Raw genomic sequence first — 144,179 nt, 5'->3', positions numbered from 1 at the left:
GTTTTATGTACATATTTGCAACAATCTATAAAATATTATAGCTTATTATTTGTGATAAAATTGATGGCCCTACTTTTAAAGACTACATTTAAGGACGTGTTTTAAGATATATCTATATTAAAGTTTATAGCTGTCATTTGTTTAGTTTAAGTTTTTGGTAGGGACTAAAAAAGTATCGTTGTACAATAATCCATTTCAATTTATCTTGGATAGCGTAAAATTTTTTATTTAATAAAAAAAATATTTCTAAAAACATTTTTTTCCTATAAAAAATTACAACATTCAAAATGATAAGCTATTTTCATTACATTAATTTAAAAAAATCTAATTTAGATTGAAATGATTTTATATAAAAATAATGTTCATGTACAAATAAGTTAAGGAAATGAAAGTGTTCAGGTACATAAATCATATGAAAATACAGGATCCCAACATATGTAGATTCAGAAAGTTATATTATATTTTAATTTTTTTTATCATAAATATTAAAATGTTGTCTTGAAGCTGAACTCTTTTCTATGATTAAGCCAGCATCTTTTACTGTGATAAAACACCAAATTCGGCATTAATTAATTTTAAAAAGCCCTTAAACTGACGATAAGATAATATAAATTTTGAAATATAATTACTGTAGTTATTACAGTGGACATTACAGACTGTAATTCAACAGTTTTTATTTATTTTAATTTTAAATATACTGTAAATTCTTTATATATTCATCTAGTATTGCAGCCAATTGTATATTTTAAACCGTCTGTATTATAAATCCAGTTCAAGTTTGTTAATTGTTTTTGACACTTGAAATAAAAAATATATTTTCACTAGTAGTAGCGTATTTCAAGCATTATAACGTTGCAAGTTTTTTAATTTCTTCAAAACTATGAAAAAATTCACAAATAAAAGTAAGGAATTAAACAGTATTACTTATATATTAAAATAAGTAGACTTAGAAGCTAAAAATACCATTTGCTCCTAAGTCTTTGATCCGTCTCATAAACGTACTATCGCCAAAATTTTCTACTCTATTTTCAGAAATTGCCATTATACATTTTTTAACAAATTCGCCATTATTCAAATGTTGACCTTCCTTGGCAATAATTTGGGCAACATGGTAACTAACTTTTTGAACTATTTTTCACGCAATTCTCCTTGAAGTTTATTAAATTTTTCACGATGTTCACTAATGTAATGTCGTTTTTAATTGTAAACTTTGATTACAGATTTACAAATACATTTACTGTAAGGTATATAAAAATAATAGATAGTCCACTGTTTATTAAAAACACAACAATCCCTTGATTATATTTATTTTTGACTATTGAGTTAAATATTGTACACATTGTGCTCGTCACACGACCTTAAAATATTGTAGAAGTTGTGTTCATCACATGACCTTAAAAAATGGTTATTATTTTTTCAGAAACCTAATTAAAGCATAATTTTTGCTATGTCACGTATTTTAAAATTACAAAAATAGTGATGTTAAAAATATTCTTATTATCAGAATCCTATGAGTAAAAAGTAAACAAGGGCAGTGCTTAACGCTGGCACGTCTCAGTCGAAGAAAAATTAGCTGGGAACCGCCGACTGGGTCTTCTCGCTCGTTGTCCATTCAGGGCACGAAATCAGTTTCGCAACTGGCCAGGTCACGTCACGGCCCGCGGTCAGACGTTAACTATTGCCCGAAGACACTCACGGCTCCTTATCGACACGTTAACCCGAAAGGGTTGAGCCCCCTCGGCATTCGGCCCGCGTCCGGGGCGTTTGTCAAAATTACGGCTCGTAAAGAATGGGTCGTTAAAACGACGGGGACCGCACACGTCAAAGCCAATTCAGTCCGTCATTCTTGAACGCTAAAATATCATCGGCAGAATTTTATTGCGAAAAATTCGCACGCCCATATATTCAGTAGTTACGGACGGGGGTGACGTAAACGCGTTGTAAAATTGTTACGCGAGCCTGTTTCCAGTTTAATACGTTTGAAGGGCCTTAATACATATATGTAGAAATGGATAGGTTCGGAAATGAAATGTTTTTTTATATACATTTATACATATATATATATATATATATATATATATATATATATATATATATATATATATATATATATATATATATATATATATATATATATATATATATATATATATATATATATATATATATATATATATATATATATATATATATATATATATATATATATATATATATATATATATATATATATATATATATATATATATATATATATATATATATATATATATATATATATATATATATATATATATATATATATATATATATATATATATATATATATATATATATATATATATATATATATATATATATATATATATATATGGTTAATATTTCTAGGAGTCGGATTACTCCGCGTACTTTTTTGATTCCGTGTGGAATCATGGTCCCTACGTTTCGGCCAGATTCGCCCGGCCATCCTCAGGGGAAAATTGAGAATATGAACATCCGGTGTGGGCAAAGCCCAGCATGTGGTTGTTCAGATCTGCCACATGCTAGGCTTTGCCCACACCGGATGTTCATATTCTCAATTTTCCCCTGAGGATGGCCGGGCGAATCTGGCCGAAACGTAGGGACCATGATTCCACACGGAATCAAAAAAGTACGCGGAGTAATCCGACTCCTAGAAATATTAACCAAATATTTCTCCGCGAAAACGCATTCAACCACATATATATATATATATATATATATATATATATATATATATATATATATATATATATATATATATATATATATATATATATATATATATATATATATATATATATATATATATATATATATATATATATATGTATAAATGTATATAAAAAAACATTTATATATATATATATATATATAAATTTAAAAAATATTAAGTACATATTTTATATACTGTGCAGCAAAGAAGCATGCTTTTTTGGTACAATTTGTGTGGTCAGGCGAGAGAATGAAGCGAATCGATCCTGACCCTATGTTTCCATTATTCTCTTCACGTAGAATATTTTCAAAAAAAAATACAATTTTTATATTATACATTAACACATTGTAAAATACATTAGTACAACATAGAAATTATTATTAATTTATAGCGACAAAGCTATACAATTAAAACTAGTACGATAGATCAGTGTTATATGTTGGTAGCTATTACCTAAAAGACCTGGGTTCAAATCGCATCAATTTTTTTATTTCTATCGCATGTGAGAAAATCATAGCTAGTGAATATTATATGATAATAATTGTGATCGATTATTAGCTCTTTATTGCATGATTAATGGAAAAATAGCTATAAGATCCTAAGTAAAAATTTATGTTAAAATAACCAAAAAAACATATATGTAGCAAATTATGCAATGGTTATATTATTAAAAAAAACATATTTTTCTTAACAAAATAATAATAAATAAATAAACACTACACATTTTATATACAAAAAAATATTACAAAAATAAAAAATTATATAATATATATGCTTTAAATACTATACTTATTCATGAATGGCAATTAAAAAAGCCGTTTTCATCTTTAGTTATGCAAAGGCGTATTTCACATTTATTACATTTAGAATGCGAAAACCCTCCACATTCAAGTAATTTACACCTTTGCCGTGATTTTACGTAGAAAATCCAATGGCTAAGTTGTTCTGTACGAATATCCGATGGTGGAACACGGGCAGTTGATCGATTGTGGCGTTTTTTTTCTAGACCCTGATCAATACTACTGGGTCTTTCTCTTTTCACAGGTTGCTTTACAGCAATGCAACACATACATTTTTCAACTTCTGTTCTAAATTTCCAGAGCGTAATTTGACTTATTTTACTTTTATTTTCGAGCGATATAGTATCCATGCATTAATGATGGCTATGTCAATCAAATGACAACATCACTTTTTTGATCGTAGTGAAACGCGATAAACAGATCTATACAACCCATATGCTGTCTATTTTATTTTATGATGTTAAGACAAGCAACAGTGACGGTCTATTGTTTCACTGTGCCCATAGGAAGCTCTTCTGTTATTGTAGACAGGAGAGTATCAACCCTTTTGACACAAACCAACCCATATTAGTAATATCGACCCCGTTAATATATGCCATATACTCTTCAAAAGTTCCTCTAGGAAGCTTTTTTATTTTGATTTCCATCATCAATTAACAATTAGTAACTCTATTTCGCCGTACGGTTCCAACATATAAATACCATGTTTGGCAAGTGTAATTTTCATGTATTTTTATACACTTAGCCTATCTTACAACAACATAAGCATTTGCACTAAGTCTCAAAATAGTATGTAGAGCCTTCAGAAATACAAAACAAATAAGTAACACCTCTATTTATTAAGCTTTATGGTAAGGTATTACTTAAAATAATGACAAATTATGGTTGCGCAGATTTGTTCGTCAATCGAAAGGCGGTCTTCTTGAGGTATTAAAGAACTCTTTGCATATAATTTTTATAGAATATGTCTTATATTAAATAATTTGTTATATTGCGGATGACCTCGATCTAAGATTTTAGAATTATCATTAAAATGCAATGTGACCTTTACCTGCTCCAATTAATTGATGAACATGGCGTTTCGTATATTAACATCAGATATCCGGTTTCCAGTAGCATCGTGTTCTTGGTAATTTTACCACTGCGGTGTAGTGACAATTTTCAGTGTTTTTTATAATGTCGTTTATGCTATATTTTTTTGTCTTGTTAGGATTTTTCTACGTCCCATATAAATTTGTTTCATCACAAATTAAAAGTCTGAAAAGTAGTGAAAAAAGTTGTATGGTGTATTCAACAATAATATAAACAGTGGCAGCTTTGAATATCCTTTAAAATTTAAATCAACTTGCTTGATAAATAATTTTTTTTTGACCAAAAAATGTTCTTGTGAACAACTTTTTTTAGAAGTATTATCGTTTTCTTCCATTTTGACAGATTAATTTGAGAGTAGATTTTTTTGGAACTGAACGTTTGTCGGTGTTCTTTGAATTATTATGGTCCTTGCCATTTTTTTATTCTTCAGGTTGCAGAATATCACAATTAATTTCGATATCATCGGAAAAGGAAATATCATTCAAATTATCTACACTATCAAAGAATGTCGTAACAATCTTTATCAATTCATTTTCTGTGAGAGGCTCGTTAATATTTTTTATACGACATTCTGAAATGATTAAAAAAAAATTGTAAAATAGTAATGTCAAAAAGATAATGCACATTTTTTTATATTTTGCCCACCGCCACATGATGTAGCAAATTTGCTACAAACATAAACACGTATGATTATATTGAAAAAAATCGTCATGATTCGTTTATTTGTGTTAAAATTAATAAACTATTGATATGAATCTCAAAACAATTTTATCGCAGTCAAAATCAAACGAAAAATGAATCACAACAGAACCAAAATGCTTTATTGATAGTACCGCAACGAGTTGTTTTGTATGCTATTATTTTGATGCTTGTAGTGCCCTTAGCTTTCTTTTTATGGACTATATTTGTGTGGCGGCTCACTAGAAACACCATAAAACAGTTAGTTTTAATGGTTTTGGGGAATTTAAACGTGAAATTCTGATATGTAGCAAATTTGCTATACTATACAATGAAGGGTTTGAGATTAGATTCTACAAGAATTTACTAAACTCACAGATAGATATCGTGATAAATAATTAATAAAACATTTGATAGATTCATAATTAAATTTATTGATTGTAAGCTGTAATATGAATATTTAAATAGGTGTCACTGATTTACAAACATGGATTTCAGTTTGGTTTTTATTACTAACTTAGTTGTTGATTGAATTTATCCCATAGCTAACGCATAATATTAAAACAGATCATTTAAAATAAATACAGTAATAACAAATTAGTTTTTACACATGTAATGATGCGGTGGTTTAGAAAAATATACATGCGTTTCTTCTTATAAAAATAATTTGATACATGAAAAACAAATACGGACATAAAATGTATGGCTACAGAATCCAAAAACTAGCTATCATTTTAGATGCCCATTCATTCTTGACTTGACAGTATCATCTTTTAGCGTGATTTCGATCAAAGGTATTTTTTGTAATACTCTTTAGCCAGGCGATTCTTTGAACTGATGGCACATTGACCCACAGATCTGCTTATGTAAAGTATCCTACCTCAAAAGGGGACAATTCCAACATTTAAACCGAAAAGCACGACTTCGAACCAGTCACGATGTCGACTGGTGCAGTCTCAGCAAAGATTATTCAATATTTTAATTAAAAGCACATTTCATTAATTTAATAAAAATAACATTAAACGTTCAATTACTATTTTTTCATTTAAAAATAACATTGAACAATGAAAAAAGGTATTCTAAGATACCCAATCACAGATAATGCTACTTCGACGTTCTACAGACCAGAGAATGTGCTGTGTCCTTATTTACCTTACATTTCATTGAGGTCGGACCCCCTGGCTATTGTGCGCCAACAATGAAAACTCGCTGTGTCCGTATCTCGGGTATTACTTTTTTATTTAATAAAAATGCAGGCTTATCTCAGGTCGTTACATTTGAGGTATTGTGCCGTGTCAAGGGTTGGTAAGAAAATTAAAAAGCTGAATATACATAATTTAAAAATAAGAAAAATAATAACTCACGTTTTTTGAATTAAAGAGTATTTTTATGACACTTCATTTTTTATTCACCAACAATATACACAATATTAACTAAATTAATTAAAAAACTTGTATTCACTGTTTATTTAGTTTTGTTTAAGTCAGTGAATAATAGAAAATCCGTGAAAGGGCACTGAAATATTTTTTAACTGTAATTTTCAACAGACAATAATATAACAAAGAATTTAACGCTTTCAGATTTTCTATAGTGCAATCAAACAATGTTTAAATTTATTAAAAAGAACATATTAATTTAACTCAAAAATGCGCAACGACATTTACCTGTTGTGTCCTAAAACACAAAATAATTGGTATATTATCATGTATCAACTTTTAAGTACATTACAAAATTTCAAAACAAAGCAAACAAATAATATTTGCTTATTAGAAACGCTTGTTTTATTTATTTGTGAGTTATTTTATTATTAAGGAATTTATAATGGGCTGATGTAGCTCAGAATGGTATTAATATCATTTTTTTTAATTGAATAGTTTTATTCTGTTTCATAAATTGATCCTTTATTAATCCGCCATTAAACCTATAACATAGTACATACTTATTTATAATTTTTAGTAAGCCTAAAACTATATTACATAATTTATATAAAGCCTTATGTAATTTAATAATAAAATTGTAGGCTTTTGGAAGCTTTATTTTTAATACGCACTATATAAACTTTTACTGTATATTCCCATTAAATTATTTAATTTATCCATAATAGTCATTTATTACGTATTTATTAATTTAGTTTTAATTTTTTTTAAGCTTTTATAAGCATTAATAACAATAAATATAATATTTTATATAAAAATATATAATATTGTTTTTTTAGATAACCAATGTATCGAAAATAAAAAAAACAAGCGCTTTTATTACGACACTATATTTTTTTCTCACTTTTAAATATTTTCTTGTATAAAATGGAACTAATGCAAATAATAGATATTGTATATAAATACATTTTCTAACATTGTTTATATATTATGTGTAATATAATCATAAATATGTACATACTATATATAATGTATGAATATATTACCATACCTGATGTTTGCTCTGAGATTTAAGCTATATAAATATTTAATTCATTCAGAAATAATAATGTACTGCAGATTTGTCTTGCCGACAAATTTTCAAGTGTCTTATTTCCGTATTTTCTTAATTTCCGGAGATTCTCCTGACTTCCCTCTTCTTGCCGTTTTCTGCAGAGGCAGCTAAGGCGTTTGATGCGAAATCAGGCGGTAATGTTCTGTGAATTATTAAAATCAACTTACTTAAGAAAAATTTATAGACCGGAGGAAAGAACGAATGGTAAGCGTAAATTGAAACCGTCTAAATTACTCGGAAATTGCTTCATCGATAGCGAAATTTTCCGACTAAATATTTTATTCATTGTCATGGATTCTTCGATATTTATGATGTTCTAAAAATGTTTTCTGTGGTGTTCGATCATATACTAAATATCTTGTAAGATTGAGTAGAAGAATAAATTGAATGGTCAGGTGTATTTAAATGATATTAATTATAAACGTTTCCCTAATTTCTAAAGCGTCATTGAATATTAAATTTTGTTACGTTACGTTAGTTGGAAAACATTTTCATATTAAGAAGGTTTTGTTAAAATGAATTGAACAAATTTCTAAATTATATATATATATATATATATATATATATATATATATATATATATATATATATATATATATATATATATTTTATAAAAAAATATATAATTTTCATTATATGTACTTTAAAACTTTTAGACACAAATAAGTAATGGCGAATGCTCAGTAAAATGCGAGTAATATGCGATAAAATAAAAAACTTATTATTCAACTTAATCGTGTGTACATAATATATATAGGTAATTGTTTTGAGTTATGTGGGAGTATTGATGTTTTCATGTCTGATTCTGTCTATCTCTATAGTAAATATATATTTATTTTACTATACTCTATACAATTCTACTCTCTTTGTCTGATATAAATCACAGGTCTCCAAAGTCTCATTTCCCATTATGAGTTTCAGTGCCATTATATGTATTAGGAGTTTGAATTCAAAAGGAATAGTTGCAAAGTTTGTCAAATTTAAATTCTGATATTTGTTACTCTGTTTAAGGCTTTCTAATTTATGTACATAAATATAATAATAATAGTTCTATCCAACTAATCAAAGATTTATTATAGTAAATTTAAAATCTAAATGTATGAACAATAGAAATATTACTATATAATACAGCATTAGAAAAAATTATATATGTAAGCTTTTATGCCATAAAAACACCTTGTTTAGAGTTACAAAATTCCCAATCCCTAATTATATTATGATCAATAACTAGAACATCCGTGACATTTTGATGAAATATAATATTTACTATAATTAGACACATATTCCTTGATGAACTAACAAACACGATTCGTTAATTAGTCACGCACACTTGCTAACAAAACATCGTTGCCACACTCACGTGTACAACCAACGTATTCACTAATTGCAAAACTTATAATTTATTGCAAATTAGTACCATTTTAGCGTATCGCGTGCAGCCTCACTGACAACAGCCATCGATTACCTTCACATTATCAAACTTTAATTGAAAGAGTAAAATTTATTATTGCTCCTTTTTTTACTGACATGTGTCACAAAATTAAAAACGACTACTTAATTACCGTAACATTTACCTAAAATATGTTTAGATTAAATTTTTTTTTTAATAATTTAGATATTTTATATTTTCTTTCATCAGTATCTGCATCTTAAAAGACATACTAAGAATTTTTTAAAATAAAAATCGAATATTGTTCTAAATTTATATTAAAAGAAAATATATTTTCCACTAATCCAATACCTCTTTCGTGTTTTGAGGCTGAAGAGGTGTGATTTTGCAGCCAAAATAGACGCTGAAAAAGTTTATTTTATTAAGCATATATAAAATTTCACATATATATGGAAATGTAGTCGCCGTTATTAGGCGGTGGAGTCGAAATAACTGGTTTTGAAAGTCAATGAGTCTTTGATGAAATGTTAAGTTGAATTATGGTCAGTTTGGATCTGTTGTTATGATGCTAGACGATCCGCTAATGTGTCTTTTGACCTGACTCTTAAGGGTTGAGGCTCTAGAGCGTCTTTCTCCGTATGTATCTCTCTCTCTCTCTTTGCCCATATGTGACCAAGAGTCGCATATTTCTTATTGCTGATTTGAGAAAGCTCTAGCAAATGGAAGATGAGGATTGTATGGCATTTGCGACGCTTCTTGGACACACAAATATATTTAAGCCTTAAAATTGAAACTGCTAGATGGCTACTTTCGGCGGTCGTCATAGGGGTGAAAATAACAATAGTCCTGTTCCGCATAGTAGAAAAGAGTAGATTTTTTTGAATTTATATGTATACATATAATGTACAATTATACAATAATTTATATTATTATTATAAAATGTATGTTACAGTGAATGTGTATTATCAGTGAGGTTATATTTTTATTGGTGTTTCAGTGAAATCAGAAATGAATACATTTTTACCGGTATATATATTTAAGCTAGCGAAAATTTATTTTTATTCAAATAATCAATCTTTTTTATGTTGTCGAAATATAGATGCAAAATTAAAATTATAAAAAAATGCACATTCACACATCTGCTTAGGTTTGATTAATATACGTATATGCAGAGAACTGCGATGCTCTTTTAATATATTGCTGAAAATTCTTCAAAAGTTGAACGTCGTCTTTGTAAATTTTAATAAGTTAAACGGGATAAGTTTAGTTTAATTACGGCCGGAACGGGTTGAAGGTGCAGCTCGAGATTTTTATTTTCTTAATTAAAAAGAGAGGCTCATTACCGGGCTGTAGACAAAGAAAGGGAAACGAGGTGGAAATACCGGTCGAGGTGTTCAGACAAAACGACTTCACAGGAAACGATCTTTATTTTTAGTGCCGTCATAAAAATGCAAAGCGATTTCGATACTCTTTGTGGATTCCCATGGAAACACCACAATACCGAGTCTTGTCCTTTGAATATCTAAGATCGCACTCACGGACACGTCGGAGCATACACAGGGGTCGTAAAATAACGCGTGAATATATATCGTGGCATTACGTCAATGTTGCACTCGTAACTTATACAAGTGTATTGAAAAATAAACTTGAACATACACCTTTTTTATTTAATAAATGGTCGGTAATTACTAATAAATAAAATACATTTTGATATTTGTTTATCACTTCAAAAATCAAAAGTTTTAAAGTAGGATTATCTCTGATAAAAAATATATTTTTAGTTTTGCCGTTGTTGTATTGACGCATAAGTTTATATAATACATAGTTAAATCTTCTTACAAGTTCCTTTGAGCAAGCTTATACTCAAACGTTGATTGATCAAGCTCAACATTTATTTATACAATGAAAACTACATAAATGTAAGCAAAGCGTTTCTGAGTTTTCCTAGGTTTGTTCTATGTATAGGAATTAGCACACCACTTGAACTACGTCTTGAAATTTTATTCGTATCGCTCAGTGTCTGCTTCAGTGATATGAAATTACAGCCCGAGAAATGCCTGTGTGTTAACAATGACCAAAGTTCAATATCCTCGTGTGTATGCCGAAGGGCAAAAAGGCAATTTGGCGAAATGCGAAACTTCTCTCCTTCCGACGTGAGCAAACATGCCAATGCGTTCCAGCGCAACTTTGATAAACGCTGTTTGCTGATATCGATTTACAGTAATAAATAAAATTCGTATGCACGTAGCAGTACATAGAATACATTTAATCCTTGCAGATGCAAGGATATTTTAGAAACTATTTTATTATTTTTTCTCATACACGAATTTATTTATTAGTTGAAGCACATTAGCAGTATTTATAGCAGTAAATAAATTACAAAAAAAAAATTGTATAGACTTTTATCTGTACCATTAAAATTCAAAAGGCAAAGTTACTCGCTTGAGTTCCTCTATGAGTTGATATAAAACATGGACCGATATATGACGTCATTCAACGTCTGTATTCCAATCACTTGTTTCCACTGTTAGTGCCCTAGACACAGTTTTTTATCATTATTATTTGATTAGGTTTGGCATTTTATTTTTTGCCATTAATATGACACTTTAAAAGAGGATTTGATAGTTCCAAATCCTGACTTAAACATAAAGATTAAAATCTTAAGTAATTTATGGTTGTATTTCTGCAAAATATTATTGCGGAAAAGTAGACTTAGACTTATTATTGTTATAGATTACTTAGAAACATTAGAACACTATATGATATTTTTTAAAGATAAAAGACTTGATTATTATTGTCATAAATTAACAATTATGTTATTTTTTAGTTGATGAACCCTGTTGTTGTAATGGTCTTGAAAAGAATCTGAAATCTTATATTATTTTAGCGACTCTTCTTAGCATTTAGGTTTGAAGTTAATCGTGAAAGGTTTTAATGAGGGTTAGTGATATTTTTATACGTATAGTTTAGTTTTGAGGGTTAGTGATATTTTTATATGATAGTTTTTGTACGTATTATACGATTGTGCTCTCAGAACAAGTTTTCTTAGTTTCATAACATTATACTAATTATCATAGTATATTTATTTGGCATAAGCATATTACATTACAAATTTTCTAAGCAAATTTATAATAATATACACATAGCATATTTACAAAACATCTCATAAGAGTAATAGGATGCGAGTGGAATTAAGATCGTGTGCGTATTCAAGGAGCACATCTGATCAGAGACGGATTACTAAATCCTAGTCACTTGAGGCACGTACATGCCTATAGGCATCCCCAAGTCCAACCATGCCAAGTGTTCCATAATCAAGTCAAGTATTATATTATCATTGATTAAGATTTTCACACAAAATAAATGCTTAAAATTTCAGTTTATAACAATAAAAATAAAATTCACATTGTGAACGTATTACCATTTTTCAATGGTTATTTATAAAACAAACAATTTAAGAGAATATAAATTTAAACGCCAAATTATTAAAAAAAATCCTCCTGACCTTAGCGCAATATTCAGATAAAAGTGTATCTGCACAAAATATTTCTGTAATTTAAGAATTTTTTTTTATATAAATCTGGTCTGAAACATTATTTTTATACTATAAATTTTTGAAGCAATGTCTGCATATTGAACTTGATCAAAATATTGACATAAGGGTCGTAGTTGTTAATGGACCAAATATTTATATTTCAATTCAGGTTTCGTTTTGTTGTCACTGATTCTGTAAATAAGTGGGTTAATATGGTCCCGCGTAGTGTTTTATTTTATAATAATGATGTTCATTAATTATTGGTATTATATTTACATCTACTAGAATTTTTTAAAGTTTAAAATAGCAAGTCGTGTTATATATTATTTTTGTGGCTTTATTTTTAATGACTTTTCGTTTATAAAATAAAAATTACTGGGGATATTCCATACCGGGAAAGTACATGGTATTACTGTTTTAATAAATTGTTTATATTATCAAATAATATTTTTTTTCGTTTTAATTTATTTACTTATTTCTTATTGAAAATCTGACCAAAATTATTTGCCAGATTTCTTTATCGAGTTACAATGGCTATTTTTAAAAAAATAATTATATCAATAAATATTATAAGCAAATACCTAAAAAATATGAGAAAGATCCCATATATTATTTTACAGCTATTTCTAGCTATCGCCTTTGTGTTTTTGAAACATATTTTAAACAACATACTAGAAAATTGATTTTTTTTTATTTCTAAGAAACTTCTAAGCTTTCCACACCTCTTTCTCACTTTTTTCATTTTTGTTTCGAAATATTCATCCTTCATTAATTTTCTGATGACGGGTCCAGCAAAAATTCATTCCTTAAACTTTACCTCTGACATATTTGAGGATTGGTCACAGAGATACTTTAAACATTCTTTTGGCAAAGCTTTGACAAATTATTTAATCTGGCTCAGCTCAATGTAAAGTAGTGAAAGTAGAATTTTTTCAGATCAAAAAGGCATTCTCTTTTAATGTTTTTGATTCTAGGCTGTAATGTATTTCTGGTTGGCCACACTTTCTTGATATAAAGCTGCTTTCTGTCACAAAAAACATGAGAATTTGGTGTAACCACTCTTTTGACCAAGTATCATCGATATTATTTTTAAATTGTCAATTTATGATCTGAATATAAAATTTTGTTAAGATTTAACTCAAAATTTTCGTAGCATTCTTCCAAATGAACTAAATGTCACAAGAAGAGATGCATACTTATTATCGTTGTGTAAGAGCACTTCATTTAGACTTCTTTTTGATGAATTAGTAAAAAGCCTTTAAGCGTCAAGTCTGTATTTAATGTTGAAAGATACCATGAGTTCGGAAATATCTTTGCAAAAAACAAGATTACATTCTTAAAAAAAAAAACACAACTGATTTATTTTACTTCCAAAGCAATAAAAAGACGTAACATTTTTTCCTTCAATCTGTCTTTGACTAAATAATTTAACTCGGACTGGATCATTGCTGCCAGAATTAAATGAATTACTACTATCGTCATCGCTGTATGTTTGAGACAATATTTTAATATCGTCTAAAATATTTTCTAGTGTATCTGGAAGGGAAGGAACAGATATTCCAGGTGTATATGGGACAGGACGTATTTCTGATGGTATGTTAAGATAAGAATTTTTTTTCGATTAAAATCTTACACATTACTAGAGCAAAACTAACAGCCATTTCTATGATTTTCGGCTCCCTCCATATCATTGGTATACCAAAGCGAAAAGATCGCTTTTTACCATGAAACTATTGCCTCAGTTTTTCACGCAAATCGAACAAACTTTATGGGGGGCCCCAAGGCTTGCCGCGATGAATAAGTAAAGTACACTTTTTCACAAAATCTGAAATATTTGTTTCTTGTTATTTTACAGTATAATAAAATAACAAAAAAATTTGCAGACTTTTTTGGTATATATATATTCTTCATTTTAAATAGCATTATTTTTTTAAATTATGATTTATAACATAATAACTTGATTAAATGCAATCATATTTCATTACAAAAGCAGCTCGATTACAGCATTTAGCCACATAATTTATTAGCAGAAGAAATCGATACATTATCATCAAACACGCAAGCTCGTGCTAGCATTGCTGTCTGGAAGCTACCCCTTTCCAGTCGTACTCCAAGGTATTTAAATGCACTTTGCAGTTTTTGCATTTCGCACCCTTTGTGTATACTTGACCATTGAATGTGCATACAGGCCCTCGTGCGACGTGAATGAATTTTCACGCCATCGTAAACAACAACGGCAAAGTCACCGGACTGCGTTGCATCCTGGGTGACCTTTTTTGAACTTCTCTTCTTTGCGATTTTCCACTGAATCGGAAAACTTTTATATTTTCGAACACAAAGAACTGCGCGATATTATTAAATCAGGTCCAGATAGAATTTTCAATTTAAATATCGAGTCTCGACAATGTCGTTGCAGACGGACGATTTCGATTTGTGAGTTTTTTTCCGCTTCTTCCAGAAGCGGGTGTATTTATTTTCGGAATGGAAAAATCCTTTTGAATATTGACGAGGGTCTAAACTGACCCCTTGACTTTTTTCTGTGTGTGTGTTTCAAAAGAGGTCGCCTACTCGACATGAAATAATGCGATCTCGTGACGTGTCGCGACCTACGTCATACAGTATACGAGTTTTTTTATTGCTATGATATACAAGATTCGAACTTTAACGCCTCGGCTTGTCTCCAATCTATACTTGTTAAAATTGTTTAATTTTCGCTAATGATATTATTTTAAATGTAATTCGAAATTAAATTAATAAATATAATTGTTCGTGACAAAGTAGAAAAAAAAATTCAATTTAAAGTTTTCGGTAAGCTCTTTTTAATACGATTAGCGTCTATTTTATGCGGTCAAAAACAAAGACTGCATTGAGACTTTGAGAAAAGCTATCTTTACAAGACAACTACGAAAATTTAATGCATTAATCTTGTTGTCAACTCTGTCATTAATGAATGCGCCTTGAAATTGATAAATTGTTTATACTCAAGTCTATATTCAACCGGTAAAATACACGGTCTGAAATGATACCCGATAATTTAAAATGCGGCTATTTAAATGCGCAGTATCTAAAATTTAATACCAATTAATTATTGAACATGTGTGCAATAAAAATACTCTAGCTTTTTAAAGAATTGCATGCGCATTCAATTTTAGCGTCGCAAATACCCCCATGTACTTGTATTTATAATTTTGTCAAATATTTACCGATTCGATAATACTCCATAGACGATTTTATTAGGTCAGTGCAATATCTGTTAATAACTTTAGAGAAGCCAGACACGCTAACTGTTTGTGAATACTATATAGATACGATATTCTCTGTAACTAAATTAAGCTAATAGAAAAAAAATATGCACTACTCGATTTTAATTATTTATCATTTTTACATATAAGAATAAAAATTAATATTGTGTATTGCTTAATTAAATTTTAAGAACACTTAAACCAGTATTTTCTTGCGGTGCTTTTTTCATAAGAAAAAAAAATCCTAAACTTTTATTTTAAAAATATATATTTAGTTCTTAGCTTAGATTTAATTTATTGTATTTAGAAAAATTTAGACAAATGTTTGAATCTATCAATATATTTTAGTGTGTTTTACCCAAAAAGCGATTACTCAAATTTTCACATTATAAAGAGATGCCTCAACTAAATATTGAAGGCAACGTATCTATATATGATAGATATTAAAATATTCCCTACAAGCAGCAATACCTCGTAGCACTTTAAGGAAAATGCATCATTAAAATCCATCCATCCATCCAAAGAGTGTAAAGTGCTCGGGGCCGATTATCTCTTCCGTCAATTCGACGCAGCGAGAATGAAATATTCATGACGAGTGTTTCAAAATGAAATTTTGTCTGTCTCTCCCTTATGATGGTGTGCGACTGTGTGCATTAGCATTTTTAGTGTCCATTTCCAGGACCTTACAGACCAGTTACTGGACGAAGCTAAAATACCTCTTTAACGCTGTTAGCGGTGCATTGCGCAGTTCTTTATACTCGAGAAGCATCCGACTGTAAAATGCACTAATTTAATTTAGAACCCGTCAGCCGCATTTTCCGCTGTGATAATAAACCTAAAATTCCGTTTACGCAGTTTCAAGGGTCGTACTATCAATTTAAAAGCTATCAATTATCCGTTCTTATAATATGGACCGATTGTTGATCTGCTGACAAATTCGTTATATTTTTTTTAATAAAATTTTGCACTTGTGAAAATTCAATAAAAAAAAAACTACGGGTATCGTATATTAATAAATGATTATTTCATTGCAAAAAAACAATTAGGAAAATGATGTCTCAAACTATACTTTCATTTAGAATTTGTTTCCAGCAAAAACTTCACACTGAGCTCTTTAATTTAGATACATCTGTTAAAGATAATATATTTTACTCACAACCAGTGGAGCAACGCTCACCGTGGAATCAGAACAAAACATAAACATCTCACCATTATTTCAGTTAGGTTATGGTTTGGATGTTTATTTCTATATGATCGTTTTATAAAAACATTTTATTTAGAACTATGCTATTTTTAAACAATGCTAGATATTCTTGAAAACAATTTATCATATTGGTGTCCATATTATAATAGTAATACTGACACATTGATTGTTAATTGCCAATTTTGCAAAAATAACGTTAAACGGTGTGATGGCTTTTAGCTTTACCAATAACCTCTATAATCCCAATTTTAGATATTTTTTATCAAGCTTATTTTCTAAAATTCTGATTAGTTATCGTAATATAAAAATAATTCTTATGCGTTGAAAAGAATCTATGGGTACACCACAAACTTAAGTTTAATAAATTTATTTTGAAACTTTGCTTAAAAGGATTGCCGCCGTTACGGCCCTTAGACCAATATTTGCTACAAAGATTTTTTATTTATAAACAATTAACTTGACCCAATTTAACATATATTATATAATTCACAAATATTTGTGATAAATTTTTTTAACTTTATTACAAAATATAAATTTAAATTAGTGAAGCCGATTTAATATAACAAAACTAAAATAAAAAACTCAGTTTACTTGAAATTGTAGCTTTTTTAAAGAACTATACTTTCTGCATACGATACGTTTATTATTCATTACAAACTACAGCTAGATACTTTTATTATTCTGAATCTCTTGAGACTATGCTCGGTGAAAGTTTATAATATTTCCCTACCTTGTTGCGTTTTCTGATAGAATCAAAATAATCGCAACAGAGCTTCGTTGCAAAATATAAATAAGTTTGTTAGCTTTATGATACGCATGTATAACTTGTACATATATAAAACAGAACTTATATATTATATATCCTCGAGAGCTTTTGTTCGAAGTTCGTTTTATAGCACGTTTTTTGCGTTACTCGGTGATCTATCAAAGTCCCTGATTTGTCGGTTTTATTTTCTTCGTGAATAAGTTTTATATATTATATTATTCTATTCTTTTCCCTGTCGTATATTGAACGAGATATGTATGTATATATTCGTTTATGTAGTAGGGGTATGTACAATAGAAAATTTGGTTGGATTAGCATCGAACCTAATTCAAAGTTGGACTGGCTCAAAGTCGTTGAGTAATTTGAGGGCAGGAAGAAATAATTTATAGACTCTCGACACAGTTGAGGAGGCAATGATGAATGGTCAAGGGTGGAATCGTTAATTATATTTTGTTTATTTTTTAGTACATGCACGCAAAAATGTGTTTTACATTTTAAACATTTTTCTTAATTGATTGTCATCAAATCTTCGTTGATTTTATGTATGAATGCATGGTTTGTTTATTTCTTTAATACTAAATTATTATTTTTTCACATACAAGCTGTATTAATTACGCATATTTAATTAAAAATATAAATACATTAAAGTTAGAGTTGTTATATATTAAGATCGTTTCGTTTTGTATTTTTTGGATACATTATTTTACTTAATGTGCAATATATTGATTATTTATTCATACAGACTATTTCCATATCGATCGTCTTGAGTTATAAAAAATGTTTACAGCTACTGCAACTATGCTATCCAATAAGATAAAGTGGGCCATAAATTGTTATGTGCGGGATCTGTGTTTTGATAAGCATCTATTCACTGTGCGCACTGCGATTTGAATGCACATGCACGAGTGGGGTGGAAATTGGGGGTGTTGGAAAACCACCCTTGAGTTAACAGGCGAAACTTTGTCTCGACCGGAGAGGGTGAGTCATAATAACGGATGCGGATCGTCGATCTCGGGATATTTACACTACACTGAATCATACCATGTTTCCAAAGACAAATTATTGTGGTGACGGCATGTTTTTCTCGCAACCCATCACTTAATGGTGTGTAATAATTTATTTATTCGATCATGTATAAGTGCGCCACTAAATTATTGGATAATGACGTCATAAATATATTAATAATATCGATTGGTCTTAGATAAGAATGTCGATCTTTTTTATTTCTCACTGTATTTTCTGATTCTATAACGATGAAATTGGCTTGAAAATTACAATGTTGATGTAATTTATAATCCGTTGCTTAGTGGTGTACACTTTTGCTTTGAAGTATCCCTAAAGAAAATAATTACAGGCAGAAAGATCAAACAAGCGTGCAGATTATGGTGGCTCGTCAGGCAGTAAATATCACATTCCAAAAACATTTCTCGTATATATTTAATTTTATTTTAACACAAGTATCAGGCAAATGTAAATAAAGATAAATGTATATTATTATTATTATATACATTTATCTTTATTATCATTTGGACATATTAATTGTCAAATATCTGGCAATAAAACATATAAATATGTTGAATAATATTATATAACAAGCAAATATACTAAGCTAACCACTTCATTATTTTATTTTACTTATTTATTAAGCTGAGGTATTAAATTCACAATCTCTTTTTTAGTATCAATGTAATATGTTTTCAATTTTTCTGTTATCATATGAGTATCTTTATATATATTTCAAGCAATATCCATAGTTATCATGTCGTTTCTCTGAGCAGAATTAATATATTTTTATTGTTTTTCACATCTTACTCTCGTTATTTTTTATAGCTATTTTTGATGCAATAACTACTATATTTCTACATTGTTGTTATGATTTCTATTTGTCATTTTAAACTAAATATTTTTTTAAATTTATTTATTCTATTTAAAGTATGTTCAACACCATATTTTAACTACGGTCTTGGATTAAGTCAATATTTTATTCTAAAATTATAGTGACTTTTTATTTTATTATCTACTTAATAATTTAAAGTATATAGTTTGAGAAACGGTGAGAAGCTCTGACACATTTGTTTCGATGACGCATACTTATATATATAATATATTACCATACTATAAAATGTAAATAATACATACAATTAAAATGAAGGAAAATATATAAATTATATAAGTATACATATCACGAAAGTTAGCTAAATTATAAAACCCATTTGAATTATTACAGGCAAAACTTTCTTACCTAAATCATGTATGTACATTCTGATCCTGATAATATACCTACATTATTCTTATTCTTTGGTTTGTATTAGAATCCTTTTTTTTATCGTAGAAGATAAAAAAGTCTGTTTTTTGCTCGGAAAAACTGTTTTCTCTGGTATTTACAATATGTTTGCAAAACTTTTTTTAAGCACATCTTAGTGAACTTAAAATAGTTAATTTACTTATTATAACATATCGTTGATTCATTATGTCATCTATATTTATTTTCTGTTAATTCGCTCAAATGTCTTTGCTTAATAACAATTTAATTTTTGCTGTACAAAATACACCCATTTTAGTAAAAACTTCAATAAAATAAATTATTAAAAATATATTTTTATAATATTATAATTTATTTTATGGGCTAAAATTTATATTTTTAAAATATAGTGATTTATGTTTCCTATATATATATTTATTGCAACAAATCTCTACCTTAGTTTTTTTCTTCATTATTATGATATTTGTATTACTTATAGATTATATTACCATTATATTTTATTTAACTTAAGGCGAAGATCTTTAAATGTATATAATTAATTAACAATTGTTTATGTCTGCACTAACTATTTAGTTGATTTAATATATAATAATTAACTTTATCTTAATATTGCCTAGTTTAAAAAAAAAAATATTTAGAGGTTATAAAATAATAACGTTTAATTTTTCTTCGAATAATATGGTTATTATGTGAAATCTGTTGAAATCTGAAAATATAAAGAATTTAATTAGCATATTTTTTATGTGAATTAAACTGCTGTACTTATATTAATTTTAAGCCCCAATAAATTTTTATATTATTGGGTTTTGTATTGCGAACATTACTACTTATTATAAATTTAGTAATCGATAATATTTTTTTATCAACATTAAAAATTACACAAAAATATTATATATAAATGAACATAAATAGACATAAAAAATAAAACATGAATAAATTTAGCTTATTTTAAGGTATGCGACTTATTCCTTTTAGAATGCAGTTGTAGCGCAATTTCCTTTAGAATTAAAAATCAATTACTTTTACAACTGATCTAGTAAGGTTGTTCGAAAAATAAATAAAAAAAACCGTAAAGAAAATTTCGTTTTAAATTTAAAATTAAAATACTGTTGTGAAACTTTTCTCCTGGTTTTCCACTTAACAACCTGACCCAACACTTATCGTTCTGACATGTATGGAAATGCTTGGAATTTCAAATGCAATTCAAAGATTTATTTTGCGGAGTAGGTTATACGTGATGCAAATAACTTATACCTTTTTTATTTTTCATAGTAACGCTCTTAAGATATTCTATTTTGTGTTATTTATTCATATTTTTATAATTTAAAAACAAGATAATCTTAAATTTAATTTAAATGTCTCATTTCAGAGATTGATTTGATTTATCTTTCTCGATTTAATCAGAGTTAAACTTAAATGCTATTCTCAAAACGTCACGAGACAATCTATTTATCGTTGAACTTGTTGTTATGAGTCAAATAAATAGAAAAAAAAATAATATAAAATGGATCTTAAAATCTTGTAAACTTAAATCGAACAATTACAGTGAAAACTTTTTTATTGTTCTCCAAATATAATTGAAATTGCTGTTACAATCGAAATTTGCGAAAAATACAATTAACGCCTTAAAAATATTATCTTTTATAATAAAAAATGTATCATAATGTCAAATTTAAGTGTAACACTTTTTGCTTCTCGCTAAGTTATTACCGAATAAAGTAAATCGTGAAGTTTACTTGTGTGTTTCGAGGGTAAAATATGTGCATATAAAAAGTGCAAACGTTCTCAATAAAATATTAAACGTACGAGCACTATAAAAACACGAGCACAAATATTTGTTTCAAGATAATCTCGTTATCGTAAACATTTATTAAACCGGAATTTTATGGAATCCTATATGAGATTCGATTATATAATAGCAAAGTTCGTGTCGTTTTGTTCCTGCTGCGGTTGAATCGAATTATAATAAGTTTCGGTATGTAAAGGAGAACGTTTTAACCTTTATATAAATTATTTTCTTTATATTTGCTAAGGGTCGACAGGTAGGGTTACTACGTTGACCGGTTTCACATAAAAACTCATGAATATTTTAATGCAACCTACAGTCGATATTCCCCTTTGAAAAATCATACTAAATCATAAAAAGACAATTTCAAAGATGTACTAAAATCATGAAATATTCTATATACTATCTATCATATCAATATTTTTCAAAGTATACAAGAATTTTAATTAAGCAGTATTTACTGCTTCAAAATTTATGTAAAGTGGCACAATTTAAAATTGAGTATATTTTATTTTACATATATCAAAAATACATTCTAATATATTATATCTAAATTTAATTTAATATTTTAATATGTTCTAGAATAAACATGACTATACCTTGCAAATATCTTTCATTTATTTTATAGCAATTTCACCCACTCAGGTAGGCGCCAAGATAAAAAAGAAAAAACCCGGACTAGAATGGGTGCTAAACGAAGTCCGTCGGGAATAAATCAATTTACTTCTTAAGCCTTCAGACAGTTTAAGGAAATTGTCTAATTGTTTCTTTCTCTCGATTTCATTAAACGAATTTCCTTAATGCGGACTAATATAATTTTATGAATTGTATAAGAAAATGTTAAAAAATACATATAATATTTAATAAGCAATACTATTATAACATTTTGTTATATATGTATATATGATACATAAAACTTTTTTTTTCATTTTGAGAACGTTTGTGTTTGCTTATATTTTATAATTACGCCTTCTTCTATACTGTATTAGGTCATATATATTACCCTTATCTAATCGTGGAAGAGTTTGATCGCAACGTGCATGTCTAAACCTGCTTTGTTCCCGTAAACTATTTTGAATTATGTTCGGAACTGGTAGTAATTCTTACCGGTTGAAATTCAGACACTTGTGAAACATCTCTATTACAATTTACGTATTTCTTGATAGCAATAAATACCAGGCGTAGTTTTAATGAGCGTGGAAAAATAAACTCTGTTAAAAAGCATATACATACATACATTATACTGGTATGCAAACAATGTATGCGTCATAGATAACAGTAATCTAGACTTACAAAATTATATGGTTCGCTTAGATAAGCGTATTTGAAGAACGCTTTTATTCTAAATTAGTCCTTGCTTAGATTTAGTTTTTTTTATAACCCAATCCATTTCTTATCCACTTGATTTATTATCTCAATACGTATCAAACTAATCTTAAAAACACAATAAACATGTTTCAAGAAGTTTGAATAATTTTTGAATAAAATACGTGATATTTATTACAATAAATTTGTTACCAAAACATGGTTTGTTTCGAAATGATATAAAATTGGGTCGTAACAGTATTGTTTTTCATGATTTTAAGTAGGACAAGCAAACATGATAATATTTTAATTAGTGTATAAATGACATATTTTTTAATATATCCATCAAAAGTTGGTAACCCTAGCTTAAAGTATACATAGTATTATGAGTATATATAGTTCTGTCAATTTATAACTCTTATAATTCTGTCATAGAGAACTCTATATATAAGAATATTTTTATGCTAACGACCTGATCGTGTTTTGCAGAAATTCCAATACGTTTTCACTACATAAGGACTGGATTTAATGCTCGATTGGAAATAAAATATCACGCAGAAACATTTTATTTTTCTTCTTACCCTTTTATGATTATAAATAAGTCATATTATTTAAACCAAAATTGAATAATATATTAGTTGAAGTATATGTAACTTATTAAATTACTTCTCATAAGGTTATGTTCAGTGTTTCATGTTCCACAATTGTAATTAACTAATGGTCTTATAATTAATATCTAAATGTTTTCGTTAAAATAAATTATTTATTTTAATTACTTACAAGAGCTTTAAACCATGCTACTGCTGTAACACTCCAACTATAAAATATTATTAAGCGACTTTCTAATCGTAAAGCTTACGGAAAGAATTCCATTACCAACAAAGCTAAAGAAATTTTAAAATATTATATTTTTTGTTGAATACATATAATACATTCTCTATGAGCAGTTGTGTTAAGTGACACATTTGTCATTGTAGTTTTAAAAAATATATGTTTGTGTGGCAACAAATATGCTAACGTTATATTATAGTTGTAAAGAGTATTTTTTTTTTTTTGATAATTAGGAATTGTAAGAAAAAACTTGTAGTTTTGTTACGTTAACTACGTTTTGCGTGCAGTTTGTTTATATTTCGTTTAACCCAACTTTTAAAGCAGTTGTTGTAGGCAACATATTTGTCACTGCATTACTAGATAAATACCTAATAAGTACGAACTAGCTCAATTTTAATTAATCATCATACAATTATTTGTGAGATTAGAAAAATCTAGTTAAACATAATCTGTGAGGATCAATCTAATTTATAAATATATATTAATCACTAATTTTGTTCTACCAGATACGATAGAAATTTGAAAACAATTTTTGAATTTTAAATGATTCGAACCCAGGTTTTTCAGGTTAGTAGTCAGCGACCTTTACTATTCGTCTATCGTGCTGTTGCATTATTAACTCTTAGCGGCAAGAAGACAAGCTTACTTAATATATACTCGTAAACCGGATTAGAACCCTACGCTTTTACTATTCGTCGTGAGTACATATTACGAAAAAATACACGTTAATAATAATTGCCCCCATCTGCCCCCCTTCCCCTTCCTCCAAATGACGTCCCTGAATGTGCTATAGCTGCTGTACATTTCACATTACAATTTTTTTAAAGTGATTCTCCTATTGATTTGAAAACATTTTATTCCACGTTAAAAATGTCAACTGAAATAATGATGCTAGAGGGCAAAAATGTTGAGTTTACTCTTTGACCAAAAATATTGATGTTCAGTTGATATTTGAATAGATGAAAATTATAAATATGTCAGTCAGATTACCACTAAACGAAAAAAATAGTTCATTGATTTTGCGAATACGTTCTCCATGAAACATCCTGAAAAAACATTGCCTTTGATATATGCTATAATTTCTATTCCCATTTCCTCAAGTAAGAGCTTCATTCAAGACCGATACAGTTTCGACAATTTTATCAGCAGATAGTTTAAATCACTCACAAAAGATCAAATGCATCTTAACAATTTTTAATCATCGGCATATTAAATATAACTCAAATTTACGACTATCTATGGGAATAAATATTTTGCCAATCAGCTGCCATAGGTAACAAACATGTAACGTTCAAGTTACTATTTATAAATAGTAACTAGAACAACCCCGATCTGAAAATTTTGTTACAAATAACTCATGATAAACTGTGTCAGTTTGTATTAGCATATACGACGTCTACTTGAATACCCGCATCAAGGGATTTCGTCACTGTTTTGTTGAAAGGCGTGTAAAACGAAAATCACGCTGCAGGTTTAACAAAATTTGACTAAAATTGAAATTAAATTTAAATGTCCTTAATTCTCTATCTACAATCATATGTATATGTACATATACATGTAAGTATGATATTTTCTCGAAAATAATATATTCTATATATTATACTATTTAATTTAAGCTTTTCGGTTTTTACCTAATTAGTTTGCTTGTGAATGTAAAAAAAAACAATTTTTGTTTATTATGATTTAGGTAGAAGTGGTCTGTCTGCGTAATGGTTTTCGCTGCTCAAAAAGAGTTGCAATTCTTTGTGTATTTATTTAAAGGCACTAAGCCTTGCGCTGGTTCCTTATTATGACATGTACTACGTATGTAGGATTAAAACATTCTCGTTACTTCCACGAAAAACCTCGTGACTTTTGCATCAACACATTATAATTTGGCACGTAGCTTTAGCAATAAATATAATAAAAATACGTACCATAAGCTGCTTCAAACGAACATAAATAAATTCCGCTGTAAAAAATCTTACATTACCAAGCATTACGATCGCTAAACTATCTTGTGGTAGGATAATGCTTTGCGTGTATGTGAGGCGTCGTTTGAAAATTTCAATTTAAATTCTGAGCCGTTTTACGAGAACATAGTTGTCTTCTAGCCGCCGCTAGAACCGCACCCAGTCGTTCGAGCTCACACGTTTTTAATATTAATGAATTATAACGAGTCTGAAAGGCTCTCCATTCAGTTTATTGCGAACGCACGTCGGAATGCGTGCGCCATATTTCCTCATAGGAAAAACACACGCGTTATGGAGGAAGGAAAGGCTCTGGAATAAATTAGTCATTTCGCTAACCGAGTTTCCTTAATCCGAGATTGTCGGTTTAGTTGCCTGCGGATAATCCCTGTAGAGATACCTAGTACCTTCCTACATACACATAGGTATATCGATGAACTTGATGCTCTCCTTTTCGGCTCATCGATCTTTAACTAAGAAACGAGGCGATTGGATATTGATTTGGTTCGGTAAAAAACAATGAAGTACTTTTTAAGTGACGTTAATTTTAGACTGCATGTAATATATTTTTAAATCGGGATCGATGTTAGACACGCAAATTTTAGAGAGTTGCTGCGAAATATAAGTGTGATAAATACTTAACTTTATGCTAAATACGCGGTCATGGATCGATGTTTTGAATTTCATTATTTTATTGAACAATGTACGAGGTGCATTTTGCTGCGCAATATGATTTTATACTATCACTTGCCTGACCAGAAGTGTTTCAGAGTATTTTCATAAATGCGGACTCGCTGTCCATAAAAAAGACCTCCAGACATGTGGAAATGGTACAATAACTACCCTTTACTATGTGGCATGTCATTACATTTATCAGATCTTTTTGCCCGGCAGATTTTTCTTACAGTTCTGACGGAAGTATTTTGAGCAGAAATATAGATATAAATATTTTGTATGCATATCGCCCAAGTTTGCAGTATGGCTTAGAGGATACATAGCTATGTCACTACAACAATTTATTGTCAATTCGTGTGTTCTACAATACGTTAGTTAGAAACGTAGTGAAGTGAAGTACTCTTTGTTGTTAGAATAGGTTCAGAAAAAAATCTCAGATATCTTTACAAAAGATATCTAAGAACGATTTTAGCATACCGGGATTGCTCCTGGGATCGCCATATTGCATTTTTATATACATTATATGTAGGGATTCCAATCCCGGGCCAAAATTTTGATCCCGGGATTTCGGTATTGCAATTAGTCGATCCCAGGATCCCGGGACCAGTCCCGGGATAATTTTCATGTTATTTTATCGATAAAAATATTTTAAAATGAATAATACAATATATTTTTACATCTGTTTTTTATAACGTACAATGTATAAAGTACGTATAATTTTAGTCTTGGACTTAAAATAGAAAATAATATAATAAAAATAAAAAAGGAAGGTCTTATATATTTATTTGAGAAGAAAAAAATGAAAGTTTGACAATGTATGCACATACCTATGTACATTCATAGACACAATTAATTGAAAACATTATTTTGAATAAAACTCACGAAGTAACATCAAAGCATCAAGTGTTTTATCATTTAGCCTTGATCTGATTTTGGTTCCTAAGCAGCCTGCTGCTGAAAAAGCACGTTCAGACTCACAGCCTCAAAGATTCACAGATGACACGTGCAACCCGCGCAAGTTTGTACACGAAATATAACGATGTTGTCAATAATAATTCGATTGTGCTTGATAAATCAACCAATCCGAAAAATTCGGGATTATGTTTTATAATACCGGGACTCATCGGGTATTGAAAATCGTTCGGGATCCCGGGATTCGGGATCCCGGGATTGGAATCCCAAATTAAATGTATGTGTTACAGGAAAAATGTGAATGCTAAAAATACATACATTACCTAGACAATGCATGCACTGTCAAATCACTTAAGTTACAGTACACACAAAATAATTTATTAATAATGCTACTATTTATTGTATGCTCTCACTGTTCGGTGTTTGTCAATGTATTGAATCATTTATATAAGGTAAATCTTGATAATAATTTATAAAATCCTCCTTTTAAGCAAATTTGTTGCAGACAATTATTCATAAGCTGTTCACTGTTCTGACTAACGCTCGCTCGCACCCAATCTGTGCAACTTTTTTTTATTATTCGCGTTGTGATTAGTCGCGCACGATTAGGTACGATGTCAATACGTTCATCTTGTTCGTTGACGATGTAACTAGTTCACTTCAGAGAGTTCACACACTAACTAGTTAAAGCATACATTATATAAAGAACGTATGCATGAGATGTAGCATTGTAAGCTGTAACAAAAACTCATGGTTAGTGCATACTTTACCTAGTCGCTGTATATTTAATTAATAATTAACACTTTTAAAAAATGTTATTTTTGCTTTTTTTTAAAAAAAGCAAAAAAACATCTTTGTGCATTAAGAAATAAATTAAAATAGTTTTTTATTTTCTGTATTATATGTATGTTTAGTTCAATTTTTATTTAGTGTAAAAATGAGCTATATTAGCTAAATAAATTAGTAAAATAAAATAATTAAAAATAACTATAACATGTACCAAATAGCAATCATCAAATTGTTATTGTGTCGTGTGTTTCATATGCATTTGTTTATGTGGTGTTAGTACCAAAGACAATTTGAAAGCTCATGTTCTTGAACTAATCTTTCAATAAAAGTGTTTATTGCTTTCTTTATAATTTTATAAGTTGTTACTGAAAACATGATATAATGATAATCGTCATTGAAAATTATTAAATATTTTAGTGCATCACTTAAATCTGTTCTTCTTCGTTCTTTGTTCTATTGTATATGATTTTTGAGAGTAATCATCATGTTATTTCTTCATGCAGATTTGAGCTTGCTCAATTGCAGAATTGCATATTTCTATACAAGTATCGAGAATTTAAAATTTGCTCAAAGAGCATCTCGCTTGCTATCTTTTTAGTAAAACATAAAAATGGACTAAATATATATTAATAAAATTTTTTTTTTTTATATTTAGTTCTTGTTATCAAAGCAAAGCAAATGTAAAATATATAATTTAACCCGTTAATGTTAAAAATATGACGCAGCCTTGGCTTAAGTGTATGATGATATATATTATATAGTCGAGAAGCTTATATAAAAATAATTTGAAGATAACGTGATAAAATCTGCTTTTCAAAGCCAGAGATAAATCTTTAAAATATAGGAGTTTCATACAACGTTATTCAAAGACCATAATTCAACAAGCGTTCATCAAACATCTAAAATATGTCAACAAAAAATGTCATAATTTTAATAGACGTTCATTTGCCAGAATTTCCGAAATATTTTTTGTGAGATTATCGTGTGTGTTATGTAATTGAATTTTCTCGAGAATTTAATAATACAAAGTGATGTCAGCTATAACGAAACCCTGTTCGATCTGCGGTATGTGTGGGTTGAACCGTATTAGAAAACGTCGAATGAACCCTACGACCCAAAGCTTGATGCCATTATCCGGTATGAATGTGAGCGTGTGTTAGAAAGCGAAACGCTTACGCTCACCAATGAAAACTAATGATCTTGTTTTGAGACAAAACATCTTATTTTTTTTCCTCCGAAAGACTTTTGAATCCTTATCCGCCTTGGGCTTTTTGATATTTTGCCGGCGTGCCAACAAAAAGCGACCTCTTTTTCAGCACACATAGGGCCTTTGTATGTGAGCGGCGCGTGAATGGATTTCGCGAGTCTTGAGTATTGCTTTTTTTTGGTTGGAGAAAATTGTTTAAATTCGTATCACGTGCGTGCGGAAATAATTTCGCGCCGCCGAGTGATATATACATTTAGTGAAATTAATATGGAAATTCATACGAATTCCTCTTGTGGGAAATATTGCTAGCGAGCGTTGATATCACAAGCACCTTCATTTGCTTTCATCATATCGCTTCGAGAATAAATTCTGTGCCACAGCTGTAATGATTCATTATTCCAAATAGGTTAGATATACATAGCATACCTACAACTATTCGTGTCAAGAATTCACATGCATGAACTAGCTTTTCCCATCAGGCGTGGATATTTTAGTCAAAAGCACTCAGATTTTTTTAAATACGTTATATTTGCTTAGATAAAATTAATAAGACTAATAGGAATTCTAATAATAATTAACTTATTTTTGTATATAAAAATATATGATTATTATATTTATTATATTTTTTTGCGATTCTCAACTCATGTTTTATGTAGTGTAGGAAAAAACAGTGGCAGAAAACCACGCTCACTGGTTTAAGAATATTAACTATTCGTACTTAATCACACAGATTTTATAACCGATTTAAGTTTTTTTATTTTCCAATAAAAATAAAAGCTACATATTTGCAGTAAAGTTTTCCAAGATGTTTGAATTTTTTTGTGATATTTTAAAAGCTCAAAATGCTATGTGTCATTTACATACACTCAATTAGGGTACAGTTACCTTAAGATATTATATGTGTATATCTTGTTTGGGTGACAAATAATACTAAAGTGGTTTTGCTGATGATTTTATATGATGAAATACACAATATACCAAACAAACGATAAGATTTTTCTCGTAATAGACGAAGACAGCCTATATAAGGTTTAATAAGCTGTCCTGACATGGATTTATTTTTATATATAAATTAAGTTGTTATATTATTAATTCGTAACAATTTTGAATCCCATGATTTCGAATCATTACTAATATATTATATTTTATGCACTCATAGCTTTGCCTCCAAAGGCTGCTTCTTTGGTAACCTGTGTATTGATAGACGTCTTCAAAGACAGCTTCTTTGATCTCCGCTTCGTAAAATTTCTAGGAATTGTATTTTTAAAAAATGCTAATTCCGAACTCGGTTCATATATAATATTATATGGATTTAAACAACTTTTATCGTATTCAATATATCGTAAAACTAAAACTACTTTATTATGAGTATTTGTTAATCAAAATTGTTATTGGTTATTTTCGTTGTAGGAGTCATGAATTTTTTATCTGTATCTATTATACAGTAAATTACAGAAACACTTTAGACAATGAAAAGGTTAATATAACTGTGGTTAGGTTTTCTTTTCGCTTATTATATTAAAAATGATTTATTTAAAAATAGTATCTTACAATCTAACGATTAAAATATAGTTGAAAAGTGTTATTTATTTTTAATCTTTGTGATATACATATGTACATAAAAAAAATTTTTTATGTAGATATGTATATCACAAAGCATAAATCATAAAAAAATCTTTTTGTAATTATATGGAAAAATTTAAGTAAATTTATCTAAAATTTATCGAGACTCAATTATTATAATTAAGTTGATTTAACTGGGGTGCCGTTTCACATCTGAAAAATCCATAGTTTTGTGATATTTGTAGCACTATTAAAAAAACAGTAATATTTTTAGTATATTTATTTATTAAAAAGCAATACTAAATAATTATTTTGAGTGTTGGTATTTTGTGCATTTCAAGCCTAAGCAAACGTTACCAACTTTATCTGTTAGTTGGCTTCTTTAATTGGATTTTAAAATATTTAACGCCGAGAATAAGGTCTTACTAAAGTATGTAGAGCAAAAATTGTGAGTAAAGCCAACGTTAGATTTTTTAGGGTGCTAAAAGTGTTCAATAATTGGTTCCATGCGCCACTTTTCTTTATTTTTCGAACGATTTATTTTCAGATTCATATAACTCTTGAGCCCAGACGATATCTTAAAACTCTGCAGGTTGCATCTACAAATCATAAATTTGCATCCATTAAAAACCATTTAATTTTAAAGTACTGCAGACTACTACGTCCGGATAAATGTATATTACAGGCATGTAAATTGATTAAGTTTTTAACCAAACTGGTCAAGTAACAAGTTTACAATATGCTGGTACTTCATGTGCATGTGCTTCATAATAATTTCTACAGTTGTTCTAGTCTTCTCGAAATACTTTTTTACTCCAGGAAAACACTTAAGTTTTAGTCATTACATCTCACTAAATTTTTTTCTCGAATCTATTCAAACATAACGTCAATACCTTAGCCAAACCCTTGTCATTTTAAGTTCATTTTATTCATATGAGCATTGAGATCTGTAAAAAACATCAATATGTTGACCAACTAATGATCATTGAGCTGAGGAAAGTTTGCCAGATTCTTATTTTTAAAAAAATACCTGAATTTATACAAAGCTCTTCCTCGGCTTAACCACTTACATTATTGAACATCATTAGTCCACTAAAAGTTGAACGGAAAATTCTCGCCTGTGAAAAGTTCAATCAGCTATTATGTTCACTATTTTTTACAACTGACATTAAAGCATTTAATTATGTTTATACTGCCTTGGCTCACAACACATCCTAATAGATAATGCAATGAATATAAACAAGTGGATGTCTACTAGTTCCAATAAACAATTTCACAAATACCACCATATTGGGTCCCATCTTGTCACTGACACAGCTTCAGGTGACTTTTAAACAACTTTACAAATTTTTTGGTAGAAATTCAAACGATATCAACTCTTTTCTCATTGTGAGACAATTACTTCGGTATACGCCCAAGAACAGTCAAGACTGTCCGTAAACGATGAGCGTCGTAGGCTATCACTGTTTTAGGTACATTATATAAAATTGTAATGTATACTATTTTTATATACGAAATAATTTACATTTCTAATTTAAATCCAAATTAGTTCATCATCCAAAAGATAATATATATTTTTTTTTATTTATTATTTGTCGATTAGTGCTAGCCAAAAATAGTTTGAAAAATATTTTTGGAGATAAGATTAATCCAATAAAATTGTCATATATTGTATAAAGTGAACCGTCACAACATATTTAAAACAATGTTCATCCAAAAGAAGAGGGTCAGAAATCTTACTTCTCGGAAGAAGTAGAGCAGTGTGAGCGCTTGGTTATTTGTCTTGAAATTTTTGCGAAACATAATGGTATACTAATCTTTTTTATGGGCTGTAAAAGCAACTTTAAAGATTTAACCTAAACCGAAAACTGTATAAGATAACCAAGCATTGTTTTAGGTAATGTTTAAAATAATATTAGATGTTAAGTATAATACTGCTATTCGACTTCTACACTGTTTGCTTACAGTTTTTAATATTTTATAATATATTTTTTATTTAGGATCTTAGCTCTGCTTGAATTAAGTATAGTATTATCAAAACACGTGATTGTTATATTTTTTTGATCCGTTTTTTTTGTCTTAAAGATTTTTTTTTAATGACATATGTATAAAAATGTAAAAGCAAATGAGATATTAATTAAAACTATTTTTACACCATTAGTATGTTAATATATTATACATTTTAAAGTTCAGCACGACTCAGTTTTATCGTTTGATAATTTACATTGCGAATACTATGAAAGTATTAAGCTTCATGCATTCCAGTAGCATAATCAAAGGCAAGACAAACACCGTATAATTTAGAAAATTCAATTTTCACAAACGTGCTGAAAGCCCAAACTATTTCTTAACACGCCATTATAAAACGTAATATACACAAAACGTTTTTTTATTTTTTATTTTCCTATATAATTACATAGTTTTACAATACGTTTGCAGTCACGTGAGTGATAACTGTGACTTTTGGATTATTTCCATTGAAAACTCATTTCGTGCAAATATGACAATCTTGTTGTCGTGTTGTACATACAAATTGTTGTATTTTTTTTTAACATAAAAAAGATAATACAAATATCAACAGCTTACTGTTGCATTGTGTACCATAAGTTCTAACAAGTTTTACAGCTGTAATTAAGTTGGCGATTTTGTCTAAAATTAAATCACTACTATCTATATTTGATTATTGGAATATACTATTTAAGATTTTTTTAGATAAAGCACAAAAACTATATTATAAGAGTTTGTTGCATTCGTAACTATTTTTCGGAAAACATATAATTAAAATGTCGAGATAAAGTGATCACGCTTCTATTTTTATATCAACTACAAAGATTATTAGATATAATTAATAACTAGACAACAATGTTTGAATTACGTACGATTTGTGTAAATACTATCAATACGTGATATGCTCATAATCTTGTCTGCGTCTCGTATCGTGAAGAGGGAAGCGGTTGCTTGGTGCGAGTTTCAATAAGCTCTCGTATGTTCCAAGTCAAGTAATTACTGCAAGTTATTGCTGAAGGTTCTTGTACATTTTTGAAGTGTGCACTAAATGCGATGATTTTAGGGCGGAATTATATTCGGTTGACTTCATTATCTTTCTTAAAAAAAGTTTGCACAAGTGAAAGTAGCACAATCACAATAATTTGTAAAGTTCATGTTTAACTTTAATCTTTATTGATTTATTAGGGGGCCAAATGTTAAACTGCATAATTAATTAAACCTATTGAAATGGGCTAGACTGGAAATTAATTATGATTAATTAACTAAATATAATGTGAGTGTTTTCACGAGTCATTCTGCACCTATGCATATTACATTACCTTTGATAACCTATGCAAAAATTTTGTACCAATTCATCACGCCACAGTACTTTGCACATTTTCACATGGATCGAACCATAAATTTGCGTCCATTAAAATTGTACGCTATTTATCAGAAAAATAACGGGCGAGGCACGCTTGACCGTGTATTGCGAATATGTGAAAATCAATCTTCTACACGTTACAATTTTTTTTATATTTTACTGAAGAAATATGTATAAGACGAAATGCAAATTTTCACGAGCAATTTCGCAAGAAAATGTGTACGAAAAGGCTACATTACAAGGAGCCGCGCGGAAAATTGACGCTAGGACGTTTCAATAGTGCGGACGTGTAGGGCTTTCCCAAAAAATGTATATGTATAATATAATCAGGACGTCAACTTTTTGCAAGCGTTCACGCCTATATAATGGATATAATTTTATTTTATAAGGAAAATATCTAATATAACATAATGTCTCATGCTTAGACAGCATAGCGTCTTATATGTCATGATAATGCAGAATAAATGTGTTTTAAATTATGCACATATATATAAATTTATTTATTTATTAAAATTAAGACCGTCACGATAAGGGTTCCTAATTATTCTTAGTTTTTTAAATTTAAATATTGAATAAAAATTGGATGAAGTATTCGAATATTTATATTAATATTCCTGGTTTTTACTGATATTAATTATTTTAACTAATTAGTGTAAAAATCATTATTAGTTAGTAACAATTACTTTAATCAATCATTAAATACTTTCATAATCTTTAAATATTTTAAATTTTATAAAATATTCATAACACAAAGCTGTGCGAATTACTGATCAGTGAGGGCGTTAAAAGGAAAATGCTTAATTTATTATACCATACTTTTTGATCAGGCACTTCAGCCATTTTAAATCACCAGAAGCTGCGATTAAATTAATTTAGCAAAATTGATGGAGCTTTTCTAATACACAATTTTATCGAATTTACTGTATATACAATACTAATAATGATTGGAACAAAATTTATATACATTAAATTTGTATCCGCATAAGCGTTTGCTTTGTGCGGATTTGCATATAAATTGAACTGATTGAAATAAAATCTTTGCATCTTAAAAAAAATAATATAAAAACACACCTGCTTTTGAAATAAGCGTTAAAAATAATAAAATGTGGGCCTTTTCAACATTATGCTTTGTTAAGCGAATGAATTCTGCAAATTTTATTCATAGTAGACACAACCGATATACATTCTATTCACAAATGTTTTTCGAATGTGTAAAATCATTTTTTTGTTAAGAATAAGCGTTTCATTGTTTAGCTTTTTATAAAAAAATAGATGATCATGACGTTTATAGTGACACTTTTCACTTTTTTTTTTAGTGACATTTTCTTCAAATTTCATTTAAGATGGTGCAAGTGAATATTTTTTGAATATTTTATCAAAAATTCGAATGTTCATATAATCATTGAATTGTTATATTATTTTAGTGTATATATCTATTTCTATGTTGCTAGTTTAAATACAATTAATTAATAGGTTTTTAAATTGAAATTTTTTATATTTTCAATAAAAAAATTACATATTTTTACAACTAATTTGAATTAATGTTAAAGCTATATATTTTATAAATAATGTTTTATATAAAAAACTTAACTATAAATAGGAGATTGTTAATAGTTTAAGAACTATTATTAATTTAAATATGTAAAAATATGTAAAAAAAATAATGGACATTACTATATCAATATAAATGGATTTTTTGTAGCAAATTTGTATATTTTCTCATAATAATTCATAAATTTTATTATAAAAAAATACTAATCTAAATAATAAGAAGCTTTGATTTTAATACGAAATATATCTTTTATAGTTATTGTTTTTACTTCGCATTTAGTTGGGTGCTATAATAAATAAATATAATTTTAATTTATTTTTCATTTCGTAGATATCACATAAAAACTTTTGACTAATTTGTTTTGTTAGAAATACAGTAATTGACTTTGAAACATTTTTTGCCGTGACTAAGTTCCCAACTTTGAATCGCGATATTTTTTTAATAGTAATCACATTTTAATTTTTGCCAAATTTAAATATTATTATATATACATGTATATATTTATATAGAGTAAATTTTAACGAAAATCAAGCTTTTCAGACTAGAACCTTTTAGGCTTTAATAGCGCTAATGCATATTCAATTAAATTGAAAACAAATTGTTATATGAGATAGCACGAATGTGTGAATGAGTTTGAAGTTTAATTAAATAAAAAACGTTCTCAATGCTCCATTTGATCGCGCGTTTAAATTTACAAACCGAACTCTAACATTACACAGTTCGTTGGGTATGGAAAATATTTCGCTCCAATCATGTAAACCGGTAGCGTAAATAATTTTATGGCCCATTTATATACAAATTATACTGTACATATATCAATGTGTACCGTAAAAGTAATATTTTTTTTATTCATTTACGTAATAATAAAAATATTTTTCACATAACAATAAAAAGTCTATTTTTATTGTTATGTAAAAATATTTTTATTTAATTTTACAGGTTAATCCAAATAATGTTTTCTATGTTGGCAGCACTGTAAATCAGACAGCTGTCAATAATCACGTATACACAACATATGTATGTGTATACGAGATGGATCGCTTAATCACCGCTCATAAAATAATACAAAAAGTTTTTAATATATATTAATGAATCTGCTTCAAATTAATACATCGACATCATGAAGCGTAATTTAACGACTATTATAGTGCACTGTGACATAATTTATGATTTTAGATCGGTACTATTTTTCTATCAACTAAAGAGTTTGTGGGAGCCTATTTTTGTCATAGCTGTCGTGCGCGCGTATCGTACTTTGTTTATATGGTTTACAAAGTACGGGGCGCGAGCACGACGTCGCGCGAAGATTGACAGTCGAGCGAATAACCGTCACGCCAGTGTTATCCAAGTGCCGCCAAGTTTTGGCCATAACAAATCTAGGTTCTCACAAGTTCATTGGTAAGCGAAAACATAATTAAAACTTGTTCTTGGACAGTTAAAATGTTATCACTAATTCAAACATCTATAACCAGTTGAATATTAGGTTAAAAAACATGGATATAGGTGTAATAATATTTTTGTTTTTTTCTGAGTGAATTAAAACATAATAATCAATGTAGCGATTTATTTAGGGCGATTATGAAGCTAGATTTATTTATTTATAATAAATTATTAAGCATTATTTTTATTAACATATATTTTTTCAACAGCAATTGTTAAGTTATATATTTGTAATAATTGCTATTTTATTAAATTTCAATTTATAAAATAGCTTCTATTATAAATGTGTACGGTCATTATATACACATTTTTTTTAATAAAATGCACTCCGTGTATTTGGACAATAAGCAAAACATTATATATTTACTTCGTTCTCCTTTCTTCCAACAACTAGGCACTTGGAAAAGAAAAAAATAATAATAACACGTAGGATATCTCCCACTGGATGCTTTCTTTAAATAATTAACATAAAAATATAGTGTATTTAATTCGTTTAAATTATTTTCTAATCTCTATCTTCATGTATTATCTTATTCTATGTTAGTCAGTGGTCATGATATTAATTGTAGTTTGTTAGTTGTAACATATTTACACGCTTAATCTAAGTTTAATTACAACATTGTATTTTAGCAGATTACTTCCCAGTATGTTATTTGTGTGCTTATTTGTAATTTTAATTGTTTCTTTTTCACTGACACAGTAGTAGTCACTTAATATACATATATTAATAATAGTTAGGCACAAACCGAGGAACATCAGTCATCATCCTGAATAATATATTATGAAATCTCTCAAGAATATCGGTTTTAAATATGGAGCTCACACTCTAAATCAGAACATCAGTCTCATAATAGTTATACATATATCAATTTTTGATAATAATCTTTAGTCTGAATTTTGTCCTGTTAGTCATTACAGCATGCGAAGTTGAAATTCCACATTTGCTTAGTTGTCAGTTTTTGTGTTGCTAAAATCAATTTTGTGGTCTTCTATAAAACTGTGTTCAACCAGATCAGATTTACTATTATATATATATATCCATTAGGAATATAACTTATTTTTTATGTTTTCTTATAAACAAACAAATAACATTTTAACTTTTGCTTGAAGATTAAATAGTAAATAAGATTAATAATATAATACTTTATAAATTTACTATGTATATAATTTTTTTAATTAGTTTAAACTCCAACATCACTGATTATTATATAAATATTTTCTATAGTTACGTCAAACAAATAGAATTAATGTATTATATATACATACATAAAGTTTAATTTTCTTGGAAACTTGATTCTATAAAAACACTGCTTGTTATCGTCTCTAAAAAATATTAGTTTTATTAACTTTCGTTTTATACAATTAATTTTATATTTTGCTTATTTAATTATATTGAATTAATCTATCATGATTTAACATCTTTTCCTTCGCGTCATTTTTACAATTTTAATGTTGTAATGTCATAAAATAATTTAAATAATGTCGTAAGATAATTATAGCTAAACCCAGACCGGGTCGTTGCGTTAAATTAATATTTTATAAGTCGATGTTAATTAAGTAAGGAAACGGGAAAAGGCCTCGCTACTTATGAATAATTTAATATAAGAACACAAAAGTAACATTGTTTGCTACACGTTACCAGTTTTGTAACCAGATTACGAAACTCCACGGTTCACTGGAGTTTCCCTTTGGATTGTTTCTTTATTGTTTAAATCGCGACTAATGCATTTCCCGTATGAATATTAATATTTTCGAGGAAATTTGTTATGGAATATTCAAAACCAGTGCACGTTCACAACTTGAGACAATGGACATGAAGCGTAAATTAAATATAAAGCACCCCAAACAATGCAAAGTGACAGTGCTGGAATTCGGGAAAAGTTCATTTGTCAATGTGATTTCGCTTCTTTGTCACCGTAGATACATACTATATATTATTCATTAACGTTACAGTCGCAAAACTTTTTTCTTTTATGTTAGTAGATTCAATAGCGATAAGCACTCGAATATCTCTCTCGTAGGGGCTAAAGAATGCCAATAAAAAGAAAGCACTCAAACTTACGGGAGTTGGTATATAATGGAGGAGAAAAGTTAGGTTAAATCATGTCTCTGGCACAAAAACGAGAGTTCATAACAAAATCCAATTAAAGCGCTTCTCTTAAGGGATTTTCCGGTATTGTTGGCAGCAAATTAGAAAGTTTTCGATTGGTCTTAAATCGAAATCGAAAAAAAAGACGATGACCTGTACGAGTGTTGACGATTGCCAATTTTAGATTGTGTTCTGTTTATAGAACCGTATAGATCAGTGACTATCTAAGTTTGTAATGGTGTATTTTATATTTATTTTATCGATAATTATAATTTTATATATGACGTATTGCGTATTGCGCAGTTGTCACAAGCTATTTTCCAGAATTTAAGCGTATATTTTTTTGCTCAATGAGAACATATAAATCGCTTGGTCATCTGCATAGCACAAGTTGACGGTTCTGCGGTGTAGGAACATCGAGTATAAATAATAACATATGGAGGCAGGTTATGCTGCCTTTTGGGACTTCTATTTAAACTTTTCTACCTTCTCTATTAACAGCGGGGGTTCAGCATTTAGAAATTTATATATTAAACAGTGTTCTTAGATTGTGTCAAAAGTTTGTTAGTTTGACGTAGAGTTAGGTTTAAAATCATTTTATAATTTTATGAAGTAAGTGTTTATATTATTTTTTAAAGATTTCACTGAGAGTTGATAATATTTTTTTTTAATTTATTTATATGTGTAACAATAAGTATTTTGTATTATTACAGAAAACATCCTATTGGATGCCTTTCACATGATATTTTTTTATAGGATACCTGGGATAGTGAGGAATATTAATGATATTTCTCTCTCTCAACTGCTTAAACAACATAGATGATTTGAAGGGAAATAAAAGATTATGTTACTATATTTTGAATGCTTTATTAAACTGTTTTTACATGTGCTTTAATCTGAGTTGCATAAATCCAGCATATTAATTTCTATGTTCTTCTAGCTTATAGAAACATTAGCATTTATACTTTTTACACTAGCATTTGGATAATGGTTATCCTTAAAAAGGCGCATATTCTTTCGTTATTTGCGCCATTCACAAAATACATTGTCTTTGCGCTAATTGCTTTTGTCAAAAAAATATGATTTTTATTTGTCAACCATTCGTTTTAGTCAAGGCCACTATAACGCTGTTTCTTTGCAAATAAAAGGGACAATAAATCAATTCGTTTATATAACCCTTTTAACGGAACTTGTACAAATTAATTACTCTTGCTTATGGTAGATGATAAAAAATCTTTTTTTAATAAGATCTGATTATAGATTTACAGACGCATATCACATTTATTATCATACATATAAAACTACATAGACATAATCTAAAATATAATTTGCGTAAGCACGTCATCTATATTTATAAGATTGGTGTAATTAGTGTATATTTGCATTTTGTCTTCGATCTACCCAATCTAGATTGGTGCTTTGTTTTTCAAAGACTTTAGTTTAATATACCTTTAAGATAAAAGATAACCCAATATGCTGTCTTGGTTACTAAGCTGTTTAATACATAATTATATTTTGAATACCAGTATAGTGTACTAAATTTATTTAGATAATTATATATTTAAATGTTGTCATACATCATTAGCTATATAAAATATTAAAAATACACTTAAAACCTATGTCCACATCGGATCTCAATAAAATGCTGATGGTGCTTCAGAATATTAGAGTCAAGGCCTTGTTTTTTAAATGGTATTATTCTACTAACTTAAATTTATTTTATTTTCACAATCATATTCATGGTAAAAATTATTTAGAGAATATTCGGTGTGAAATACCCAACTTTTAAATAGTATAAAAAATATTCTAATAAGGGTAAATTTTGCTCAGAGTACAATATGTGGTTATATTTAAACAATTGTCAATGAAAGATGATTGTTCAAGTGCTTATGATTTTCTTAAATGTATTTTTCAATAAAGAATAATATACATATTCGTATATGTACTTACTTCAGGCTATTCGACATGGAGCACCCTCGTCCTTACGATTTATATACTGACTTAATAAATCTATTGAATTTGCAACTGTTTAATTATAGTTTGTAAATGCAAATCGAAACCGAGTCGATAGCTTAAATTTTATAGACTAATAACTTGCCGATAGTATAACGTCTAAACAGACATTACGTTGAAGCACTTCACGGCTTTCAGACCGAATCTCTCGTTTGAGCAAATATTTTCGACAAGTTCCGAACTCGATTAGAAACCACCAGACCATAATTGTTCATCTACCACGGTATTTATTCAACGGTAGAATCGACCCTGGCTAGTTCCAAAACAGAATTTCCAACGCCAGTCTCCGATCTAACCGAGGGTAATGTAATAATACCGGCGGTAAATTTATAAGCGTGTGCGCGAAAGCCAATAAGTAAATAAGCAATGGACTAATGAAAGCTACAACCGTAGCTCTTAAGCCGCCAACCGAAATATTACCTAACGTTGACGATTTGGTACATATATGCTTAACATCAAAATTGAATACACATTAGATGTCCTGCCAGTAGTGGTCTCGCGTAATCTTGGTGGCTATCATGCTGCACTTCTTTAGTGGGAAAGTTTCATTTAAATATATAGGCGTAGTAACACTTTACAAACGTCACATTTTGGAATATTCTAAAGTGATCGACGTGGAATATATTTCTTAATAATATTAGAATAATTTTGTTTATTTGACCTAGTGTGATTATATGGAGCGTTGTGTGGAATTGTCAGCAATTCACGACACCTTCCAATAATACTGGACAACTCAGTGCGAAATCCAATCAACCGGCCTGGTCGCGTAGTGTTCCCTGCATCGGAAAAGTCGTTTTACCGCTGATTATGTTGACATTATCGGAATAACACGCCTTGTTTGTGTCCATATTAAGTCGTTCCGTTGCTGATATAACCGCAACATTTTGTGTCGTGATTGTAATACACGACAAACAACATCTTGAGAGATATCAAATTGGATATATTTCTGAATGCACCAAAAAACACAACAGTATTTTTTGGACATAAAATGTTGAAAAAATTAAACCCAAATATATTTTTAGAGTTATAAAAAGATGCATTCAGAAAATTACAGAAAAATTATACTTAGCAAAAAAATCATTACTGACAGTAAAATCGACTTCAGTGCAACTAAAAAGGTATTTTTACAACGAGGTTTATGTTTACTAGGCTTCATACTAATTTAAAATTTAATTCATTCAATGCACTATGATATTAAACTACTGTTTTTTTAAATTAAAATAAATATTATAGTATTTTCTTAAAATATTGAAATATGTATCTATGCCTTTTTCATATTTTTAAGACATTACGATTCGATACTCAAATTGTTAAAAATAATAATTGAGAATATTTGGAGAGTCTATGTACAACTCATTGCTTATAAGAAATCCTACATTAATCGCAAATGAGTGTGTCTTTTCGACAACAGGAACTATTAAAGTGTAATTTAATTTTTATCTATTAATTGGTCTATTGTATCTGATATTAAAATATATTTTTTTTAATTATATTAGACTAAATATTTTAATATTTACAATTCGATTTCTTTCAGGTTTAAAATAATTAGCCATTAATTTTTATGTTTTGTTGATATTAAAAACACAGTTATGTTAAAGTTGTATAAATCCATGCTACTTTGTTCGCGTGTTTATTTTAATGTAAGTCGAAAATATATTTGACGTTCAGATATTTGACAGCAAAATTCAAAGCCTAATCCAATTAGTTTTCCTCTGATAAATCGCTTCATATGATGCTTTTCATAATATAACTATATAGCTTTACTAATGTAAATGAAGATCTAAGAGGTTTGGTTAACAAATTTATCTAATTTATTAAAGGTTTTATTTTTTAAATAGTTTCGCTAAGATTGCTAGTAAAGTTTTATTAATGTTAAAGTTAAAAATGTAAAAATCTTTTAATATTTTAAAATTTATCACATGATATAATATTGCTCACTAAAACATCTAAAGATCAGATTGCTTTTCGTAAAATAACATTCGTTATTCCACACACTCCATCCAACGCTTCCTGTAAGTTTTCTACAGAGTCATGTATGACCTTGCAGACGAATTACCTCTATTTCCATTTATGCTTTATCCTTTAAAGACCAAATTATTTTAATTTAGAATTTTAATTCAGAATAACTATTAGCTGTAATCTTATAGCTAACGTATCGTATCAAGTCTTCGACCCCCAGAAGCTTCCCTTTTTTATGTATAAATTTTGCTAAAGCTTGTGTATCAATCACCTTTGGTTCTTGTCACCTTGGTGCACTGTTGATTGGCATTCTCATCAGATTTTAGTGCAGTTTCTTACTCTGCGAGTGCTTCTAACTCGTAGGTAATTTTTTTCTGTATGTCTCATCTGCTTCTTTGATTGAACCAAATATCGTTCTCAAACATTTACTTTATGTTATTACCGAATATTTACTTTTACTTTTTGTTATTACTGAATCATCAGTATATGCAAACACTTAGGATGTATTATAATCTATTTATCCGTTTATATTTAGATTTTTAATTTTCAAAACTTCCATCACCAGGTTAAAGATGAGTGTGGTAATGCATCTCCTTATTTGACACCTAATTTTGTATAATACCTACCGCTTTTGAACCTTTAAATGTTGTTTCAACCAATCTTAGTTATTTATCTAGGATGCCTAGTATTTTCAGAACATATAATATTTTTTTCTCTGAATGCTATCGAAAGACTGCTTAGTATATGAATAGGTGGTACAGTATTATATCATATTCGTAAGCCTTTTACAGTGTGTGTCTCATTGTGTGAATATGATCTATGGTCGACCTGTTGGCTCAGAATCCATAGTGATATTCTCCCAGTATTTCATTGGCATATTTTATATCTTTCTATATATGCTGTTTGAGAATACTTTGTATGTGATGCTGAGTAGTGAAAACTTACTATATTTATTACAATTTAATTTATCGCTCTTCTTCCATATGGAAACAATAATTGCAGTCATTCAGACTTCTGTTATTATTTCGTTTTTCCATGCGTTACATATTACTTTATGTATTATTGTAACAAGAGCATCATCTCCATACTTAAGCAGCTCTCCAGTGATTTCATCTACCCCTAATGCTTTGTAATTTTTAATCTTTTCATAGTTGATCATACTTCTTCAATTGCAGGATCATCAATGTTCATTTCTGCTAAAAAGAAGGCTGCTACAATTTTGCTCTTCTGCAGCACTTAGTAGATTTTTATGGAACTCGTATTATTTTTTTTATGATTTTGTCTTTCTCTATCATAATTTTTCCTTCCTTATTTTTGCAGGCATTGAGACGTAGTTAGAATAATTTTGTTTGAGTAATTTATAAAAAAAAATATAAAGTTGGGTGTTTTTTCTTTTTCCATTTTTCACAGCTTATCTTTTTCCTTAGTAAACTTCTGTTGTTTCTTGTGCTCCTCTGTAGCCATCTCTTTCTTGGTTTCTTTTTTTCAGCGATTGCGGCTCTGCATTCTTAATCAAACTATTTCTTATTTATTTCGTGTTTATATGTTCCTATGGGGTCTTCCGCGCTGGCTACTATGCTTTTTTAATTCTTCCCCAGGTTGTATTGATGTCTTCCGCTTCAATAATCCTATTCAATTTTTCTCTCACAGTGTTTTGATAGTTCATCATCATGTCTTTGTCTTTCAGTTTTTCGGTTTGCCAGTTTTTCCTCTGAAAAAAACTTTTACCAAATAATGGTCTGAATCTGCATTTTCTCTTTTATATGTTTCAACATCGTGTAAAAAATTTGCTTTTCATTTATCAGCACATGATATATTTTATTGCATAGTGTGCTACCCGATATTTTCCACGTACCTTTATGCATTTTCTTATGTGGGAAGCATGTTAAAATTAGTAGTAAATACTAGATTATTGGCTGCCGCAAAGTAGCATAGTCGTTTGTGTAAACTGTACCTTCCTGCCGCTTCTCTAAATATATATGTTTTACCTACTTTGACATTAAAGATTCCTAGAATTACTAGTGCATAATGTTTGGGGACTTTTTTACACTGATTTTAAAGTTCTTCATAAAATCTATTTTTCTTTTTCTCTTCTGCCTCTTCTGTCGAAGCATATGCATTGCCTAAAGTTATATTAAATAATGTCCCTTTCATTGTTAATTTTGATAGTCTGTCGTTGATTGGTTCGAATCCTAGTTTTACCAGTGAGTATAAATCCTGTACCTCGATATGCCCCTAAAGTGTGTTATTCTGTTTGTTTATTTGTCTGATTTCTTGCAAGGTTCTTATATCTATCTTGAGCTTTAGTTTTTCTTCCGTTATTATTTGCATCTTTCCTGGTTGTAGCATAGTTGACACATTCCAAGTTGCAAAATTAAAGTTCAGTCGTTTATACAGATTTGCTTAGATCATTATGAATCAGGCTGGATTTATTACTTCCTTGTGACTTTTTTGGGTGGTTACCCACTCGATTAAAACCTTTTTTCTTTATTCGAGCATGGAACCGGCAAGAATGCAGACCATGTCCACACTATGGAGTTAACCGCCATTGTGTCTGGACTGACTGATTTTACTGTATAGTGTATATAAAATGTCAGCTGCAAATTACACATCGATTTTTAAGTGAGGTACTCGTTTTTCATCACACTTTTCAAACTCTCTCCTGTATGGTCCTTCATTTCATTTCATTTCATGATTTGGTCTATATTTAGCCATTAAATAGTTTATTATTTACCTATACAATTTCCGAAACCATAATGAAGCGCCTCGCATTACGTTTCGACAAAATGCATGTAGTTAGAGAATCGCTGTTACCGCATACGAATGACATGCCATTTTGTAAGCATCGCCGCAAAACCAATTCCACGATGACCCCAATACAATCATTAGAAAAACACTAAGGTTTAATACAATCGTTTATTTTAATATTTTCATATAGAATAATATCTATGTTTTATTTACATCCAAAGCTAAATCGTACTCGATCTTCATGAATTATTAATGGTGTAAAATCGCAAGTGGACAAAATCGAGCAATGCAACCAAGTCTGTAATATTTTTATAGATTTTTTGCGTAGGTTTATTCTCTGGAAGCAATGGTGATGCAGTGCACTGAAATGTGATCATGTTTATATAACATATATCTATGTGATGTCTGCAAACTATTGCATAGAATGTGTCACCGTCTTTGAAAAATACATACTATGAAACACGTCACTTTTTAAAACTTCGACTTTTGATTTTGTGTAGCGGAAACTCTTAGCGCCGCATAACGTTACATTTAATGAAAATATTATTAGTCGTTTGATGTATTTTATCATTCTAAATTTTAATTAATTGTTATCGTATTATATTGTTATATATTATATTCCTTGTTTGTAAGATCATCGCTCTTTATACGAGTTTTGATCCAGCATAATTATTTTTAGACTGTAAGACGACGCGATTAACCTTTTTCGTGATGCTGTAACTTCTAATTATCATAATTATATAAATAAGGGAATCTCCTTTGTTCGTCAGCATTTCGTCAAATAATTTCAAACTGACTGATAAATTAATTTTTTATTAGCATAAATATAATTTCATTAAATATGCCAGTAAGATGAATTATATTAAGAAATTGATTTTTAATTTCACTTGTATTTATTTACTGTGTGGATAAACCATAACAGAAACGTTTCGGAACAGGTGATATCTTGCCCTATAAATATGTTTTAAAATAATAAGCACTCGTGAAATTCCATGTTGCTCTAAAAGTATAAAATACAATTTGACAGCTGCGAAACGTCCATGTGTTGTTGACTTATTTAGTTTTAGCTATTGACTATTGCTTTCGAGCTTTCATTATGATAGGTTTGAGATTGTCTTAATTTATTTTTTATTTTGTAGTATTTAAGTCACAATTCTGTGAATATCTGATTATTTGGAAATACGTAAACAAATATTACTTTTTAACTAGCACAGTAAAATTATACTTATAACTTCACTGATAATTAACATTAATTTAAAAAGATTGCATGCTCTTAACTTTTATGGTGTTGTAATCAAAAACTTATTTTAAATAAAATAAAGCTAAATAGGATAGCATGACATGTAGAATACAGATAAATCTAACAATAAAAGCATAATGAAAAAAATGTTTAGTACATATTCGGTCTTAAGAACTCTTTGTAAGGCTCTCAAACATTGTAATTTACAACATATACTATTCGTTCCTTTATAATTAAATATTTGTATATCATACGCAATGGAAGATTCACCCAAATTATTAGTATTTTATAACACATAAACTATAAAGCGCGTCCCGTATTTCATCGCATATTTATACTGTACGGCATAATAAAAAAATGCGCGAAGGCGACGCTAAAAGGGAAAGCAAAAATATAACGATATCATTTTTGGCTGACACAATCGGTCCATAGTCAGCCCTAGACAATTTGTCACAGTCTCTGCCGCGAATATGTATTTATGTAAAATATTCCACATCGACCGACCACATTCGTCTTTACTACGAAGCAATTGGCATAAGTGTTGGAAATGCGAAGATTCTGTTTGTCACGCCAGAATTGAAAAAAGGGTGTTTGAATAAGATATGCCACATATAAAATACAACAAAGGGGTCAAGTTTAAAGATAAGAACACAAACACAAATATATGGCAAGAAGGATGTTTAATAGTAAATACTCTTTTATCATTCCGTACCTCGGACCAATTTGCTTTTCTCTAGCGGTCTCGCAAAGTACGATCCTTTCATACAGATGAAATATTCCATCGTCGTATGATATGTATACATAATTTATGACTCAATATAGAAATAGAACTATATTATAATATAAATACACGAAGTGGAAATCTGAAACGAGCGACTCGTCGTAGCTTTACTAGCGTCTTTTCAGAGAATATATACTAGTTAAAACTGTTGCTACGGGATGTATTATATCATTTGTTGGAAAACTATGAAATTGCTACTTTGTTAATATTTTATTGTTGGATATTTGCTAAGTAAAAACTGTTTGTGCTATTATATAATATCAGCAATAATTTTAAATAAACACGTCTCTTTTTTTAAATTAAGAGAGTGCTTTCAGTTTATTTTTACCTTCACGAAAAATAAATGTATATCATATATACATATGTAAACGTGATAAAAAAAATTATAGCCTAATTAATTTATTCTACCTCAAACTTAATTCTTATGTATTATTTAGTCAATGATTTGCTCAAGATAAATTTAAGTCGTACCTTACAGTACATTTTTAATGTAATAGGTGCTGTAAATATATTAAATAATATCACAAAATTCTCTTACAAATATTGACAATGCATAGTCATGTAAAATTTGTATTTTGTACCATGTTTTGTTCCTAAAACAAAGTTTTCAATTAAAAGATGCTAGAAAAATATATTACATAATTATACTATACAAGAAGTATTTTTTTCTATAATCTATGATATGTGGACAATCAGTAGTTAAGCAAGATTTAAGCAAGCAAGTAAAGTTGCAAGTATCCACTGCTTTTAGAAGTTGTTTTTATTTGGGTGTTGCATTTTTGAGTGACATTAAGTATGTTCTGAATTATAGTCACCTTCTGCTATGAAATGATTGCCGAGAGTGTTATAAAATTGCATATATTGTTGTGTTTGGATTTTATGTTTAGGTGGACTGTAAATATATGTGATAGTTATTGTTTCATTCCAATCTTCTATACTTGCTATAATATACTCAATTGCATATTGAGCTTGTTCAAGGTTTTTATTGTGTTTTTTTAACAATAATAGCAGTCTCTTAATGAGCAGAACCATCTGGGTGTTTAGTGTCATATATTGTATTATTTGATATTTTTAGATAGCTAATTGTAAAGTGAGTTTTTGAAATTACTATTTAATATATTTCTTTATTTATAATTAATAACTTTACTTCTTGTCTATACTTTGATAAGCCATTGGCGTTCCAAGCTACTACTTTAGTATAATTTATATACTGTTAACAATACTACAAAATAACAAATATGATAAGGCTATAAAAAATATCGATATTCATGTGGAATTTGAATCCCTGGCGTTATTGTAATGTTGATATTTTATAATCGTTCATATGGGATTTGGACCCAGGTCTTTTAGGTATTAGCAACTGACTTTTAGCATTGCTTTTGTTGTTCATTCAACAAAAGCAATGGTAAAATTCAGTGTCTAATACCTAAAAGACAGGTCCAAATCCCATATAAACGATTATTTTAAATGTGTTTTTTATGTGCATCGTATCTGTGAAATATAAATTAGTGATTAATATATAATTATAATACCGAGCGATCATACTAGATTACATGATGAGTAATTAGAATAAAGTCAATTAATTAAAACTTTTATTTTAGTAGTTGTTGATTTTGTGTATTCTTTTGTAAATAATTTAGCTAATGCGTTTCAATTTACAACGGAAAAATAAAATAAATATACAATGACAATTGTGTTATTTACACATTTTATTCATAGTACTTGATAAGAGCACTAAAAATTAAATTTTATATTTACTGTTTTATTGTTTGATACAAACCTATAAAGATAATATTTAAATGACTAATAAAACTGTTATTATCATATTATATTGTTTATTCTCAAAATAATCAAGCACACTCTATCCATTTATATTGTGATATGCTATTAACATTTTGAGTGGACCATTGATCATCGATTACGCGTTTGAGAATTAAGATGCTATAATGTGATTATATCAAATGTCACAAATTCGAAATGCCACTAAGCCCTCGAGCGAATCAAACGACATTCTTGTATACATAAGTACTTATGTATAATACGTATAGATTTATTAAATAATAAATTCGTGCATACCGACATATTCCTGATGATCGCATTATATCAACACATAGGTACTATGTGCCGAATTAGTGTATACTATTGTTGTGCGGCGTTTATAAATTAAATTAACGCAAACTTATGCAAAGATAATGTCGGTTCCCTATACTTAAATTGAATTATGTAAATATGCGAGAGTGAAATATACGCTAAACTAAAATAAACAGATGCCTCAAGAGACAACGTTGTATATATTGTAGTAAGTATGTGGTGTATGTGTTTGTGTGTATTTAGTAATTGCGATCATTATCGAATAAGTATAATCACAGCATTGCCGCAATAGTGTATATATCTCTCTCGACTTAAACCAGTACAGTATATCTTACTTTACCGTTGCTTAAAATTGAAACGCTTTAAGCCTTACAAAGTTTCGTTTTATTGTGTGTTAAAAGCATTTAACGTGGATATTTTCGAATTTTAAACATTTTTTACAGTTATAAAAAACATTTTTAAGACTCTTAAAACATTAATTGCTGTAAATGTATGTTTTAATTATTTTGACTATAAATACAATTTATGTATCATATTTACATATATATATTTTAATTATTTTTAGTAAAATTGTAAACACGTCAATAAAATTTTCTTTTACAAAAATTATTGTTTTTTTATAAAAGAAAATATTTTAGTTTTTTGTATTATTATCCTTATTAGCAACTAATAACAAGTTGTTAACATACATATTTTTGCCACAGAGTTTTCTGAATCTTCACAGTTATTAAAATTGCATGGAAACTTTCGAGACGTGATGGTTTCTCTTTCCGTTTGTTTGTTATGACTAGCCCCCACAATAAAACGTTTTATTTTAATGAGGAAAGAAAATTACACTATTTTTAATTATTATTGAAGAAAATATCTAAGAAAGGAAATTTGGGTCACCATTTTAACACGTTATATTTCTCCTATCAATAGTAAAATAAAAAGCTCCAAGAACTTAAATCTGAATTAATAACACAACAAATGATTTCAAATCCAATCGAGCAATCTAAATATACAAAAATTGCTTATTTTCAAGCAAATTATCAAATAGCTTTAAAATACAAATCCTTTTTATATAGAAAATTTGTTCAATAAACTTTTATTAAACTTGTAAATTCACTACTAAAAAGCATAAAAATTAAAAAAGACATTCAAGACATGCAGTCTTGAAGTACAGTTAAAGCGTTTTAAAAAAATGAGCAAAAATGTAAATAAATATTTTCTGAAAGATATTAATATAATATATTTTATCAAAAATTTCGATTATATTGTTCAATTACTAGTTTTTATTAAAATGATTTTTGTATATTTTTCTACTAAATAAGAACCGTGGGTGATTATTTTTTGCGTGTTATCAATATTCATAAACCAAGAAACATGAATCAAAGCCCATAATTAGATTTATTGCATTATGTTAGAACGACACAGATTTCACTTTATCTCGTGTGAGACTAAATACAGAAATAAATTTGTTAGACGAGATTATTTATTTCCTTGTAGAAAAAGGAAAAGATCACTAGTGCTGGCTGGAGCAAATTTTTTTGTGACTATATTCCAAAAAACTTATTTAAAAGTGTGCTAAACTAAAACAACATAATTAGTGATTTTCTGCATTTAAAAAGCAAGGGTTAGTTATGCTCCAAGACCTCAATAATAATCGTTGTTATAAATTTTCAAGCATCAGGGAAACTTTACAAATAAAATCTTACGTTCATTACCTTGAATACAACAAATATGTGTCATTAATTTGGAATGTTTTACAAGATATTGAAGGGAGATTAAATGTTTAATAAAAAATTAAGTCTTGGTACAATTTCTTACTTTACAAATGAAAGCCAGATCATTGCAAAAATATTTTTGTTGTTGTGTATGTTTGTAATTGAAAATATTTAAATATTTTAAGATTCTTTGATTTTCTTAATTGTAATTCAGCATGTTTTTTTATCTTAAATTGATAAAACATGATAATTGGTTGAATTTGACAAATTAGTATTATCAAATTATTATCTTAATTTTGTTTATTTGGCATAGGAAATTTAAGTAAAAACGTGTTATTTAATTAACCACAGAATCAGTTCACAACTAGCAAAAATAAATTTTGTTCAACAATTTATAGCGTGTTTCGTAATAAATGTGTTTTTGATTTATTATAAATACAGTCAGTTCTCGAGTTACGAGGGGGTTCCGTTCCACCACCTTGGTCGTACCTCGAAAAGGTCGTAAGTCGAAAATCATACAAAAAATAATTAAAAACAATGCATACATGCGAAATACAAAAACCACTTTTATTGCTGACTTCAAGTTGTTAACTAAATACTTTTTAGCAAATATCTACATAAATAATTTATTTATAAGAATTGATATAGAGTATTTTTATCATCTGTGCTACTGATATCCATTGTTAATTCTTGAGATTTTTCAGGGAGTGCAGTGATAGTGCTTGTTTTTCTTAAAAAAACGTCCAGGTTTGTTTGTACAGTTTGTTGTTTCTTTTCTCTATAATTTTTTTAATAACACGCAAGTGCTTGCTAAATAAGGCTGTGTACCCTCGAAGATCTATCGATGTCTTTGTCCATATTTTCAAATTTTTTAATAGCATCATTGATTTGGCTAAAAGCTGCAGCCATGTCTTTTAACACAAATTTGTTTGGTGGTTCTTCGAGTTCATCTAATTCTTTTAGCTCCATTACATTTTTTCTGCAACTCGTTGTTCCTCAATCTCAATCAAATCTTGGTTTGTGAGTTCCTCAACATCATTTTCCAAAAGATGAATTGCATATTCATTATCAACTTCCAGATTAAGTTGTTGAGCACATTTTACAATAATATTTGCTATCCCATCTATTTCCCCTTCTTTATTAAAATACATATTGTCATTATATCTTTTTAAGAATTTGTTCCATATGCCGTTCATACAATTCGTCGTTACTTTGGACCATCCTTTTGAGATATTGTTTATTGCATGAAAGATGTTGTAATTTTTCCAAAATTCTCTCAATGTCTTATGTTTGTCTGTTCCTGCAATTGCTTGGGCAAAAGTGATTCTTAAATAATGGGCTTTGAAGTTAGCAATACCCCCTTGGTCCATCGGCTGTAGAATGCTGGTGGTGTTTGGAGGTAAATAAACCACTTTTATATTTGGATGTGATTCCCCTAAGTGTGGAGGATGGCCTGGAGCATTGTCAAGAATCAATAAAATCACAGTTCTTCTTTACTCCTGGAATAAAACAGTTATCAAACCAGTCTTGAAATTATGTATATGACATAAAAAAAAAAAATTTTACAACTTTTTTTTCGTCGTAAATTCGAATGCTCGTAAGTCGAGGTGGTCGTAACTCGAGAACTGCCTGTATTGATTTCCAATCCCTCATTTAAAAAATTTGATAAGTAGCTAGTGACTATTGTTTTATGTAAAAAGTTGTTTTCGACAACAAACAAGTTAGTACATAAAATTAATATTGTTAAATTTGGATTACCTTGGTGGTATATTATATTTATTCATTTTTGAGTAAGAACGATCCTAACTTAATCATTAATAAATAAATCAGATAAAAAATAAATCTCAATGTGATAGGGGTTGGCTTGAGAGACGAATGCTTCTTTCGTTGGTAATATTACGCCACAATATTACGAGTTGAAAACAACTATATGTGCTGACAAATAAATGTGATTCAACAAAAAAACGAAACGTAGTAACTGGGAACAAAACGCGGGCGAAACCGGGTGTAAAAGCTAGTTATTACGTAGAGAATAAATACAATAGCATTTCCATGTAAATGTATGTGTGTGACTCATATTACAATTTTGAAAATATTGAACCAGTGCGGCACAAAAGCGACAACCATCACAATGACCATTAGCCAAGATCTGCTCAATACCGGATGCCGATGATGGAATCAGAAACAAAAGAAACGTAATCCGGCTACAGTTCGGAATTATAATGGCTCGGCGAGATAGCGTTATTTGTGTGTTATATATCGGGCATTGTTATCGCAGGCGCAAATGCCGCTCTATACACACACAAGAGAATCCCCGGCTAATGGACGTATCAAAGCTGACGATGATGGTTAAATGCCAATAAACAAAGACGCGGATATGGCAAGGTTATTGATTCGCATCGCCGTTGAACCAATAACGCAGAACCGAGGGCGTGCGAGAGTTAAGACGAAAAACGGGGTCTCGACATGTAAATGCGTCATCGGATACTGATAATTATGCGGTACACTATATTAAAGCTCGCGCGTGACATGTCACGCCGAATGAACGTTAAAAGTTTTAATTGTAAACGGGCGGCAGGAGGTGGGTCGGATACACCCCCGTGCGCTTTGCGAGATAATGCGCGGTTGTGTTAATCGGCGCTTCGTGTGTGATACTCATTAGGTTTATAATTTTGTGGGAGTTGATCTCTTTCTCAGATGTTGGAGAAACATTTTTACAAAGCGGTTTTTTGAACCATGCTTGGAACTCATTATTCAATTGCATAATATCTGGTGTATGAGGGTATGACCCTGCCTGGCAGTATAATATAGGGTTTCTCACATTAGACACTTATTGGTTGGTTCTTGCTAGTTGTACAACCAACAATAGGGATAAGCCACTTGGATGGTGTATTAAATAAGTAGCTTTATCCCTTCGCTAAGGATTGCGTACAGAACTCAAATGTTTTACAGAATGATAATATAAAATCTTGAGACTTCGGGATCAATTCTGGGACTCTATGATGTAATAAAGTATGTAAATATTTTAAAATAAAATAACTGTCTTCACTTACTTAAAATACTACTATTATTCATTTATTAAATATTGATCCAATATTGGTATATAAAATGTATTATATACAAAAAATATTACAATTCAGCTTTATAAAATAATACTCTACTTATTCAAAAATTAAGTTGTTCTGCAAAAATTCTGATTCTGATTCTACTAACGATTATAAAAGCGTTTTGAGTACATCAAGCAGTAAAGTTTTCAATGTTGCATAACAGAGCTTTCGACTAGCTACTTTCATTTCTTAGCTTAATCAAATACGACCGGTGAAGCGTTTTTAGCGTATTTTCTTCTGCTTTACTATCAACTCAAAAAAAAAGCGATTTAAAACCTACCTTGAAAAAGTAATTAACAAACTTGATTGACAAAGCTGCCACTTTTTATAACTCATAAAAAGTCCTTATGCTGAAGGGTAATTACAATTTTTAAATGTCACGAGAAATTCGGTAGCAATAAAAAAAATCCGGTAAATTAAATAAATATTTAAAACAAACTGTCCTTTGTGGCAGGGGTGTTTAATTTAATATAACATAAGGTTATTTTTAAGGAATAAACGTGTGAAACAATTTGAATTTTATTTACGTACAGTTTGTATAATATAATACATTTATGGTAATGTGTAGATTTTTTTTCCGCCTAGTCACCTCCAAAGCAATTTCACGTGAAGAGAGAAGCGGTTGCTTTTTCTATCTTCTTTGTCTGTCAATGGTTAGTGGTTTTTCTTGATCGTTAGTTCAGTGAGTCTAGTTGAAGTGTTTAAGATGTTGGCAAATGCCTTGTGCGGAAGATATTATTTGGATCTTGTTTATCCGTATTTATACATATAGCCAAACTGGCAGTATTTTATTTTTACTTGTTTTTTTCCGCAGTAGCTAAAAATGACGAACTTACAGTATATTGCATATGATCGTTGCGTTGTTTAAAATAAGTTGAAAAAGATTGATATCATTTGTTCGAATAGGTTTAGATCGATATTATTTTTTTTAATTTTGCTTAATACTTATATTGCTAAAGACATTTTTTAAGTGCTTTTGATTCAATACAAGAGTACTTAAAAAATTTTCGAATGGCTATTGTCATGCATCCGTCTATTGTCACGTACAGTCTGCCCCAATTCAAGTTCTTGATTACCAGTATGGCAGGTCCCTTAATATTTATCGGAAGAGTTAAAGTACTACCGAACTACAGAGGTTTATGGCATTTTTTTTCTCACGCTCAGTGCGTCAATTTCATTAATTGCATTGTTTTAGATTTGCGGGGTTGTCTGATAACCTAACCTAATAAGATAACCTTAACCTAATAAGATAAAACATAACATGCTTAACATCATCCATCATTTCACAAATATTTTCTTGCGCTGCAACACAGTAATTAATTATTATAATTTGGTGAAACATTGACAATAATTTTGTACATGTTTTTTGTGAAGTTTTACTATATTTGATAATTTTAAATTGTATTAAATAATAAATAATGTAATCACAATACATTTTTATTAGAAAATTTACTAATATATTTAAAAAAAATATTTATTATGACTGATTACAGAAATAACAACTTGCGAGAAATGATAAACAAAAAAGTTGCAGAACTTTTCATAACAAAGATTTTTAGATCTGTTTCTAAAATTTTAATAATAATCTAGAGCTCTTTCTTAAGCTTTTAATAAATGCAATGTAGCATACATTTCATTATTAAAATAAACAATTATTAGGAAAAAGTTATTGATACAAATTATTGATCAAATTTACGTAATTTAAAAAATCATTAAAAGCCGATAGCGCAAATATTATGTCTTTACACATCGAGAAGTACGATAAATAGGATTTTACATACATTTTGATGTCACAACATATTAACCACAATAAAACATAAATTATATATAAAAACACAATAATTAATACCCATATAAAAAAGGATGCTTAAAATTCATGGACTAAGAAAGTCTCAGATGACTAAATTCTCTCGGTTATTTATTTTAATTATCAAACGGAAGAAGATAAAATATTTAAAATATGAGTTTTTCATACTAAAATAATAGGGAAATTTTAAGTTGAAAATTGAATTAGAAGAATTAATATATCTTTATTGCAAAACTTTTAGTGTCATGTCCAAATGTTTGCATTTGGACATGACACTAAAATAATAATAAGTATGTATCATCCCAGACAGAATATCTAATTATATGGTATAATCACTGTTATTTAATAATAGTTCAATTTAAATATCTAATAATATTTTAAATTAGTAAATTATTTTCACACTATCATTAACAGAAAATAATATTTTTAAGATTCCGTTGATAAAATCAATATTGTGGTATATACTAAAACAAAAAAAGTTTAATCCAAAAGGATACAATGATCGAAAATGGCATAGTGGCATTGGCTAATATTTATGAAGCTGACAAAATCAAACGTCCATAAAAACGATATATGAGCGCGACCCATGTCTCAATTTGTTGATTTAGTACGCGCTGTGCCTTTTTTTAATTTATAATTTCTATTCGAATCCCTTCCGCCGAAAAAAGCTTGCCCGTCTATCTATTTGACAAGCGTACACAACGGTAATATAATATATTACAACGCAGGTACATAATATAATGGACAAAGTTCGTACAAAATGGATAAAACGCAAAACAAAACCGCGAGAGTCGAATCTTTGTCTCGTTTTTCTCGCAGCGTTTCGAATAAAATCTAATATAGAGTTTCGCGTGCGTGATTTACGGGACAGACGTAGACAATTGCAGCGATAGCAAAACTGGGACAATTGTGAAATATGGACGGTTGGAAAATATTTTCGCGAGATATTTGCGCTAAGCGATAATGCGAAGAATCTTGGATATTAAAATGAAAATCTCTATTTTTCTTGTTCAATATATAATACAAAGCTTTCGAACATTCTATATTAATTAAACACGATTGAAATATTAATATCTTCTTTTTTATCATCTGATATTCGATTAATTATTTGTCATAAAAATACATAATGTAAACATTAATGTTAAATTAAAGTAATAAAACAAATTTAATATCGTATGAAAAAACGTGTTTAGGTAAACATAGGTATATTAAAAACAGGGGAAATGTAAACCTGGCAAAAAATGCTTTATGATAACTTTTTACATAAAAAACATATATCAAAGAATCTTATCTTGCCGTTTTGTTAATAAAAAAATACCTGCGCGTTTTAAGTTACAAAATATACGAAAAAGTAATAAAGAAATGATTAAAAAGTTTCAATTTGCTTTGAATGAAATGCATACATTACGCAATATATTAGCCGTAAGCAAATTACGGCTCGGTGGTCGCATATGGACCGTTAAAAAAACAACACAAAATATTTTTAAAGAAAAGATCAATTATAATCTGTGTTTTAAACGTCCAAGTCAATTCTAGTCCTGTTCTGTTCGTGGACTGAATTATAAAAATAAACATCTTGACATTTCAAATCAGAATTGTCAAATCCCAATACTAGCAATATATGAGTTTAAAAAAATAGTAAAATATTTACTATTATATTATATAGGTATGCAATTTTTGCAGCTTAGTTTGTATAAACGATGTCTTGATTCCTGATGCAACTGATACGAAATATCAATTGTGTATAAAATGCTAAATATTTGCCTCAATTATAAATCTCGATAATACCGGAATTTTTAATATCAGTAAAACCGTGAGAAAAAACCGTTTATACCGGTATTACCGGTAATACCAGTATTGACATTATTATTATTATTTTAATTAAATGACTAAAAAACAATTCGGGTACCGCTCGCATAATTCACGATGTTTATTAATTCAAGCATTGAAATACCTCGGCAACTATGCTATCGATATATTAAATATTTTAATTACACATCACTTTAATTTAAACACATACACATACACGTTTTATTGAAACTTACTTAATTTTAATATATAACCCTTATGTCTGAATGGAAATAAAAATTAACAAATAGTAGAAAGAATTTCGTGTATGCAATACCGACTTATGTTTTCACTTCGCCAGCCATCCCTATCATAAAAAAGGGACTGTCAGACTGTGACCGCGCGTTCATTCCTCTGTTACTTGCCTGAAACAAAACAAATGTATTACTTTTATGTTGACATGTCGCGCATATCGTACAAAAACATTAAACATGCGCGAAAATATCGGCCGATGGAATTTTTCGCATTTATAGGGTGGGCCGATATTTTGCCCCTCTAAGTCTAAAAGGGATAGTATTATTCTACTTTGATATCCCCTACAATGAGCATCATTTTATTCTTTGCTTCTGTTTTTAAGTAATATTGCTATCGTCGTTTATAATCATTATATTAATTACCATTATTATTATTCATTTTCATTTTATAATTTAAATCATATGACTCAATAGTTTTTTACAATTTTTTTTATTAGGAAAACTGCAAATTGCTTGTATTATTGAATATTTTATAGCGTATATACTGAATATTTTAGATAATAAACTAAATTAAATATTTTTTTGGTAAAGCAAATATCTATTTAGATTTTTTTATGTCGAAAAAGAATACGAGGCTTAAATAAAAATCGAAGAAAATAGCAATTTTCTCGCTGAGTCGGCCCATAGTGTTGCTTCTCTGTACATGCGTTGTGTGATTTTTCCCTAGCGGGTGTACGTACGCCAAAAAGCCTAGAGGGGTGTTCCACCCTTAGTCGATAGGGTGCCAGCACCGGCGACGGACGCGAAAGCTCCGCACAGAGCTTGCCTCTCGGAAAACTTGTATGCGCCAAAGTTTTCGCGAATAGCTCGAATCGCATTATTTACATTATTGATTGATATTTGTGAAAAGTGAGATCTGAAGGAAAATTAAACAGTGATTTAGAAATAATGTAAATATTTTTAAGTGTGTAATTAAAAAAATAGTAGTTAATAGAGTAATATGATTTAAAGCGTGAGAGTGGAATGTAAAATACGTTTAAAATGTGTTCTTTCAAGAGGTATTTGCGCTACATTCTCCCTGTGTTCGTAATATTATTCGGTGAGTATATTTAGTTATTTATTTAATTTACTTATATGTAGTTATATCAATTTGTAACTAATATAATTGTTTTTATTTAATTTTGTTAATGTTTAACGGTGATCGATTAAATAGTTCTTACCCATCAATTAAAACTATTTTTGACTAACGATCTTTTAAATATTCAGCGTTTTAGTATACAAAATATTGGAGATATACTGATTAAGATCTTAACGTCGATTTTTTTCACTTCAATTATTTATATATTTGGCCATTTTTATTTTTATGAAAAACTTACATTTTTAGTAATTTTAAAGTATAAGCTCTTTAGTAAATTGCTTTTTTCTTGAATATATTAAACTACTTTCATAATATAAAAAAATGTAAATTAAAGCAAATGCGTCCTTCTTTTTTTAATAGTGTAAAATACAGTTTAGTGAAACAATTAAAAAAAATTATCATTAATACAATATAATAATGATTTATATAATACAATTACCGGTGTTTTTTCTATAACAGAAAATTTTTAGATGATCACATTTTATTTTATAACGCTTAAAATTCTTTAATACTTGATATTTAAATAAAGATTATATATGTGTTTACCATAAAAAGCTTGGTTAATATCAAAGCTACAAGTTAGTTTTGATGTGTTAAGTTTAATTTTCATACTTATTGTTATTTAAAAAAAATGATGAAATATTATTTTATATAATTGATTGACATATAGTATATTATCCTTTAATTTAAGAGCTCAGTTTTAAAACTGGATCAAAACTATAGGTTTTTAATTTTAAAAAGTTCTCAATATTTTTAACCTATTTTTTTATTACAATGTCGATACAAAGTATTTGCAACGTAACGCTATATAAAAATAATTCTGCAATTACTTTTAAAGTTGCAAGTATTTTTTAGTTAGATAAGCTTCAAATTATACAATACTTATAAATTTAGTAGTCGACAAAAGCATTAGGCCATTTAGCATACACTTATACCAAAAATATTAAATTTAATTCATAATTAAATGCAATATATCACAATGATAATATATTATGTTTAAAATTGTCTAATTAATAAAATTTATTATAACAATATGTAATCACAATTAAAGCCATGTCCATGCTTATTACATAAAGCAATATGATAAGTCTAGCTAAATCAGTTAATTACTTTTTTAGTCATAATAAATTAATTTTCAAGTGAACTTTATTTTAAATTAACTTTATTAATTTTGATATAATATCTATATTGCATTCGATTTTCGAATTTTGATAATATTGCATAAAATAAAACTACAGATAGCTTAATTTATATGATCCAATCAATCTGTCAGAAAAATAAATTTAATTTTTATTGACACGTAAAAGTTATGAATTTCATTACCATCTAAAAAATAGCCACTAAATTCTGAAGGGTTTTTCATCCAAGTTGACCTACATCGAAAAACTTTTTAGATGTTTGCATCTCAAACAACAACGAAAAAGAGTAACCCAATCAGGAGCAGCCAATAAACCCCTGTATTTTATATAGTACGATAGTATAAAAGCATATAGGGTATAAAATCATATGTTTAATGTTTATTTTTCATAGGTAATATCTACTGAAATGGGTTTTAAAATATAAATATTCTCTCTAAAAGCTATGCACATTGTTGTAAACTATATAAATAATATATCAAACACACAAATCGCTTTAAACCAGATCTGTATCCAATAGTAAAATATAGGTCGAGGTAAAATATTCTTTTTATAAATATATATAAATGAAATTCATAAAAAACCTCTCTGTTTTATTCGAAGAAAATACTTAAAAGGTCATTAATTTGTATCAAGATTCATAATATATAAATTATAGTATACGCTTTTATTCAAATGAGTTTTCGTGCCCGTGCACTAATTTAGATGCGATTCAATGAGCTTTTGATAGTGTTTCTCTATAATTTATACGTAAAACGTGATAATTTAAGATTTATATTTTCTACTGATTAAGTTATTTTACGCGATCAGTTAATTACCTTAAAAAATACTTTTTTATTTATTTGGCTATACACGGAATATATTTGAATAATTATTAAATACCAAAATAAGCTTAATTCAATTTTAAATATCTATTGTTTTTTATTAGGATAGCGCATTTAACTCGAATATATCATATAATAAACGTTTATTTGCTTATCAAATATATGCTACGTTTGTCAATAATATTTTTGCTCTTTTCCTGATTTTTTATTTATATATAAAAATATATTTTTATTAAAAAATAATAATAATAAAAAACATTTTAGTTACAATTTAAAAGAAAAATTCCTAAAATTTATTGCTAATCACATTCAGTAAAACTAAAATAAAAACAGTTTTCTATATATATCTGTGAAAATTCCTGCAATGATATTTCGAAAAAAAATCAAGACAAAAGCACTAAACATAAATCAAATTTAAAAAAATCGTCAGTAGCAAAAGTATGAACTTAAAAATAAATATACATACCTTCGGATAGAGTCTCCAATTCGAGTAATCGAGTACTCGATACTCGAGTATACTTGTCTATTTTTCAAGTACTTGATAATCGAGTATTTTGAAAATTACTCGATTAATACTCGAAATTAAAAATTTTGAAATATTTCAGAAACAAAAATAACTTTAACTCGGTCCGGTAAAGGTTAACGTCTTGCTTTTATTTGGCGTTTATGCCCGAAGTCCCGAGTTAGAGCGGTTACTATCAGGTATAATTTTTTCATAGTTCCATAGTTGCATAGTTCCGGTCGTCGGCTATGTTAGTGGGTACGACGGAGAAATTTCTTTTGTGTTTTCTGTTCGACAGTCCCGACTTTCTAATTTATGGCAATGAACAATATGAAATATCAACAAAAAATTTTTTTAGGTTTTATGACTATGCAGTTGTAGCGCAAAGTGTTGTCAATTGTTTTTACTGATCCCTCAGCTTAAAATATAAATAAAAACAATTGTGTGTTTTAAAGGCATTTAAAGTAAAGTCAGTTCTTTGCGAACCGTTTAGCTCTAGAGTGAAAGGGATTCACCCAAATACATCTTCGAAGGATATAGATTTAAATTCTTCGCATTAATCAGAAGGAGTAGAATATTGTATATTGTTAAGAAAAACAATCTATTCAAGAAGAATTACAAAATGCTATTTTGTCAATAGTCGAAGGAAATAAGAGAAAAGCAGAGAAGGGAATGAAAGAAGAGAACATAAAAAGAGAGTTCAAAAAATTTTATATCTATAAAAAGCGAACAGATATAAATTAGAAGCCTTATCCAACGCGTTAATGACAATAAGACCAACATCAACAGCAACGGAAAGGGTTTTTTTCCATAACGGGAATAATAAAACCAAAGGTTAGCAGTAATATTAAATTCGAGACACTTTTTGCATTATTGTTTTTAAAAAGTATGTTCGTGAAGTTAAAATAATTGTAAAAATTGACATACTAAGTATTTTATTTATTTATTTATATGTGCACGAATTTGAATAATAGCTATTTTGGTACATTTGGTAAATACTCGAAAGTACTCGAGTACTCGAGTATTTTAAAATTTTAATATTCGATACTCGAGTAGTTGATGGTTCGAGTAATTGGAGACTCTACCTTCGGACACTAAATCATTATAAAAATACAAATTTAATTGTACAGTTTCAGTAGTTATTAAATATGATCACTAGGTCATTATGGCTCACCACCCATGATGTCGACTGTGAGTCAAAATATATGTATTATAGTTATAGGGCCGTATCTAAAAATGTAAATCTCTCCAAGTTACAACTTAATTAGTAAAAATAAACCAGTTCGATGTTCGTCAAAAATGCTAGCCATCAATATTATAAAACGGCTTTACGTGATCACATCACACTTCATCTCACATATTGTCCCAGTCATGATGATTTCATTTCATAGCTTCAGCCTAAAATTCTAATTTTATTACTTATTTTTAGTTTATGGCCACTGAGCCATAGTCATATAGCTTATAAATACTAATACTACCTAAGGTGTAATTGTGGTCTAGGGGCATACCAAAGGGGGTCGATAGAAATATATTTGCACAGGTTATTTTTTTAATTCACTAAATATCACTTTGCACAATGCCTCAGCTGTGACCTCCGACAATAATACTCTATTTACCAGTGTATTTTTTAATTTATTTGGAACACTCACTCGAACGATAGTTAAACTACTCACTTGACACTGATTTTTTGGATAAGATTAATAACTCTGGTGATTATAAATATCAATAAGACATATTAAAACCAGCACAATAGACTAGTAATGACCAATATATGAAAGATCTAGGTTCAAAGCATATCAATTTTTATCATAAAAATTTTAGTTAGTGGTTAAATTCATAGTTTTTGTAGATTTATCTAATCTCAAGAATAACTATCGTAATGAACAACTAAAATTAAATGAAGCTAGGTTGCGTATCATTACTTTATTATAGGCTATATTTTGTCAGTGATTTACACATTTTTATTGCAGTTTGGAGTTTCACAACTTACTCAGTAGTTGCTAATTGTGTGCAACCTGTTTTAACCCATTGTTAAAAGATCTACAATAAATAAATCCTTTGCAATATAAGAGCTACATAAAAATATCTATTTACGTCTAAAACGTAACGTACATTACCATTGAGTACAATATAATAAGTTTTAAACAAACAAATAAGAACAAATCATTTTAAATATAAAAAAACAAGCTTGTTTATCTATACTAGTGCATCTACATATACCTGGTTTAATAAAGATAGTTATATTCAGGATGCTTGTCTGAAATTTATACTCTAATTTTACTTTTTGTATGCTTCAAACGAGAAACAAGTTGTATGCAAATACACTACTTCCTAAAAGAGACGTCATAAACAGAACATGTTTATAAAGTGCATAATATTTTTCTTTAAGCAAGTACAACTTATAAAAACATTTTCAAAATTATTTTTTCAAGTCGCATATCTTAATTTAGCTCGATAAATTATACATAACTTCACAGACGTGCTACTGTCAACTACTAATTATTAAAGAATTAGCAAAGTCCTGTGACAAATTAGCAATTAATGTTGCATATTTTCGCTATTTATATAGCTTTGTTTAAACATAAATTTTTCTTACTCTGAGATTGAAATATTATCAGTTTAATTACCAATTTCATTACAACTATTTATAATTCGATATTGCCTAAAAATGCTATATTATTCAAGTGGGTCGTGGGTTGGGTATTTCTGGTTTGAAGTATTATATTATTTTAGTAATATACAAACATTTGCCGTAATGTAAATATTATTGTTATTTAACCAAATGTGTAATTCATGAGTCTAAAATATATATTGATAATGTTAAAATGGGGATCATAAAACTAATATTTTAGCTATGCGGTTCGCATTTTAAAATTATATTATAAAAAATTATGTGCAACAGTTTGAGAACAAAATAACTCAGAGTATACTAAAAAGAACATATGCATCTAGTAAAAACATAGTTTAATTTATTAGTATTATTATTGTTATTATTATTGTTAATGCTCCGTTATAACGTGACAGGCGCTAGCCTAATGCGTTACAATGTGTACAGTGAAAACAAATTCAGCGCGTAATATTAGGTTAATTCAAAGTCGTAGAGTAAATAGAATATGGTGGCGTGCGAACACGAAAGGAGAGTGAAGAAGAAGAAGAAGAAGGAAAAAAAGAGAGAATCTCTTTTGGCAAGATTAATATCGCGCAAGGTGCTCCTGCGGGAAACATGTGTTGGCCAATTTATTATGTGTTGTTCGTATGTGACATTCGCTCGCGAGGCCATCACACACCAAATGAAGAAAAACGAGAAAGAACACCAAGGAAAAAACAAACATTTCCTAAATGTACACATGCCATACACCATATTTTCCGATTTGTCTTCTCGAAAAATGGATATGCGTACCGGACAGTGTAAATTGTAAATTTTGAACACATCCAAGCAAAGATAATTTTTCATCGTGACAACTCTTTGTGAGTTATTTATGTAGTTAATGAATCGTTCCGAGTTTGTCAAAAAAAGGGGAAACAATAAAGTGTGCTAGCTGTCTGGACCTTGTACATAAAACATTAGGCAACTTTCTATATGTGACGTGAAAAAAATAAACCATGAGGGTAGTAATGGTACCAAGTATCGAATTTCACCGCACGTTTTATATATAATATGTATTTCACGTCAAAATGGGGTCGATTAAGTCTATGCATATTTAAGTGAGGGTTGTTATGGTATATGCAGCTGTTATTTTATTTTGCTATTATTTTAATACGCTTTTCTGTTATCTATGATAATTAATTATATTAAAATATACGTATTATTGAACTCAAACGCTGTGTAAATCGATTTATTAGTAAATTTATAGTCAGTATTATTTAATATTTTTGGATTAAGTTTAATTTTCTTAGATATCAAATTCATGTATGTGATAACAAAATATTAAATGAAGAAGTAAAAGTTATGCAAATGAGCTTTCAACTAATTAAAAATATAATTGGTTAAAAACATAATCGTTTTAATCGAATCTCTTTGGTAAACACGTGGTTGAGCATTATTTATATTATTTTTTAAAGCATCCCTAAAAGTCAGCCATAATGATTTAGTGGTATAGTCACATTATTTGTTGTTAAAATAAGCGATGATAATGAATTCAAAGTTTAAAACATGAAATAAAATCATCGAGTGTGGCGTGTTCGCGTAAAGCCATTTTATATAATGATGACTAGCTCTGACGTATCCCGTACAGGTTTATTTTTACTAGATAAGCTCTAAGAGAGTCCCATTGTTTTAGTCAGGTCTGCTGAGAGACGGAAGGAGACGGGACAAATTATTGAAGCCCGTTCTCCTTGAGGAGCCCAACTCTAAAAAAATCATATCAAGAATACATTTATAAAAAAACCCTAAAAACTGACATCAAATTACTGTTTACTGTTTGCGATGTATGTATTTCAGGTAAAAGTTTTTTTTTCCTTTTTAATACATACTAAAAAAATTCAAGGAGTGGAACATTGCCTTCAAATGCACTCACTTTCTAAGAAGTACTTTCACAGCAAGCATTATTAATCAAAGGAACAGAGTGTATGTTTTTGATGGGGCTTTGTTTGTGTCAAATTATGTTTGATTTTATTACTTTCTGAATCCCATAATATATAAGACTTAGTTGGAAGGAAATAAAACCAAGCGTTTATACTGTGACGGTGACGGCATGATTTTATTGCTTTTAACGTAGATTTTTGACTTCTGAGAAAGGATGATTGTTTTTTGCGCCTTTCTATTGGTGAAAATTCATTCGATTCTTACTTATTGTCAATCATAATTTTGTTATAAAAAGTTTCCTTTGCAAGATTTCATTGCTTTTTACGTGGATTCTAAATAGGGACCCCCTTTAATTTGGTCAGAAAAATGCATGTCATTTAATAAAATACTATGAAACTTGATAAAATGAAAATAATAAAAAAAATACCACACATCCTTTTAAATTAGTGTCTGTAAGCTTGTACCCATTTCTATTAAAATAAAAAAAATATATTATGAACATAATAAATACATAAAAAAAAATCATGGGGCCCAGAATAGTTATTTTCTCAGGCCCCGGGTTCGCTTTCGGCGGCCCTAGTCCTAGTTACGCCCTTGAAGCATTTTCAAACGCTTTAATATCTATTCGTTGGCATCAAGGGAAATATGTCATAATGACCAAGTAGTAAAAAGATAATTTGTATTTTTATTATTTATTAATAACAATACATAACAACTTTATTTATATGAATTTTTTTACAAATACGTTTATTTTTTTGTTGATATAGTTCAATTTTTTTCATATAAAAATATTTTATGTACTTAATTGACAAACTTATAAAGAAGAAGAAGCAGTTTTTAGCAAATTTAATTGGTTAACTACTGCATTATTTTTAATACATATTTTTGCAATTACATGTGGTTGATCATTATTTATAAGCTCTTTGTCTATGATTTAGTTTTAGGAGTCAGAATCTGTAAAGTTTTGGCATAATTACTTAGTGGCCACTGAATATAATTGATTTACTACAACTTACACAAACCTTTTATTTAAGTTGTTATATTATACTTATATTGAATTCTGATTTTATATTTGTGCAATTAAATGCTATTTGTTATAAAGACAATAATTGTGTACTGGGTGTATGTAATTGAAGCAGAAATACTGACTGGTAAATTTTATGGCAAGAATTCCATTAAACCATAACAATTTATCTTTTCGCGTCAAGCGGCCTTAATTCCCAATTTGCCTTGTCTTTACCACGACAATAAATAAGTCACAAAAACAGTAATTAAATGCTTCTCTCGTGGTCAATTTTATAAAGAAATTTGGCATATATGTGCTTGTATATAAAAATAATTATTACAGTAAATAAAAAATGAGTTTCATGTTATTAAAAAATAATAAAAAAAACGCTTTGATATTTTGAAAAAAATGGAAAAATATTTTAATATGGTTGCGTCACTTATGATATAAAATTGCTGATTTTGCTTTTATTTTCTTACTTAGATCCATCACTTTCAATAATAAAAATCTCATTATAGAATATCATGATTAAATTTCAAATTTATATATTCAACGGTTCAAAGATACCCCGATAAGGCAGAATGGATTTTCCCGGAAGCGGTCTAATTTACGTAACCTTGATGAAACGATTTTTTTTGCTTCGAACCGTTTAATAATAAATTGATTTAAATCTGAGGCATTATTATATTCTCATTTCCGTCGGCTTCTATTATGTGCGATCACTAATCTATTCCAAATCGCGTTTCAACACCGTCTGTTAAACGCTCGAACGTTTTAATAAATAAAATATAGGGCCACGCACCGCCTCCCTAGAAACAAACCTTGCATTGATTTTTGCACTATATGCGCGAAACTCATATAACGATATTGTAAAAATCTCAATAAAAATATTTAACATTACAAATTTTGCACAAAAAATAATGATCCATATTTTCAAATTACCTGGAAAGAGCTTGCGATGGATAATTTACAAATACATGAGCCAACCGTTGCGGAATGCGTCACGGCACAAGGATCGTCGCACAATAAGCCTGAGGCAAATAATGTGCTCCACAGCGTACCGCGCAGCAAGCACGAGTCACTGACTCATACACACTGTTTTTTGAAACGAATCGTAAAATTTGTTTTTATGACTGCCCGTTTTCTCTCATGGATGTGACGCAGAAATCACAAATATATATTACCAATGGTGATTTAAATCATTTTTATTTTAAAGCTGCTTTCCTGTACGTGTATACGTCACGCCTTGTAAATAATATTTCTATTTATTTACAATTACTGATCAACATTTTGTTATTGTAAATACTTATATACACTTCTTATTACAATTTAAACACATTTAATAATATTAGAGCAGAAGTTGTATATTAATTTTATCTGTAACCCAATTATCGAGCTAATAAATTGCTTATACTTTTATAGCAATATATAATATTTGAAATATTTTACCAAATATCAACCAAAATTATGTGTATGGAAAATAGCTTGTTGCATGCATTTTATAAATATATGTACATATACAATAAATAAATATTATTATTATATATACTTACGTAAAAACAGTATGCGCAGTAAATTAAATGGTCAGTTTTTTTAGCGAAAACCGGTCTGAGACCTTAAAATAAAATGTTCAGAAATCAGTTAATAATAAAAATGCTGAATAATTTTTAGACTTATGTCAATTTCATATATAAAATTGAAGTAATTAAAAAACTGATTAATTAAATATAACAATTTTTTATTATCATTTCATTTTATTTAATAACTTTATAGAAATATTATTAATTATTATAAAAAAGATTTTATTTAAAACCAGTTTTATGGTTTTAATGTCATTAACGATTTCCTCAGTGAATTCGTTACTTATTGCATTTGAGGCAACCAACAGGTTTAATAGATAAAATGTTTAAAAAACCGTTTTTAAGCATTGTATTATATAAAATACGATATGTAAATTCAAATACTTAATCGAAATATAGTTATAAAAAATGTTATTAAGGTATAATTATGACCTTAAATATCCGTGAAAGAAATAAATAATTTCATTCTATCCAAAAAATTAATATTCATAAAGAAGTGTCGTTTCAAATACAATGTTTTCCTTGCATTATATATGGGATCACTCATCACTTTTCAGCTGTCCAAGGTACCCTATATTGATTTTCCAAATTGTGAACACCAGGAAAATTTCCGAGAAGGAAGCACTCGAGAAAACCACAGTCAAAGATCAAGAGTGCTCTCGGCAAGAGAAAATGCAGAGATTTTCCGTGCCTTATCGCTCGAGAGGGTTTTACATCGAAGGAAATTTTGCGCGAGGGTGAAATTTTCTCTTTTCGTTTTCTACGTGGCATTTATACGCTTTAAATTAGAACCGGACTACCCTTAGAGTTATTGCTATTGAGATATGATACAATATCTTCTTGCTTCAAAGAAATAGCAATAGCTTAAGGTAAGGTGACCGTATTTAAAACTTCGTTCTAAGACGCAAATATGTTTCATTAGAATAATATTCAAAAATATTTTATTTAAGCATTAAAAATATATAATATTCATAAGTTTTGTAATTTACTAAAAAAAAATATAATTTGTATTCTTATACCATTGTAAATAAAGATTTCAATTTTAATATACCTTATTGTTGTCAATATGTAGATATTTGATTATTAAAAATATCGGTTTATGGTATTGGAAATTAAACCTACTATTTATTATATATATATATATATATATATATATATATATATATATATATATATGTATGTAAAAAGTATTAAATTTAAAGTTATTTTTATAATTCGTTTAATTAATATATTTTTGACATACTTTTTTAGGTGAATTACATTCATTTGAATTTCAAAGAATATGATGCATCAATTGGCATAGACAACTTCATTAAATATGTTCGATAAATTGTGTTTGCCGGCACGCAAAACGTACAAAAACGTTGGTGTTTTTATTTTTTTAACAAAAAATCGTCGCTAGTCTATTTTTGTATATACTATTTTCATTGTATGTTTTTTAATAAGATAAGAAAAAAATTATGCTAAGATGTTTTAAAGGTACCTGGTTTAAAGCTATATAATGTATTTATAATATTGTGTAAAAATTAACTAGAATATAAACGGCATATATGTGCTTTGTTAGTCTGTTAAGTTGATGCGTAGTCAAATGAAGTTCGCGGAAACCAAATTGTTCGTGAATAATTTTTCTCTAAAGAGATTGTTTTAATCGAGATAATATGATTTTTTCTAAGAATTTGCTAAATGACGGCAGTAAATTGATCGGGCGATAGTGAGCTGTCAGGTTGATCTCCTTGCTCCCCTTCGATTTATGTTTAATTTGACGCTTAAAACTTCGTCGTTTACTGATTTGTGGAGATGTACAAAAGTCACCCCGATCCATAAAAAATGTGATAAATCATGTATCTACAACTTGAGACCAGTGGCCGTTTCTTCGGCAATTGCTAAGTTATTTGCTATAATTATTTACAAATATACATATTCACAATCACTATCGACAAGCGTCTTAAGGCGGTGACAAAATCCTTCGATTCTAAAATTCAGGTTGATGTAGCTTATACCGAATTTCAAAAGATATTTGACAGTGTTTGTCATGAGTTATTTATTTAAAAAGTAAGAACTAAATATACCTTCAGCTTATTCTAATGCACTATATTATAAATGTAGATTTTAACGCTTATAATAATGTATGTTTTTTTTTTGTATATCATAAAAATATACGCTTACGTTTGAAATACAAAAAAAATATACACCGAATCATAATCAACGAACAAAAAGTCAACTATCCGTACAAAAGTTTTGAATTTTCAAATAATGGCGTAAACCATGACACAGTTTATTGTGTTACAAAATACGTCACGACCTCAAAAGTATGTTTGATACAATTATTTTTCAATAAATATTAAATTTTCTTTACAAATTACATGTTATATAATACTTAAGTGTAATTACTATTTTGTACCGACTTCGATTAAATAATTGTTCTGAAAATAATTATGTCAAAGTTCACATATTTTTTTAATAGTATCGTTATTATAATGATACTAAATTATCAATAAACTTAATATTTTTAACGATTATATAGTATTTTTTAAATACGTCAAGCGGTGCTTCCATAGCTTCCATGAACGTAGCAGATGGTGAAATACATTGTATTCAAACATATTTACATGAGTAGAAGTTTTATTACAGTCCAAAAATGGAACTTATTTATTTTTAGTTTTTATGTATACAACCTGCAGATAGTCCGGTCGTATATTCAGGGTTCCAAACCCATATGAACTCTAATTTTTTTTTTTTTTTTTGAATCAATTATACTCACTAATTAATTATAAAATATGTAGTAAATTATATTTATTTTAAAATTTGTATTTTAGTTCTATTTGTTTTTTTGAGCCATCTTATGTTTTTATTGACAAGAATGGCAAATAAAAATACCTACCATTAAATACTCATTTACGTATTATATATGCAAAAGTTATAGCAAAATAAATACATGCTATAAAAAAATACACATATTTTTATTACATAAGTGACCTTTCACGTATTTGTTGTAGTACAGCGACGTTATTTCCCCCATAAAAATATACTTCTCTATATTTTAATCAAAATAAATTGCCCCTTTCAAAAAATTACACACCAGAAATAAACGTCGTTTACGATAAGTCGAATTGCTTAAATGAATAACGCTAACATAAAACTGAGGCAATTTCGTAACAAAAAAATCGGCGCGCTAAGGAAAATTGCGAAAAATTAATACTTAACGAGTTTGCGCTCAGGTCCGGTTTTACTGCTTTTTTCTTTTTTGTTTGTGGCGGTGTTACACAGGCGAGCTGCGTTTACGAGTCCGTTTTATGGCTGTTAAATAGTTTTGATGCCAACTATAAAAAATGGTCATCAATCATGTCGAAAGTGTAAGCCTCAAACATCACTATCTAGCACGTATATAACACCGCTTATCCGACGTTACGGGTTTGTATAAATCAGACGAGGAGGGACTACAAATTTCGCACCAGTTCGGCCCTGAGCGCGTGTGGCCTTAAGGGTCTACAATTAGAGGTCCCGAATCAAAGCTTTGGGTCGACACATTCGCCTAGCCTTGACGAATGGGAAGCCGAGATTCGCCTTTGTATATGAACCGAGAGGAATATTCTAAAGATTAAGACTTTCATTTAGGATCTTGGCGCAAGTACTTGAACAATGTGTTGTGATTTACAGTTGGGATAAATCATACCGCAATCAGGAAATGTATCAAATACCTGCTAGTAAACAAACACTACGCATTATATTATACAACGAAATTCTTGAAAGGAACGCTAGGATACGAATCCCGAGAGTCACATTGACGCGTATTCCTGTAAAAATACTGGTGATAAAGATTTAACATTAGCCAGATCTGAGTGTGTATATAACACATACAAATATTAAACATCGTATCTGTTTTAAAAACAAAACTGTGATTTGATATCAAAAGATATTTTTAAAGTCAAGATAGTTGGTGACACTGGGGTGTCCATAACGTGTGTTCATATTTATAGTACTGTTAATTTGTATTGCCGTAAAGTGAAATTTTTGTTTAATGGTCAATTTTTTCTGGGCAACAAAATAAACTTAAGCTAAACTTAATATATGAAAATGAAACTGCGCTTTCATTGATAATACCACACTGAAAATCCACGGCACACAACTACAAGTTTAAGACAATACAATTATACATGTTTTTACTAAAATTGACGCACTGCGCGTGGGAATAAAAATATTTATCGTATTAAATCATGAGCCCCGGCAGGTATGCAGACTTTGGACATATCAGCCAATACAGTTTAAAGTGCCAGCGGTGAAAAAATCAAGAGATTTACGCTTGGTACAGACCGTACGTGACAATAGATAGACGCATCACATTTCCCATTTAGAATATTTGAAAAAGCATGTGCTATTTAATATTAAATCGAAAGGTTTTTAATAATGCCTTTAAAAATACAAGTGTAATTGCATATTTTTATAGGTTTCGGTCATGAACTTCAAGAAATTTTCATCCCGAAATGCATTAAAATAGCTTTATAAACCTGCTCGAAAGACAAATGTCAATCTTTTTAACTTAAGTTTGTCAGAAAAGTACAAAACTGTTATAAAAGTATTATGTCATGCACCTCCTAGTGCTATTAGGTTAGGTTAGGTTAGATTGAGCATTGTGCTTATGTAAGTTTAAATATTTTATATTACTACATTTTTTATATGTTCATTGTACAATAACTTTTTATTACAAATTAAATTATACATATGATACTGTTTGTATAAAATATTATATACTGTACACAAACATTACATTTTTGAGGACAGACATTTTAAGTTTAATTTTGATGTTTATAATTTTTAGTTAAATTTTCAACCGCTTCACGTAAAATTTTGTTGTACCTTAGCTACGACACTTGTTTATTACGATTTAACAGATTTTGAGACGTACATTCATATTCTTACTATAATTTATACACTGTACACTCATATTCTTACTATGAGTAACTTTTTACTTTCAGGTATTTTTTTTTAAGAACTCATTATTTTATTATTTCCACAGTCATTAAATAACGATTTTATTTTAATACTAAGGATGCTTATTAAATAAAAATAAATGCTTTGAAATGTGTTAAGTAAATCCTAAATTATATAATAATAAATACTTCTATATTATTCTTAAAAAAGTTGATATATTTGATGAACAATTTACATACGATCCCATAAAATATCACTGAAAAAATCTGTTTGTAAATTACCTAAAAAATAATTAAATTTTAATTTTATAATATCAATGATAGAAGTCGTAGAAGACCGATACATAGTGTGAAATCATATATTTATATTTCAGTGAAATTAAATTAGATTGATATTATGCCACAGAGTTTAAATACCTTATTTTATATATGGAAATGCGACACTGTTATTATATTTTTCATTTATTTAGTCAATCTATTATAGACTCTAAAAATAAATAAGGATATTTTTTCATAAGGATATGATCATTTTAATTTCAAGATTTCTTAATTAAAATATAATATAATCACAAGTTGTATCTTAAATTAATTTTGTTTATAAAATTTACTTAAGATAAACAATTAGTATTTATACTTTGTCAAAGAGCTATTACTTCTGTTACTTTTATCTCATGAAAGGTAGAAGTTAACTAAAATATGAAAGGTAAATTAATTTTAAATTAGAATGAAGTTTAAATAGTCTTGTATTTAAATGTTTGTTAAATGTTTCTGGAGCAAACTTTATTAAAACAGAGCGACTTCAAAATTTTCAGTAGCGTAAACTAAGCATTAATTCACTAGTACGTGATTTATTATAAAATAAGATTAATACTATATTTTTTTAGCTTTCGACAAAATTAACCTTCGTCCTTTGTGCACCCAGACGTAAACGTTAAACGAGCAAGCTTGCTTAAGTAACGTTCGGATTGGGAATCGCAACAACGCCCACATCGTCGTCGGCAAGAAACCTTACTTTAGCCGCAAAAACGACATCTACGTACACCTAGCCACAGATATTAGATTTATACAAATAATAACCACAATTTGCGGCTTAAGTTTTGGCGATAAACTCGAATTTTGGCAATTGTCGTTCCCGCTGCCGTTCAGTTTTGGTAACACGACACAACACGGTGCGCTGAAAGTGTTTAACATAAATTTAATATCGGTAGGAGAAAACCGAATTACGACACTTGCTTGCAACGAACGAACAGTTAATCTAGTGTAACTTGGGCAAGGTGTGGTATGTTAAACGAGGTTACGTGCTGGAACGCTTGCAATGCGGACATCCCTAGGGGATGATGACAGTTGTTGCTAAGGTCACCCCCTAGGGTTGGCCGTGATGGTATGCGGTCTAAAATTATAACTAGATGAAGTAGTGGACTTTCTAAATTTGCTTTATATACACTGGGTACAGGGTAAAATAATTATCTTCGTAAAGGCTATAAATTCTCGTTTTACACAATGAGGACATTTTGGGTTAATTTGTTAATTATTCCCTCTTGGATTCTTCGAAACAGTAACAACATCAAATTTCTGTCAGGTATTATATTCTGTCGGTATTATTTACACATTCAGATAGTTTCAAATATCATGTTTGTGTTTTTGTCTATATTAAGCTTGATATTGATTTATTAATTAAAGATTTATATTTATGTAGTATACAATTTTGAAGAGTTTTAAATTATGTATTCACATATAAAATAGAATGGTAATAAATGTTTTATCATAATTGTCTATTTTATTTTTTTCTAATTTTATTAGGTTCATATTATATAGTCATTGATCATATATCTTAGATACAAAACGATCATGCGTAAAAAAATATTTTTGTCTGCTGATCCTTGAAAGTGAATCAATAATAATGGAATTGCAATCATAATAATTTAATAGCCTGTTTTAAATCAATAGTATCTGATTTTATATTAATATTATTTTAAATTATAATTATTCGATATCTATACTAAAATAAATATCTACAACCATTATTTTTTTTAAACAAAAATATTTTATTTTTTGTCTATAATAAAGTCAATATTTAATACCAATATACAAGATGGCTCAGAAATCGCGAACTGGTTTTTTACCCCATAATTTTTAAAATAATGATTAAAACACTAAAATGGCAATAATTATTAAACAATTTTGTCCTAATCAAAAGTTCCTAATGAAGTACTTACGAAGTGAATTTGCAATAGAAGTGAAAAATAGAGGAAGCTAGAAAAAGCTAGAAAAGTGTAAAGTTGAAATTTATTTCAAACAATCTATTATTTAATTCTAACATTCATAAAAAAAGTATCTTTAAATTTACTATTGCATACTTAAAAATTACTAATTTTTAATAAATATTATTTTCTTAAAATTAAATAATTATATAGAGTAAAATAATAAGATGGGTTAACTTTTCTTAAACTTGCATTTATTATTTTTAATTCATATATAACATTAAAGGCTTTTCAAACTCATTACTATGACTTTGAAAACTCGATAAAAAGGTTTTAATTAAACAACTTTGTTTCACATTAAAATTTTGACTTTGTTCTACATAAATGTTTCAAGGAATTAGTGAAAAAATTAAAAAGCAATATGATGAAACCTAAAAAAAAAAAAAAAAAAAATATTCAACTTATCTTCATAAAAATGTTTGTTAGACAAGTTGGAATAATAAAACGGCACGTAAAAGTAAATAATGAAGAAATTGCGCATAATTTATGCGCTAAGTTTGTAAAACTAATTAGTTATTTTATTATTTACCTTAACTTAAATAAAAAATAAAGTATATATATAATCAGATGACATTCACATTCATCTCAAAATATAATTTAGAGCAAAAGTATAATAATTAATCAAGAAAATCGATTAAATGAACGCAAAAAGTAGCAAACTTAATTTACTATTCTAATATTTAATAAATAATAACGTTAAGAGAAAAGGAGGTAAGTCACACTTCGTTAAAGTTCACAAGAGCGTAATAAAGTGTGGCATTGCTTTATTTTCCCCTAGTGTACAACTTTTCGCAATTCTAGTGAAGCGATAATATGAATCTCACAGAATATGTATTCATTCGAATCACGATGTAATACAATTTGAACTTATTCTGTTTTTATCTCAACGTCTTTATTACACGTTAATCTTAAAAATTACTTAGAATTTAAATTGCGTCGCTTATTTCTAAACCAACAAAACTTAACGGAAATCGAGCACACGGCTCTGTGCAAACTGTAAATTCAATCTCATCCGCGGATAATCTTACATGTAGATATATGTAACGTTACACATATGCATGACGTATATACATGACTTTGCATATTTCGTTCACATGTGCTTACATCCGAATGTTATCACACACACATGCACATAGGTAGATATACAGTTTCAAAGTTTAATTAAATTTCCCAAATAATTCGCGTGTAAGCCCTAGAACGGTGTCGTTATGAACGTATTTAATTGGCCACAGGTGGTCCATTGAAAGGGAAACCAAATTAACGGGAAAGGACCAATTTTATGGAAAAATTAAACCTTTACTGGCCCATGCACGTGTACGTGTTTTTTTTAAACTCACTCTATATGCCACACACGTGGAAGCAACATATACAATATTCAAGTGATATTGATAAAATAATAATGTTTTATAAACATGTTGTTTATTTATTACCATTAGTACAGCTACTCATGTGTTTCAAATATCTAATATAATACAATACGTTGCTTTAATATAATTTAACCCTTTTAATAAAATATGTATTAGGTTTAGTGTTATACAAATTTTTAACATTTACTACGAATTTAACAGCAAACTATAGTAAACTCTACACTGTAAAATTATCTTAAAGTTTTAGCTGTAAGTTACATCTTGTATTAAAAATATATTGCTTTATTTTTCATAAAAAATGCTAATAATGTAATGTTTATTTATGTAGTAAATATATAAGAGTAGAAATATAAAGAAGTTTTTTAGTTTTGAGGCCTGAAATGTGTAACTTTGCAGCCAAAATATACGCATGAAAAACTAGTAATGTTTTTTTTTTAAAACATATATATAGAATAATGTAAATGCAGCTATCAAGCAGTATGATTAAAATAGTAGGTCGGAGAGTCTTCGCTAGCATGTCGCGTTGTATTATTGTCGGCTGTGATTTGGGTATAGCGGCTGGTATTGTCGTGAAATGCTCTCGAAATGTTATCTGTATGATCTGATGATTATTCTCGTGTCTAATCGGTCTCTTGGCTCGTTTCAGCATGTCCCTGCTGCTGTCACTCCGTAGCATCACGAAATCTCTCTCCCATTGTTGTCAGTAATACTGTATATAACCTTATTTACAAAACGTAAAAATGTGTTTAAAAGAATCATGAGAATGACCTCTGAATTATGAAAAATTGTACAGGTGGTTAAAACCCTCATAATGTTTTTATTATCCGAAATTAAGTATACGTATGAAAGGGTCTTACAAAATAAAATAAAAAAATATTGCATAATGCAAATATGTAATAAATTAATAAATATTCCATGTATTTACTAAAACGAATTTCATTGTTACTAAAATTTAGCACAAGCTTAATACTAAGAAATAAATAAATTTCTACAGCCGCAAAAATAAGACATACAATACATTCCACGCAAGTTCGCCATTTAAAAAAATGCCTTTCATTCCACACAATACAATATGTCAACAACCCGCAATACATCATACAATACCCACAACGTGACTGTGTTTATCAAGAGGCCATTTACACGAATTATGAAAACTTTGACTATACGTCAAAGTTCACGTGACGCTAATTGACAAAAGGCACTTTTATATACACATAATCGCAACGGGGCAGTACTCACGTTTAACCCTCGCTACCTACTATGCAGTAGGTATTGTAAAACGTGTGTTGGTGTACATATTTATTATTTACATGAAAACACCGTTTGTCTTTTTAATGGGCAGCCCCGAAAAGCATGGTGGCCGTAAAAAAGGAGTACGGGAAGCGTTTCGACACGTGTAGAGCTATTTACACTCGTTTGAGAGTTAACTTTTTATTACGGAACGTATATTATATGGCATGACAGGAATTAGGTCATGAGAGGACATAAAATGCACAATGCTTAAAGGACAACACGTTGAGATATAAAAATCTTCGCAAGACACGGTAATTTCGTCTTGAGTGGGCTATGCGCGTTTTATGTACGTACATTATTACATATTATACAAAATATTAATAATAGTATACCAAGTAATATATATTTTTTAAATGAAACTAAGCATTTCATTATTATATTAGATTTGCTTTTCACAGCATAATCATATAATTTATATAAAAATGATATATTTATTATAAAAAAAAATATGCAGTACAAATAAAACAATTAATATTCACTAAAATTTAGTTTCTATTAAATACTACTTTAGTTTACTTCTAGAAAATGTACCTGACTCTTAGTATACGCGTGACATTTTATTTACAGAAAACGGTTTTTATTTACGGTTCTTAATTTATGTACACCCATATTATATAACAATAAACAGCTTACTATAACTTAAATATTCCTTATCATATTGTAGAAACAGTTTTTAAAATTAATTCCCCTAAAGAAAAAATATTTACGCGTTAAAAGCGTCATAAACCAATGCCATAAGTCCTGAGGCTTTTGATTATAAATATCAATGTAGATACTATGAGTGTTTGGAAGTCTGTTGTTTATATTAACAGAGAGCACACAAAATTTAGTAAGAAAACATAAGGAAAATATCACCACCTAACCTGTATAATGGACCATCTCCTGGAAATGGTGAAAGCGAAATGTTCCTTAGATTGGCTATATCTACAATCACGTTCGGATTTTACTCACAGCATCAATACACTTAGAATCTCGAGCATCCCAACTTGTCACGCGAGAGTTTATCCGAAATCGAAAGCAAGCGGAGCAGCACCGACAAAACAGCCGCTTCCCCCATCAAACAATCTTCTTTAAATGCATACGAGATATTTACGTATAAAAAGCTATACATATACAAAATTTACACTACTGGGTCAAAATTAGTGCACAATAATAATTTATTGCAAAAATAACTTTGTCTTGTAGAAACTCAGGTCAGGACAATTTATTATTTATATTCAATATTTAATAGATATATTGTAGACTAATGGGCATAAATAAAGCTCAATCCTAATTATAAAAAACAAAACCTGTCTTGATGCGTAGCAATATTTTTTCTAGAAAATTATGTAATATAATTATTAATAAAAAATAAAAAGACTATATTCATAAACTAATTAAATAATTCCGAGGATTAATTTGCTGCGCAGAGCGCAAAACTTGATTGCTTTATTAGTTAACTGTTGCTTTAGAAAAAGTCGAGTTTTAATTGGCTACTAAGAAAGTCTAAAAGCGTATTTAACTGTATAATATTTTTCTGTTGATTTTACTTATTTTCTTAAAAAACCTTTGAGATGAAAATATTTTTGTAAAATTTAAATTTAACAACCTCTATGGATTGTCTGGTCTATATTTGGTATTTATTTATACAAAGTCTTATACGTATTTTCTCACAACGTTTATACATCTTAATTTTAAATTATATTTAAAAAATATACATAGAAAGCTTTATAAGTAATTAAATTTACTTTGATAACGCTATAAATGTATTTAATACGTAAAAATTATAATAATGTGAGATCACATTTTAATAATTTCAAAATTCCTGTAAAATAAGATGGTTAATAAAAAATAATACGTATAACTTAATTAAGCACGATGTTATTAAAAAAATATATAAAGTGTAAGTTATTGAATTTTTTTCGCACAGAAAATTAAATAATATTTAATAAGGATAGTAAGCTATCGTAATATATTTTTTTATTAAAAATAATAATTTAATATTTATTATTAAAATTTTGATAATTTCTTAAATATAATTGTTAAGATTCGATTGTATTTATTTAAATTAAATTAAAAAAATATTTTTTGAATAATAAAATAGCAGTTTATAAACTAGTATCGCCAAGTACTAAATTGTTCAGATAGAACTACTTAGATTAATCCACGACATTGTTTATCATTTTATTCTTCGCTTCTGCTTTCAAGTAATATGCTTCTGCTTTCAATAAAAATCCGGTTCTACGGTTCTAAGCCATGGAGATATCGTTTTCAACAAATAAGGTATTTAAATTTGTAGTACCGAAGATCAATTTTTGCTCTAGTTGCAATTTTTAATTATAATAGAAATATTGTTAAAAATAATTGTTATTATTTCAACCGTTTCAAACGCTTCAATTTTTTACACTAAAAATTTTAAAATGACGTTAACTTGTATTGTGTAATAATAATCAATATTTTGAAATGTTTAAACTTACAAAGATATTAACAAAGAGATAAATTTGTATAATGTCTGCAATATATTAAACATGTCATTTTGGAAACTTTCAAATAAAACATTATACTATCAAGTGCGTGCTCGCTTATAATCGTTTTTAAATTATGTACACATTCTTATAGAGCAATTCGTTTTCCAAATATAAAAAACTGAAACCCAATTCCAACAACGGCGAGTCACGTACATTAAGGATTACGCTATTCTTTACCTGTCTATACATATAATATACATATATAGAAAAAATCCTTTTTAAAATAAAATCGGAAATAAGCACACGTCGTCGTCGGACCGCGACGCAAAATTTATTAAACTATGGTATGTTTTATCGGAGGTCGGATCAGGTTCGACACAGCGAACCAGCAGTGCTTTATTCGTGACCGAGCCACATTCGGACCAATATAAAGTAACCGGGCCCTAGTTTCCGTTAACGTAATCGCTGAACGAGGCCCTCGCTTGTTCTGCATTCCAAATTTATGTTCACGGTATACGAGATTTACGCGCAAATTGGAACTAACGAATCAATTACAAAGCGTACCTTCATTCGGCTTAGCTCACCGCACAGTGCTTTAATGCGTACAGTGTTTGTACATCATTGCCGTTCCATTGCATAATGCGAATGATTTTTTAGCTACTCTTTTATTATATTGAATATATACAGCATTTAAAATACTATAAATATATAAATGTATGTTTTCTATCACGCGTTTTTGCACGATAGCAAAACTTCGCGGTCAGTCCATTTGTGCCTCTTCGAAGATTAAAAATATGTTACTTAAGCTTGAATAAATATCGTACGAACGTGATAAAGATGTAAAATTTTAGCGTAAAAATAGCATTTTTGTCAAAATATTAAAATAACTACATTTAAAATTTACGAAAATAGCGGACTAAAACGTAGTAATAAAAACTTGATTTCTAATTTTAGTTCGTTACTGTCACAATATCTATATGTATTTGCTAATTGCTAACCTCGGTTGTAAAGTTGTAACGCATTGAGCTGACACATATAAAGACGTACTGAAATATATAAAACTTAAATAATTAATCACACATACACTTTTCATACTCAAAAAAATAGTTTTTTGTAATAAAATCGTACTTGATATTTATTTGTATTATTTTACGATGATTACATAAAAACCGTCAACGCCACGTTATTATTAACCGGCACTTCGTTAGCAGCAGTAAATAGCGTAATTGCATGCTATTATTAAAATAATAGGATCATAATGATCAAAGATAATAGGTAAACGCCTGAAAATAATATCATAATATAATTGAAGGAAACATGCAAAATATTGGTTTAATTATAACACTAATAACCACGTTTTTTATTTAAATATAATCAATATTATTTTCAGAATGCGTATTTTTTTGCAAATTAGAAAGCACTAAATTATATTACAAAAGTGATATGTTATTATTTTTTTAATGTAACATCAAAAAAAATAATTAAAATTGATGTTTCGATTTTGGATATAGATTAAACTATTTAATTGCAACTCAAAAAAACCTATATTTTCTATAAGATAAGATACTTTATATATATCTTGCTTTCTTGAAAGTTTTTTTTATTATAAAAATTTACCTTTTGTTGGTTGCCTTAAGGAATTTAAAGTCATGTCTCTGGTCCAATTAAATACGATATGCCAATTTGTAAAATGTTTCCAGACCTTCTTATAATTGGTTTGCAAATGTATCCTTGTTTGTTTTTTGCTTACAGCTTTTATTATAAAATATATTTTAATAATAAAAATTTAAAGCGAAAATTAGTTTTTAATTTATAATGTGTCTCTCTACACCTTTTTTGTTTTTTTTCTAATTTTCCCTATGTTTGTTTTGCAATTTTCGTAAACGATTGAATATTGGCCAAAATCTCAAAAAAAACATCACAAAAAATTTTAATTCTTGACATATTAAATTTCAGAATACAGATTTGCATAATCGAAAACAACACCATTTAACAGATAATAATACTGACACATGAAAAATAATATAAAATTGTACAATAAGTGATGTAAGTTTAGACTATGTTAAAATAATATTAAGTTTGATTAGAAGAGGCTACGCAATGTTTTGGTTAGGTTTGATTTAATTATGTTATTATTTTTTACTAAACAATTACAGTTTTAAATTATTACGCCTACTTTAATTCATTACAACGGGTAACAACGAACACTAATTTATGTTTATAAAGTTTGTGAAATAGTCATATATATTTAAATATACAAAATATTTTTAAAATGTAGCTTTTAATAACTTAAAATCGTAATGAAGCTCGTTAATAATAAGTAAGTAATGATTTTCAAAGAATATTACATGAATAATAGGACTTTATATCTTTTTATATTTAGCTGTTATTTCAATTATTTATATCGTATATTTTATTTGCTAACAATATGCACAGTTTATTTTACCACTTTTTTTCTGTTCTTAAGCAAAAACGAATTGGCGATAAGTTTCAGTAACTGTTTCTCTCCTTAGATACAAAAGAAGTAGAGCACTAAGCGAATCTCGCATTTGATATGATTAGGAATTAGCACTGTCATGTTGTTGCCACGGGACCTAATAAACTGTTACCCTATTAACAACCAGATAGGAACCAAGTAGGAAAAGTATATTTTTTCAAACATTTTTTTATTTAAAGTGACTTGAGTCATTTAATTTAATATTGTATTATTAAATCAATTTACAGAAAAAATCTGTAATAAAACGAAAATACAATTTTAAACAAATCGCATATATGTATTTAAATCGCAATCTATTACTATTCTACGGATAAACGAAGCAGTACATAAATATAATATATATAGATAGATTTATAGAGCATATTCTAAACTTCTGCGGGTTTTCAATTCTATATGCAATTCTTTAGCTTATGTATCTAAACATCAATAACGTATTTAAACAACACTACAGTCACAACACATACGAGCAATTTATAAAACAATTAAAGTGAACACCGATGCTCTATTGAGACTCACTAAAGCATGCCTAATATTCAATTGTAATTAATCATAATTCATAATTGACAAATTGATGTCCTATTTAAGTATAATTTTATTTTATTTCCCACTTACTATGACATTTACTAAATTTTCCAATATGTGATTTCAGATAGTTCCGATAGTCTGAAGGACGTCCGCGCCATAGTTCCAGTAGCGGTAAGAAGAGGAGAAGATGCCAGTTTAAAATGTCAATACGACATGGAAGGGGATCAACTTTATACCGTCAAGTGGTATAGAGCAGAGAGGGAGTTCTACAGATACACCCCTAAAGAAAAACCCATTTCGAAAACGTTCGACATGTCGGGGTTCAATGTTGATGTAAGTTAATTAAAAACCTTATATATACACACATATCATACATATATATTACAACATTTTTTAATTGTTCCATAACGCCAAAAATAATAATTATGTGACTTTTATTTAAATGTAAATAAATTGTCATTGTAATTCCTTCACTTCAAATTATAAAAAGCAACCATTGATTTGCTTAATTTTTGACATATAAAGAGTACTGCATGATCTTTAAATCCCTTATTTATACAAAGTAAAATCAAAGTAGTATGAATAAGATTTAAAGAGTTCATTTTTAATATGTTTAATACCGCGTATGAATATGTTAACGTGAACTAAAAGCTTAAAAGTAAGTTCTCCAGAATTTTTAATTGACCTTATTTTTAAAACTTGGTTAAGGGGAAAGTTTCTGAAAAGCTAAAATTACTAAATATATAATTATTTTCTAGATTATAAGAAAACATCAAAATATAAATAGTAATATAAATTTGAGCTAAATAAAATAATACATAGCAAAAAATGTATATTGAGATTTCGCACTGTTTTAACTAATCTTTACAAAATAAAACAATGAAAGTCACGTTTACGTTACAATAATCGTTTCATGTTTAAAATATCTGCAGTATATACGTATCATCTTTTTTATAGGTCGATGTAAACTTTTTTAATTATTATTTATTGCAAATTTAGTCGGTTTCTATACTTTTTTTTATTATATATGTTTACTAATATTTTATACTCATAAATATTTTTTTAGAGAATCTATAAAACACATAAATGGCTGGACTAAAAAATGTTGTGAACATTTATTTTTATTTTTGTTTTTTTATAAACTAAAACCTTTTACAGACTTATAGTACTACTAGTTACTGTTTTTAAAGTAACTGGTCTTTTGCAATGGTCATTAAATTTTTAACTTAACCAGATTATTATCATTAGCTGGCAGTTTTTCATACATTGATTAGAATGTTAAAGAATTAATTAAAACTATTTATAATTAAAAGTCCTAAATATTTTCCAAAAAAACTATCAAGTACTAAATAAAATATTTAACCAAAAATATGGTAATTGACATCTCTCTTATACACAATAAGAAAGTAATAATTGTATTTTTAAAATAATCGTTTAAATTTTGAGATTATAAGAAAAAAATTAAAAATTGTATACCATAAAAATAAGTTTAGTTCAAGGAATAAAAACACATTTTAACACTAAATTAAGTACATACATAAAAATAATTAAAAGGCACAAAATGCTTTTTCACCATATAGTTTAAAATAAAAAAATGAAGAAACTATATTTTAATATATGCGTTAGTAAATGTTTATTCAATACAATTTATATATTGGTAATTTTACAATGCTATTTTGTAAAAAATATTTTTTTCTAAATTTTTTGGACCATTTGCATTACCCGGGTCTGATTTCCTTGCACCTACTGTTTCACCCTTGTGACCGCTTTTACTTTAATTTATAAAATACACGTCCACCCAATTTTTTTTACATATTTATTTATAAAATATGTTGAGTTAGGCTGGGTTAGAGTTTATTATACGGTAGCCAAACTCAGGATAACCCAAATATTTTTTAGAAACTCATTTTTTCTCAAATTTAATGTGATATTTTTTATCATTTACTTAGTTAAATAAAATAAAAAGCACATATACTATATACATTTATAAATATATATATTAAATATAGACCTTTCCTAACTATTATCAACAATATTTTTTACTTTGTTTTTTATTTTATTTTTATGTATGTTTGAGAAATGTTTTAAAACAGAATATACATATAAAAATATTTGTTAATAATTAGTTAAAAAGGATATATATTTTATGGATAAATTTTATATTTCGTTTTTATATCTGTGAAATTGTTTTAAACTGAAAAAGTTTTACAGTGAAATACATGTTCTTAATTACTGGCACACTTTAAGCTTGGTTTATTTAGTCTTAAAATATATATATTAAAATAGTATTAATAAAAAAAAAACAATTTATAAAATTATTTATCAAATTTAATGTAATTAAATTTTTGATAAAAATATTTATATTTTAATAATATTTAATTCTAACTATTATTAAATTATTATATTAAGTTAAATTATTTAATTATCATTAAATACTATATACCAGGGTGTCTTGTGACTTATGTATTGTGAAATTTATGAAATACACATACAGCAAACGGTTATCTGAATTTCATTTTTTTCTTCATATTAATTTATAAAAACTAATAAGTTTGGTTAGGTTATAAAACATTTTTAAATATAAACTTAACCTAATTATTTTTGTTATTTTAAATTTTTGTTAAAGCCCTTTAACATTTTTGCTAGAAGCATTCGGATACAATAAATTGCATTTTTTGCGTAGCGTATACTTTATAAAACATTTTCTCTAGTATTATTATCGTTTGTATAATAGTTTTCATGATGCATTGGAAAAACCATTAAAGTTTTATTTAACATAGATAAAATAACTTTATAACTTTTCAATTGCTAAAACACGATTTATTGGGTTTTGATACTAAAGCAAAAATTACTGGTTTAAACGTTGTAATTGCACAAAAGATTTAATAAATGGTCAATTTGGCATTTATTTCACGGGACTTTTTTTAACATAAATATTAATTTGTTAGGTTTTATATCAATATATAAATATTCATCAAAACAGCTTGACAAGCAAAGTAATATAAATAATATCAACTTATATTAAAACTTATTTTAATTTGATACATTTTTTTAAATATTATCTTATACCCTTTTAGGCTCATACTTTTGCTATATAAATACATTATGATCTGTAAACGCATTTTCCCGTGATAGCAGAACTTTAAGGTGAGTTCGTTTGCGCATTTTTAATGGTTAAATAAAGTCCTACTTAGACTTGTAAGGATATTGTGCAAACCTTTATTAATAAATTTGTAACGTAAAAAATTGTTACCTAATATTTACTAACATTCAAAATTCCGTAAAGATAGTGAATCGTAATGTGTTAAAATTTTAATATTCAAAGCAGCAGGTTTATATCTGCTTTATGTTGAAATAAGTAACCCAAAAAATTAATTAAAAATATATTTAAATACATTCCATTTTAATTAAGTTTTCAGAATCTTTTAACGTTTAAAGAAGTCTGAACATTACACTTCGGTCAACTATATCAAATGTCTGTTTTCATTTAACTTAATTTTGAACTAAGGTATTAAAAAGTTATTAGTTGAATTTTTTTAAACACTAAGTAGCAGACTTTTTCCACCAAAAACCTTAAAATATCACAGTTATATATTAATTACATACTGAGAATCACTATTTACTACTAATGAATGCCAAATTTGAAAAATTACAAAAATGATTTTAAATACTAAATATTTATAATAAACATAATAATATTGTAAAAAATATATATTATATTTTTAATATACTATATTTTATTTTTATACATATATTTATAATTCTTAAATGTACGCACTAATTTTTCAATTAATGATCAAAAAATTATATACTTTTCGTTTATTTTTAATCAAATTGTATTAAATATTCTGATCTCGGAAATTTCCGGAAAATGTCAGTCTCGTTTTTAGAGATTATAAAAGTGCCAAAATTGTGAATTTCTAATTGTACTGGGAAAAAGTGCTGATAACTATCAGCAGCTCGCGTTCGACAGTTTGCAGACTACTCCTATAAGCTGTGGATACTTAACAATGTTTCGTCTAACATATTTTTATCTATTTTTATTAACTCATTTAAACAAAATAAATCTCTTCCTCAACAGCAAAAAGCTTACGTAATCCCTAACAGATATAAAGAGATCTCATTAGGAATCCAATTGCCCTCCGACAAGAATGAGCGATACCTGTGTTTAAGCTGGATTAGGGATAAACCGACTAGATTTTTTCTGTGCCAAGAATCTGCGATCAATTATCGCCGCTTTTGCCTTTTTTCGAAAATTCCGACTTATTACTTCTCTTGGCCGAAGCCAAGGGTCACTCTTTGAAAAAGCGTTTGACCGCACGCCACCGTACTGGGCAATGGAAAAGAGCTTTTATCTGAGCATCGATCGGCTGGCATCGAGCTTTCGCTCTGGGATAACGTCATTATAAATTTGAGCTTGCCCGCTTCGGCTTTCGGCATTATAGCCCCATTTGCATCGGCCGGGATTAAGCCGAAGCAAATGCGATACATTAAACGAAACGGCATCGTTTTAAAGCAGACACAGGTGCCGGATGTTCCGCGCCTCGGCGACCGAAGGTTGTTAAACTTTCGTCTTAAAGCTCGATTTCATTCTTGGGCATTATAATAGAAAAAATGTGCTTCAAATCATAAAAATGTTATTCAAGTCGTAGGAAATCGGTAATGATTATCTGAAACACGTTATGATAAAATACAAACATTGCTTTAAAAATAAACATGTATACCAATAAATAAATTGTTAATTCATTTAGACTTGCAAGCTACTTATTTATATAAACTAGCGTTTTATCTTATAAATTTCTCGATAAAAATGTCAAAGCAAAAATTTTTGTTTATCGAGAATTTTAATAGACTTCTTTAAATAAAACTGAAATTTGTACGAATATTATCAAATGTTATCCACCGCTGCATATTTTATACCTCTGCATAAGAAATAGTGGGTTTCTGCCAGATGCTTTAAAATATGCATTATTTTTTTTCTCTAAGCTTTTCATCTAGGTCAGAATAATAATATTAAAGCAGTTTATAAAATCTTTGAAAAAAAGCTTAAGATTTTCTAAGCTGCTTTCTAGAGTTACGCTATAAAATTTGCGTGTCAGTGAGTTCAAATCTTGTTTTTTAATTCATCCAAAGAGATCTGTATCTTGTTTGAAATTTAAAAAATGTAAATTAGCAACAGCTGTTTACGATTTGGCTATTAATATCGAAACCCAAACTATTATCAATCAAAGTAGATCGATTAATTCTGGTATTTTAATTATTCGCGCCCGGTATAAAAAAATCATCATCTCATTAAAATTTGTTTTTTTTTACGATCATCTAGCTCTCTATTTATCAATTTTAATTTAACTAAATACTATGTTTTATATTTTTTTAATAATCAAAGTTCTGGAGAATTTGTAAGAAAAGAAAAACATCGAAAAACCAGAATACCTAATTCATACGTTTTTACTAAAGATAAATTTATTTACAAGATAATAAGATGTGAGGGTTAATTTTGTTTTCTAATACATAATTAATCTTTTAAATATATGTATATAAAGTTAGAATCAATGAATTCCTTAAACGATTATTAAAAATCAAATAGCTTAATTTTATTTGTGCAAAATTATTATCATTCCTTAATTTAAGCTTATTTATTCAACATCCTATTTAAAGTGTTTTCTTGTAATTTCGATTAAAAATTCATAAACTAGTGACTTGCAATTTAATATAAATATTGTATTTCTAGGTTTTTAAAATCGTATTATAAATATTTTAATTAACAACATAGAATCCTCATTTATGATAGAAACGGTTTATAGAAAATACTTATATTTAAAGTATGACTCTCCAGTATATTTGCCATGTATCTAGTTTAGTTTACGGAAACAATTATACAAGTATATTCAGTATAGTTTCTAATACTTTTTATAAAGTATGTTCCAATAATTCATAGATGGTTTTAAAAGCATTGTATCGTTACTTTAAATAATGTTATAATTACAGTAAAAAACAATTAATTATAATAAAACATTACTTTTAATTCTAATAGTATAATTTTATTATACATATTGGAAAAGGTTTTAGAATCTTTATTCATATATATAGACGATATTCTCTAAAAAGTTTATCGATACAGTCTTTGTGTATAATATTGTAGTTTAATGTAGCTACTATACCTAGATAAGTTTAATAACAAATTTTTAAGTTTAGATATAATATTAGTAGTATAAATAGAAGTTGTTTAAAAGATATCGTACAAAGTTGATATACATTTCATTTCCATACGAAAACATACATTTACCACAATAAAGTTTACTTATTTAAAATATTTTTCATATATTAAATAAATTAGATAAAATATATAATAGACAAAATTTAATGATATTTTAGCCTCTTTTTTTATATAAATATATGTATATCTTAAAAATAGGTATCGATTAACGTTCGTATATTATTAATCTTATTACCTATTTCTTTAATGCTTTATACGCTTTATTCTACTGTAATATAATATGTATAAACTCCAACTCATCTCTGTTTATACAACATAAAAATCTAGGTCACTTTATTACAAATGGCTTTAATATAAAACACATCACGAATTGCACCCGCGACGACCATTTCAACGCCGTATTTTCGCATTAGATAAAATCTGATTTATCAAAAGCATTTAAAAGAATCCACTTTTAAAAAAATACCCACAAAAATAGGGTTAAAACGGGTTTTGGTTTCAAAAGCATCCCGGTAATCTTTATATCTTCATCGGCTCTTCGAATGGACTAATTTTAACCGCGGTTCTTCCCAACACTTAAGCTTAATGCCTAACTTAATTTTATGTACCGTACTTTGAGCTAATGAAATTTACTATGATTAAGTATTGCCATTTTCTTAATGGACTGAAATAAATTTAAGCAAGCGAGCCCAGCTAAATAAGCGAGCAACAACATTGAAAAATATCAGAGATTATAAGGGATTCTGTCGGACTTTACTTATTAATATCATAATTCAATTTATTTAATTGCATGTTTAATAACGTCGGAAAAATGTATATTTTAATTGGGTTGCTTCAAGCCAATATTAGTTCATTTTTTTTATAATAAATTCACCGTAACTCGTTTCCTTCTCATTATTTTTTTTATAAAAGTTAGTAGAAATTGCGGTCACGTAAGTGGAACGATAGATTGATCGATAGGGACTTAATTTAGAAGAGCTTTCTCTTGTCGCACGAAACCGTAGATTAATATAATATTTTAAATTACGTAATTACGTTTATTACGTCATAGGAAATTGAGTTGTAGTCCCATAGAATTTCTTTTTATAAAATAAAATTGGTCAATTAACTATTTTTATATTAGATTCTATTCAAAAAGTTCCCAAATATTTATATAATAAATAGTATTACATCTATACTGCTATTTATGACTTTTTGTTTTATATCTAAACATATTTTCAATGGCTCTGCGAACATTTTTCGTTCAAAATTATTTTTCAACAATTCCTATCACACACTTCTTCGCCTAAAAAATATTATTCGTATAGTTATCTAAGACATATGTATATATTTTATAATTATCTTGATTTTATATGTCATTATTAATTTTAAAAAAGGGAATACACAAATAGTGCTTTTTTTAAATGAACAATTCAAACAAATTTTCAATTAAATATAAAATATTACCATTTAATTCGATCGATGCAACATTTCCTATACAAAAAAATCAAAATGTAGACGATGTGAAAAATGGGCTATTGGAATATCTTGCAGCAAAACCTGCAAAATTTTTATCGACATTATATTTTAAATCATTAAAATAAACATTTAAAGGCGATTTTTTATGTAATTAAAATAAAAGTGTTATAAAAAATTCACTGTTAATTATTATTAATTAAAATGCATTGTCAAATAATAATAATACAAAATTTTAAATCACAATTGAGAAATTTAATTATACGATAGAGAAAACACTAAATAAAACCACTACGTGTAAAAAGTTAGTTAATTTTTAAATTCCATTTTTTGGTATTAAAATAATAAGCGAAATTTCGGTATTATAAATATAAGTCAATTGTATATAATATATGCGCAATTAATTTGTATTTAAGAATATATAGTGCGATTTTTAAGACAGTTGAGTTTTACAAGCAATGTATTGAATATGAATTTCAACACAAAACGAAAATTTTGCCTAAGTAAAACAGAAATAACAAAAAATGTATTGAAAATCATTATGAGAGTTTTTTGTTCAATTTTAGCTTTGCAAAATGTCAAAAGAGAGATTTTTTTACATAATAAATTATATATATACATTAATAAACATAAAAAAATATTGAATAAAAGTTCAGAAACCTTTTAAACACCCGTCATAAAACGTATTGTATGATATTTATAATATAATTATACATATTTTTTCATATATTTTAAAGTCGATATATTCAACAACACGTAATTTATTCACGTCAAAATTTAATCAGTAATGACATCATAATTTGAGGGGAGGGTTTGACCTAAAATATGACCATGCCTACTAAACACGCTATAAAAATATATAGTTAAAATCATATTATTCTTTTGTATAAAACATTTTAAAATATATACTTCAAAAAATATCTATCGAAACTCCATCAACTGTTATAATTTCTCAAAGCAATTTTAGCGCTTAGAAGTGGCTTTCGATGTTTTATTAATTTATAACACAAAAACTCTGGCAGAACTTTACATAAATTTACATAAAACGCACATAATTTGGCAAATTCGTCAAAAGCTATATACTGTACTGCCGCATAATTTTTAAAACGTAAATTTATTTAACGCTTTATTCAATTTTAATGACCCTCGATGGGCCCGGGACCCTTGATGGGGCTTTATTCGGATTCATGGTAGCGACTCGTGATAATTGAATATTATATTGCATATTTAATTAGCGGAAATTAGGTCCTATACAACATTGTTTCGTTGGAGTTGCGGAATACTTAAAATGAATTAATTATTTTGAAAACATTAAATATTCCAATTGTACAAAATTTTATGCTCCTACTATACATGAAATATGAAAGAAGTAATAAATGTAATATTAAAAATATTTCTTTGCATCATAATATTATTATTTCACTATTGAAAAAATAATATAAATACATAAAAAAAATTATATAATTAAAATAAATCAAGTAAATTAAAATACAAATAAAGGTTAAGAATGTATAAATTACTGCTGAGATAATATTACATAGGGAAAAACGAGATATAAAATTAATAAATTTTGTAAAAATTCAATCTTGTGTTTTTTTATATAATTGGTAATTTGATACCACAGCATAATATTTATTTATTTATTAAATTAATTTCAACATAAAAAAACAATATATTATTAAAAACATATGATTTAATATTCCGTATCAAAATTTGATTTAGAAAACAATATCAGTGTCAATCTAAAACCAAATTGCCAAAAAGTCCGTAAGATCTAAACTGTTAACCCACAATCGATGGGTTCAAGCCATGACAGCAGACTCGAATTAATTATAAAATAATATTTATTAAAATTTACTAATATTAAAAAAAATATTAAATGACGTAACTGCTTATCGTCATTCTTTTTTGCGTTGGGTAGTCAAACCAGATCGGCAATAATTTCTCCATCTCATGAATGAGGCATTAACGCTGCCTAGTTATTATGGCTTTAAATCCTGTTGATGCTTTCACTGCCTCTTTTACTCTAACTTTATCCTTCAAGATCGTCAAAACGGTCGAATGCGCAGGCTTTAAGTCACGTGCTATCGCTTCAACTTTTATACCAGCTTTATATTCGTTTATAATTTTCATTTTCATCTTAAGATTAATTGCTTTCCTTTGATTATTGGACCTTCTTTCAGGTAAAGTCATGCTCTTTCTTTTGCCGACATCTAGTATTATAGGATAGACAATAAAGTGCAAATAATATATATATAATTTAAGAGTAACTATGTGAAAAACATTGTATAATAGTGTTGGTTTGTATAGTAATATCTCTAAGACATTTTACAGCTGTAAAAAAATAGCAAGTTTTTTAGGGTGTTACAAATATATATATTATATTTTTTATGCATAGTTAGATTTTTTATTTTGTTGCAATCAAATTGAAAATAATTAAATACAATAAATAGAAAAAAAATAAATCAATTAAGCTAATAAATTACATGTTTAAAAATAATTAATTTTGACGTTCACCAATTCATTTTTTCTAAAGAAAGCAATTAACGGATGAAAAACCCTCAGTCAACACTCCCAACCCACTTTGCCACCCCTCACGTATTCCGGTCTGATTAAAGTGATAAATTAAAACCGTGAAAACGTCGTATAATTTTACGTTCGACGAACGAACATATAAAAGGATAATTGGCGAGAGAATATGGCCGTGGATGTTTGATGTGTCCAAGGGTTGTAAGGTCTAAGGGTGTTAAACGAGCGAGTGGCGGTCCACGAGGGTGAAATAAGCGCGTGTCGTGTACAGATGGCGTTACCTTTATGGCGCGTGTAAAAGGACCGCCTAGACCTAAATCTAGATTGAATAAGGCCACGATAGAAATCAAGATTTATATCGCCTGATTCGCGATTCGAAGAAGTCCTCAAATAAGTCTACGATATTTATAGCTAAGAGCCATTACATGTGCGCAATAAAAGTGAGCTAACAAATTGTTATCAAATAGTAAATCTATCGTAGCGACATGACAGGCGCTAAAAATACGTTATAACAGAGCTTGTAAAAACTGTAACAACAACATAGGGAATAAGTTATTTTAATCTATTAGATATTAACCAATTCAGTATTTTTATTTTTGACTAACACCGAATCCTTTATAAATACAAAATAATATTGAAATAATACGTTCTACATAGTAATCGTTCATTTAATAATCAAGATATATCCATGAGATAAGGAAAATATTGGAAATTCTAATCTATGATAATCGATAAAAATTATAATTATAAATTCATACTATTGCAATTCTACCACACACGACAGAAATGAAAAAACATTGGGATCTATGTGAGATTCGAAAACAGGTCTTAAGTCTGTCACTGATCTATTGTAAAATATTTTTTTAAATATTTATTTATTATTTTATTTTGTACAACACCTACATATTTATTTATATATACATAAAATTTGATTCAACTATGTTTTCAATTTCCGCTAACAAATTGCTAACAAAGGAGGACGTTGGCAGTTTGCTATCTCTTCGTGAATACACGAGCGTACCCTTCTCATCATGTTTGACCACAATCGTTTCGGTAGTTTCACTTTAGGTGTTCTTTGAATGTTTGTTCCTAATGTGTTGGACAAGTCAGATTTCACACGTCAGATTTCATACATATCGCACATCAAGCGGTCCATCGAAGATTGATGCACAAAGACCCAAGAGAGTATTTAGGGTTTTTAGCAGGCCAGTGGTTACGAAATATTTTTTTACGACCCAGCCTCATGGCGGCCATTTTGTTTTATATGACAATTTATACCAGGGTTCGGCTATCAATTTGATGTAATTTGGAGAACGAGCCGAGCTGGAAATGCCTTATATAAAAATATAAATATATAGTGAATATATGATGGACTCCTAAAAAGGAACCATTATTATATTATTTTAGTCTGCTATCTTTATTTACATTCTTAAAGCTTGTTTTTGTGTTGTTTATTTTACTAAAAACTTTTTTGCTATTTAGATAATTATTTAAAGATTTTTTAATAAATATATTGTTGGCCATAAATGTGTTATATTTTAGATTTTTTCGGAATATAATTTAAATATAGTATATAATTAAATACCCGGAAAGATATTACCCGTGCTTGAAATAAATATTTATTTTAATTGAAAATGCACGTCTTTTTGGAGCATTTGGAACTTTTAAAATAAAGCTATCAGTTATTGAAAATACAAGCAACCCTATGGTTATTATAATGTTTATCAAAATCCTAATGTTTTATTTATTTACATACTTTATTATGCGTTCATACAGTTCCATACTTTTTATACGTAGGAATGGAACGAAAGTTTGTTTGCTATCTCTTTCTTTCTTACTCCATTGCACGAGCGTGCAAGAAAGATGCACTACATAGTCCAGACCTTTTTTGATCTTGTGATTTATTTTTAGCAGTAATAAAGAACATTTGGTGGTTGCATCGAAGATTGAAAACGTGTTTCTATTGTATTTTTAAAATTAATAAATTTATTTTAACCCTTTATAAGGATATCGGACAGTAAAAGCGATAAATTAAAATAATGGCATAGGTAGAATGGACAATTCATCAGAAATGATGAATCGTGTAAATATGGAAGAACAGAGTATTTTTTGTGTATGTAATTTGTAATTTTTGTGAAATGTTGTTTATATAAAAATCTTAACCGAAATATTAAATTCTGTGATTGAAATTCATAAAACTGCTTAGTCACATATCTGAGTCTATTTTACACAATATTTAATTAAAAACATAAAAATTGGTTTATACCTCTGATGCACTAATGCAAAGAAAGAAGTTTTCACATTCGAGTGTTATGACATCATAAATGAGCCAACAACGATCGTTGTTAGCATTTCTCGCTAGTTTCACGAACTATATTAATCAAAAGGGTTCGGGATAGTAAAAAATATTCTTGTTGAGTAATATATAAATGAGCAAAGATGGGTAGAGAGATTTTTAATTATTTATTTATTAATTACAAGATTTCTGTTTTTTTTAAATAGAATTTTGATTGAAATCTAATTCTTATAATTAAATGAAATTTAATTGATAAAAAATCAATAAATATTAAATTATAAAAGATTTTTATTTATAAGAATTGTTTTAATAATTTATTATTATAATAAATTAAATATGTCATTAGTTTTATTTTATTTATAATACTATTTATTTTGAAGATTTAATTTTAAATTAATTCAGAAAATACGCCCAGATGTTATGGACATAGAAGCTGCCAGTAAAAATCAAATGTCCAATACGTGTGAGCAAAGGACTTGCTCAAAAGGATTAAACATATTTTAAAACTGAATAAAATTTATGGTTTGGATGATCCGTGCTTTTCAATTATTTAAGTTCTTCCGATCCAGCATTAGCCAAGATATTAGAGATATACTGTATAACAAGCAATACTTTAATGTTAATATAAATTTATGAGTTAGTTGCAGCACCTAAATTTACCTTAATTTAAAATAAACTTAGCCAAAATAAAACAAGTCTTAAAAAAAATTAAATTCTAATAGTTAATAGTTCTCTAATGTAGATTTTTAAATTAAAAAAACTGCTAATAAATACAATATAAAAAAAATAAGAAGGTAGGTTATTACAATATAAATTGACCCTTAATGCCAGTTGTAAGCACTGTTTAATCAAAAACGGTTGGTTTAAAGGCATTGAGCACGTAATATAATATAATATATGAATAGTGCAACGATCCTGCCAGCACATTTAATGGCTAGAATGTGTTTATTCTCTGAATGTCATTGAAAGCAATTTACCTTTTCGCTGTTAACTGCTGTAATTACTAATTCAAATTATATTCGCCACGATAAATAAGCAAGTCACAGGTAAATTAGACTTTCAGTGCTGCTAAAATTAACTTGTGTAATAAATAAATAATTTTCTATTTAGAAATATCACAAACGGAGCAATCCAAACTAAAAAAACAAATAATAATTAAATAAAAAACCTAAGTTTTATATAAGCTTAACCTAGTAGGTAGTCCCAAAATAGATCAAAAGAAATCAGATTTCAATGTAGATTTTGCTACTTGACCTTCTACAGCGATTGTTGTCGTACAATATTTTTAAATATTATAATATTAAATACTTTTATATTTATATAATGGTATATTCAACTTAAACTTAAATTAATAAAAACGACATTTAATATGGCATTACCTAATATAAAGGTTATGTAAATCTCCCATATTTTTAAATAGCTCTTATGAAAATCTATTTAAAAACATTGTAAACTCACTGAAAGAAATACAGCAAAATTTTAGGAAAAAACGTTTTAATTGTTTTGTCGAAAAAATGTATTTGTTTATACAAAGTTTCCACGTTTTTCTTATTATAAATTTGATAATCTATACTTAAGGCCGTTGATATGTGTTTTGTCGTTCTTTACATATATAATCAATAAATAAAAAATACAAGAAACACACATTAAAAGTTATATGTATATCTAAAAATACTCTTATTAAAATATTTCATTTAAAGATTCTTACATAGCATAAAAGGACAAAAATAAAATTTATTATTTTAATTCAGATAAACCAGGTAAAAAAAAAAAATTTAAAAGGTAAAGGAATATTTAGGTATTTGTTAGAATATTTGGATACTTTGCATTTTTGTGTATACACATTTCCCACAAATGTATAATTTACTTTGGGTAAATTTTAATCTATTTAATTTCGCTAAGTTTATACGAGCATGATAACCGTCTCTCATCTGCGGTAATCACCTGCTTAGGAATCTCAATACGTTTGTTGAGACAAATTGCTTTAGCGGCGCACTCAACACTATGCTTATTGGATTTGCTACACATACCAGCAACACGTACCGCCTAATAATGATACGTAATATAAATTCTGCAATAATAAATCTTACATTCAACGACACGAATCCCACCTCATTGCGAACAATTAATATTCCATCAAAGAACGCTGCGAGATAATTTATCAACGCGTATCACAACATTAATTACCTTCTAATACAACACGCATGATTTGACTATATTAACAAAATTAACAAGAAAAGCCTACTATGAATACACATTATTAAAGATATGCATCAAATTTGATAAAGAGGATGAATAAACAACTTGAAATACTAGGAACATGTCATGTCTTGTCATGTCTCTAGTACTTCAAAATTTTTTCAACAAGCTGATTTTGATTTAAGGAATAATTTTTAAAACAGAGTTGACTACCTTATTAATTTACAACATTATTAATTTTCGCTTATGCACAAATTATGACCTGATTAGTGAAACTAATTTAAAAAATAAAAGCATTAAGCTTTTGGGGTCGGTGCCGAGTGGTGTGAATTTGCAGTCAGATAGACGTCGAAAAAGCTCATTACATTTAATTTAATAAATACATAACTCACAAAATATTCACGGAAAAATATAGATGTCGGTATGAGGCATGTCCAAAAGCATGTTTGAATAGATGCAGTTTGTCGAAATAGTCGAGTGATTTTTCGACTCTTCGCTGTTTGCTATTTGCCAACGATTCTCTTTAGTTATTTCCATTTTATCGGGTGCTTTGCGTCGCCTACTGTGTAACTGGTACATATTTTATACAGGTCTTTCTAGATAGCTTTGACACATAGCAGATGAGTCCAATTGAGAGTCAATCGCAATAGCGTCTGACCATACATCTTGGCGAAAGCAAAATTCAAGATTCAATGTTAAGCAATTGTCGATATTTACTATAAGAGTCCGTAGAATATTACTATTTGCTACAATCTCAAGATTTGCAATATGTTTGTGTTCTGTACGATTGTTGAAAGATAAAGAAATGTCGTTTTCAAGTTTTCAATTATTTTAATTTCGTCATTTGCGTTTCATGTAAAACTTTTTTGATAAATTTGTTTAATTTAACAGTTATATATATTTTTTACTTAATACGCTATTTAATCAAAAAAGTTTACAATAATTCATTGGTTTTTATATTTTTATCGAATTTTTCGCTTCAATATGAAGACTGTGCAGAAGCTTAATTGCCATGGTTCTGTGTCTTTTCATACGAGTTAGCGATAAAAAACATAATGCTAGAAATTGTTGAACAACATATAATGTATTTATTCCTTTTCAAAAAATCCAGGTAATGAGAAATTTATTAAATTCGGACCCTTTTTTTAAATTACTTGATGAATGTGAGATCACTAACATCGTATTTACTTAAATAAGATTTTATATCTAAACCAGTATATCCCTATTTAATATGTATTTGCCAATTTCAAGCGTAATTAACAACATCCTTTGCGACCGTCTTCAAAGGGAATGATTGAAAAATTTACTTTAAAAATTAATTCATGTCTGTTCTGCCTCCATTAGATATACATATATTATGCTCTTTAATAAGTTTATAAGAAAGTGAAGAAAGTACATATCTTGATAAGAAATTAAGCTATGATAAAATACTAAGCATAAAATGTAGCTAGTATACTATTTCCTTGAAACATGAATAAAATAGTACTTTTCTGGTTTAATAATAAAAAATAGATTTAACCACTTAAACTCTAGCGACTCACTAGTGAGTCACTTGCTAATTATTTTTTTAAACAAATTACAGTGTATATATAAACAAAAGTAATAAGTAAATTTTTTTTAATTATTCAATACTATTGTACTAGCTTTATTTATCAATAAACCAAATATTTTATATTTATTTTCAAAAAGTAATACTGACGCGTACTAACGGTGACTAACTAAAAAGTCGCTGGCATTTAAAGGGTTAAAAAGTAGACTGTCATATATGCATTGACTTAAGGAATCAGAGGACTAGCTGAATTATATTTTTATATTTTGTGCTAAACAATGTAGTGTAATTTTTTGAACATTGCTACACATACTTGGATTTTATTTCGGACGTCGTTACTAGACAAGGGTTGCCAGAAAGAGGGAAGCGGCTGCTTTATCGTTCTTTTTTTTAAATTTTCGATCGATGCTTGCATAACTACACTTGGTGTGAGTCAAGATGTGCTCCTATGGGTTACAAATCAGAAGTAACTAATAGAAGTATTTGATAAAAGTAAATAATACAAGTAATTGATGCACCTATATGCACAAGTTAAGATGGAAGAGGTTGTTTTCTAGCTCTTCTCGACGTGCGTACCAAAAGTGACTTGGTGAAAAAATACAATTTGTTTATTTCCGTCGTTATAAGAATCGTAGCGTGAGCATTAAAGTTTGAACAGGTGAAAATTTGGCAGCACTGTAATCACATTTCACAGCCAGCTTATATGCATTGTTTTGTGTTTGTAAACGCAATGCATCTTTGCTCTCTTTAATCAATTTTTATCGAGATACTTTTGAATGTGGCGTAGTATTTGATAAAAGACAGATCTTGACACTGCTCAAAATATTGTAACCGCTTAACGATCAGAATCATATCTAAATACATGTTTTAAACTTAAAAATAAAGCATTAAAAGTTGTCGATAAAGTTAAATTGCGGCAAAAGTACGCACATTATTTTTGCGATATATCCCTTTTTTAAATATATACATTAAAATAAAACTGTCATATTGAATAGATTAAGAATTTAAATATATTATATATTTAAACTTTTACAAAATGCAGATTAGGAACAGTAATCTTAAAAAGGTTTTACTCAGCTAATTTACCATATTTTATATTAGACGTGCCGGAAATGATATTTTGCGATTAGAAAATCCACTTATTGAAGTCGAGACTCAAATAGATTTTGCAACCTTTTCGATTCCAGGTAGCCAATAAAGGATCAAAAATATTACAATGGCCAAATCACAAAAGGTAAAAAATTATTTTGCCATACTAAATAGTTCAATAAAAATGTCCGTAATATTGCCTACACAAGCATTAGGTTATTTCTATATAAATAATATTTCCATTGAAAAATTTGCCGGTTACCGAAATACCAGTATTTGTTAATCTTAATTGTATCATATCTCTTTTATTCGGATTCTTCTGGATATATTGCGTACACACAAAGATTGATCGAATGATATTATGTTATATATTGCAGAAGTATTATTGTTATATCCGCTATCTAAGACGTATTTTCGGAATAATTATTTTTCCCTCGATAATTTTCTAAGCTAAGTTACTTCGCAAGTATAGAGCTTAATGGTGTTTAATTATGGCTGGTATCGGATACAACCTTTCACGCAGTTTCAAAGCGACCTCCTACCCCTCCATGCCACGATTCGGATACGTAAATTTATTATGAATGGAGAATGGAAACCGCATTTTCAAGTTGTGCACGAAACTCAAATTTCGACTCGGCAAGGTATGGTTAAACAAAGAACACCGCAGACCCGGCCATGCTATGGAACATCTGTTAATGTTTTAACCGATCGTAGTAACAAAGATTACTAATTAAGTATTAAGGAACAGCGTATGTGTCTGTATATGCGGTTTCCGATATGTAATCAGAACTTAAGATTTGGTATAATGTGTTATTAATAAAGCTGGCAACCTGTTTATAAATACGATACTTAATGCCATTACAATTAGTAAACTTTCAAACCTAGCCAAATAATAATAGCAATCTTATATTGTGATAAGCTGGATCGTGTACACGAGGAAGTAAAAGAAGGAAGCTAAATAGTACAACACGAAATGCTAGTCCCCATATGGTGAAATTGACCCTCAATATAATTAAGGAACTTGGCTCAAAGGTTTAATCTCATTCGCCTTATTTTGCAAACTTTACTTTTTACTACTTTTTATTACGATCGATGCAATACTTCTTAGAAATAATATCAAAATTCAATTGATGTATAATAAAAAGGGGGCACGAGAAAATTTTGAATCAAAGCCTTCAACGATTCATGCTAATAGAAGTAAAAAATGACAGAGAAATGGGTGAAAGGTATATCTTTTAAAATAATAATATTTTTAATCTTTAACTCTTTAAACGCCAGCTAATAATTAGTGAGTCACGTGTTATTTCTCTCCAGGAGTCAGTATATCTATATGAAAATAAATAAATTAAGCTATTTACTAATTAAAAAATTGTATAAAACTAATTATTTTTTTTTAAATAATCAACAAGTAACTCACTGGTGAGTCACTAGCGTTTGATAAAAAAAATAGACAATCTAATTAATTTTTTTATTTAATTGATAAACGACATTTTTTTCGGGAGTATCTAATTAATTTATCTTTTCTAGGATCAATAGATAATTTTCTATATCTCACAATATGTATATATAATACATATATATGTATATATTTAAGTTGGATACTTAACGACGGTAAATACTTATGTGTATATATATAATAAACTTTTAATTAGTTCAGAAATTCAGAGTCAACAATATTGTCTCTCGAGCTTAATATTTTCAAAAATAAAGATAAACAATGAGTTATAATCAAAATGTTTTAATTAATTTCTTCGTATATTTTATATTTGTTATTGATTTAGTTAGAAGTGAATTTGTTAAAGTTATTCTAATAAATACAATCACATTTAATGTTTTTTTCAAGAATTAGTTCAAATATCAATTTATAAATTTTTCTAAATTGTATTACACTTGATAATATTAAATAGGACACATTTTTATTTATTATTATATTAATTTAAGAGGATTTGAAATTTAATTTTACTCTGAAAATAACCTGTAATGTACCTTACGCGTCGTTAATAAATATTTATTTAGGATTTTAATTATTAAGTACTTATAACCTTGGTTAAGGTAACGCTAAAAATATACTTTATTTTCTACGGCCTAAAAGCATAAATTTAAGGAGAGACATATTATTGCACTAATTTAATAATGATTTTATAATAAAACCATGTTGTCTGGGTAAATTTAATATTTAATAACAATTAAAGTATGATTGCTTGTTTACTTTGTCTCAAAAATATGTGAGTAATGAATGTTTTTATTATATATTTTTTTGTATTTTGTATTTTCAAAAAATATGAACATGGAATGGATTGCTACTTTCTCACTTATCTGAAACATAAATGGCCTCCCGATTTGTTTTACATGTAAACAAAAACTGACATATAACAATAAATTAAACTAGGAAATACACAAAAGAAAACAGTTGGAAAAATTCCGAAAAGAGTTTATTTTAATTTTGCAAGCTTTATTGTGGGTTAGGAAATCGATAAGAGAGAAAAACCATTCATATATAGATTACATAAAAAATTGTTTTATAAATTCACCTAAGAAACTTTTTTGAGAATTCAGAAACAAAGCATAAATTTTTAAAAAAATAAAGAATTATCTGAACGTAAAGGATAAAACTGTTAAAATGTAACCTATCAAAAAGTTGGATATGTAAAATTGTCTTCTTCTTTAATAATTTCTGCAGTCTTGTGTCGTAAGGGACACAGCTCAAATTTCCCTTTTTATCCACTAGGGATCCAAAAGAATAATTTTGAGATTATTGCCACTTAATGCCATTTGGTGCAAGAGTTCACTTGATGTATTTATATATGTTATAGTAAAGCTAGCATTAAAAGTGTACACGTCGGCTTTAGATAATATATATCATTTATACTAAAATATGTAACATAAATTAATTTGTATGTATTGATTATCTCTAAGTTTAATTTCCTAAGGAAAAATCAAATCTATACATTTTACACGACATTTTTCTTTCTCTCTTTCTGGGGTGAAAATAAAAGTTTTATACTCTAAGAGACGTCGTGAGTTCCCCAGAAAGCCTTAACTAAGTTTAACGGCATTATTAATGCTTTGCGTATTTGTATTCCAAAACCGCTCCACTTTGTATGGCTCAATTATGCGAGGTGGAAAAAAATCAAATTATTTCGAGAACTCGCTTTTGGTGTGCGCGGGAGCTTTTAAATTTTTCATATAAAAGCTTTAAAAATTGTAATCATTAATTTGAGCGAAACACGAATTTGCTTTTTGCGTAAGGGCGCCACAACGGAAAGCATGTTAATGACGCAGATTGATGTACCTTTATTTCGTTTCTGAGCCAACAATTGCGATTGTGGGATTGAATGTTTGTTCTTTTGATTATTCTGAAAGCGCTTAGTCTCTTATTGTAATTTACTCAGAAATGTGCTAAATACAATTTAATTGCTAATTGTCCACATAGCTCAAGTGTTCTTGGAACTTTGAATATATATAAATTCATATATTAATTTAAGCATTTTCACAATTTTATTAGTGAGTTGTAATGAATTATAGAGTACTATTAGACACATTTTACTAATATTAGAAGTCTGTAAGTTTTGAAAAAAAATATTTTATAGTTTATTTTATAGCTACGTATAAATATAATTCAGTAGTGTTTTAAAAAATAACTAAGATATAACTGAAGCAAAAATTTTGGAAACTTCCAATTTTCAGACAATTTTTGGTTTCGCCACTTAAAAGTAAACAATAGAATTGTGTTCAATAGTTATACAGCTAGAATTTGAACAAGTCAGGAAACGATTGTTGCCCTGCGGCCCTTGAAGAAATATTTAGCAGAGCAAACGCATTAATAAGAGAAAATAAAAGCTTTATTTAAGTAATTACAAACGCTTGCTCGGCGTGGGTAACACCTTTATTTGAAGTTATTGAAAAGACTAACAAACAACATTTATTTTCAAAAATATGTAAATGTGCAAGTGAAAATATAAACGACTCTTGCACGAATTCAAAATTGAACATTTCGAACAAATCGAACAAAATCGAAAATTTATCCAAAAAAGCGCTAGTGCCACAACAGTAATCACCTGGATACAGAGCATTTACCTTTTAGAACAGATTGTCTTTTAATATGTGTTTAAGTAAATTATATTCGTATATAAACGATAAGTCATGCAAATTGTGTTTGCAAAGATCAATGGGACTATATTTTATATTTTTAGATGAAGTTAAACGTACATCTGTGGCAAAAATTAATATTTTACTCTGTAAATGAAGCGAATTGCGATCAGTTTAATAATGAGTGAGAAAATCATGTATTCAAGAACAATAAAAGAGCTTCAAAAGAGTTTTTTTTGCTTTTAACCATTATGAACATTAATATATTATCATATTAAATAATTTTATATGCGATATTTTCTAAAAGCACAACCTTCTTAGAAATTTATGACCTTAAACGCTTAATGCATAAACACTTTTTTGAATAATTTATTTATTTATTTGTCTTGTGATAAAATTGCCAATCTACATAAATTGTTTTGATTAATTTAAATAAGCACAAACTTCATTATAAATCAGTGTTCATGCGGTCCATACCAATACTATTAAAAATTTAATTAATAATATGATATTAAATTTTGTATTTATTTTTAAGCATAACAATAAAACTGGTGAAATAAAAAGGCAACATATACGACAAAAAAGCATTTCATGAAAATAACTGCTGCAATTCCATATAACTTAAATTTTAAAGGCATTATATTAAAACTGCAACTACGTTATCATACTTTAATAAACTGCAAGAAATGTGCGGTATACAAAAATTAAGGACCTAAAAAATGTTTTTTTTTCCACAACAGCAATTTTGAAATATGGCTTTTTATTCATTAGTTAAGATAAATTATGTGATAACAAATATAATTTCTAAATAAAGATAATATGACGATGAATTTATTAAAGTATGTTTTGAAAGCGTAGCAGAAATAATCTGTCGCAAAAACTTATAAATACAAATAAATATGCTTCAACTGCTTTCGAGGAATTGCCAACAAATTAAATATAAGTACCGATTTACTTTGTTTCACTAAAGTACATTTTTTTCACAGATTAGTTAGATTTCGCTTTACCATCACAAGTTTAATAAAGTCACTGATGGTTGAATAAAAGAAAGAGTTGCCGATACAAAAAAAAAACGATAATTTTATATAGTATCACTGCATTCAGCATGAATAAATCGACGTTAAAAATGACAATATAATAAACAACGTCATTACCAAAATAAATTTAATAAAAAGCAAAAGGTTTAAGTCAGCATTAATTTCTGGAAACTTGCTACAATAAACTTGAATTTAAATAAAATATAATTATTGAATTGATTGTTAAAACAGCGTTGGCATTTGATATTAAACCGCAATTGTGACTGACTGTCTGAAAATATTAATATTAACATAATTCTCGTTGAAACACGCAGAATAAATTTATATTTTATAACATTGCTTCAAGAATAGGTTTTAAAATTTTAGAAAGCAAGAACGGCGTTTTTGTATATTTCTATTATCTCTATTTTGAGTTAATATCAACACATTACCTACGGATGTAGATATAATGTACAGATTTGCAATCAGATACGTCATTTTTAAAAATATTTATTCAAGTGTCTTATTTGAGTTACATAAGTTAATAACTGTACAATGAAAAAACCCGGCACTGTTAAGAATATGCATTGTTTATGACGTTTTATTTGAGAGAACGTTGATTTTTTCCGAATGAAGTAGATAAAAAGTCAAATTAACGAACTTTAGAAGAGCATCTTTTAATTAAACTAGATATCGAAAAAACAAGCTCAGCATTCAGAATAATATTATATCATCTGATGTGTAAAAAATAAAGTTGTAATCGATCCATTGATAATATGGGTTACACTGTAGTAAATAAATATTAAATTATATATGCAGCGCTTGACATTTTTTTGTCAAGCAATGCGGCGCAGAAGATCCAAAAGGTTTGACACCTCTGTTGTAAATATATAATATCCCTTACCAAGTGGTTTTGCTCAAAATATTTCCCTTGATAAAAAATTTTGATAACAACGCATTTTTAAAATTTTTAAAATATTTTTCCGACACGTACTGTTGAATCGATTAAAAAAAACACTAATTGTGCAAAAATTGGGTTTGAAAAACTGTATATTGTTAAAAAAAATCATTTGACTACCCTCGAAAAAGTGCGCCTCATTCTTATCATATATATACAATACACTTTTTAACCCATAAATACTTTTTTTTCGGGAAAATTCATGTATATGCATTTAATAAAAAAAAATTGCGGTCGTTAATTAATTTAATAAATTTGTTAAATTCAAGATTGGTATTAACCAGCATATGCTTCTACCCTATCAATAACAACTAAAACACGTATATATATATAAAACTTTATTAAGTACTAGGAAGGATTTTCGATCCAACTTGCGAAGATTATATTTGCTGGCTTTAGAACTTTAAGCTTCAGAGATTTAGAACCTTAGTATCAATGTTGTATATTATATTGTAGTAATTCTATAAGAATTAATCATTAGCAACAAAATTTTAACATTTTATTAAAAAAATTCTAGTGATTCATTAGCGATTACATTGTTTCAGTGTGGTGTATGATTTGGTCAGGAGGTGTAATTGTGCCGTATTTATTCGAAGAAGTAGCGGATAACGATGTAACTTTATACAAACTGGGTTTGTAAAACATGTGGTTTCAGCAAGATGGTGCTACATGTCACACAGCACGAGCCACAATTGAATTAGATTAGAGAAAGTTTCCAGACGATTAATCTCCTGAAGCGGTGAAATCGACTGGTTGCCATGATATCTAGATTTAACCGTGCCAGACATTTTTTTTGTGTGGAGTTATTGTGAAGTATATGTTAGGGCCTACAATTCAGTCTATTTAACAGGTAAATAAAAATATTCAAACAGAAAATTATTTATAATATCGCTAAAAATAGAATAAATGTGAAATTATATTTAATGAGTTTGTGTAACGGCTAGATATAGATAGCAGATAAAACATAAATGTTTTGTGATATCTAAAATAATGCTAAAAACATTATACATACTATGTTAAAAAAATTAGATCCAGAGCCACATGTTCTTGCAGTTGAATCGGTTTTTTATAAAAACCCGACCCCAGCTGCAAAGAGACGTTTATTAATTGTAAGCAATAGTATTATTTTAAAGTTATTCAAATAGATTTACTTTTAGTCAAATATATCACAATATTTACATCCCTTACATAAAAAAATAATTCATTACAGCTAGTGTTTTTAAAACCATAAGTTTTATATACCCATTATATGCCTTTTACAATACAATAAGTTCAGAAAGAAATCCAAAATCATGCTTATTGAGTCATTATTATATTATTGTAAATAAAATAATTCTTGAACTTCCTAGCTAAAATATGTTTATGTTTTAAAAATCTATCTATACGCACGTTTGTTTAATAAATAAACAAACATTACTTATATTAGAAAAATAAGTAACTATGAATAAGAACACTGCAATATTTTAGGATTATATCGTAAATATAAAAATAAAAATAAAATTTGGTCGAATTTTTACAATTAATACATAAAAAAATTATGATAAATGTCTGTCACTCAGTTACAACATAATACAAAATATATATTTTTAACATAGTATGCATAATGTATTTTCGATCGCTTTAGAGTTCACGCTTATCTAGCAGGCAACGTGTTTCATTTCGCATTATGAACGTGTTTAAACCGAAGCACGTATGCTGGACGCTTGATGAAATTGAAAAATAAAAATCTCATGTAGTTTTGATCAGTTAACTAAAATTCAGTCAAATGGTCCGATCTATTTGACGCAGAGCTGATTTTGAGATACGTGCGTATAAAACCCATCGAAACGTTCGTAATCGTTTGTCAATCTATGCGTTTTTAATCAATCATGTTTCTATATATCAGATACACAAAAGCCTACGAGGTAGTCCATAAGTCGTTTTTCTATTCAAATATTGAATATCCTTTTTGTATATAATATAATAGTACAGAATATACCTTTTTGAGCATTATATAGAAAACGATGTCACGTAAATGACTCACATTTTTCACTTCACAAGCACGGACTCTTTATATAGCATTTTCATAACAGCTCTTAATATCGCATGAATTTCTTCCCAAATGCTCCTGTATTATTACTATGCGTCGGCTGACGCACACAATATGATGTTCAGAACACATTTTATATACAATAATTATTATTATATAAAGCAAAATCTTTTAAAATACATAAATATGTACAAGCAATATTAATACTATACAAAAGCGAGTCAAATATAAATTAGAGGAAAAATTCAAAACCCAACATTATTGTACTGGAAATTAACAACAATAGCTATCTGTAAATTATCAATAGACCACCATCAATCAATAGTTGAATAAGGCTCAGAAGTTTCAGCGAATTAGAATTTTGGATTTACATTATGCAGACCTCCTACTTGAGCTGTCGCGAGTGAAAACTTCGAGACTATTAGTGATCTCTAACAGTACTAATCATTACTACATATTACATTTACTAATGCGGAAATACCACTAGACATCGTATATACTAATTGTGAAAAAGCCATCAATAAAATTTGTCATCGCTTAGAAGTAAAAAAATGGTTGAATTTTGGTTGCTCAAATGATCAAACTCGATAGTTCTTAAGTTATTTGCGCAATTTTAGACAGTTGAATTACACTCCTGCGGGAGTTCTTTAAGGATGCAACCTAGTCCTCTGCTTTACTCGTTAATCATTAATACAAATGTGCTAATTTAAAATTTATCAATGATTTATAATTGTTTAGACGCATTCTAAAATTATTTTGCAGCACATAGAACAAATTTACTAAATATTTGCATTGCTAACATAAAGGCCAAAATTATAAAAAATTTAATAAAAATATAATGAAACATTTCATTGAACGCGAAAATTATAAATATATTATAATTTCTCCACTGACCATCAGTGGTCTACGGACCACCAGTTGGCGACAATGTCATTTAATTTTGCAACATTCTTGAATATACATTTTTAATTTGGAATCTCTGTGTAATCAAGTATTTCCTCTTAATTAAAAAAAATCAGAAAGACCTTTATAAACAAATATTTGGTTATCATCCGTTTTTGTATATCAGTGCCTTTATTTATAAGCGTTAAGATACAGTTGTTATGCATTTTTTAAAACTACTAAAGGATATTTCGAGTTTCTAACTTTAAGAAGCGCGACTTGCCGTTAAAATTGGTCATAGTTTATTTTTATATTACATATCTTGCAACAAACTATTGTTTTTTTCCGAACTCTAGTAGAAAAATTAGCGGAGGTATGATGTCCAGTAGATGGTTCTCTGAGGTTTCGTAGTCTGTCGATGTTCCTCTCTCTGTGGCACGTTCCTCTTGCTGTCCGCCGATCGTTTTTTGAAAACCATAGTATCATAGGCTTGGAAAGTTATCTAATGAATCATGACCATGCAGCGACCATTCCGCTATTGTTGCAATCGTTTCGACCAACGAAGTATGTTGGTCGAAAAAAAGGTCGAATTGTGCAACGGGCTAAATGTTAACGATGTTTTATTTATCGTCCGATGGTGTATTGTTTCCGCAACCGTTACGCAACAAAGAAATGCATTTTTCTGCATCGGAGTGTAATTATGACGTGTTTACTTGTTTCCTTTTTTCTCCTTGGCTATTGTGGTGGTCCGTTCAGTTACAGTATTTTGTCACATCCTTATAATTACTGTGTTTACAGTGATTATGTACGCGAGTTTATAGAAGAACCTAGCTTTTCTCGTGAAATATCAGTTTTGGGTTCCGGATTTCTTATTTGAATCACTGTCACGTCCTCCTCTGAAGCTCGTTAGAGACAACATCTGCACCAATCGACTAATCTATGATATACCTTATATCTCAATACTTCTGAATACAATTTAAGAATAATAAAAAACGCAAGAATTTAACAAAATATCATTTTTTTATTACACAATACTACAGCCATTTTAATTACTTGATTATTTAAATAAGTGATTAAATAACTAGATAACATTTATAAAATATATTATTTAATTATAAATATTTTTTTAATTTTTAAAAATATTTTTAACAGATATCTCGCAGCAACGCCAGTGTGGTTTTACTCGAAGGCGTGGAAACGAGCGCCTCAGGTCATTACTCCTGCGAAGTGTCTGCAGATGCTCCATCGTTCCTGACTTACGTGGCCTACGGTACGATGGACGTAGTCGGTGAGTGTTTTCTTTTTATCTTCCCTCTTCCTCAGCATCCCAAAATTCTCTTATAAATTATGCAAACGCGCCCTAATAGGTCGTTTCGAGCCGATATTTGAGTACGCGTCCTAAACAAACGCAAGATTGGACGAGACACAGTGAGCCGAATCAGAATGTAAACACAAAGTTATAAATTAAGATTTAATTCTCAAATTGTTGAAACAAGACGATTCTATTACGCTAATTGTGTACTTGGGCGAATCTTTTAGGTCAATTTATATACAAAATAAGGAATGGATTGGTACATAAGTTTAAAATTAGCTTTCTCCTACCAGTACATCGATAATCTGTAATAATACTATTTTATCAAGTTCAAAATGTAAATGTGCTCATAGATATAGGCAAAAATCTTTATTAATCAAAGTAATTTAATTACAAATAAATCATAAATTGTGTTTTAGATAGGAGTCCTATTAAAACTATGATATATTAATGTTATATTAATGTTTATAAAAATATACATCTGAATCTTATTTAAAACTTTTTGTGTCCAAATTGTAATGTTTTGATTATATGTTACGTTAGAAACAATGTCAGATGTACATAGTACTGTATCTTTCTAAATATCCCCAGTGTGAAGTATTTAAAATTCTGATTTCATCCCACTGTGTCTCAACGCCGTCTGGTCCATTTAAACTTTGCCTCGCGCTAATTACAAACATCCTCTGTAGATTTACTTCTTTGTATAATCATATACCTAATATCACTGCGTAACGTTGTTAACTGAAACGTGCGCCTTTAAAGAGGTAACGTAACGCAAAACGCATTAAAAGCCTCAGAACTAAAAGCTCGTCTTACTACGGAAAATTTTCACAGTTCCGCGTTTTACCTTATACAAAACAACATTTATAAATACACGATAACTTATGGGTATTTTTTATTTCAAATTGTTTTCAGACATTCCGATTCACAGGCCGGTCATTACGGGAGTGAAGCCAAGGTATCCAATAGGAAAACCATTACGAGGAAATTGCACCTCGAAACACTCCAGGCCCGCAGCGAACCTCACCTGGTACATAAACGGTATACAGGTAAATAAATTTTTAATTTTACACTCTGAGCCTATCGCCGATCTCGCCCGTTAACGTTTAATTGTTATTGTTCGACATATTTTATTGTTATGTTCCTCAATATACACGCTACTACAACTGTATTATTATATTTATTACCGTTGAATATTTACACTTTCTTACAGTGTAATGCGCGTTGTGTTTTATATACACGTATAAATTAAGGGTACCATGAAAAATTTATTATATGTTAAAGACATAATAAAATATTGTTTTTGTCATTATCTACGTTTTGAGAATCAGATTATAAATACGTTTTAGAGGATTAGCGGGACTGAGTTCGTAACCCTGCAAAATTCAATCGGGAAGCAAATCAGGCCCAGAATAACGTCTTAAATTTAAGATCTGAGTGCATAGTTTTCTTGATGGTCAGTACTGAAGACCAAGTATAAGAAGAAAGCAACTGAGCGGGAGGCGAAGATGATTACTTGAAAACAGGACAGAAATATTGCTTGAGACCTTCAGCAATATTTTGTGAACCGTCCAAAGTTTTTTTGCTTTTCGGCATTGATTGAGCAGCGCGTTTAGTTTTAATGAATTTGCAATACGCTTTGAGATCATTATTTAAAATAAAATTAAGTCAAATGTGAAAACCTTTGAAACATCGCAGCAAAAGTTTGTACTTTAGAAATATATCTTAAACATAATAATTTTTATGAAGATTTTTACTTGGTCTATCTGAATGACTAAATTTATAATTTTTAATTTTGAGAATTTGTAATAAAATATAATAATTATATGTCAAGTCTCATGTTTGTATCATATATAAACACCACGCTTCGTTGCTTCGTTGTTATTTTTGACTTTATTGTGTTTTGACGATAACAAAGTTAACGACAAACAATTGCTTGTTATTATTTTATTAAATATCTGTACTGTTTTTTTTTTTCGTGTAACCTGGTCTTAATGTAAACTTGAACTTTTGTTTCTCCGAACTACTACGTAAATTGTCGTACTTCCAATTATTATTACTGATCATACTAAATATATTAATTCTTATTTTAACCACGAATTTCGTAAGATCATATATCACAGTCCTAAAAATATTTTTTCACAAATATAATTATGTGATATTTTTATCGTTTATAAAACGGTTTGGACATACTTAAGAGCATCTGGCATATCAAAAATCATTTAATATGCAAACATAATAAACATATGTTTTTGATATATTCAGCAAATAATTTAACTGAATTTTGAATATATCAAAAAAACTATTTTATATATTGACTACATAAATACGTCATCTAATGTGAAAAAGCCTAAGTAAAAAGGCGTCTTAAAAGAGTAATAAACCATTTTTTTAAATAGGTTTATATTGCAGATTTTTTTGCATTAAAACCATAGAAATCACAGCTGATAATTATGCTTTTAAGTCTTGATTAAAAAAGAACCGCCTAACGTCTTCGAGTAAATGTATTGTAGGAAGCTATTGCGTGTGTGCTCGAGAATACTTGGAAATGAACACGAATAAACCCTAAGGCTTCTTCTTCAAGTAAACTTATATAATTGGTAATTTGTTAATTAAAACATAAAGTATAAATTGAAACATAAATAATCAAAGTTATTCTGATTTTTGTTTTGCCCTAAATAAGTTCATAAAAATAAAATAAAGTCGTAAAATATAGAGTGAAAACAAACCAATAAATTTATAAGCAAACTTATCCATAAATCGTTTGTTTGATCGACTTTTATCTTCGACGTGAACTTTATTTTTCTAAAAGTATCACAGAATTGATGTTATAATTTTTTTAAACCCTCCGGGTCCTTAGATTATCCGTAAATAAAAATCTTGACATTTAAAATTGCAAAATACACCCTATTATATTTCTTTCATATTAAAATTTATATAAAAATAAAAATATTTAATAAATTATCTGATAAAGGAAAATTAATATTAATCTATATCACTGAATATTTGTTTTAATGACGATTTTTGCTATTTATTTTGACTCTTTGATCTTAATATTTGGTAAACCTATATTTAAATACAACGAACTTGAAGCTTTGAGTTTAAACTTGACACCAAAACATTGTATTAAAAGAGCAACTTTTCATTGTCATATTTTTTGATTAATTAGGTCATAATGTTGCTCCTCGAATATTTCTTACTCTTTCAGATTATACTGCTTTGTAAATTTAAATAAATTTAACTAAGTTTAAGCTAGTTCATGATATATTTATTTTAATACGAGCATAGATTTTGATTTAATATTGCTAAAATAATTATAATGTTTTTAAAACATAAATAATTTTATATATTTCTTATGTGCACAAAAAAATATTAGGAACAAAAACTCAAGTATTATTTACCCCAAAATATTAAAACCTTTCATTTGACACGCTTACAATATTTACAATACATGGAAAACAGAGTTTAAAAATATCATTTGAGAAACATAAAAAACAAAAATAATGTATAAGATCTGCTAAATAACATTTAAATGTTTCAATAAATTTAATAAATTTTCAGAGAATCCATTAATATTTTATCTACGCCTTTCATTATATAACTGTCCACGCTATTTAAGGACACCACGCGACAAATTGCACAAAATGCATAATTAATTTGGCCAAAATTGTACCGTTGTCCCACACTACAATTTACAAAACTGTATTAGCGCTTGCCTTCTAATTTATTATAGCAAAGCGTTTAACCCCAGCGTGGATAACAATGGAGGAGGCGGCGAACCGCAATTACTTAATGCAATGCTTTCCCGGAATCCCTTGCACAACTATCGATCGGAAAAGTATCGCGTGGGAAAAACTGCCGACGTGAAAATCACCGTGAGATTTTCTCGGGATAAACTTTGATATCGCGTTATAACAAGAGCTCATTTCGCATTCGAAGCGTCGCAAGCGATCGCACGGGAAAAAATGCAATTTGCCCAAAGTGCTTCGAGTGAACGAGACTATGTAGATTACGACGAATGCGAATAAAAAAGCGTGATTTAATTTCGATAATGTTCGAACGAGTGCATTAAAAAATTCTTCGTTCTAAATTCAGGTGCAGTCTAGATTCTGGAACAAGTTAACTCGTTAACGTCGTGCGTGTTTGTTGAATGGTGTACTAAATATAAATAGTTTACTGTGCAAGTAACCTCAAGGTTCTTTGTGTTATGCGAGCGACTGATTAAATCTATCTGATAAATTGTAAAAATAATCAATTTATTCTTGAACTAAATAAATATTATAAGCCTATAAAACTCATAATAATATGTATTTTAATCAAACCATATCAATTTATAATTATAAAATATAAATATATATATAAATAATAAAAATTATTTTTATTTAAATATGTGTATTTGTTAGAATACCAATAATATAATCTACAAAAAAATCTACGCAAACTTCATAGCAAAAAAAATATATTATTAGATCATAAATGCCTGTTTTTCTAAATTCAATATCAAAATATTAGAATTTTTTAAATAAACATTAAAATTAAAAATTATACAAGTACATAGATATAATACATCAAATATACCCAAAATTTCTAAATTAAATACAAAAATTTAGATAAAATACATAAATGGTGAAAAATTATTTATTACGATCATGTTTTAAATTTCTTAGGGCAAAACTCTAATGAGTTTTGCCTTTGAATATACTTTTTTATACATATAAAACCATTAGAGGCGTTTTTCCTTCAGCACTCTCAACGTGTCAGTATTTTAAAAAAATCTGATTCATAATTATGAATGTGGTAACGCCGTTTTATAAATATAAACAGTTGGTGATTGTGCTATGAATATTTGCGCTCATACTAATATAAAATGCAAACTAACTTACGGCTTTCAGGTGTATATTATAGTTTAAGTATTGATCATGAATCTATTGTGACTATATTGCATATAATATTTACTTTCAAAGGAAACAAATATCACACTATATATTAAACAATTAAAGTTTAATCTTATTATTAATTTGCGCATATTTTTCCATGTTACATGCTTGGTGTGCCAGTAAACATTATTTAATATAAATAAGATTTCAGTCTTAAAATAAAATACAAAACAATTTTTTTCAATTATTAGAAAAAATAGAATAGAATTATCCAAAAATTTACAGAAAGCTCAAAGCTAGAAAAAATTAAGTCTTTAAAGTGCGGATTAAAATCTCAGCAATTATTTATTGGGAAAGACAATAATAAACAAGAATCAACAACTCGTGCTAGTTTCCTTGTGGCATATTCAATAGCGAAACAGCAAAAACCATTTAATATAAATAATAGAAGTAATTAAATATTGCACGGTTGCAACAGCATAATAAATTTGATTGAAAAAGCTTATTTATTCAAAAGCAGCTTATCAGTACTTTAGCTTAAAGAGTAGAAGATATTGAAGAAAATATATTATTTCAACTAAAAATAATATACACTTGTGCTAGTTCTATTTGGCCCAGGACGAGTTCACAGATATTTCTGAAACTGCTAAGATCCTACCGCTTATTCAAAAGGTAGATAAAAACTCTAAAGTTTACGAAAAGCTTCATGACGTGGCATAGAATTTAGATATTTTTTAAAAAGTTGAATATACTATTTGAAAAACAATCTGCAATGAGAAATATTAAAGTGTATCACCACTAAAGGTGGCTGGAATATGTGTAAAAAAAACTTTGAATGGGTTAAAGATTTTTGAGAATCCTTTTAACACCGACATGGAAACCCTCGCTCCAAAGCTTTAAATGAAATGAATTGAAATATAGTGTAGCGATATTTTTAAAGAAAAATATCAAAAATTCTCTGTCTTCCACTGACACAGTTTGATTATGAGTACCATACGTTGTTCAGAGATTGTTCAGAGCAGCTGTTTCTTACTGTCACTGTTATTTGTTACTTACTGTTTTTTATTTATTTTTTAATTTAAATATATATTAGATATTTTCAATGAGCTGAACATAGCTCATTATTAGAAAATTTTCAATACTAGTTATGTACGACCTAGCTCTATTTTTGAGATTAAAAAAATCTAGGTAAATCTAATCTGTGACCATCTATCGGTATTATAATTAAATAATAATTATTTAATACCAGAACTTTTTAGAACCGATACTCATTTTCTCAGAATTATTATATTAGTAACAATAAAAATATTTTAATCCACAATTAAAAAAATATATTACATTTTTTTTATGTAAAAACATGTTCAATAAAAAATTGTAATGTGAGTTTTTCATTATGTAAACATAGGATATCGGTATTAAAAGCAAAATTAAAATATACCTCAATAAAAATCATATTATTCTAAAAAAAATTAAGCTTTAAATCTAGACCTACTTGTATTTATAATCCAAATAAAAAAAATACAATGAATTTATTTTATGCGGATTATAATATTTTCAACAAATATTTACCAAAAGGTAGCGTAACTATGAGTTGAAAAAGTTCTCACGTTTATTTTCGCTAAAAGGAAAACGGTATTTTGTTGCCTATACGCACGCAATTTCACTCGAATAATATTTACTCTCATTTTTTCGCACATTACATTGGAAACTCGAAACCCGGCGGGTTTTACTCCCCCCGCGACAAAAAAAAACACTTTAACAAAACACATTGATATACTATACCCATATATTGTCTTAACAAAATTGTTTTCGCAATCAAAACAAGTCAATTGCGCGCCCTGAATCGAACACCACAAGACCTTTAGCGCTACACAAAGGGCTCACGAAAGGCTACGTTCTTTCGCAGCCGTTTAAATGCCAACTCGAGGAAAACAAATTCAAGATAACGATAAGGGTATCCGTTGAATTTATAAGGAAACGTTTAACCCCGACGCGGATAACAATAGTTGCCAGCGGTCGACGGGCAGCAATTACTTAATGCAACTTTTTCCCGGAATCCCCTTGCACGAAATCGATCGGAGAATTGCACAGTTTAAAAGCTGCTGCAATGCGAAATTCTTATGAAGAACATAATAATGATCTGACTGCATTTATTAAGATAGGATATAGAAGAGAATGGAGAAAACACTACTTGATGATTAAAACAGTTGCAAAATTATTTCGGAATTTTCACAGTACAGGCTTTTACCGACGTCTCGACCTCAAATCTTTGGCGAATTAATGATAAAATCTCTGCCAAGGCATATTTTATAGCTGTGTCAATTTTGACTTGCTCTGATGACATTCTTATTTTATTATCATATATCGGGCCCCTAGTTTGGGAAACGTAGCTGTAAAATATATATGTATATATATTACTAAACAAATATTTATATATCACATTGCTATTTTAAAGTTTAAGTATGTCATCCTTTATTATCGCCACACTTCCTATTCGATAGACTGATCCTTGTTTTCGTTATCCCCCAATAAAAAATAAACAATCGTCTCACCCTCAGATTAGTCACCCTCGCAATTGCAGGCGCCTTAGAAAGTTTGCTCATATCTCCGCCTCAAGCGAAAGTGGAAACAGAGGGGTCATCCCGGTACTGTGCGGGGATCGGGTGGGTGGGCCATAACTGTAGGTGGGACGGGAACAGAGATGTCTCTGTTAGGGATGAGCTGGAAAGAGGGAATGTTGCCAAACAAGCAGCCGACTTGGTGGCGCCGACGGGACCAGCCACCCCATGACAAACCTACCCGGTCTGGTTTCTTCCTTTGGGCTGTAGTGGTAGGTGGTATTGTTTCAGCGTTCGATTTGTATGTGAAAAACATAAAAGCTCGTCTGGCGCATCCACGGAAGAATAACGACAATATGGGGACACATTCGAAAATTTTCCGGAAAACTGCGGAAACTCGGAGAAACAGAGCCGCGGTATCATATAAAGGGAGCCGCGGGGAATTGTCTCGTTAAATTATAAAATATTTTTTTATGTATACATATTTTGAAACAAATATATATTTCCTTTGTATCCCATAAATATTAATTAAATTTAAAAAACAATAACTGCTACCTTATATCTGAAATTAGACAATTTTATGATATTTCTAATGATATAGTATGAAATTATTATTAACCAATAAAATAAATTTAGGCTTTTTTTGAAACTGGTTTTGGTTATATTTTCTTAATATAAAATTTAAAAAAAAGATATAGTCGTTTGCCTATTAAAATTTATTTTACTGCTGAAATATCGAGAATTATTAGTTTTCTGCTCTTTTTCTTATGCATAAAACTATACATTCTAATAAACGTATACTAAAATGTAAGTGAGTACTGTTTTCCAGGTTGACTTTACCGGACAAAGTTGGCAAATGTAATTTTCAAAAACATCAACTTCACAGCATCTTACAAACTGAGTGTTACGATATTTCGCTGTTTTACTCTGTGATTTAATTCACGTAGAACGTCAGTAGACATATTATAGCAATATTTTTATCAATTTTACTTTGAGTTGTAGCAATGAAGCATAATAACATCGTTCAACTAAAGCTGTACTGGATTAGAAAGCAAAAACGAAATATACTCGTATGTGCGAAACATATGCACATACTTTACAAGGTGTACCCGTGTGCTTTAGAATTTATACCGATTTTTTTTCTTAAAAGAAAAATGTATATTGTGTATTTTATAGAATCGTAAAATGTTTACTTGCTCTAAGAAGGGTTGCAGTTAAAGCGTGCTGAAACTATAAATGCGCGCTGGGGTGCGACTATTTTAATATTCATAATTGTAAAATGGCATTACATTTTTTTACAGCTCAACGGCAATAAAAAAATCGTTAAAGCAATATTGAATTAAATCCATAAAATTTATAGTTTCTAAGATATTTAATTATATATTGAACATATTACTAAATATTTTTTTTTTCTTATCGATCTTCATTTAAATAAACCTAATTTTCTATTCTCTAGCTGCAAAATACTCAGGTGTTTTTTTTTAGAATTTACGTCTATCTCACTAGCTCTGTTTCATAAAAAATAAATTTGGTGGATAACGCTACCAGACTGCACATTTCCGTTCTTTTTTTGTGCGTAGAATAAATTTATTCTTAAGTTCTCTTAAATAAAATCTATTCAATTTAATTAGCTCGTTAGTGTTACTAGTTAAAAAAAAATAAAAAAAATTTATTGTGAAAAAAGGTAATAGGTTTTACCTTTAACCTTTCGATAAAAAACGAGACCCCCCTAGGCAAAAATACTTTTCAGTGTAATGTAAAATAGATTAAATCAAACCGGGATCCCAGTACAAAAACCCTAGTGACCATCCACCTTAAAATGTACATTTTAATTTATTCAAAAATGAAGAAAAAGTCAACAAAATCAATCAGAACGATTCCCGTTTGATTTTCTCCGTCATTGTTCAATTTTTATGAAACGAAGGGAAAACGAAAGTAACGATGCGACAAATCGGATACCGCGCTCCCAGTCCGTCCCCTAAATTTTAGGGGGGGGGTGTCAATTTATTTTCATGCTGGAGAATCTGGTTGACAGGCGCAAACAATTTAGTGGGGGATTCCCCCATTTTATGGGCAAAAAAATTATAATAGAAGAGCGTTCTCTAAGACTGATTTAGTGTTGAAATATTATATGCAATATCGGATTTTTATTTAATGTAATAGAAAAATATTTTCTAAATATTTTTAAATGTGTAGCATTGATTAATTATTATACAATACACATAAAAAATATATTGATAAACTTGATTCCCTTTATATGTTTATTTTTTTGTCAAAATAATAATAGTATAAATTTATATATTTTTAGATAAGTTATGATAGGTTTTATCATATAAATTAAAAAACAATAAATGATAATTAAGCTTAAATATACAGTTAATTTCTAAAATCCTTGTGAATTTTTTTAATGATGCGTTATAATTAAAAACATATTTTCAACAAAGCCAATAAATCATAAAAAAATATTTTTGATATGAAAGAAGCTAAACATAAGCGCTTACTGTTTTTTTATCATATTTGGGAGAACATAAATAATCACAACATCTATTATTTTAATTGTACTTAAAAATTACTTCGGATCAGGATTATTGTATAATCACAATTTTACTATAATAAAAATGTATTTTAAAATAATTTTGCATCTTAGCTTTATTTAATTAATATTAGTTTAATAAATAAAATCATGCTAGAGCTGTATAGTATAAAATTTGCAATTATTCTTAATAAATAAAATAAAACAATTTTCGCCTTATAAAAAATGGGAAAAAATATTTTTTAGAACATTATGTTTATATCTGAGTCATCATTTTCTGATTTTTGGAAATACACAAAATTCATAAATAATAAATAACTATGACCAGTTCTAGTGTTGGTATTTTTGTAGTGAATTTTCTTAATACTTAGTATTGTTTTCTGATCATCTGTATGATTTGGGGTTATCTAAGGTCACTATGGTCTTAATTCAACTTAAATTAATAAATTAACCCTAATGTTTTATTTGCCTTGCATAGAATACAAAAAAAACACAACTCTATTATTATTTGTTGAGAATGTAAACAAAAGCTTACTGTTTGCTAACTTAAATAATTGTCCCAAAATCTTATAAACTTCAAAGCACTTGCACATATTAAATACCTAGGAATGTATGTGAATTAAATCGGGGCTAAGCAGATTTATAAAGTAAAAAATAGACATATATATGTTTAGTATTATTAGTTCTTTGTGTGTAAATAAATATTCTAGCCTTAAAAAATATTGAAAAAACATGCTATCCTCTTCTAAAAATAAACATTAAATTTTGTAATAAATTTTCTAGAAAGGATTTTCCTTTTCTTTGATGAAATGTTTCTTTGTATTATATAATATTTATTACAAAGCCCGACAATGCGGCTTTTAACATGTAAAACGTATATAAATAGAGAATAATTTTATTTTTAATACATATTAATTAATGTTAAGTCGCTAGAATTTTCCGTCACATTAATTCGTAATGAATTTGATGTTCCTCACATTTGACTTAAATTATTAAATATATATGAATTTAATACATTTTTGAACAACCATCCATTATAATATTAAATTTATTGTAAGCTTGACTTTACCTTTTTATTTATTATTCAACAGAGTGATAAAAATATTCCATTTATTATGAATACAAAATAATTATAAACACGTTTTTAACATTCGGCTGTGAAACGCGTGTTACTTTAATAATTCACTAGAGATCTGCGTTCTGTACGATATGCTAGTTCGTAACGTCCGCAAATATGACTGTATTGTTTGGAGTCGGAAAAAGTGCGGGATGTATGTATTAGTATTTGTATCCTATTGCTGGGAGGGTTGGTAATCATTTCATTGCATTTTCGGCGTAGTGTTTAAGAAATGAAACACTCCTTGAGAATACACGTGCATAGATCGCTATCGCGTCCCTTTATCTTGGGCCACTTAGCTTCTCAACGAGCTTGCCAAACACAAAAGTGTTTCCGGCGATAGATACGAGGAGCTGGAATAATTAATGAGAAATGATTCTCATCTTTTTTAGATATGATGCACAACTGTTTTTTTAAATATACTTTTTATACGGTAATTATTGTCTGGATAAAGTCCATCATGATGCATGTGAGACACCTATCATGCCGCGATGGGCATATTTGTATTCAAAAAATAAAATAAAAATATGTGCTTGGTCTTATTGCTTACCCACTACACGCAATTTAGAAGTGTAATTACATTAGTTTATAATAAATAAAATCTATGTATACGTCACAGTTTAAACAGATAGAGATTTAGCAACCTAGAACTTGTCGTTTCGCATTCCCTTGCTGCGCTTGTCTATGCATTACTATTAACGACATTTTATGCACCACCATATTTTGCAAGCTATATTATTATTTTTTCTATAATTTAATTTGTAATGATACATACTCAATAAATATAAATATAAAGTAATAAAAAAAATATTGAAATATGTAATTGTGTCGTTTTATATATTCTGTATTAGAATTTATTAGAAATTATATTAAAATAATAATACTAATTAGGCCTCAATGTTGAGGAAATAAAAAATACAAATTATTACTTATTTGTATTTTAAATATAATATATTAAAATAAACCATATTATTACGGAAAAACGCGTGTATTTTGTATGATCAGTCGTAAAAACTTTATGTTAGGATTCGATCAATACCCATTTCACGGTCGCTTAAACCCGAAACGTCCTTTTCTGGGTTTACAAAAATGTATTTACTATACTTTATGATCTGCTTAGGTAAAATTATTTCTACTATAAATGTTTAATATCATAATTAAAAATTCTAAATATTTAATTATATAAGAGTCTTTAAAATTTATAAATATCACAGAACGAAAAGTAGGCTGATGAATTAAGCGAGTCATTAATAATTTATAATATATAAAATCATGAATAAATAAGTAATCATGTGGGTTTTATTTACCCTGAAAAAACTTGCTTCTGTTTTAATTCGATTGATTTTAATTATCCACCTCTTAAAATCATAATTTAAGATTTCAAAAAAACTTTTGCTATTAACTCTGAATCTTCAGCGTACATAGATAAACGCGTATTTTTAATTTTTAAAAAAATATAGACAAATGGCCGGCGCAAATTTACTTGCGGAACTTCAGCTAAAATTTCAGCAATAAAACGGATTTATATCACATACTTTTATATGCTCAAAGAAATACTACCCATTTGTGTTTATCTTATAATTTACGCTAAGCTAACTGTAATACGAATCTTAAGTCATGTAAACGGTAAACTTCAAAAAACACTGCTTCAGGTTGTTTGTAAAGATTTTAAACAACCTTGAAATCTTGGGAAAGCTTTTTTAGATACCACCTAATTACCGGCGCTTGCGTTTTTAAGTGAAATGTTTCAAGCACTTTTAGCAAGGACAAAAGTGTTATGTATTATATGTTATTTAGTTATTTGATTAGCACAGGATACAAGTTTCTTAACAGGAAACTCATTTTTTATTTTTTTTTATTTTTGGTACTAATATATTAAGTTGTTTCATAGCAAGTGCGCAATTTTAATCTAGTCAGAAATTTCACTTTAAGGGCCTTACATAAATGTTAGGATCTTACGAATATAAGAATAATATAATAAAAAAATACTTTTGTATTAAATTGTTTTATATAAAAAAGCTGTGGTAGTAAATATATTTATTTACCAATTTAAACTAAAATACAATGCGATGTAGACCAGAATACATATCAATATGTAATTTGGCAAAGGTACTGTTAGTCAGAGAACTGTAAGGCGTTATTTCGAGTAATTTCGTACTGACGATATAAACCTTGAAAATGAATCCAGAGGAAAACCACCGTTTGCTATCGATAAAAAAAGATTAAGAAACACTGTTGAAGTTAATCCACAAAAAATCGAACAATTGGGACATTTGCAGTAGAATACGAGGTTTCTTCTGAAACTGTTTTATGTCATCTGGCTGCCATAGGAAAGATGGGAAAATGAATAAATGGATTCCGAACAAACTGACAAAGCAGGAATGTTTCAAATTCTTTATTAGTTATCAGAAACAATATTATTAAAGATATGTTTTTTTACAATAAGAAAAGAATTCTTAACGGTTGACAATGGTTAAACAGTGTCTGTATGGAGGTTGATATCCTAGTGAAATATTAATCAATGGTTTCTTAGACTGGACGAATCTATTAGAACAAAATAATGTTGTTGAGAAACAAACCATGTATATTCTGAGTCAGTTTACCATTTCAACATGGTAAACTGACTCAAAACAATATTGTTTTATTATAATACGAGACCTTGACTAACTGTTGCAAAATTAAACAAATTAAAATTGAATATTCTGCCTCATCCCCCATATTTATTGACCTTTCGCTTAGAGATTATTACTGTTTAAAAATTAAAACGCATTTCTTGGAATACGAAATTTAATAGTTTGAGCGTTAATCTAAAACTTTTCACAACTTTATATTCCTAAGCATACAGAAGAGAATCATATATTTTTGCTTCGTTGCAAAAATACTATTTCTATAAATAGAGCATATATTTATAATTAAAATTAAAGCCTCACTTACGACCACTTCATATGAAACAATCTAATATAATACATCTATTTTAATTATTTTTGTATAGTAGCTGTCAGGATTTATTATTTCTTTGAACAATTAAAAAATAAATCTATATACATATATACACATATGATGCGCACTTTATTATAATTAAAATAAAAAAGCAGAATATCGCCGAAATGCGGGATTATAATATCCAAGTTTTAATCTTGCGACCCAATTTTGGGTACGTGTCACGTTAAATTAAAATCGTGAAAAATCTCATAAGCGGATATTTAATGTTCAGCGTTACACGTGATCCGAGGGCTGGGTTTTTTTTTACATTATACATAAATACGTAATATAATCTGGAATTAATGGAACACAAAATCCACGTTTGTTAAGTTCGTTTCGGAAAAAAATGTTACGCAACACAATTACGAGAAATTCAAAACGAAATAATTAAATAGGTGTAAGAAGAAGTTTTTTGATATCTATAAACACTTTTTAACCTTGATGTTTTATTTTTAGTAATGCTTCATGTTTTAATTAACCAATTATGTTAAGCCCAGTCGTGCGGCATAGAATTCCGAGTATTCAAGAGTGCTATATTAAACATGAAAATTAAAAAAAAAAAATCTAGCAAAATAATATCTGAACTTATGTTGTAAATTTCCTTTGAAATTGTATTTATATATATTATTTTATTAAATGTTATTTTTTGTTAATTTATTTTAACTACATCAATGATAAGAAATTGAAATACAATTTCTTTTGAAAATATTTTAGTACATCTAGGCCATAATATTTTATTCTATATGAGTGGAGATAACTATCAACTTAATATTACAAGGCTGCCTATTAACAACTTACATATAACAATGAAATTAATGAGCAATATAAGTGGGTTTCTAACGTTGAAATAAATGGAATATCTAAGACGGCGAAATACAAACATATATACTTCGTACAATAATTTTAAGTGCTTGGTACACAAAGTCTTGTCAAACTGCCTCGCCAGTATTGTTTAACGTCAAAATGTCGATATTTTGGAGTCAGCCTTTTTAATACATATTCCGAGTATTCTCGTAAAAAATATTTTTATTACACCGTTCGAATTTGGATGCTAAAATTTCGAAAGCGAACACAAAAAACACGCTACGCTTGAGCAAATTCTTTTATTAGTACGACTATTCTGCGATTCAACCGGGTGGATTTCCATAGGTCGAAAAGCACGAAGAGAGACTCGTAAAAACTCGATCAGAGATGTTTTCCGAACAGCTTTCCACTCGAACGCCCTATCGGATTCCCTCGGCGAGTTAGCTGCAGCCTTCAGCAAATAAAGCATTAACTTTGAAACGCAATTAACCGTATCTGGTGACATATATTTATATGGATAGGAATGTTATCGCTAAAAATAATTATAGTATAAACTAGAACCTATTTAGCACGAATATAATATAATAATTGTAGAAAATAAATGTCTTAATAATTTGGAAATTAAGAAGGGAACCAAGCTTTAGAATCAAACTAAATAGTTAAAATAACTTAAGTGATATAAAATATCAATCAATTCAAGACTAGTTAAAAAAAGATTTGCAACTAAAGCCACAAGTCTGGAAAGCAACAAAAAATTAAGCAACCACAAATGTTAATACCACTCATTAAACTAAAAAATAAAAAAATGGGCAAATAGGAATAAAGAAAGTCATCGCAATTCTCTGATCTCCTCACAAAGGCTTCAAACCATTTCCAGCATCTTGTCTAAAAAACGAAGAAAAAAATACAGTAATTTTTTAAAGCTCCACATCAACTCGATATAATTTTGAAGAAAATAAAAATTAAAGAAATTATTTTTTTTGGAAAGCAACAAAAAAATAAACAATCACAAATACAAAAACTACTCATTAAACTAAACAATAAAAAATAAGGAAATTAGAATAAAGAAAGTCATCGCAATTCTCTGATCACCTAACAAAACTTTTCAAACCATTTCCAGCATATTGTCTAAAAAATAAAGTACTCGACGTACCTTTGAAGAAAATAATAATAAATTATATTTCCATAATTTAAGATTACATAAACCACAAAAATATTTTAATTTACAAGAAAAGTACCTAAATAACTACAATAATAAGACTTCAATCTTTTTCAACGCAATGAAAAATGGCACAGATTATCTTTATTCCAAAACTATGCAAGAATCCAAGTCTAGTCTTTTGCTTATTTCATCAAAAATGAGAAGCAACTTAAACAAACGAGAAGTAAAACTTCAAGAAAGTAAATATTTCTCAGCTGCTTTCCTAGATATAAGTCAGGCTTTCAACAAAGTGTGGCATATAGGATTAAAATATAAAATCAAAAAGACACTACCTCGCCATATATGTATATGATTTTTTTAGTAGATATTTTATAGTAAAATATCAAGACGAAACATCCTAAATCTGTCTAATAAAATTAGGAGTACCTTAGAACAGTGTTCTAGAGTCAGTTCTGTATTTATTATAAACAACAGACTTGGCAGTACCTACGCCACCTTTGCTGACGGCATTGCTATAATGAATCCGGATACAGCATCTACGTATCTCTAAGAAAAACTTATCAATATAGAGAAATGGCTGCGTATTTAAAGAACAAAGGCAAACTAGCTAAGCTATGTCCATATCACATTTATTATGAAAAAATAAAACATGTTATCCCGTGCGATTAAAAAATGTAATAATTTCTCAATCGGATGATGCAAGGAATTTAGGAATGCACTGTCACAAAAGGCTTACCAGAGAAACTCATATTTGGAGAAAAGAAAACCACTAAATATGACTAATTAATGGAAAAATTCTTTCAACTGAGAGTGGGGAATAAGCTGCTTATTTAAGCCAGTTTGAATATATGATAATCAATTCTGGGGATCAGCAAGCAACTCCAACATAGAAATTATTAAGGTTGCAAAATCAAATATTAAAAATGATATTGGATGCACTGTGGTATGTCTCAAAAATTGTTTTTCACAAATACATAAAAATGATAATTATCAAGTAGTATAATATGCAAGACAAAGATACAATAAAATACTGAAGAAACATCCCAATTAATTGGCCAATAAATTTATTACGGAGAGATCGACTAAAAGATTTAAAAAATAAAATGATTCACCCAAGTAAGATTTAAGAATAAAAATTTTGCTGTATATCAGGATAGAATGACAGATTGCAAAAAAATACAAAATTATGTAATACATGAAAGTATTATGTCATATTTTTTTTTTAATTCCGCATATCAGTATATTCCGCATAACAAATAGTAAACAAAACACTCTAACGGGTTTTTAGTTAATCGATTTACATAACAATACTATAAAAAAATATCAAACCACATGTAAATTAAACACACAACGTTTTGCTGAGTGTACAATCGCTAATACCACTAATTTATATTATACAAAAAATGTTGAATGCACGCAACATTATCAAACAATTTTTAATGAAAACAAGATAAAAACTTGTAATTTATTATTATATAAAGTTTCTTCATTACACTGTTAACAAAGAATATAAAAAAGTTTTAATTATACTCAGAAGATGAATAATCGCTGCATCAATGAAGTGTTATATTCTACCTTTTCATTAATTTTAAATTTTCTTTATAATACCAGAGAAAAATTAAAAAATCTAATTATGAGTCATACAGAATATTTAAAAATTATTACGCGTTTTTTTTTTTAATATTTTACTACAGTTGTTTTTATAATATATGAATATATATATTTTTAATTTTTCAGGCTATTCCCAGTTACCTGAAACGCTACAAATCTCACGAGCTCACGAACCCCGAAGGTCTGCAAACATCGGTGCTCGGTATACATTTCCTGGTCACATCACAGCATTTTCACAAGGGAAAGCTTAAGGTAAATTTGTGTTTTAACCACGAAGAAATTCGCTATAACGCTCTCGAGCAAAAATGGTCCGCCGACCAACACCCACGCCCTTTGCATATTTAAACCTCGAACGCCATCAATAATGTATAAAGCTTTGAGAGCAAAATTTAATTCTTTTATACACACGCGATCATCCGAAATGTTCATAATTGAGAATTCTATATATAGGAAGAAGAAACCGCCGAGTCTTATTGGCGAATGTTTACCAGCTTTGAGATTAAGGCGTGTTATTTCTAGTGTATATTTATTCTGTCGAAAATCTCCTCAAGAGTTTGTTCTCGGATGAAGTTTAATCTCAGAAGCTGCTCGAGAAATCCGCATGTAATAAACCATACACACAAACGCATGTATTATATAACAAATCAACGATTTGCTAAGCCATACAAGCAATATAATAAACGAATGGTATTACGGCAGTGAGCCAATTAAAACATATTTATACAGACTTTAAGTCTAAGTTTTAATTATTAAAAAAAAAAAAATTACTACTCTGTGAACAAACGGCACAAACATTTTAATTAATACATTTACTTAAATAAATATGAATAAAAATAATATATAAAGTTTAAATACGGAATAATATGATATCATATATAAGTAAACAAGATGATTCAATAAAAATACAAAACCTTTACAATAAATAGGTTATTAAAATTATAATACTTAAAATAATTTTACTGATAAAATTAACATTATTATTATCGTAAATATTTTTGAATTTATTTTCAATGCGTTGGCTTTCCATTGAATTTACTCGATCATATTAACTTAATCTATGCGAGAGTTGACATATTTCTTTTCATTATATTATCAAAATTATTAATTGACTGTCGTAGCTTGACTGACGTTTAATTTTAATTACACAGACAAGGAATAGCGTCAAAGTTCGAATCGATTCGATCAACTATGTAAGTTATAACTCGACATAAGCAATACTTGCAAAATTGCGCCGCTAAACTATAATATATTTCCTGGTACTACTACATTATCGTGAAAGCTTTTTGCATAATATGCGATGGAACATCACTCTGTCTGAGCGTCACAATTTTAAAACTATCAAAACATCCGCATTGAAACTTTACTAGAACATAAATCTTTGCAAGTTTATCGATTTCTCATATAAGAGCAGTGTTTCTACACGTATTTGCGTAGACTTGGATAATAGTTATATATAATTAAACATTACTAAGAAACGAAAAATCTTATTTATGTATGTATAATATAAATTGATACTCATCAGAGAGCCATTTGTACTTTCAGTGCTTTGTTTCAGAATATTAATTTTGTCAAAACTGTATGCAAGACATCCACTTTAATATTTAATGGTTATCGTATATTACTATTATATTCCTTTAATAATATATTAATAATATTTTTAAATATCTAATAACTATTTTTTTTAATCGTCACTAAAATTTATATGTTCCATCTCTAATACGCTAATGAAGTGTCTGCAAAGATTTTCTATATTTTTTCATTAATAATTTAAGCTTAAAGTATGTTATATTTTAAGATAATTCGATAAGAGTATGATTGCACCCTTGAGTAGGTGTATTTAAGTTGTTAATTTCGTGGAAAATATCTAAAAGATAAGCAGTTTGAAGAATCTAAATTGAATCTTAGAATCTCGCTACAGGATGGTGATTTTACTCGGGGGAAAAAATTCAATCTCATTGCGTAATGATATAACTCGCTATAGCACTTTTCCGGGAGATAGCCATCTGCCTTTATTGTTTTATAGATAAAATATTGTTTTTGTTTAAATAATATCGCTATCCACACAATATTTAATATTTTTGTTTAGCTTAAGATTCCGGGATAAAGGCGACTTTTATTGTTATAATTGTGTTACTTTTATTAAAAATAATTGAAAGGAGAAGAAAACATTAGATTTTACAATTATCACAATTGACTATAAACCGTTGATAAGTTAATTTGTTATGAAAAAATTATAGGTGCTTTATGAAATGTTAAAATTTATGTTATGGTTTAAAGTGCACATTGCATTAGTTTTACGCTAAGTTTTAGATCTAGATTAAATTGCTGTATTTTTTATTCGGACTTTCATAAGTAATTCATAAAAATTCTTTATCATCAATTTTTCGCCAGATAAAATAATAATTTTATTTTAGCATCTAAAGAAAATGTTGTCATATGTCATATACAAAATTATCTGACATATGTAAAAATCTTACTATTTTCACTAATAATTAACACTTTTTATTATTAACCTCTTTTGTTAGAAAGTTAATTACTTGAAAATTGTATGCGAATTCAATAGATTGAAAACTTCTAAAACACGTCAGAATATCATTATAATTCGTTTTACTATCGGAATTCACTATTCCAAATTTAATTTATTGTTCCGCCCTAATATATCTCTGCTAAATTGAATTATTTATTATTTTACATAAAATTTTGAAGTAGAGGTATTTTCTAAAAATTTTCCCTCATAAAATTTTTCATATTATGATATTTTAAATTTAGCATAATCATTATCATCACTTAATAACAAGTACACCATGAATTATGTTAATACCAGTATAGTGATTGGATTTAAACCAATTTTATTTCACGAGCCCTTGCTTCACCGTTAAAAATTACTAAAAGTTTTAATTTTATTTAAACAGTTAAACGCATTATAGTGAATTTTGACAAAAATAGTGTTAAAAATTACATAATAATTTTAATAAAATGTAATACTATTAAAAAACACAATTAAATTTATCATCAAACTATAAGATTAAAAAAAATCATTAATATTTTTTCTTATTTCACGAGAAATCTCAATTAACAAATTTTTATAATTACTAGATATAATCAGCAGGTGAAAGGCAATATAACATCAGCTTAATAAAACATTGTAAATCTTTTACTTTCACTATCGAGTTACTGTGTTAGAGCAAACAACTATTTTCATTTCTCTTATGTTTTGCAATTTCAAAACAGTCCAAGATCTATGTAAATTAAATTAGACAGGTTAACCCAATTTTAACCCTTAGCAGACGAAACATAGAAAAATCTCGCGTTGTCCTAATAGTGGTCTTATGGCAAATTAACCCTTTTCAATTAAAAATTATATGCCAAAACTTTATATATGCATTTATATAAGGTTTACCTATCTATACATTTTTTTGCTTTTACTGTTTTATTGTCCATCCATATTTTCATATTATCAATATAATTTATAATAATTCGTTATAATTAATTACAAAACTAAATATTTATAAACGAGAATAGCTACTACGGTAAACTTTTATAAATATGAACACATTTAAATATTACTGAAAAAATGATAATTTTGCCGATGAAATACGATGAAAAACAAGATGTATCACCCAAGAAGACGCAAATATTTACCGACAAAGCTTGTTCTAAGTTCTAGGAAAGTTCACTGATTGCAATTCATCGACCAGTAAATTTGCCCAATAGAAAATTCACTGATCTGCAATTCATTGCATGAAAAGTTCACCAATTCTACAATTGATTGCCGATGATTTATTTAATAAAAACCATGAAACGTATATAATTTCTTAGTTTGTCATTTTATCGGTCAATACATATACATTTTTTTTTAATATTTCCGTAACAATTGATCAAATTTTTATGGAAATTAAAATGAAACGATAAAAAAGGGTCTAGAACGTTTCATCGACGCCGTTTTTTCCCCAGCCGATTAATTATTTTTATCATCGCCTATTATAATTTTTTCAATATTTAATTTTGTGAACTATTCTCATTTTATCTTTTTATTAGTAGAGCGAATTTAATTTATCGAATTGTTTGGATATATATATATATATATATATATATATATATATATATATATATATATATATATATATATATATATATATATATATATATATATATATATATATTTATATTTATATATATATATATATATATATATATATATATATATATATATATATATATATATATATATATATATATATATATATATATATATATATATATATATATATATATATATATAAAAGCTATAAATTTTTCCCATAAATAAACAATAACATGAAACCATATTGTAATTTTTTCTTTCTAATAATAGACCAGACATTGATATATGTATAGGTATTCGAATAAAAGAAACGGATATGATAAGTTTGTGATTACGTGAATATAGTAACACTTGGGTATAATTTCTAAACCATAAAACTACATAATACGCGAAAACATGATATAGATAAAAGCAGATAATATAAAATTACTACTAGTTTTAATCGACTATTTTACTTAAAACTTGTTCAGGTTTTCCAATTTTTAAAGCAATAAACGAAATTGTATTTTCCTTTTATTATCATTTTTTAATCCAAAATTCTACAAACTGCTATCGTTTAATTTTTTCGTTAAAAATATTTCATTAAATATTTTTAACGAAAATGTATTTATATTTTTAGTAAATCATCCGTTAGGAATAATGATATTTCATTTTAAACTTATATTTGAGGATTTAAATAGTAAAATATAATCTCGTATGCGTATTCAAGTTAAATGTATTGACAGTAAATATTATTATTAGCTACAAAGATTATAAATACATGTTTACATGGAAAACATTTTTTTTACTCTAATATCAATTTAGCTTATGTCGTCTTAAATCTCAATACATAATTATATTACCGATAAATAAAATGGTTGAATACAACTATAATATTTTAAAATCAGCTACTTGAAATATTTTTAATTTTTTACGTCTATAGATTATGTTTTTTTTTTAATAATTTAATATGTATTTTATTTTAAATTAGTTTGCTAATAATTATTATTTACATTGATTTAATTTGCAATATTACTATTAGATTACATTTAAGTCAACAAAAAATAAGTGTGTAAATATACAATTTGTATCTATATGTAAATAAATAATTCATTTTCTTAAATTTTTAAATAAATAACAGAGCAAACGTAAAGAAATCTTTACTTTTTTTTTTTATAAAAATATGTATAATAAAAAAATTTAAATTTAATAATTAATTTAAAGTACAATTGAATTAACTACTAAATTTATTTATACGTAAATATAATTATAATTAAAATCAAATTAATTTTTAATAAAATATATAGCAAATTAATATATGTATAAAAAATGTATCTTTAGACAAATCTAAGATATCTCAAGTAGCTGATTTTAAAATGTTATATAACCATCTAATTTATCGTTATTATAATTATGAATTAATTTATTCCTACATTTTGAAATTTAAAAAGATGTTTATTATTATTAAGTTAATTATTATAAAAGTAAAAAAAAATCATTTCAAGTAACAATGAAATTTTTTAAGAAACTAGAAAAGTAGCATTATTTTTTTATAATATACACAATTTTAGTTTTGATAATAATATTTTCTGTTAATGCTTTTTACCTAAATGCGCATTTCCAATCATATTTTACAATTTAATCCATAAATAAAAGTTTGAAATGTAAAATCATAGCACTTACACTAAAGAAAAGATTTTCTTAAAGCAAATATATATTTTTTTTTAATTTTCTACAAAATTTGCCAAAACGATAAAAACAAAAATGAGTATTCAAAACTAAAGCGGTGTTAAAAGAAATAGAGCGATGGTAAAAATAATTTCTGTAAAAGTTTTTTTTAATTGATTGAAATTAAATGCAAAGTTACGGAAATATTAAAAAGATATACATATATTATATATTCGCCGAATAAAAAATAAACTAATAAATTAAATACGTTAAATAACGTTTAATGGTTTTTAATAAATAAATCATCGGCGATTGTAAATCAGTGAATTTTCAATTCGACATTACCGGTTAGTGAATTTTCCACTGTTCGCAAGTAATTATTAGATAAAATCAAGATTCTACCCATTTACTGTCCTTTAATAACATATGTGCCTGTATCTGTTTTTCTTTGTATTCCAAAATATTTAAAGACACATTAAAACACAAATAACTATTTTAAATCATTATCTGTTGGCAGAATCAACTAAAAATCATAACAATATACACGCAACCTTTTATTACATTATATCATAAAATATCATTTCAATAATATTTTTGATTGAAAAGACGTGACATAAATAATGGAATATAAGGTCCATTATCACGTCACTTAGGTTAAATAATAAAATTAACTGATTTACAGTGTGTCTTAACCGTTAATGTTTAAAATTAAATCAAAAATTAATTTCGATGTTATTTTGATTAATTTATATTGTAAAAGATATACTAAAGTATACATATTAATGTCTTCATATTACAAAATACTATCAACATGTATAGTCTTTTATATGCAATCTCGGATAATTTTAGATCCTTTGTTTTTCACCCACTTCTTGGTAATTAATCCCACATATCTTTTAGACACGTCTTCGCTTATGTACCTACTCCATTACGCACAACTTGAATCCTTTTCAGATCCGGTGTGCGGCCCACATGTACGCTGTTTACTGGCAGAGTACCGAGAAGAGCATAGAGGAAGAGAGGGCAAAGAGCAGTCACACGTCAGTTAGAGGCGACGGGTTTGATACAATAAATGCGCCTCCAGAGAGTCAGCACGTGGCACTGATGTACCCCGTCCACGGCACGGCCCTGGACCCGGACCCGCCGCCGAATCTGAGGGATTCCGCCGGAGCTTTGGGTAAGTTTTGGAGAATTCTGTGCGACAAACAACCGCACAAATATCCTATTTGCACCCCGAAACCTATCTGTGTGGCCTGGGCCTCGATCCCCGTCAAAGCCGGGTTTCAATTGCGCGGATAACGGTAACGAAATCGTAAATCCGGTCGGAGAGGCTTTGAATTGATAGGGGATAAGGAAATACCGGTAGGTCCAAAAGTATCAATGTAAACCTAAAAATAACAATTTTTATCAGGACTTGCCCTTATCTTATTCAGTATTTTCAGGAAATTTTATTTATTTATTTTATACTGTAATATATATGCACGGCCTAATACAGAAGTCGGCGAACTTTTATATCTATTATCCTAAAATATATTTATTTACGCCGGCGTTAACCCTTTGGTGTAATAGGGAGAAAAATCGTAAATTATTTCAAATAAAAGGGTTAACAAAGAATACAATTATAAATATAAAAAATAGAAAATAAATCAATATTCTCATTATTAAACGAAAAGATTCCTTTGAAAACATTTTTACTTTTGATTCTGAAGAAATAATATTGTTTCATATTTTATATAATAACATCAAGATTGAGATATTTTGATGTCAGAGCATTTTGAATGCTGTCTTCGGGATGCAATCGATATCTCTGCTTTGTTTTTATATTCATTAAATAAGAAAATCATTGTACGCAGAGGTGGGTTGTGGCAAAAAGCAGATACTTCTTGACTTCCTCCTCGTGTGAAATTTTGAAAGCCTTTGTAACTCTTTACACACACAAAATATGACAGATTTTCTTTTCTTTTGAATTCAATACGAGTTTCATTATTGTATCGAAGTGCAAGAATTGCTTATACAAACCCTTCAGGCTCATCTGATATATCAACAATTTCATCTAGATCTCTTAAATAATCAGAGAACAGCTGTTTGAGTTTGATAATATGACTTGTAGGGTTCGAGATATGAGGAAATTAACTCTGGTTCAGCCTTTAGCCTAATAGCTTAATTTTAATAAATACTAAACAAAAAAAAACATCCAAAATTAAGGTAAAAATATTTTAATATAGTAGTGGTCAATGTTTTTTTAATGACAATATACCAGCTATGAATTTTAAAATATTGCCTATACTTTAAACTGTACTTTTTGTTAATAAACTGAAAGATATAGAATAAAATAAACTGAGATAACCTAATTTAAATTAACACTATAGTCGTACAAAAGTTATAAGTACAAATCCTATATTAATTCACAATTTTTACTAATTTCTATTGTGTCTAAAAAACACAGATTCAATTTTCTTAGTTTTTCTTAAATTTAGTCATGATTTAAAAAAAATCAAGCTATTTCGTACATAGTGACATCTATTGTTAGTTGATAATTTTCGCGATTTATGCCGAGTGGTTTGATTTTGCAGTCATACAGATAAATACCGGAATAGCTAGTAATAGTTTATTTTAGAAATACATGAATAAATCAAATAAATGCAGTTGCAGAGCTTCGAGGGTTGAGTTTATATAATGCGGTATAAAGAAGTTACTTTGTGGCTATTGTGCAATATTGCGTATCCTGCACAATCCCCACATACTGTTTAAAACCAAACAGTTATCATTTGCGTAAATTCTAAATTTATATTTAACGGCTACCTGATTCTCATATTTTAAGATTTTTATTTTAATAATAAATACATCCATTGTCTGAGATTCCTAAATTTATAATTGAAACTTCCACAAAATAATAAAATAACTAGATGTCGCTCATTTAGATCAGTCTGGTATTTTACTTACTACTTCCTTAGTAGTGTATGAATACGTTCATCCATTTGTAACGTATTGATCTAACACATATAATATTACAATATTGAATTGTATGTTTAATAAATATTCACAATAGTATTATATAGCATAAATGCCAACTCTACAATTTTAACAATAATTTGCCGTAACATTTACATATGTATAAATTTAATTATTTGTAACTATTCAAAAGTTTTAATTGTAATATCGCAATTATTGTGTATATTTACCAAACCAAATTTAATATGTTAAGCGATCATTGGAAGGGTAGCAAATAAAGGTAAAAAATAAACTTAATCCTAGGAAGGTATATGTAAATTCAATTGTTTTAATACCAGTGATTATTAATATATTCACAAATTAGTTATGCGATTAATTGAGCACGATCAAATTTGTTTTTATATTCTAGTAAAATCTGTGTTCATAACCAGTTAATTCAGACATCAGAAGTAACAACAAAAATTTTGAATGGCGGTCGATAATTAATTTCTTTTTATAGAAACACTTACATGAGAACTAACATACTGGCCAACGAAACCAAATTGTAACCTATCGTTGAAACACTTATATATAATATCATAAAAGCAGTAAATTTTGGGTGCCACTCCCAAATCATATATTATTATTTTTGATAGATTCCAGAATCAATTCCCCATATTGAAGGTCGGTGCTCCTTAGTATATACCTAACAAATAAAGTATTGCTCAAAATATTATTTTAGTAAAGTAAACTGATAAATATTATATATTATCAGGTAATTTATTAATAGAGAACCCTAATCTGTCACCGAATCATTGATTTGCCTTTAGAAATAAACATTCTACAATAGCTAAAGTGCATAGGTTTTTAAAATACATCAACTAAAATATTTAAAATAAAATATACTGCTCAGCCGAATTCTTAGATATTATATAACCCATGCTTTTGACAAAGTGTAGCACCCTTGACTAATCTACAATATTAAGAGACTGCTTTCACACATTTTTCTAATAATTCAATCTTTTAAATTAAAATCGAAGAAGTAAACACAAAACTGTACCAAATATCATCAAGCGTGCCTCAGAGCAGCGTTATTGGACCAATGCTGTATTTCTTATACAATATAGATCTAAATCAGAGAAGTTAACGATAATTGCTACATTTTCCAATGACTACAATAATCGTATCTGATATTGACTAATCTGCAAGATCATCTCTTAAAAGTCTTGACTCTCCTAATAGCGAATCAGAGCAAATAAAATTAAATTGATTTATGCTAAATTTACGCTGAACAAAAATACTTGTCCTTAACGAGAAATGGATACCACAGCAAACTCTGCCAAATATCTTGGAGCTTATCTCCACAAAAGACTGACCTGGAAAACTCATATTTGGAACAAAAGGAAACATCTGGAATTTTGCTGGCTGTACTGTCTCACAGGACGAAATTCAGGTTTATTATTGTAAAACAAAATAATAATATACAACTCGGTGTGGTTTTATAGAGCTCAGATTTGGGATGTGTACCTCCATATTTATTATCAATATTCCTGAGAGATTCTAAAATAAATTCCTTAGGTTAATGCTCCTTGATTTGTGCCTAACAATTATATATTAAGTGACTGTAATTGTGTCAGTGTAAAAAAACAATTAAAAATATAAGTACACAATATTTAAACAGAAAAAAAATATTCTATAAAGAATAATATATTCTGTTTCTGTTATATTTTATATTTGTTTAGTGTTTAAGCAATTAGCTTTATTAGCTAAGTAAATAAATAAAATCTTATACGTACACCAACTAACTTATAATAAGATAAAATAGTAAGATAGAGATAAGACTATAATTTAACTTATTTAAACATATTATAATTTAATGTTAAATATTTAAAGGAAGACTTGAGTGTGAGACACCCTACTTGTTATTATTGTTAATTCATTCCCAAGTGCAAATTTGCTGGAAGATAGAAGAAAGAGAGAAATATATGTTTAAAATACATTTAAAAACTGCTTATTGTCCAAATAGATTGCATTTTAATAAAAGAAGAAGAAATATTACATTAAAGTATATATAAATAATATTGATGTTTAAAAGTAATTGAACATTTTAATAAATAAATTACTCACTTCGCCATTATGAAGAAGGTAAGGATTTGTAATAGTATAGGAAGACCTCAGGGAATTACATCTGCTAATTGTTCACAAGAGCGTGGTAAATCGTGCCTCGTACACCGCATTTTCGAATGCTTAAATTACCCCTATAAAATAACTTTAAATTTACTACTTTTGTGCCTGCAAATGCGTAAAATATATAATTAAAAGTAAAGTAATGTATCTTTAATGTGTTTAAAGTATATCACACACAATACTTCTAAATCCTCATATTTGCATAATTTCCATACCTAAATGCAAAACATTAATTACGTCCGCATTACGCACAAGAATAACAAACCAACGAAAAGATACCAACCCCCGTGCGACCGACCAAGCGGAAAATTTATGCAAATTTTTTTCATTACACACACCCCACCTCGAAAAAATCACATTTTCCCCTCATGCGAATGTGAATAACGACCCAACAGGTACATAAGTAAAAAATAATAGTATCCGCTACTAGATGCTATTTTGCATTATTAAATATTTAAAATCAAAAGTTGAGCGTAATGATAAAAAATGTGTATAAGGCATATATTCGGTACATTGTGTGGCTTTCCACAAACTTTTTTTTATTTTTATTTTTAAAACAAAAATTGCCTAAATGAAAAGGTATTTTTTTTAAGACACATTAATAAAGATACTTAATTTATTAAATATAAATTATAAATTTGTTTATATGCAGATAATTTAGTTCGCTTCGTAATCTTTCAAAATTAATTTGGAAACCAATTCTGGTCTAGAAGAACATCCCATCTTTAACTTCTAAAAGCCATATTTAAGAACTAAGCACTTTATTTTATTAATAGGCAATACAACAGACAAAGTTCAGAAAGAACGACTAAATACAAAGCGAAAAAAATAATCTTGAAAAAAAGAATAAGTTGATGACAGATTTAATTTTTGCTTTTTAATAATATTATTTACATTTAAGTCTTATATTTTAATAAAATATGTTTATAGTCCTTAAAATTTGAAAACATTTTAATATGATATTTTGAAAAGCCCGTCTTTGATTTAAATCTCCTCAGTGATTTTCCTATATGCTAATGTTAAAAATATTATTTTCTTCTCTAATACCAAATTTCAAAGGCATCCGTCTTTTCATTTCTTTCCTCTCTACATTTTACCACATGCATAACAAACTGCCGAACAGATACCAACCCCAACCGAGCAAAAAATTATGTTTTCATTAAAAACATACCTTTGGAAAAATCATATTTTTCCTTCTCGCGAATATGAAAAACGACCCAACAAGTACGTAAGTAATATTTCCATTGTTTTCCAGGTGGGACTGGGAGCAAGGCCCGGATTGATGTTTCCTCGTTGTGCTTCGCCCTTTTGCTGCTGTTCTGTGCTAGGACATTAAGACATTCGTTCGCAGGTGAATTGTACCACAATAGACGGTGATATATGCGTTCAACAATAACGATAATAAAGTAAAACGCCGTTTAATACCGAATATACTAAATGCGTGTGACGCACACATAAATATACCTATATTTTACTAAAGCTTGAATGCGTGCAGGGTAATAAATTGCAAAGTGTGAATGCGGTGTGTTATACGTTGTACCTATATACGTTACGATTATTGTTTTGAAGCAAATGTTATAAGGGAGTTGTCGGTTTGCATACAAGGCGCTCTCGAGAATTTTTCATATGTACGGTATGGCAGTAAAAGTAACTGATTAATAGGGATCATATTGCCATTTATTTAGAAAGCTATTATTACCTAATTCATACATCATTACATTGTCAATATTTCTTACATTTCATGCTCATTACTACCTTATAAGTCACAAAGGAAAACACGCCGCTTTTGTCTTCTCCGAGAGTGGATTTTGAAAGAGAAACATATGTTCTTATAATTTAAGCTACATATTAAAAGTATGTTCTTAATGTTTTAAAAGGCATAAAATACTTAATTGTTAAATTACATTTTGTTCAGCGGGTAAAAGTTCTAAACTTATACAATATGTGTTATTGATCGGAATAGGTAGAACGTTTCAATTGTTAACAATGTAAGATAATAGTTTCAGATTGATAGAGACAAGTAATGATCTAATATTTTAACGATCGGACGATCGTTTATTTAAATTTAGTTATATTTATGTCGATTTAAGTTTACCGGCTTGTATCTAGATTACAGACAGTTATGCGACAGTTAGTAATGAGTACTTTGATTGGGAAATATCTAAATTTGATCCAAGAAACCGTACAATTATTTGACTAATTTAATTGGAGTAATTATCACGGTATTTCTATTATTCATTTTTAAAAACCAGCGCTTATACAGCTATATATATATATATATATATATATATATATATATATATATATATATATATATATATATATATATATATATATATATATATATATATATATATATATATATATATATATATATATATATATATATATATATATATATATATATATATATATATATATATATATATAATATATACTACACTTTTTTTTATAGCAATTCTCTTGGTATTGAATGAAAGTAATATTTATCGTGTATTGTGCAAAAAGTGATAAAGAAATAAAGGGATAATATCTTTTATAAGTAATGAAAATCTCATTGTTCGTGTAAGGTTCCAATTACTTTTGATATTATTACTAACCGTTCCATATTTTCACTATCCTATCTAAAAATATATATCAAACTTATCTATGTCAGCTTAATGATTACTGCCAAATTTTATTTAAACTTTCTTAATACGTTTTTTCAAGTAAAAAGTTGAATATCATTTGATTGCTTCGAAGTTTTATGTGAAAGTAAATTAGTATTGCTATTAAACATTATTTAGCTATCGTAATATTTAAAACGAATAAATATAAATAAAGTACATATTTATATAATTTTGATTTTAATTGAATACATTTAATCTATAACTAAAAAAAC

General features: G+C 28.2%; 1 protein-coding gene across 1 annotated transcript; it reads left to right on the top strand.

Annotated features, from left to right (window-relative positions):
- The first annotated feature begins 59,927 nt into the window (after positions 1-59,927).
- LOC148238894 (uncharacterized) lies at positions 59,928-142,798 on the top strand. The gene is made up of 7 exons (XM_088188057.1): positions 59,928-60,255; positions 85,310-85,518; positions 112,646-112,781; positions 113,721-113,854; positions 130,576-130,701; positions 137,135-137,357; positions 142,554-142,798. Exons 1-7 carry the CDS (start codon positions 60,198-60,200, stop codon positions 142,673-142,675), a joined length of 1,008 nt encoding a protein of 335 aa, XP_088044183.1. The 5' UTR covers positions 59,928-60,197; the 3' UTR covers positions 142,676-142,798.
- Positions 142,799-144,179: the final 1,381 nt, after the last annotated feature.

Source organism: Plectrocnemia conspersa, unplaced genomic scaffold (genome assembly GCF_051122295.1).
Source record: "Plectrocnemia conspersa isolate PC_06_02 unplaced genomic scaffold, ASM5112229v1 ptg000001l, whole genome shotgun sequence".
Lineage (NCBI taxonomy): Eukaryota > Metazoa > Arthropoda > Insecta > Trichoptera > Polycentropodidae > Plectrocnemia > Plectrocnemia conspersa.
Note: the sequence above shows the minus strand (reverse complement) of the source record. Positions and strands in the feature narration are given on the sequence as shown.

Coding starts and splice junctions, on each gene's coding strand:
- LOC148238894 (XM_088188057.1), top strand. CDS start 60,198: ATGTGTTCTTTCAAGAGGTATTTGCGCTACATTCTCCCTGTGTTCGTA. Junction 112,782..113,720: donor CGGTACGATGGACGTAGTCG/GTGAGTGTTTTC, acceptor AATTGTTTTCAG/ACATTCCGATTCACAGGCCG. Junction 130,702..137,134: donor TTCACAAGGGAAAGCTTAAG/GTAAATTTGTGT, acceptor AATCCTTTTCAG/ATCCGGTGTGCGGCCCACAT.